At 46.8% G+C, this 130,324-nt stretch overlaps 2 protein-coding genes across 5 annotated transcripts; both read right to left on the bottom strand.

Moving 5' to 3' along the window:
• Positions 1 to 35,200: 35,200 nt before the first annotated feature.
• Positions 35,201 to 121,556, bottom strand: LOC119431124 (ninjurin-2). 3 transcript variants are annotated; one of them, XM_037698602.2, is made up of 3 exons: positions 121,381 to 121,556; positions 53,686 to 53,937; positions 35,201 to 39,279 (listed from the first exon to the last, which is right to left on the bottom strand). In XM_037698602.2, the coding sequence occupies exons 1-3, from the start codon at positions 121,384 to 121,386 to the stop codon at positions 39,067 to 39,069; spliced, it is 471 nt and encodes a 156-aa protein (XP_037554530.1). In that variant the 5' UTR covers positions 121,387 to 121,556; the 3' UTR covers positions 35,201 to 39,066. The 3 variants fall into 3 exon arrangements, with proteins under 3 accessions (XP_037554530.1, XP_037554529.1, XP_037554528.1); XM_037698601.2 differs by lacking the exon at positions 121,381 to 121,556 and adding an exon at positions 68,616 to 68,780; XM_037698600.2 differs by lacking the exon at positions 121,381 to 121,556 and adding an exon at positions 59,655 to 60,447.
• On the bottom strand, positions 83,329 to 103,315 carry LOC125939639 (uncharacterized). Of its 2 annotated transcripts, XM_037698598.2 has the most exons (6): positions 103,109 to 103,315; positions 99,474 to 99,642; positions 96,058 to 96,150; positions 91,942 to 91,989; positions 91,304 to 91,351; positions 83,329 to 85,959 (listed from the first exon to the last, which is right to left on the bottom strand). In XM_037698598.2, the coding sequence occupies exons 1-6, from the start codon at positions 103,275 to 103,277 to the stop codon at positions 85,683 to 85,685; spliced, it is 804 nt and encodes a 267-aa protein (XP_037554526.1). In that variant the 5' UTR covers positions 103,278 to 103,315; the 3' UTR covers positions 83,329 to 85,682. The 2 variants fall into 2 exon arrangements, with proteins under 2 accessions (XP_037554526.1, XP_037554527.1); XM_037698599.2 differs by lacking the exon at positions 91,304 to 91,351.
• Positions 121,557 to 130,324: the final 8,768 nt, after the last annotated feature.

The following is a 130,324-nucleotide window of genomic DNA, read 5'->3' as shown; positions in this document are numbered from 1 at the left end:
ACCCCGCGAATGTTAGCCAGCACTAACCCTTACGGCCTTTGGTTCCTCCATCGCCAAGGCCGTGTGAGATTGAATTTAATTTTAAAATAAGTTTCATTTATAAATCTGCAGCTTTTCTTTTTCGCAGTGACACCGAAATTCAGGTGACAGCCGATATTTCGAGCTTCTCTGGAGCGAGGTAGGGAAATCTCCAGAAACCTCGTGTGTACAAACTTTCTGCGATGGAGTGACGCTGTTTGATTTTTACACTCGCCATCCTTCCGCAAACTCTCCTTTTTATAAGATGGCGGCGTACTTCTTCTGACGCCATCTTCAAGAATGACGTCGTCTAATGCACTTCCCATCGGCAGAATGTGCTACCAATGAGGTTGAGAATATGGTCATCATCATCATCAGCCTATATTTATGACCACTGTAGGACGATGGCCTCTCCCTGAGACCTCCAACTACTCCTGTGTTGCGCTAGCTGACTCCAACTGGCGCCTGCAAATTTGCTAACTTCATCAACCCACCTAGTTTTCTGCCATCCTCGACCACGCTGCCAGAATGGCTGAGTGTCAGTGTATGGCAGCGCTGTCGAACACTACCGTCATCATTTTCGAAATAGCAACGAGGGGCCGCAGTTTGCGCTTGCGGAGTGGGTGCGCGCAGACCATACTAGTGATCTCGCGTCGTGTCATTAACCGTTGTTTTGTTCTACACGTTTATATAGAGGCCAAATTAAATCGCTACACCTTCGTTTTCTGCCTCCTTAAAGGCGTTATATACGTTCTATATACTGTATATCGAACGCTAACAGGGTTCCCCGCTGCACCTATATGTATATGGGACGTATATATATATATATATATATATATATATATATATATATATATTTCGCAAGTGCTCCAAAGCGTTATACACAGGCAGCAGTTCAGATGGATGAGTCATACGCGGGCATCGCCTTAAGGTGCATGTTCGGAACATAGAAAAATTAAGTTCCTGATGCAACGTACTGCTCGAAAGAAGCAGCTTCGCTGGAAATTGGGCTGCCATTCGGCAAGATTGCATAAGTTTGCGGTCCTTTTCATTGCAGATTCAATTGTCGAATATTTTACATTTGTCCTGCCCTCTGGAGAATATGGTGCGGACTCTAAAGGTCTACCACGTCCTCTGGACCAAAGGGCTATAAAGTTAGAACACCAGTGTCGTTGAATTTGCAGCTTACCCTAAAATATAACGTGTGTAACATTAAAAACCGAAACATCAGTTCAATGGGGCCATCGGTAGCACAGCGCATGCGTCACCCCCAATCGCGCAGCCGTGCACGCAGTTAGGGCCGAAACACTAACATTTAAATAAAATATTTCCGTCTGGTATTTTACATGCCAAGACTACCATACAATTATGAGGCACGCCGTTTTGGGGGTTCTCCGGATTACTTATGGCCACCTAGGGTTCTTTCACGTGCACCCTATGCACGGCACATTGGTGCTTTTTTTTTTTTATTTCGCCCCCCCCCCCCCCCCATGAAGTAAAAACGAAAAAAACAACATTAAGTAAAACACTAAAACAAAAGTGGGGTGCAGGCTGCCACGTTACATTTGATGCGCTCTGGCAATTACTAAAACCAGCGCACGCTATAAGGCGCGCGCCTACAACCTGCAAAACGTCGTATTGAAGCTCACGGCAGTGTTTTTTGGTAGACGTCTTTCTATGTACTAGAAAAGGCTTCCAAGGCGCTCAAGCTCAATCGTTTACCACGCATGCAATTCAACTGACACGTCCGCCATAGGATTATTGCTGACATCTACAGCATTGATTTAACTCTGCCCGCGAATAGTAATTGCTATAAAGAGGCACCATAATGGCAGAAACCCTCCGTGGCCTTAGAGCAGGAAGTGTGTTCAGCGAGTTATAGGCAGGCACAAAGAATCCTTCGCAGTTGTATGGCAACCCGAGCAACTCATCCATCAAATACAACAATTTGTATAAGCGAGCTCTTATATCCATCAGAAGTACGGGGGGAATGCATTGCCACTTACCAAAATGTGTCGGAGCCTTTGCAAATGCTTCACCAGAATTTTTATACGATGAAGTTCATCCACTATACCCCAGCTTATGCATTACCTTCGTAATATCTGAGGTTTGTTTTACCGACCACGGAATTACACCGAAGGCTTTCGCCACCACAGCAAGAAAAGCGTCGCGGAAGTACCTTCAACAGCTTCGCTCTATAAGGTAGGTGCTATTATCGGTGCTGAACCACTCAAAGTATTGTTTTACGTAGTTGGTTGATTGGAGACCGCACTGGCAAATCTTCTATCTGTTCTGAATTGTCCACCTCGTTGCTGCACATAGAGGATCAGTCAACTCTTACCTTGACCGGAAGGCCCACCCCCTCGAACCTTGACAGGGCCTATGTCAGCAGGTTTCAGGGGACCTGGCTAGAGCGTCGGGGATGGTTGCCGGAGTTGAGACTTCAGGTGCAACTTTGGGGCCCGGCAGCGGCTTTCGCAGAGTAAGGACCTCCAAACTCCAATGCCGTGGGATGCAAGGAATTGCCTCTTCTTCTTCTGCTACTGCTGCCATTATGGGGAACGACCACAATTTTTGTCTTTCTTGTGTTTTAACTTTCTATGTTTTAATTTTTCTAATAATCTATTCATTTATGTTTCGTTTAACATTCACTTCTTCCCTTTCTTGCTATTTATAATGATGCGATTAGCATTTTTAGCATATTTCACGCACTTTTCGGTGTCTGTCTATCTGTAACCGTTCTGGAGAAACGCGTTCGAAACCAACCATGGGAACAACTTACGCCGCTGGGTACGTTGCACCAGGCACGGGCCCCTCTACGACCAACCTGCTTCGCGTAAATTTCGGTCACTGTATGTGCTATCCTTCAATGAACCTCTCTGACGTCACTTGGGTCACTCATTATATACCATTTGGCATGTAGCGCTCTGCAATGACAAAAAAAATACCTAAAAATTTATCCGGTGCTGGGTGCAATCGTACCCGTGTCCCGTACAACGTGGTAAACTTGTCTGAATATATTGTTACGCGTGAGGAAAACGAGGACCGGTGAACGTGCTTGCGGTCCCTGGTTGGAAAAGAGAAAGAGGACGACGCTGAGTGCATCAACCAGCCAGCCGCTCTTGCGCTCACCTTCGCGACCTAAAATAAACGGTCCCCTTCATCTGTAAGGTTTACAAACGGTCTCCTTTGTGCGTAACAAAGTGGTGGAGGTGCTGGGTATCGATCCCAGTACCGTAGAACCGCTGCACATTAACTGTGTGAAGAAGAATGTGTTGGTGCCACATTGTGTAGTGTCGATCAAAGGCAGACGCGCTGGCTTATGAACCGTAAACTGTTCTCAGGAGCCCGTTATACTACCAAACGGCTTGAAATTAGCCTTCGTCAGGGAACACGCGTCCTTATCAGTGGCTGAACTTACAGAAGTGCCGGGAGAACCTGATGGCCACAGTTCAGAAACGGCCCTTTTGGCGATGGTAAATAAATCGCTCAGCACAAGTGAACGCCGAACGTTAGTGGGCGTGCTTTCGAACCACGTTTCGGTATTCGACTTTGCGCAGAAGGACAAAATGCCTGCAATTCCCGCGTCTCGAACACGCCATACCATCAACACGGGTTCGGCAAATCCGATTAGACAAAAGCCATATCGCGTTTCACCATCAGAGCGTCAGATTATATCAACGAACAAGTGCACGAAATGATGAAAAAGGGAGTCATGCAAGAGTCAGCGAGTCCGTGGGCAGCTCCGGTGATTCTTGTTAAGAAGAAAGATGGATCTTGGAGATTTTGCGTCGACTATCGCCGGCTGAATGCTGTAACAAAAAAGGACGTGTACCCACTCCCACGTATTGATGACGCAATAGACTGCCTTCATTCCGCCTCTTACTTTTCCTCAGTAGACTTACGATCCGGCTACTGGCAAATTCCGATGCATCCTGAGGACAAGGAAAAGACTGCTTTCGTAACCTCTGACGGGCTCTTCGAATTTAATGTGATGCCATTCGGACTGTGCAACGCTCCGGCAACATTCGAGAGATTTATGGACAATATTCTGCGCGGCTTAAAGTGGAACATCTGCATGTGTTACCTCGACGACGTCGTCATCTTTGGCCGCACCTTCAACGAACACAACTCGCGTCTGAATATTGTCCTGAACTGCATCAGGAACGCTGGCCTAGTTTTAAACTCCAAGAAATGCCACTTCGGAGACTGCCAAACCCTTGTGCTTGGACATCTCGTCGATAAGGACGGCATCCGCCCTGATCCCCAGAAGACAGCAGACGTTGAAGCGTTCAGTGCACCACGCTCTGTCAAGGATCTCCGCAGTTTTCTGGGGCTTTGTTCCTATTTCCGCCGCTTTATTCCTACATTCGCCGACGTCGCGTATCCGCTGACATGTCTGCTACGAAAGGATATCCCCTTTGAGTGGTCTCCGGAGTGCGACTCTTCTTTTCGTCAGTTGAAGTTTCTGCTGACGTCACGGCCTGTTCTTCAACACTTCAATCCTTCAGCTCCGACGGAACTCCATACGGATGCCAGTGGCATAGGTGTTGGTGCCATCCTAGTTCAACGCCATGGTGACCGGGAACACGTGATCGCATATGCAAGTCGATCCTTAAGTAGGCCTGAGCAGAATTACACTGTCACGGAGCAAGAATGCCTCGCGGTAATATTTGCGGTTCAGCGGTTTCGCTCTTACCTGTATGGACGCCCCTTCACAGTTGTCACCGACCACCACTCATTGTGTTGGCTTGTAAATCTTCGTGACCCTTGTGGCCGCCTTGCGCGCTGGGCGCTCCGACTACAAGAATACAGCTTCAGCGTCTCTTATAAGAGTGGTCGACGACACGCTGACGCGGACTGCCTCTCGCGTATGCCACTTAGCACTACGGACTGTGACGCCGACGACTTCGATCACCTCGTGGCTTCTCTGTCACCGCGTTTTCCAGACTTCGACTGTTTCAAAGCCGAGCAGCGAAAGGACGCTAAATTAACACCGCTCTTCACCGCTACGACTACCCCTACTAAAGCACACGATTTCTGCGTGCGTGATGGACTCCTGTACAAGAAGAACTTTTCCGGCACAGGCGCACGTTTTCTTCTAGTGGTGCCGGAGAGCCTTCGCATAGCGATCCTGAGTGCTATGCACGACGACCCTACGTCTGGCCATTTAGGTTCGGCGAGGACGCTCTACCGGATTCAGGAACGATTTTATTGGCCTGGAATGCGACACTCTGTTGAAACGTATGTGGCCAGCTGCATGCAGTGTCAGTGCCACAAACGTCCATCTACTGGTCCAGCCGGTCTCCTGCAGCCGATCCCGCCTCCAAGCACGCCTTTCCAACAAGTGGGCATTGACTTCGTGGGCCCTTTTCCGAAATCAGCGAAGGGAAATCGTTGGATCGTTGTTTGCGTCGACTACCTCACACGCTGCTGCGAGACGGCGGCCGTGCCCTCCGCAACTGCCAATGACGTTTCAACATTCCTGCTGAAATATGTCATCCTGCGACATGGTCCGCCTCGCGTGATCATCAGCGACCGTGGACGACAATTCACAGCGGATGTCGTGGAGGAGCTGCTTCGTATGTGTGAATCCCACTTGCGTCACTCGACACCGTACCATCCACAAACGAATGGGCTTACGGAGCGCACCAACCGAACAATTGTAAACGTGATATCTATGTATGTTTCATCCGACCAGAAGAACTGAGATAACGTACTGCCTTTTATCACGTACGCGTTCAACACCGCCAAACATGAGACTACCGGGTATAGCCCTTTCTTCCTGCTGTACGCACGGCCACCCCAGTACACAATCGACACTGTTTTCCCTTTCCACAGTCACGAAAATCCCACTGTCGCCGAGACTCTCTGCCTTGCCGAAGAAGCTCGTCGTATTGCTCGTTTGCGCAGTTTGGCATCGCAGGACAGATCAAAAGCACGCTACGACATTCGCCACCGTCCAGTAATCTATCGCCCGGGTGATTTAGTCTGACTGTGGACTCCAGTACGGAAACGCGGGTTATGCCAAAAGCTTTTGGCCACCTACGATGGCCCGTTTGTGATTATTAACAGACTGACGGAAGTCACCTATAACATAGCTCGCCTCATGGCGAGTCGTAGAAGAGCTGCCAAGACCCAAGTGGTCCATGTCGCCCGCTTGAAACTCTTCACTTCAAGACAAATAGATTTACTCGCCCAGCGGGCTTCGTCTGCGACGGGAGGAATGTTACGCGTGAGGAAAACGAGGACCGGTGAACGTGCTTGCGGTCCCTGGTTGGAAAAGAGAAAGAGGACGACGCTGAGTGCATCAACCAGCCAGCCGCTCTTGCGCTCACCTTCGCGACCTAAAATAAACGGTCCACTTAATCTGTAAGGTTTACAAACGGTCTCCTTTGCGCGTAAGAATATATTCAAACAGGCTGCACGCACGGACTTCACGGTGGCGCCGTTAGATGGCGTTGCGTGTCTAGAGGCTATAGTGTCCAGAGGCTAGTGGAGGAAACGAACTTGGAAGCTTACCAGCAACTACGCGACCGGTGTACTTAGTAGCATGGCAACAAAGAATGTCAAGCGCAAAGTCAGAGAGGCTGAGACAATCTCATGGGTGGCCGTAATGGAAAAGAAACCTTCTATGAGTAAATGACGCGGAAAGAACGAAATCAGGAAAGAAACAATTTATGATAACTCAATAGGAAGCTCTTTACTTTTCGAAGCGAGATAAAGATGCCTTAGAACGTGCACTTATAAAGCGAGTTACAATATTGAAGAAGAAGCATGTGCTTGCAGTGGTAAAGCTAGGGAAAAGATGGAGCATGTTCTATTAGAATGTGAAGATGTCTGCCCAGTGGTCGATTTAGGCACCTCTGGCCCCCTTGAAGCCCTTGGGTTCAGCGAGAGCAGGGGGAAAGTAAACATGCCCGCAACAGAGATTAATAAGAGGCGATGGGAAGATTGGTGGAAGAAAAGTAGGGAAACGACAGACAACGGAGCAGCAGCATAAACAACCGCCTCGCTCGGTTACCAACAGTGTCAGCGATAGCATCCGCGTTTTCGCAATAGAACTGCACGGACTATAAGTGAGCGCTTATGCCGAGCACAGCTTTCTTTAGTTACGAGAACGAAGTATTAAGTACTGGAGACTATTTACAAGTATATTTACAAAAGATAGCTGCAGCGCTGGCCAGATCAGCCGATAGGCGCCGGCGCGCATCGTCCAGAAGAAACACGCAATATGCATGCAGCATAATCCCCGGCGGCAGAAGCACCGTGCCGGTGCGTCTAAATATCAGTGGGAACATGAGGGTAATACGGTTTTAGGCGTGCAACATGCACAACGTCAGTGGAAGGCGGGGCAGACGAGGCACTGGTACTGACTGGGGCGATTTCATACGTAACTGGAGTCACGGCACGCAGCACTCAATATGGGCCTGTGTACCGAGACAGGAGTTTTTCAGACAGGCCAACGTGACGAGTCCCATAGGAGTACGAGGGATCCAGGCGAAAAGTGAACGTCTCTGTGATGTCAATCGTACAAACGCCGTTGGTTCTCTTGGGAGGTCAGGTGGCGAGCACGGGCAATTTCGCGAGCTTGGGCTGCCCTGGTGATGGCGTCAAGTGCATAATCGTTGGTCTCTGCTGCGGCGGATGGAAGGGATGTCTCTAGTGGCATTGTGGGTTCTCGGCCAAACAACAGAAAGAACGCGGAATAGCCGGCAGTGTCGTGGCGCGAAGAGTTATATGCAAATGTGACATACGGTAGGACAATGTCCGAATCAGTATGGTCAGACGAGACGTACTTCGCAAGCATGTCTGTCAGGGTTCGATTGAGACGCTCCGTGAGACCATTCGTCTGTGGATGGTAAGACGTAGTCATCTTGTGCCTGGTAGAGCAGGACTACAGGATGTCGGCGATGACTTTAGAAAGTCCGACCACGGTCAGTGAGCAGTTCGCGTGGAGCTCTATGCTGCCGAATCACGTCGCATAAAAGAAAATCGGCGACATCTGTGGCGCAGCTTGTTGGAAGCGCTCTGTTGATGGCGTAGCGCGTGGCGTAATCTGTCGCCACAGCGACCCACTTGTTGCCAGACGTTGATAGAGGGAAAGGGCCAAGTAAGTCCAAGCCAACGAGAAAGAACGGCTCCGAAGGAATGTCGAGCGGTTGAAGGCACCCGGCAGGGAGCGTCGATGGTGTTTTTCGGCGCTGGCATTTATCACACGCCACAACGTATTTCCGGACGGAGCGGGCAAGGCCTGGCCAAAAGAAGCGTCGGTGAATCCGCTCGTAGGTGCGCGAGACGCCGAGGTGACCTGCCGTTGGTAAGTCGTGAAGTTCTTGGAGAACAGCTGATCGGAGGTGCCGACGAATGACGAGGAGTAGGGCTGGAGCGTCGGGGCGGACGTTGTGGCGGTATAATACACCATCCCGGAGAACAAACAAATGAAGGGACGAATCAGAAGGCGAGCCATCGCAGCGGCTTCTAAAAGCGTGCCTTGTACATTGCAGAAACTGCGGCATCACTGTCAGCGCCTGCTGGAGCACGCGCCGAAGAAAGGAAACAAGCCATTGGTCAAGCGGAGGCTCAAAGATAGTCCCCTGGCGGACAAGTACCTTCGCTTCCATAAAAGGACGTCTCCTACACGGTTCTACGGCATTTGTGCACTCGGCAGCAGTAGAGACACCACCGAGGCATCGCAGCGGCTTCTAAAAGCGTGCCTTGTACATTGCAGGTTGGTTTGCTCTTGCTCTTCCTAGCACTTTTAATGAATCTCTTATTTTTTGGTTTCTTCTGCTGCTGAGTGCCCAAAGTGCTTTTCGCTTGACTGACAGTATGGGTGACACATGTCGCAATTGCAACGACAAGATAAACGACAGTGATTTATGGCTTTTGTGCTCTGAATGTAGATATTATTACCACATTGGTACATGTTCTGGGGTGACAGAAAATGCCTACAAAAAAAATCGGCGGCGGCTAAAAAGTCGTGGGCATGCGCAACCTGCAAGTCGGCGGCTCATGCTGCCGGTCGTTCAGAGTGTCAAGTTACCGGTTCAGAAACAAGCTTTGCTTCTGAGTTAGCAGAAATTCACCGGAAGGTAAACGAACTGCTAACCATCAAATCGAAGGTCGATGCTTTGCAAAAAATTAAGACAACTGTTGAGAACATTGAAGAGTCGGTAAAGGTTATGTCAAACAAATATGATGAAGCTATGGCGAAACTGAAGCACCAGTCAGATGACATTTCGGACCTAAAAAAACGGGTCGTGAAACTTGAGGCTGTGGCTAAAGAAAAAGAAGTGGATAAGCTCAAACACGAGATCAACGAACTAGACCAGTACAGTCGACGCCTTAATCTAGAAGTGCACGGCTTATCCCAACACACAAATGAAAACCTTCTAGAAAAGCTGAACAAATTAGCATCTGATCTTCAGCTTCCACCACTTTCCGAGTGTGACGTCGAGGCCCCTCACCGCATACCATCCAAAAATGAAAAGAAAAATGACAAACCTGACATTGTGATAGTCAGGTTCTCGTCTCGCCTTACGAAAGAAAGGTGGTTTGAGAAGAAAAGCGAATTAAGGAAAGCAAAGTCAAACATTTTCTTCAATGAAAACCTCACAGCGTACAACAAAGCACTTTTCTGGAAAATGAAATCGAGGGCTACTGAAAAAGAATATCAGTTCACATGGCACAGAAATGGAAAGCTTTTTGTGCGCCGCACCCCACGTGATCGAGTAATCAGAATCGTGACAGAGCAAGACCTAGAAAAAATTCGCTAAACTTAAAGGAGACAGCCAGTACCGGATCCGCACGTCACTATGGCGCATGACAGAAAATATTGTTACTACGATGCATATTCCTTTCAGCGACTAAACCTTTCCCGTGATAAAAAACAGTTATCATTACTTCATCTAAATTCGCAAAGCTTACGAAATAAAAAAGAGGCGGTTGACATACTGCTCGACACCTTAAAGCACAATTTCGATTTCTTAGCTTTTACTGAGACTTGGTTCACGAGCTGTGAAGACGCTGTGCCCTTTACAGGCTACAATCGCGTCACAGTCTGTAGAGAGAATAAACGAGGTGGCGGTGTGGCAATTTATATCCACGACAGTCTGAAATTTGATGTTATAAGTGAATATACAGTTATGGCTTCTGATTTTGAGTCAGTCATGGTGAGGTCGGAAAACTTGTTCCTAGTGGTAATATATAGGCCTCCTTCTGGAACTGCATCATCCTTCCTAGACTTTGTTCGCGAATTATTGGAATTTTGTGAACTGCAAGATGCACGCGTGATTGTAACGGGCGATTTCAACATAGATATGTTGTCTACCTCTGCCACCAAACAAAACCTTCTTGACACTATGCTGTGTTTCGGCTATGAGAACCAAATCCATGTGCCTACTCGGGTGACAGAAACGTCTGAAACCCTTCTTGACTTGTGTTTTACAAACTGTAAAAGTGAAATATGTGCCGGAGTTGTTATACCTGGTGTTAGTGACCATTTTCCAATTTTCGCATCCATTAGGTCACATAAAACAAAGTGGAAGAAAATCAACCCTACTTATTACAGAAAGATTACTACTGAGAAAATTCAAACTTTTCAAGGGTTAGTTATTGCGGCAGATTGGAGTGAAATGTTACAAATAACCGAACCTGTACATGCTTACGAAGCATTTATGTTGAAAATAACACAGCTCTATGACCAGGCCTTCCCTCTTGTACTGCTCAAAACGACCAAAAAAGCTAGAAAGCCATGGATAGACGCGTCACTTCTAAAGAGAATAAAAGAAAGGGATAACCTATTTAGCACATTTATTAAAACAAAGCAAATCGACTACTTGCGGCATTTTAAGCAATTCAGAAATAAATTAGGCTCTGACATAAAGCGGGCACGGATACAATACTATGAACATCGGTTTGCAGCTATTATGAATGACCAGAAGGCAGTTTGGAATACCATGAACGATCTTTTATTTTCATCAAATAAAAAGACCATCACCGAGCTTACGATAGAAGGAAAGTCTTGCTCTGGTACATTACTTGCAGATATGTTCAACAACCATTTTTTGAAGTCAGGAGCTTGTGAAAATTCCGCTAGTACCGACACAGGCTGCGAACCATACATTACCAAAAATGTAACAAAATCGATTTTTCTGGCTCCCACTGATGAGTCCGAAGTACATTCTTTCATCATGAATTTACCTAACAATTCTGCGGCAGGTGTTGATGGTATAAAAGCAGAGCCATTAAAAGCAGTCTCACAGTATATTAGTCTGCCGCTCTCACACATATGTAATTTGATTTTAAGCACCGGAGTATTTCCTGATAAATTAAAGATAGCTAGGGTCTCAATCATTCACAAAGGAGGTAATGAAAATGATTTAAATAATTATAGACCTATATCTGTCTTGCCAATATTTTCAAAAGTTATAGAACGAGTCTTATACGTTCGAATCACAAACTTTTGTAGCCAGGAAAATATAATAACGAAACAGCAATACGGTTTTCAGAAGAAAAAAAGTACAGAACAGGCTTTACTGTCTATCAAGGACAAAATAATAAATAATTTCGAGCAGAGATACTACACGCTTGGAATATTCCTTGATTTCAAAAAGGCTTTCGATTCGATCAAACATGAAATTCTCCTGGTGAAATTAAATCAATATGGCATACGAGGTGTTTCCCTCAAGTTAATAAGCAGTTATCTAACAAATCGATTTCAGTACTGCGTCACGCAGCATGCAATATCAAAAATGAATAAAATTAAGTACGGCGTCCCTCAGGGATCTATATTAGGTCCGCTGCTATTCCTCCTATATATAAACGATATTATAAATATACGGCTAACTCCAGACATGGTTTTATACGCCGATGATACAAACGTTTTTTTATCCGGCAAAGATATTGATAGCTTAGAAAAGCAAGCAAACAGACGGCTTCAGCACTTATCAATATGGTTAATAGCAAATAAGCTTGAACTAAACACCAAAAAAACAAAATATGTTATTTTTCGACCAAAAAATAAAAGGGTACCCCGTGACATTCAAGTAAAATTTCGGGGAGATTTGATTGAACGGGTCACATGCCAAAAGTTTCTTGGTATTATCTTTCATGAAACACTCGACTGGACATATCACATAAACAAAGTTCGCACCGATCTTTCACGCTCAATTGGAGTAATCGGGAAAATCAGATGTTTTTTGCCAATTTGGGTAACAAAGCAACTGTATTATTCCCTAGTATACTCGCGTATTCATTACTGTTTATTAATATGGGGAACGACTACTAAAACAAACAAAGAAAGCATCCATAAATTACAGAAGAGAATAGTACGGATAATCGAAGGTGTTCGCCCTAGAACGCATTCTACTCCGCTCTTTCACAAGCACAACATATTAACGTTTGAGAACATCATATACAAAAAATAGCGGCAGTTATATATGATAAATTGAAGTCTAACGCGGTAGCATTTCACGATGCATATTCTCAAATGCATCATACATACAGCTTTAGACGTATCATATACTGCAGTGAAAGAATGCGGACAAACTACGGTACACAAAAGCTGACGCATATGATCCCTAAACTACTGAATGTACATCCCACAATTACCACCATCGTGCAAGAAAGCCGCTCAGAAATTGCGTTTAAAAAGAAAATACACACGTATCTACTAATGCTTCAAAAGTGACTTTTTTTCTAGGTGGCATCTCTGAAGTTGTTAAAATTGACGTGAATCTGTCACATTTTCATTTAGTGAATAGTAATAGCATGGTCCTGTATTCAACAAGTCTGGATATTTACACATATTCCTTGCTTTGTCTCTATAAAAAAAATGTTATAATACGCTATTGTTATCAACTGAGTCTTGCAAACAGGCCTCGAAACGATGTTTTATGTACTGTCATCAAAAATTGTGTAACTGTGGCTGCTTGTTCGTTTCTAATTTTTTAACATGTATACATCACTGATCCTTGTGCACTTTATTGACTGGGACAGGTTACAGCACTTTGTCAGGCATTAAATTGCCTTTTTGCTAACCCTGCTCCTTATCTGACATGTATGATCAATGTACAGTACACTGTACTCTGTAACACTGTACTCTGTAACTGATTGAAAATAAAAAGATTCCAAACGATCAATGATGGCGCGCAAGGTGGCATCACGGCGTTGCTCGTCGGTGACGTGTGGCAGCTGAGAAACCGAGAAACCGCAAGCGTCGGCATCGGTGTCAGGGTCGGCGGGTGGTTCGTCCACTGAATAGCGTGATAAGCAGTCTGCGTCTTGATGTAGGCGGCCCGACTTGTAGACTACCGCAAAGGAATATTCTTGTAGCCGCAGAGCCCAGCGACCAAGCCGGCCGGTAGGATCCTTGAGTGAGCAAAGGCAGCAGAGCGCGTGGTGGTCTGTGATTACAGAGAAATGCGTGCCATACAAGTACGGGCGGAATTTAGAAACTGCCCAGACGAGAGCCAGGCATTCACGGTCTGTAATCGAATAGGTGCGCTCCGCTGCTGTGAGGAGGCGGCTAGCGTAGGCGATAACACGATTGCGTCCCTGTTGGCATTGGGCTAAGACGGCTCCGATACCGTGTCCACTGGCATCAGTACGGACCTCTGTAGGGGAGGGCGGGTCAAAGTGGGCCAGAATAGGCGGCGTGGTGAGAATGTTGGTCAGGTGGGCAAACGCGGCAGTTTGAGCGGCACCCCACGTAAACGGCACGTCCTTCTTCAGATCAGTAAGTGGTCGGGCAATCACTGCGAAGTCTTGAACGAACCGTCGGAAGTAGGAGCAGAGTCCTACAAAACTTCGTGCGTCTTTTACAGACTGAGGTACAGGAAAAGACGTGACAGCACGAATTTTCTCCGGGTCTGGTTGAATACTGGAAGCGTCGACGAGGTGGCCCAGCACTGTAATCTGCCGACGACCGAAGTGACACTTCGAGGAATTTAGTTGGAGCCCAGCCTCGCGGAAGACTTGAAGAACAGCTGATAAGCGCTCAAGGTGTGTCTCAAACGTAGGCGAAAATACGAGAACATCGTCTAGGTAGCAAGGGCATGTTGACCATTTGAACCCCTGAAGCAAAGAGTTCATCATGCGCTCGAATTGGGCTGGGGCGTTGCATAGACCGAATGGCATAACTTTGAATTGATAAAGACCATCAGGGGTGACAAACGCGGTCTTCTCTCGGTCCCTTTTATCCACAAATATTTGCCAATAACCAGACCGAAGGTCTTTTGATGAGAAGTAGTTGGCACCGTGGAGACAATCGAGGGCGTCGTCAATGCGAGGCAAGGGGTAGACGTCTTTTTTTGGTAATTCGGTTCAGATGACGATAATCGACGCAGAAGCGCCACGTGCCATCTTTCTTTTTAACAAGCGAAATGGCTGACGCCCAAGCGCTCGACGAGGGTTCAACAATGCCTTTGGCAAGCATCTTGTGCACTTCATCTTGAATAACTTTACGCTCTGAAACAAAAACTTGATATGGCCGACGATGAATAGGACTGGCACCACCAGTATTTATGTTATGCTTAACAATTGAAGACTGGCCCAATTGTCGATTGTTGAGGTCGAAGATGTCTTGGTAAGAAACCAAAAGGTGACACAGAGCTGCTGCTTGTTCAGGCAATAGGTCCGCAGCAATCATGGGACTAAAGGTTGCGTCAAAGCAAATAGCATCCTGAGGAAATGGTGAAGAATCGGAGCAGCCGCCCACTGAAAACGCCGTGACGTGGTCATCTCCTACAGCACGCAGCGTTGCAACTGATATGCCTTGGGGTAGAACTTGCTTTGTGAGGCCAAAATTGACGACGGGGAGGCATGTCCGGTTATCGGCGACGGTTACGACGGAGTGGGACACAGTGATATCGCGCATCAAAAGGACATCAGGAACAGGTGAAGCGACGTAATCACCATCGGGCACAGGTAAAGATGAAAGCAAATCGACGAAAGTCAAGGTTTTAGGCGGCAGTTGGACGAAGGCGGTCGTACTAAAGTTGTTCGGCTGTTCAGCACGAATATGTGCGAGTAGAGGAAGTTCGAGGCAAAGGGTACCGGTAGAACAGTCGATCAAAGCTCAATGCGCCGTAAGAAAGTCTAGTCCGAGGATTAGGTCATGGGTACAATTGGTCAGCACTGTAAAAATAACTGGAACATGGCGGTCGGCGATACTTATCCGGGAAGTACACATTCCAGTGACGGCAACAGTGCTGCCATCGGCGACGCGTACGGCTCGGCTAGTAGCAGGCATGAGAACCTTCTTCAGTCGACGACGGAGGTTATTACTCATTATGGACACCTGGGCTCCAGTATCTATTAACGCCGTCAAAGGGACACCGTCGACGTGGACATCAAGTAAGTTCTGGTGCGTTGGGAGCGTCAATGGAGGATTTTGACACGACGAAGATAATGCAGCGCTATCCGCAGGAGCTGCATGGTCTAGTTTTCCGTCCGGGAGGCTCCATAATTGGTCGGCGACGAATAGCGGCGTGGCTGGGGCGACGGGGACCGACGGCGCTGAGGTGACAGCGAGCGAGTGGGACGACTGTCATCGACGTATACGTGACAGGTAGAAGGCATACGGCGAGGCGAGTAGCGGCAAGGGTCGGCATATGGGCGAGGAGACGCGAAAAAGTAGCTCGAATACGGCGATGTCCAGGAGGTGCGGACGTGGCGAGCGACGTGGCCAATGCGGTGGCAACGAAAGCAAATGGGCTTGTCGTCGAGAGTTCGCCACTCTGTAGGGTTGCGGTATCTGGGAGGGGAATACAGATCGCTGCAAGGCGCAGCTGTCGGCACCAGTCGGGCGTCAGGTCGGGAGACGGAGCAGGCAGCAAGAAAACCGAGGTTGGCAAATCCTTGGCGCACAACCTCCTGAATGAGGGAGATCGCTGGGGCTGGTTGGTCAATGGTGGGGTCAAGTGGGCGGGGATGGAACGCGGCAGGGCTGGCAGCCTCCAGCTCGCGGCGAACAATGCGCGTGACGGCCTCATTGGAGGGGGATGAAGCGGTAAGGGCGGCGCAGGACGACGTCGCAGCCGTGTTAGGGAGCCGGGAGAACTGTGTAATGACGCGGCGGCTTTTGGCGAGCTCCAAGCGGCGGCATTCCTTGACAATGACGTCGATGGTGGACACATTGTTGAAGACCAACAAGTTGAACGCGTCGTCCGCGATCCCTTTGAGAACGTGGTTAACCTTGTCAACTTCGACCATGTTCTCGTCGACTTTCCGGCAAAGAGCTAGCACGTCTTGTATGTACGAGACATACGATTCAGTGGAAGACTGTACTCGGGTAGCAAGCTCTTTTCTTGCAGCCTGCTGCCGACCGGTCGGATTTCCAAAGAGGTCGCGGAGCTTCTCCTTGAAAGCATCCCAGCTAGAGATCTCCTCCTCGTGTGTCCGGAACCAGACACGAGGTGTTCCGCCTAAGTAGAAGAGGGCATTCGCGAGCATTATGGTAGGGTCCCAGTGGTTGTTGCGGCTAACAAGCTCATACATGCTTAACCAGTCATCAACGTCGACATTATCTTGGCCGGAGGATATGCTAGGATCGCGGGGAGTGGCCACCGTGACGTACGTTGTGGTTGGAGTTGCAGTAGTAGCAGCAGACGAGGTGTCGTCACCGGGAGCCATGGTGGAAAGCTGGACGGTGCGGCCGCTGCGGAGCTCCGTGGCGAGGACGGGGAACGGCACGCTCCACCAAAATGTTACGCGAACGAAGGAATAAGTACTGGAAACTATTTACAAGTATATTTACAAAAGATAGCTGCAGCTTGCTTGCTTTCTTGCTTGATCCTCATCCGTGGCGCTTACCCACTACGGGGGATTGGCCAAGAAGCCGGCGGTTAAAGGTTAAACCGAAGGGGCAGATTGAAAAAAGAATAAAAAAAGCTAGACGAAAAAGTAAATCAGGGTGAAGTATAGTGTTTATGATAATTTGGAAAGAGATTTACAGAGCAGAGATAGAATTAAAATCAATGTCATTGTATAAAAACAGCAGAAAGATTTGGTGGTATTAGAATAATTTCGAAACAACAATTAGTGATTTAATGAGTTATCCAATTATTTATCCAAGCACCAATTATCCAATTATCCAATTATTTATCCAAGAGTTATCCAAACACCTCCACCAATTATGACAAGGACGTCTAGCACGGCTGTGGACGGCACGAAGGACGCCGACAGGAAGACACAACAGCGTAGGTTTCGCCAGGCGCACCAAGAACAGCGTCGAGCACGAGCCCCACTACAGTAGCGCTGGCGATTCGGCTGCGGAGCACACGACGCACTTCTTCTTCCTTACACGAGAACTAACTTTGTAGTCTTTTTGTGTCACATCAGAGGGCCACGCAGATGTTCCTGTGGCTAAAGCCCATTGAAGAATCCCCGAAGGAGAGGATATTTTGAGTAGTTAGAGAAATACCCAATTTACGGAATGAAAATTCGAATTTCTTCCTCTGATGCCAAAAGCGATGACAAAATAATAGAAAGTGGTCAATGTTTTCGGGTTCCTGACAGGTAGGGCATGAGGGGACGGTACCAGACCGGACCTGTGTAGGTAAAAGTTTAATGGTGGGATTCGGCAGCGTAATTTTGTTATGGAGATCTCTAATTTACGTGTAGGGCTCCATGTATTGTCCCACGAAAAGGACAAATGATTAAATTCCGACATTTGGATTTTTAGTTTTGTAGATTCTTGTAATAGGGAAAATTTTCTAAACCTAGCCGCAGTGACATAAGCCGAACTAGGCAGCAGCGCTGGCCAGATCAGCCGACAGCTCGAGAGCCCAGAGCAGTTCGTCTTCTTCGTCTAGGCGCCCGCACGCATCGTCCAGAAGAAACACGCAATATGCATGTAGCAATATGATACGTCGCGTCTAGACAATAAATAATTACATGGTGACTGTAGAAAACGGAACGTTTATTGAATGCTCCGCAGTCCTATATATAGGGGTTGATGACGTACACGTCACGTGCTCCAGGTTGCCAGCCGGAGACACCTCATTATCTTCCCCCTACAGATTGAGGCGGACAGGGGCTCTGCGTTGGCGGGTAGACCTTCGGACCGCAGTCTCTGGACCAGGGGCTTGATCCGCCGGTATACTTTGGTTTATCGACGCTGATGTCTCCTGTCTTTGCATATCAAGACCTGACGGTCCTGGCATCGTGTTGAAGTTTTTCTGTGGATCTTGTTCTGTCGGTTGATCCTGCAGTGGTAGTTCTCATCTTCGCACTTGGTCAAAATGCCTTCGTTGAACCCCTTGCGGCGTGTCAACGGTGACCATTCTTGCTCCCTGTTGTTCCCTCACTGTGGCTGGTATCCATTTGAATCTCGTCCAGCTTCGAGTCCAAACCCGTTGACCCTTTTGCCAATTCTGTGTACTGTTCTCCTGGCGCTCTGCGTTTCTTGTTTGCTGGTTCGGCGTGATGCAGTCTATCCTCGTTCTTTTTTTGGTATCGCAGCAGTAACTCGGCCGGAGACTTGCCTTCTTTGAGAGGGGTTCGACGGTAGCTGCATAGGAATCTGGAGAGTCTGGTCTGTAATTTGCCCTGTCCCATCTTCTTTAATCGTTCCTTTACTGTGCGGACTGCCCTTTCTGTCAAACCGTTGGACTATGGATGGTATGGAGCCGTGGTGAGGTGCTGTATTTGATTCCTATCCATGAAGTCCCGGAAAAATGCACTGGTAAATTGTGTCCCATTGTCGGTTACTACGGTTCTGGGTAGACCGAACCTTGCGAAGATGACTCGTAGAGCATCCACAGTTGTTTCTGACGTGGCTGACTTCATAGGCAGCGCTTCAATCCATTTAGTTGTTGCGTATACTGCGACTAATATCATGTGCCCGTCCATTGGTCCTGCGAAATTTAGATGTAGGCGGCTCCATCTTTCGTTCCAGACGGGCCATGGTACTGGCGTATGTCGTGGAGGCATCGGTGCGGCTTCTATACAGACGGTACAAGCTCGTACTAGGCGTTCAATTTCTGCATCCACGTTTGGGAACCAGAAAAAGGATCTTGCTGTCTTTTTCATAGCTACCATGCCCCAGTGATTCTCGTGTAACACATTTAAGACAGGTTTAATTGCAGCAGTAGGTATGACGATTCGATGTCCCCAGACGATCAAATCCTGCGTGATCGTCAGTTCTTGTCTCTTGTTGAAATAGAGACGGTATCGCTGTTGGTACTCTCCTAAAATATTCGGCCAACCTTGCACAATCCACTGTTTGACTTGTTGCAAAGTAGGATCCAAGTCCGTCAGCTGTACTAGGTCCCGTGCTGTGATTGCTTTGCTTGTTAGAAAGTCTGTGTACAGCACATACTCTGGGTTTTCTTGCAGGCCCTGAGATTCTTCACTGATCTAGAGTGGCAGTCGGCCCAGTGCATCAGCATTGACGTTGTCTGCACCCTTGCGGTACTCTAAGACGTACTGATAATTGTCCAGCAAGAGGGCCCATCTTTGTATCCTGGCTGCCGCCATGGGAGGAATGGCTTTGTTCGGATTGAAGATACCCGTGAGCGGTTTATGATCCGTCACCAAGACAAATTTGTTTCCCTACAAATATTCTTTAAACCTGGTCACCCCAAAAACAAGTGCCAACGCTTCCTTTTCCAGTTGCGAATAGTTATGTTCTGCTTGATTTAACGTTCGGGAACGGAATCCTATGGGGTAGTCAATTCCATTTACACGGTGAGAGAGAACCGCGCCAACCCCTACTGCTGATGCGTCACATTCCAACCTCAATGGTTTTTTCGGGTCGAAGTGGGCTAGAAATTTCGAAGTCTGGATTGCTTCTTTGACGTGCTTGAAGGCTGTCTCTTGTTTGTCCCGCCACTCCCATGTGGCACTCTTCTTCAGCAGGTCGTACAGTGGAGCCAGGTGGGTAGACAAATTAGGTAAAAACTTGGCATAGTAATTAATCAATCCTAGAAATGTCTTGAGTTCCGTCACCGAAGTCGGCGTCGGGGCCCTTATGACAGCTGCTATGTTGTCATCCTTGGGTTTGAGGCCAGAAGCATCCACGCGGTGACCCAGAAAGGTTACTTCTTTTTGGCGAAATCCGCATTTGTTGCGGTTCAGTCTAAATCCATTCTCTCGTAACCGCTGAAGCACTTTTCGGAGTAGTGTGAGGTCATTTTTCTTCTCCGCTATGATGATGTCGTCAAGGTAAACTTGGACACCTGGCAGATCCATGAAGAGCAAGCCCATTCGTCTTTGAAAGATGGCTGGCGCTGAACTTACTCCAAACGGAAGTCTGTTGAAGCAGAATAGGCCCTTGTGGGTGTTGAGCACAGTCAATTCTTTGGCCTTGTCGTCCAAGGGTAGTTGATTGTACGCTTGTGTCAAGTCGAGAGTGGTGAACACTTCGCCGCCGTTTAGCCGTGCGAAAATGTCTTCTACCCGTGGAAGGGGATATTGCTCAGTAACCGTAGCTGTGTTCACAGTGAGACGGAAATCTCCAAAAACGCGGATGGATCCATCCGGTTTCACAACAGGCACGACCGGTGTGGCCCATTCCGAAGTCGTTAGTGGTGATAAAATGCCATCTGCTACTATTCGGTCCAACGTCTCGAAACTTTTTCCACCAAGGCATAAGGTAGGGAACGAGCCTTGCAGAAACGAGGAGTTGCTTGCACTTTGAGTTGGAATTTCACGAGTGGGCCGGTGAATTTCCCAAGTCCAGGGGCAAATACATCGCTGAATTCATCCAGTAAAGTCTGCAGAGCTTTATCCGGTTGTGCTTGAATCATAGATACCAGGTTGGGTTTGAGCATGGCTATCCCAGATTGATTGAAGGCTTTTATAATGTCTCTTCCACAAAGTGCCCGGCCGGGGATGTCGACGACGACTAAAGATCCGACTACCGTCTGTCCATCACATGATGCAGTAATGCGTACTTGACCCGCTACGGGGAGCTCTCCCAAAAAACATGATAATCGAACAGTCGTGTTCGTTAACGGCGGCCAATGACGGCGATGCTGCCGAAACACCGATGTGGAGACGACGCTAACTGGCGATCCGGTATCCACGATCATGCGAAGTGGTACCCCATTCTAAACGATTTCCTTAGCAACAGGACTCACCACGTCTCTGTTGCTGTCTTGATGTGCCACGAGAGTATAAAGTGTTTCGTGGTCGGTTGATCGGTCATCGGCATCCGCCAACATAGTGTAGGTACCGCGAGGCTTACCTCGCGTTCCAGAACGGCACACCTGGGCGATATGTCCGCGCCGTCCACACTTCCGACATATGGTTTGTTGATGAAAACACGCTTCTTCGTAATGTGTGTCACTTCCGCATCTCTGGCACTTTCGAAGGCGCTGCTGAAATCTTCCTTCTCTAGACGGCGTTCTCGTATAACGGACCACCCCCTGTTCCGAGGCGTGCATGTTTCTTACGTTCTCGCTCGCGTTCTGTGCCAAAATGACGAAATCTTCTGCCTCCGACAAAGTCAAATTATGTCTGGTGAGTAAATGCCACCGGACATCTTCATCTGCAACTCCGCAAACGATTAGATCCCGGAGCATACGCTGCAGGGAGATTCCAAAATGGCACTGTTCGGCCAGACGCCGAATCTCTGCGATGAAGTATTGTACTGCTTCGCCAGGTTGCTGCGTTCGCAGAAAAAATGCGTAACTTGCGGCTATCTCATTGACTTCCGGCGCATAATAATCCTGCAAATATCCAATGGCTTCTTGGTAGGTAAGGGTATTGACTTGCTTTGGGTGACATCGTCCTTGAATGACTTACCGGCGCGTCGGGCAACGAAGTTATCAAGATGGCGCGTCGCTTCGTCTCGTCTGCTATCTCTTGCACTTCCAGGCACGCCTCGAATCGAATCTTGAAGGTCGTCCATGTAGTCTCGATTCCATCGAACACGGGTGGTTTTCCGAGGCTCATCCTTGCTTTCCTTGCGTTGTGAACCCGCTGCGTTCGCTTCTTCCTCGTCGCCACTGATACGTCGCGTCTAGACAATAAATAACTACATGGTGACTGTAGAAAATGGAACGTTTATTGAGTGCTCCGCAGTCCTATATATAGGGGTTGATGACGTACACGTCACGTGCTCCAGGTTGCCAGCCGGAGACACCTCACAATATTTCATGCCACGTGCAAACTGTAAGCATCATGAAGTTAAAGAAACGCGAGAATCAGTAAATAATACTAGCCCGTAGTATATGTGTCTGGATCACAGTTGCCGTAAAGAGCCTCGGCGGCTCATATTGATTCGTCTCTGGGTGGAACAACGTGACTCATATGCGCAGATATGTAGGTGTTCCATGTTTTGAAGTTATTTCATATCAGCAATGTGTCGTTTCCACAATATGCAAAGCTAATAACCATCTATGGCTGTAGATGTCGATGTAAACAAATGCACCGTTTTGGCAAATCCAACGTCGAAGGATGCGCTCGAAGGGTTCTTGAATATGCGAAGTCTCTAAAGAATGAGTAAAAGCCACAAAACAAGGAAGCAGCAATTTGATGTCTAAAATATGTCTTGAATGGATAATGAAAGTCTATAAGCTGTTTTCATCAAGACATTTTGTAGCTGTGGACGTCTAGAGGTAATTCAGTAAGCCCTGCTAAAGTTGCGCTGAAGGCTGGCTAACGGACAACTTGACAAGAACTTAATACTTTTATTAGACATTCCCTCAAATTTTTCTGGCAGCAGTTACAGTAGCATGGTTTGTCTACAGTTACAATTTATTTTACATGAGGCACAAGCATAAAAAAGTTTATATCGTCGGAGAGTTGAGCACAGGTAGTTTCTCGAGATGTGAACCATGAGAATAGTGTAGCATAGCCTGATTGGTCGACTAGTACATTTTGATGAGATCAATCAATTTAATGCTGCCTTTCGCAATTATTTTGTAATTAAAGAAATATCTACATTGTATGCCGATGTCATGCCAATGTGCCTCCACTGACTGACACAACGATGTCACCTCTGCAAGAAACACCTCATTGTTGACAAAAAACTTGTCCGGTTGTGTCTCCTGTGAACTGAAATAGTTTCTAGCAGGGAAGTATTTTGTCGGTGATGCTGTGGTTCAGGCATAAGTGACATCCTGGTATCCTGGTTTCACTTACAGGCGCCAGGATAACATGACAATTGTATACAAAACAGAGTGCTGTGCTGCACCGAATTCTTTAAAAATAAGGGCTGGTTAACATCTGCAAGAACACTCTGCACACCACTCAAAATGAATATTTTTTGTGATGTTGTTGCCTCATTAATAAGTAAACTGAAACTTACTTTTTGGGTGCCGCTCGCAAAGCATCGGCATGGCATCAAGCAGAAATAATCGCCAGGTCTTCATTATACCACCCATTAGTGAATTCCTTGCATATTGCATGTTACCGGAACTCAAAGATGAATAAGAATATGCTGTTATTTTTACACACACTATACGATGATATTTTCATGCGGCGCAGTGCATAAAACATGATTGCAAGCTAAAATGCAGCAAGACACTCACACCATGTGACATAGTCAAACTTTATTACCTATTAAAGCATAAAACATGCAGAGCGTGTCATTAACAAGAGTGACAAATAGCAGCACAGGTGGCCATGCATGGATCTTGAAGATGATTGCTGCCGCAGCCAGAGCAGGCCAGCCTTCGTAGGAGAACACTGGCTGTCCACAAGAGGTTGCTGTCACAGGTCACGTGTGAAGGTTCCTGTAGACAAAGGCAAGCAAAATCTGCACAGAACAGGGAAAAAGCGACGGAGAAAATGAGAATGTGCAAATTGGCCCAAAATGGCCCAAACTGGCCCAAAATGGTCGCTTTTTGAGAAAAGCGACCATTTGCGACTGGTCGCTTTGCGGCCAACTTGGTCGCGCGACCACTGTCAGTCGCCGGTGTGAATGAGCCTTTAATCCTCGTAGCCCAATCGGTGGAGAGGGCTTCTGATTCTTGATGACCGCCGGCTTGGTTCTGCACCAGATACTGTAGATGTCGTATGCCGGTGCTCTGTAGCATTTCTGATGCTCCTCCTGGGGCCTGCGCAGTTGGCTGCTCCTCTGCTTGTTGCCTGGACGACCCTCTAGGCTCATCTGCCCCCGACACTCCAACTGGTCTAGGAGATGTGGGAGGAAGGCATTCTACGGCAGCATTAGGCACAGGTAACGACCAAATTGGGCTGTTAAATGTACAAGTGTCCGAGTACCATTAGTCAAGAGGGATTCGGTGGAATCCGCTGTTGTCATCGTGCGAGCCGAAATACTTCGCCCCTGCCAGTTCGCTTTCGATCTCTTCTCTGCACTGAAGTTGAAAGTGTTCCCTCTTCAAACCCTCATTCACTTTTCTGAGATCCGCGCAAACGAAAGAGAGAGATAAGGGAGGAAGAAAGGAAGACAAGGCAGGCAGGTTCACGCAAACGCGAAGTTGACCATTCTTCTTTCGAGCAATAAGAAGTGCGCTTATCCAGTCGGATGGCTCTCGCACCCTGGCAATGATGTCCGCAGCCTCCAACCGGTCGAGCTCCTTTTTCAGCCGTGATCGAATTGCGTGAGGTACACCTCGTGCAGGCTCGACGACCGGGCAAGCGCCGTCTTGAAGCGTCATGCTGTACTCTCGCTTTAGTTGTCCGATGCCTGTGAACAACTTGGGATAATCTATATATGCTGGACACTCACGAGGCCTTTGAGAGCGGTCGCAGTAGCCGCATTTCTTTCCTTGGTTACTCCTTTTGTTGTAGCCTAGCGCGTCTCTCCTGTGTGTCTGGTACTTGCTTTTTTCTTGCCCAACTGCGTCGACGCTCTTAACACCACGCTGTGCTCTGTACGGCAGTAATTTCCTCAACCTTTGCCTACTCAACGACTGTGGTGAGCGTCAAGTCCTTTTTCGCCTAGAAAGTTTTCCCTCAGCGCCCTACTATATGTGCGGTACATTATTTGGTCATGCAGCATTGATTCTCTGTCCAAATTGCAGCTCTTTGACTTCAGTTGCAAGTCCCGATAGAACTACTCGAAAGGTTCACCTTCGACTTGCGTGCGGCTCCGGAACACGTAACGCTCGAACGTCTCTTTGCTCTGGGGTAGGCAGTAGGCCTCGTATGCTTGCACTAGCTTGTTGTAGTCCCTTTTGTCTTCCCCGCTAAGGTCGAAGGTGTTGTAAACGTCGGTCGTCTCTTGGCCAGCGAGGTGAAGCAAAATGGCGGCTTTCTGCGCGTTGCTGCGTTGTTTTCCCCGTTCCGGGGACTCCGTGGCAAAGAAGTACAGCTCTACTCGCTTCTTAAATCGAATCCAATTGTCCGCCACATTATCCCCGAAACGTAACGGGTCATTTTTGGCGCAGCAACTGTCCACTTCTGACACCATGTAAAGGAACGGGACCGACACGTACAGTGGTCATGGAAGAACTAGACTTTTATTGCCCGCGCACCAGAAGTGCGCGAGCGCGTTGCCAGACTGGCTAGCGTACACCGTCTTGTTTTAGCGTTACCGATGCAACTAGGCTACCAGTTTTGAAGCCTATTTAGAACAAAGCACCAGCGTAATTTTTATATCAGCAGCCGATTGGATTTTACACTGTGTTACACTTTTTGTTTTGCTATAAAGTGGGATCGCTACAATTTGTGTAGTCACATACGCGCGCGCGCACGCAAAGCTGTAACTTATGCAGGAACAAAACCACATCCAATTGGACGAGATCAGTCTGGTTCATGATTACGGCCAGCGCGTCCTCATTGAATGCACTCCTTGCGGTTGTTTCGCACTACGTTAACTATAAAGATCATAATCAAACAGAACACTCGTTTAAAAACTAAAGATGAAGAAAACCGGCTGAAGAGCCCAACCATCAATAATTGTCACCGTTAACACCTAAAAAATGCAGACATTGTTGACGAAAAACTAAGTGCAACGTATCTCACTTACCCGAAAAAGCGATATCCGAACATGCGACGTACAAAGACGCACCGAGAACAAGGCGGCGAACGCAGATCCCGCCATTGTGGTAGTAAGCCGTCGGCAAAAACACACAATATAGCCGATGTCACGAAGCACTGATGGAAAGCACATGGCTGGCAGCGTCAGCGCAGTTAAATGACACCAGTTAATATCCACTAAATGTACAGAACAGCTTAGAACGGCACACAACTATGACAACGTACGAACCCACGACCGAGACATTGCGTGCGCCAGCGGCCGTTGTTTTCAAACGTCGTGCCTCCCAGTGTTTTCAGCACGGAATGAGATGCCTGACAAATTTAGTCTGTCTACTTGATTACGCCCGAAGTGATCGCAGCACGGTCTCTAGCACTGTGATGCCGGTAACACCAGCGTTTCGCTCCTGCTGTCAGCCCCTGCAGCGCAAGCGTGGAATAATGGTTTCAATGCGTCGTGTGCGCGCACTTGGTTGAAAACGTCAACACATCCTTGATTGTTGAAGATCCCGTGTGAAATTATTCAACATTGCCTGAAACCAACTTATTATGTTGCTTCTTATGGGCTCGGTTGTCGGTGGCCTGTTTTGTTCGTTAACGCCGACGGTCACTGTATTTTAGAGCACAGCTCTTTGGCGCCCGTTCCTGCGGAGAGCGTCGGCGTAACCGAGCGAACGAGCGCAGCGGAATATAAGAGAGCGAACGTGGAGCGTAGAAAGGGTTGAAATACGCGAGGAGGAAAGCGGAGGAGGAAGGTATGGCGAAAGCGTGAGAAGAAAAGCGTAGTGCGGCGACATTGGCAAAGAGATGGCGCCAGAGTAGCGCGCGTCGTCTGGGAGGTCTCTCTGCGGCGTCTGCTGTGAATCGCGACCACGCGTCACCCATGCGCTGGCTCTTGCGACCTCCATATTAGCGAGTCAGTCGCCCCAAACTTCACTCCGTTTGCAACGTGCCGCACGAGACAGATTGTCCGCGAAATGAGAACACGTATAGAGCTGCGCTGAAGTTTCCCATTAGGGAGCATCGTAATCGTCGGTGAATTTTTACAGCGGAGCTGTTATGGGCTAGGTTCCCCAGGATCGTGTCCGCGTGTAGAATAAAATCTATCACAATCATTTGCTTTGGCTCCATGTGCGTAGCGGTTTCCTGTCAGCTCTGCCTTAGCACAGGTGTGAAAACGGATGATGGATAGCCTATTCCTATACTTCTCGCCACCAACGATGCTTCTTTCACATGTGTCGCGATACTCAGCGACGGAACGTCCCACCAACCGCTGTGCCCCTTCGTCTCGTGACGTAGAGATCATGCTAGCGCTGTTATCAGCAGCTGCCCTTTGTACTCGCTATGGCACGGACACTCGTTTAACCACATCTTCCAGGATCCTGACGTCAGGAACCTGACGATTCCGTGCAGTGTGTCGCGGTTATGAACAATGTGGCTCGTACGCATGTCTATGACGATGGGGCGGACTTGGCGCAGCAGACACACTACTAGACAATCGCGCCGGGCGAAAAAAAGACGCCGGTGTACTGGGTTTTGACGAACATGCCAAAGACGCATCCACATAGTCGACAATGAAAATGTAACGGATACGAAAGGCAGGCACAAAAAGACAGAAGACGTAGAGAACGAAGAGCTCGAGAGGCCGGACTGCGCTACGATCACGTTCCGATCATCATCCATCTCATCTCCCTGTCAATATAACCATTTCTTCACAACTCTTCGTAACAGTTGTGGTGGAGGTGCTGGGTAATCGACACCTGAAGACGGAGGCTGAACCACAAGTTCTTCGACGGAGCCGTCGCCTTGCTGGACTCCCATCGAATACACCGGAGTTGAACATGTCCTACGACGCAGACGAACAACGGCCCATTCCAACTGCTGCGCCGACCAGTTCCGTTCAGCAACTGAGAGATGCGCGTCCCTTTGCCGGAAGACCGGACGAAGACGTCGAGGAAAGGCTCATCCATTATCACCGGGTGTGTGCCGCCAACAAGTGGAACAGCGCTTCTCAGCTATCGAACGTCGTGTTCTTTCTAACGGATACTGCGTTGATGTGGTTCGACAATCACGAGGAAACGTTAACGACATGGGGCAGATTTGTTTCGGCGATTCGTCGACTCCGCGACGAAAAAGAAAAGGGCAGAACAGACGCTACTGCAACGTGCGCAAGTGCCAGGGGAAACCTGCACATCCTACATTGAGGCAGTAATAAAACTGTGTAGGATGGTAGATCCTGGAATGTCTGAGGAAGACAAAGTCGGGCACATCCTTAAAGGAATTGCTGAGGATGTTTACAGTTTCCTCATCGCAAAAGACACCCTGGCTTCCGTCGCCGACATCATTCGGCACTGTCGCACTTTCGAGCAACTCAAGACGAAGCGTATCACGCCGAAGTTTGGCAGGCTAGCCAATGTGACGACAGTTGCAAGCCTAGAGAGCAACCAGCCCCTCGATCTTGCATCAACGATCCGACAAATAGTTCGGGAAGAACTCAGCCTGCACGCGCAAGTGACACACCCAGGCACTCATAGCTTCCGCTTACCACCAGATTTCGAGCCAAACGTGGCATCCTTCTCCCCGTATCCTGCGGCAAGGGGCATTGAGGATTATGAACTCGCGCCCCGACAGCAGCCACGTCTCTACGACAGAGGCCCTACTTATGACGCTCAGCCACAACGAGAACAGCCGCGTTTTTACCCCCGAAGCCCTGTGACTTCTGTGAGGCCGCGGCAAGAACAGCACCGACCCTACTTAAAATCTGGCTTAAAATCCATATAACGGATTTCAGCGCGCAGCAGAGGCACATTACATTCACATGACAACGAACTTTCTCGCCGCCCGCAGCAGGCTAGCATTCGCTTCGAGGAAGATGCTGTCAACCGCGACCCTCCCGTGTGCTACAACTGCGGTTCCACAGTCCATATTGCTCGATATTATCGCCAAGGCCGTCAATCACGAAGGACACCACCGATGTTCTCGCCACCCGGAACCCGTACTTCATATGACTTGCGGACGACCGATTTGCTTCCAATGGACCACTTCTCGCGCGCGACCAGACGCAGCGATTCGCCAGCATCTCAGCGCAGTTTAACGCCACTAAATAACCGCCCCCGTCGCTCTCCGTCCCGTCGGTGCCGTTCTTCCTCACCACCGGCGGGAAACTAGCATCCGCGGCCAATGGGGGTGAGGTCGCCGGACGGTCTTTGGAAGAAATACCTCTGCCTGTTGTGATGCACAAAAACAAAGTGAATGTGTTGATTGACGGAATACCGACCATGGCGTTAGTTGATACATGGAGCAACTGTGTCTGTGATGAGCCTCGCTTTCAAAAACCATCTAGGCCAGCTTGCTCTACAAAACGTCTCTACAGCTTGCTCTCCTTGCGATAATCGCATTCTAAAGAGTTAATGCTTGGCATGATCAGCAAGGCTCTCTGTACATCGGAACGGCAAGCACTGGTACAGGTCCTTGCCAGGCATGAGGCTGCATTCGACTTCGCGCATGGAGATGCACCCCTTCATTTACCGTCGTCCCGCGCTCGTCACCAATAGATACCGGCTCAGCACACCCCATCCACCAGAAGCCCTACCGAGTGTCATCCTCCGAGCGCAAAGTTATTGCAGAGCAAGTCAAGGAGATGATGAACAAAGGTGTCGTTCAAGAGTCGTTTAGCCCATGGGCAGCCCCAGTGATCCTGGTCAGGAAAAAAGATGGCTCCTGGAGATTCTGCGTGGATTACAGACGTCTAAACGCAGTGACAAAGAAGGATGTCTATCCGCTACCACGAATCGATGACGTCATTGATTGCTTACACGCTGCTTCATACTTCTCAACACTTTATTTGCGATCGGGATATTGGCAAATACCTATGGACCCTGCCGACAAGGAAAAGACCGCTTTCATGACTCCAGATGGCCTATTTGAATTTAAGTTATGCCTTTTGGCCTTTGCAATGTTCCTGTCACCTTCGAAAGATTCATGGACACAGTACTACGTGGTCTAAAGTGGGAGATATGCATGTGTTACCTCGATAATGTTGTAATATTTGGCCGCACGTTTGAAGAACATAACGAACGCCTCAGCCTTGTTCTCGACTGCATCGAAAAAGCTGGACTGGTTCTAAACTAAAAAAAAATGTAGGTTTGGCGAACGCCAAACACTGGTCCTGGGACACTTAGTCGACAAGGATGGCGTCAGACCCGATCCTCGCAAGATTGAAGCGGTGAGCGCCTTCAAGCCGCCGCAGTCAGCACGAGAGCTTCGCTCATTCATTGGCCTATGTTCGTAATTCCGTCGTTTTGTTCCCCGGTTTGCCGACATCGTTTACCCATTGACAAGTGTTTTGCGACAAGATGCGGCCTTCAATTGGATACCAGAGTGTGACGCTTCATTCTCTCAATTGAAGTTTATACTAACGTCAGCACCCCTCTTGCGTCACTTCGATCCATCTTGCCTGACTAAAGTTCACACTGATTCTAGTGGAAGCGGGATAGGAGCGCTGCTTGTACAACGTCACAGTGGCGCAGAACATGTTGTCGCATATGCCAGCCGTTGCCTGAGCAAATCTGAACGCAACTATACGGTTATGGAACAAGAATGCCTGGCAGCTGTTTTCGCTGTACAGAAGTTTCGGTGTTATCTTTACGGTAGACCATTCAAGATTATCACCGACCATCATTCTTTATGCTGGCTGGTCGGTTTGCGTGATCCCACCGGTCACCTCGCACGTTGGGCGCTGCGCCTCCAGGAATACGACTTTGTTGTATCGTACAAGAGCGGCCGTCGTCACGCTGACGCAGACTGCCTCTCTCGGATTCCTCTTGCAACTACCGACTGCGATGCTGAGAATTTTGACGGCTGCCTCGCTGCTGTTACTTGTACGTTCCCTGACGCGGCAGACCTTCAGCGAGAACAACGGAATGATCTTACCCTCGATCCGCTTTTTGTTGCCGCCCGTACTTCTCAAGGCAGCGGTCGCTTTACTGTCCGCGATGAGTTGCTCTACAAAACTAATTATTCCGGGCATGGAGCGCATTTTCTGCTTGTTGTCCCCGAGAGTCTCCGCTCCGACGTTCCACGCGCCATGCATGACGATGTGACGTCCGGACATTTCGGCTTCGTCCGAACGCTACACCGCACGCAGGAGCGCTTTTACTGGCCCAAGACGTACGAAACAACCAAGCGCTATGTCGCTAGTTGTGAAACGTGCCAACGTCACAAGCGACCGACCACCGCAGTCCCGGGTCCCCTTCGGCCATCGACACCGCCTAGTACGCCATTCGAGCAAGTAGGCATTCACCTTTTGGGTCCATTCCCGTTATCCAACAACAAGAACCGTTGGATAATTGTCTGCGTCGACCATCTTACACGGTATGCCGAAACTGCAGCCATACCCTCTTGCACCGCTGCTTCCGTGGCGGTCTTCCTGCTGCGTTCCGTGGTCCTTCGTCATGGCCCACCACGTGTCATCATCAGCGACCGCGGTCGCCAGTTCACTGCTGATGCCATTGAAGAGTTACTTCGCTTGTGCACTTCATAGTTCCGGAATTCCACGCCGTATCATCCACAGACCAATGGCTTCGTTGAAAGGACAAACAGAACGCTGACCAACATGCTTGCCATGTACGTCTCCTCCAATCATAAGAACTGGGACGACGTGCTACCCTTCATCACTTACGCATATAATACGGCGAAACACGAAACCACGAAGTATAGCCAATTTTATCTCCTGTATGCAAGGTTACCGCGAAGCCCTCTGGTCACTTTCGTACCCTTAGTTCTGCACAATGACGATTCTGTATGAAAGACTTTGTGTCTCGCCGAAGAAGCCCGTCGAATAGCTCGTCTTCGTACTCTGGCCTCGCAAAGTCGTTCGAAAGAACGATACGACGACCGTCACGTACAAGTATCGTTCGAAAAAGGTGACTTGGTCCTTATTTAGACACCGCAACGCAAGCGTGGATTGTGCCAAAAGCTCTTGCCACAATACTAGTTCAGGCCCATTTGTAGTTGTGGACCGCCTGAGCGAACTCACTTACGTAATAGCTCGCCTCCTGTGCAATGGTTGGCGATCAAGCAGAACTCAGCTGACTCTTATTGCTCGCCTGAAGCCTTTCTACCCTGCTTGTCCATCCTGACTCGCCCCACGGGCTTCGTCTGCTTGCGGGGAAATGTAACGGATACGAAAGGCAGGCACAAAAAGAGAGAAGACGAAGAGAACGAAGAGCTCGAGAGGCCGGACTGCGCTACGATCACGCTCCGATCATCGTCCATCTCCCTGTCAATAAAACCATTTCTTCACAACTCTTCGTAACAATAATATATAAATTCATTATAACAATATTCACTATAGCAGACCCACCATAGTCACAACTTCGCTGGCGTCCATCTTCACAGTAGTGGAAGGGCTCTGAACTTTTTTAACATGCCGATTGGCACCCTTTTAGACAAAAACATCTAAAAAAGTTCTTGAGTTAGACGTTCTGAATGCGTTTACCGTAGACTCTGCGCTTAGGTTATGTTCTGGAAAAAAAATCGAATTTTCAGTCTTTTATTGCGATAGCAATTATATGGACACTGCAAACTGATTTATGCTGTCGGCGTCGCCGTGAGGTTCCGTATAAAGTCGAACGGCGAAAAAATCGTCGCCGCGCGCCGTATGCTGTGGTACAAGTGAAATCTCGCGAGTGCCTTGCGCCTTCACGGAGTGTGAACGCATGGCGGAGAGCAAACGCGACGTCTTGCGAAAGGCCGTGGGGGAATGTGAGGGAGGGAGGGGAGTCTACGTTTAGCTGCGGCAATAATGCGTATCTTGCGACCGGGCGCAAGGGGAACTGGCGACTCAATCTCCCACGCGAAAGGAGGAACGCGGGAAGGCAACGCAAGAGGGAGGAGGGGCGGCTTCTACTCTGCCAACAACTGCGTACTTTGCGCGGCTGTGGGCTGTCGCGCGCATCATCTTGAAAGCGATCTCCACACGGCTCTTACCTTTGTATTCGCTGTGGTTTCGCCGCTCAGTTTCCGTTGAAGTGATAGACCGCACGAACCTTCGCTCGCTGCTGCTACCAGGCTTGCTCCCGCCAGCGTTTTGCCAGTGGTTGTCTGCGGTAATCAAGTGTGATCTATTCGTGTTTGCTTGTGCGCGCTAACACCAAGCTTGTTAATTCGGCTAGTAAGCGAATGTGTCCAAGTTTCCTTTCTTTCTGGGGCTTTACGTGCCAAAACCAGTTCTGATTATGAGGCACGCCGTAGTGGAGGGCTCCAGATTAATTCTGACCACCTGGGGTTCTTGAACGTGGATGTGTCAAAGTTTATGCAGCCGATAAAACTACTACCCTTACTCCGTATAGCTCTGTACTAATTTGCTATCGCGAATGGGCGCAGGTACACAAATCAACCGGTACCCTTCAAAAGTTTCCAGTGACGTGCTGCAGATGGCTGCACAGGAACATAAAGAAGGCGGACAGACCATCGTGCTGCTCTCGCTACAACACTAAGCAGGCGGCGAGAACACAGCGCACACTAAGCTATACTCGGCGCACTCTGCCCCCATTGCAGATCGCTTGCAAAATAGGGCCCGCGTGGCCGCTGCCGGTGAATCCCCCCCCCCCCCCACCGCGGTGCCTTGCGCGCGATGGAAGGTGGCGCGCATTCTCCCGCCTTCCTTCCTTGCGCATTCGAACTAGACCCACCATCATCAACTCACATTCGCACGCTTTCACTCGCACATACAATATACGGAACAGCACGGCGATGCCGAACGCGGAAATGGGCCTGGAGTGTCCATATAATTGCTGTCATAATAATAAATAACCAAGAACCAAACACACACTCACCCTGACTCAATTCATAAGCGGAAGCGCAGTAAAGCTTAAAATACATTTCCTGCCCCGCTTCTCGTGCAAGCACTATTTACGCTGCTCGCAAAATTTGGACACGACGTAATGAGCTACAAAAGCGCTGACATGTTCTCTGTAGCTGTGGTCAACGCTTCATGTCGTCCACCCGATCACGATCTGCGATATCCGTCGAAGCAGTGGTTTACTGAGCCGCACCGAGGCGTCATGCGCAGCCATTGTAAACACGTACCCAATGGAGGCAGTTGGGGCAAGCAATGGACGCGTCACGGCGTGATCGCACATGGCGGCGCCCACGGCATCAGCGTGAAAATTGCCTATAAAATCCTTGAGTGTCCGATAGGCTTGGCTAGCCTAAAGTTAAAGGCCAAAATAATTAACCCCTCGCTGCGAGTGCTCGCCACGTCAGTGCTGATTATTCAATAACTATTCCATTAATATTCGGGGTTGCGAATATTAACTATCCATTCGAGCCCCGAATCGATTAGAAGTATATTCGATTCGGTATTCAAAATTTTTGCATATTCGCGCACCTCTAGGTACTCCGGATGATTTTTCAACTATATATTTGGAAAAGAAACAATAAATTTATTATTATTATTATAGAAGCAAGACGTTCGCGTACAAGGTGTCCTACATTACTGCAAAGCACTTGCCTAAGACACTGCTAGTGAAACGCCACACTGGTGTGCTAATGCATGTAATGGCGAAAATGCGTGGTAGGAAGAGAGATATGAACAGATGTTTCGCCACATAGCTGATTTGATAGAAGTATGGGAGGCGGGGGGGGGGGGGGGGGGGGGAGGCTTCAGAAGTGATATCGCCGAACTTGACCCACAAGAACTGTCACCTGGCCGCATAATACGTCAGTGTTCGAAAACAAGGCTACGAATTTCCTTTGCACATAGCCCAAATTACTGTAAGTGGATTTAGCGTTTCGAGTCCACGTCTGTAGTTGGACGGGTAAAGGCTTGACTCAAGTGACAAGGGCACAGTACTCACGGCGTGCACCTGAGAGCTTTACATACCATAACCTCTTTGAAACAAGAAACTGGGCTATTGCTGTGTGGTTTCAAATATTCTAAAACACATCAGAATGTTCGTTGGGCGTTTGAAATGTCTAGTAGAATATGCTAAACTTCTAAAGCTGACGCAAAAGCAGAGGGTTTGCAGTGAAAGCTGAATAAACAATTGATTGCTCGTGTGTTTTCTTTTTTTTAGAATATACCAAACCTCGTAGAGCCCTTTTCGATGTCAAAATCGCTTATGCGTCAAACAGTACGCGTATTTCATCACTTACCGCGCTTGCGAATTCAACTTAGCTTTCAAGAGTTTGTCTTTAAGAGCACTCGATAGCGGAGGATTACCTTTGCGTACTTGCCCTTCTCGGGTGCGAGTTTAAAGCGAAGAAAGAAGCAGTCGTGGTCAAAGAATAGTGCTTTATTCCCGGTTTGGAAACTATGAATACAGTCTCGGTAAGTCGCTTCGAGAGAATCGTAAATGCAAAATCACGACACTTGAAATGAGATCCACCGGTTCTTTGCGTAACACTGGTATTGCAAAATCGTGCGTGCCCCGCGGACGGGCAGAAACAGCGAAGATCCCTCCGATCGCGTCACATGACCAGTCCTAGCAAAGACGTGTTTTTGCGTCATGCTCGCCGTTTGTTGTCACTAGGCGGACAGTGAGCTTTGGCCTTGCGTGGAGCCGCAACGTAGCCAGGAGGAGGGGGGGAAGCACACTAGGCACGTGCCTCCCTCCTCCCGAAATTTCTGCGTACTATGATGCCGCTAGCAACCCCCCTTCCCCCCCCCCCAAAAAAAAATATATAAAACTTTCTGGCTATCCCGCTCGAGCGGAAGTCTCGGGCGAAGCGAAACACGATAGAGGTCATCTTACGCTCTCATTCAGCGTGTTCTCTTAGACAACGCCATGCGTTTATTTTGAACCGTTATTCAATTGAAGCAAGTGTATTGTGAATGAGAGCCGGGAAAACTGCAGCACGTTGAACGGTCTAGTGCCAACTCCGGCACTAAGGCGCCCCATCTCCCTATCGATTGCTTATGCAATCCTATTACCAAATTGTGGCCCCTTGTACGTTTTGCGAAAACATAAAACAATGCCTTTCCATTATGCTTGCTGAACACCATGAACCAAACTACAAAATAAACCAGTCATTAAGAAAAGAACATTTTACGTTCGCAGACACCTTCGCTGTTTTGTCACAGTTTGGTATACCATTGGACCCTTCATGGTGTGCCATATTAGTGTATGTCAAACCATTTTCAACGAGGAATAATATACCACATATCATATGTTTGGCATACTGCACAAAGCCCGTCAGATCTGTGTACGAGCCTATGCCTGTGTGGCTTTCTTAGATGGGTGATAAGTTCACAGCTCACAGCAGAATATGCGCGAAAATAGGAAATCTTTTTTTTTTTTGCGTAGCACAAGTTTCACTATTTCTGCAGAAAGCACGTCCTTGGTGGAACTCTTTTTATGCTTTTCTTCTCAGCACAGAAATACATGACGCTGACCCCTATGTACGCCGTCGCCGCTGGCCGCAGTGAAAGCGTACATCAGGTAAACCGTAGTAGAGCAATGCTACCTCGACTCTGAAATGCACCAGCTGTGATTGCAAAGCGCGAATTTCTCTATTTCTTCTCATGTTTCAATCCATTTCTCCTTTCCCCAGTATAGGGTAGCCTACTGGGCTCAGCCTGGTTAACCTCCCTGTCTTTCTCTTATGATTTATCTCTCTTTACTTCGATTCTGCGGCACACCCACCTTGCAGCATTGCACTAGGCCACAGAAACATACTGTTGTTCTTATTTCCACCGTGGTTGCTAACATGACTTAGCCATGGTATTTGTTTTTATGGTTCTTTGACTTCGGTGATAGCGTTACGACAATACGCTCCAGTCTGCCTCAGAGGCCATATTCCGCAACGATCCATTCGATAAGGTCGATTTTTCCATTCTTAGCAGTCATCACGCCGAGCGTCCAATATCGGCGATGTTGATGGCGTCCAAACCCATGAGGAAAGGCGCACGGCATGCAATCTGCACGGTTATAAAATACGCTTCTTGGTTGGCCTTTTCATAGTCTCTAGACACGAATGAAAACTGAAATTTATTTCAAGTATGGTATTACACAGTTCATCATCATCCTTTCCACCATTGTCGTACATTTTTTCCACTACCGCGCAAAGGCTTTGTCTAGCAACTTCCAGTAGCTTCGTCTTGCGTCAACCGAGCTCAACCTGTGCATTTAAACTTCCGTGTATCACCACGCCATCTGATCCTCTGCCATCCTCGAAGGCGCTGTCAATCTTTTGGCACCCGACAGATATTCATAGAAGTAGGTCCTGATGGAGCAAAACTGCGTCATTTGGTTACTCACAGTTTTCATGATCGCAGATAAGCGTTTAGTATTCAGTAGTCACGATCTGGTCAGCTAAGTTAGCGCTAATTGCACGAAGTATTGGGTCTTTCGCTTCTGGTGTAGTGTACAAACGGGAGACATTGCTCAAGTCAAAAATCTAATTGTGGAGCTCAACGTCCTGAAACTGCGACTCCAGCATCGGATAAATTTCGACCACCTGTGTCTGTTTACCACGCACCTGTATCTAAGTAAACGAACTGCCCTCGGAATGCGTTCGCCGCGGCTGGGAGTCGAACCCTCGACGTTGTGCTCAGCAGCAAAGATCAAAAGTCACTGATGAGCCACCGTGGCAGGCGAGACATCGTTCACCTAAGCGGAACCCGGAGCTTAACTCGTCTCGATCTCAAATCTCCGCTGGGCGGAAAATCGCCACTTTTTGCCTAAATGTTCGTGAAAAAGCAATTTATGTCTTTGTAAGCCCAATTGTTTCTCGTCAGCTGTAAAATATGTGGACGCGATATTGTGGCAGGCCGCGTGGTATTCTTAAATTGTTCTTAAAGGAGTACTGACATGACATGTTTTTTTAATGTTTTTTGCGCTAAATGAAGATCCTATACTTGCAAACCCTTGAAAAAAATACTAGCAACCCTTAGCGCTCCATAAAAAGTATCGTGAAGCTATATACCTCTACCAACGAACTGTTCTTTCGTGTGCCCAGAAAGAAATTCCGCAAAAAATAGAAAAAATACAAAACAAGCATCAGAATCACATGACAGATGATAAAGTCTCTGTTGTCAGCAATTGAAGGCACTAAACAGCATATCTTCGTTGCCATATCTTCGCCACGCAGAAACCGGTCTAGCCGCACAACCGAGCGCTTGTTTTCGAAGAAAAAAAAAACCCTGCCCTGTCACGATCGGGCGCACAGAGCGAGCGGCGGTGATAAAGGTGTGTTGCGCTTCGACGTGACGTGGCATAAACGTATCATTCGCTCCACTTGTGGAATTAACGATGTGTGGATATAGGGGTACTGGTGTTGTGTTCTTCCGAACGCTCACGGACAAGGCAAGATAAAAAAGAAGGAACCTAGAGCTTGGGTATATGCTGACCATCGAACTGTTTCATCGGGAAAGAAAATGCAATTGTCATGTTCGTATATTCATTCGCGATCATATCTTACTGGCGAGGGTTGCTGACGCGTACCTTGCGGCCACCGGTAACGCCAAGCCCGTCCCAGAACCGCTATACAGATTTGCGGATTTCGTTTCTTGACCGGCCGTTTTGCAGCGCTGAAATAGTGGCGCTATCACGCGCTGGTTTTTGTATAGCGCATATTCTTTTCTTTCATAATTCATTTGGTGAATCTCAACAGCTTCACTATAATCCACCTTCACAGCGTAGATCGGACCTACATTTTTTAAGAGGTTTTCTACAGCCAGGTTCGGTTTCGGTTTCCAGGAGGTTACTATATCGTGACGTCATCACAGAAAGTGGCCACGTAGGAGCAGGGCATTGCGAGGTTTTACACTCACTGCAGCTTGCTCGGTTGCCGCCAATGCAGTAGGCGATGTTGTGGCATAGCAGACGACCGAGCAAGTCGGAACAAGTGTCAAAGCATTGCACTGTTGCTCCCACGTGACCACCTCCTGCGTCATGACATCACAATAAATTTCAATACCATACCGAAACTAGCCGTATAAAAGCTATGACATCAAATCATTTAGGGCCCCCTGAGGCTTGCCAGCGTTTTCCTAGGTTTAGATGTTCCGGACCTTCATTTAACGCAACAGATAAAATTTCGAAAATATCATGTCAGCGCGCCGTCAACCTATCGGTAAACCAGCAACGTGGCCACCGTAAAGCCCGTCTCCCTCCCGCGCGCACGAAGCAAAAAGCGCCAAGTTCATCGTGGAACCAATGGTTCGGTCTGGCTTGGCCGTCGCTGGAAGGTGGTTCCGTCGTTGCGGCTGTCGAAGGAAGCCGTCAGGATGTTGAGCACCGTGACGGCGAAGACGGCCGCGGTGGCCACGTTGTTGAGGATCTCGGCCATCCGGTGGTTCTTGTCCTTGTTGAGGTTTACGAAGCCCAGCACCAGGAAGACCATGCCCACCAGAATCTGCGCGGGATATAAAACCACGGAAGAGCTGAAAAGCAGTTCATGGGTGCAATGATGGCAATAGTGCCAGTATTACTCAGCTTACTTGAAAAAAAGTTTGGCAGGTGTTACGCTCTTGAAACACAAGAAAGCGAAAGCCTGCTGCACATTTGGTAATACATTAAGTTATACAATCGGGGCTAGACTTCTTGCAAGACATAACCAGCCGCAATAGAAAGTACACGTGGGGCACTAAGGCGACCTCTTGAACGCCACATATGAACACTTAACATAGTACCTAAAGTGCAGCATGTTAATTCACGCACTGGACCACACCTTTGGTCAGCGAGATGGCTGTGACGTGACATGTGCAATCACGCACGCACCAGGCACACATTCAGTATGCCAGAACCGTGGAGCAGCCATGGTTCCACGGAAGCGTGCTTGTCTCGCATTCCAGAGGCCCGGGTGCAATTCCCACCCAGACCAAAATGTACAAAACATTCTTTTCAAAACCACTGATTTACTTTGTTTACAGGAACTTCCCTGAGAAATCTGCCGTCAATCCGAGCATTTTTTTGCGGCATCGGCCTTTTTTCGTAACGGCGCAGTTCCGCCAAAGGCATACCAAGGGCACCGCCAACATAGACACCTAAGGCTTTCGCCTTAAAAACCGGAAGAACTTATATACATACACATATCAGTCAAACGATTGTGGCACACGCGCAAAAGAAAGCTGATCATTCTCTGCAGCTAGATAATCAGATTCCTTATTCAGTAGTATTATAGAAGGATGGCTTCTGCAATGTACTTTTAATCTTATATGGTAGACTTCAGCCATCTCTCTGGTGCGCTGATCCATGCGCTTATGGCCGTCTTCTTGAGATGAGGCAAACAGCCACACGATATGAAGCAAACAACCAAATGGGAGTAAACAGGAGCTGAAGAGAAATCTCATGCTCTTGAAGCCGCACATTCAGACACCGCTTCGTTTGCCCGAAGTACTCATTGACGGATAATGGTATGCCGTACACAGCGCCCGTCGCGCAATTAAGGCGCGTATTTGTGCAAATGATCAACGGAACAGCAGTCTTCTTTTCCTGGCGTGCGGGATCACCTACCATGATGTACATTTACCAGCTTGACCAACTCGCCAATCCCGCCAAATCCAAAGTAACATTCATGAGGAGAGGGGAGGCCTCATTAACGCAACTATGGAACGGCGGGGGGCGGGAGGGGGGGACAATGAAATTCGCCGGCGAATTATTATTTTATTCGCAACACACTTTGTCGCGATCAAGTCACCTGCATTAAGTGCCGGCACGGCATGGCTCAACGAGGGAGCGTGGAACGCTGCAGATTTCGTTTGCTTTGGTGCCTAAAGATTTGGCTCAATTCACTACGGGGATTCGGCCATGAAACTGCAGAAGCGGATAGGCACGACTCTTTCGTCTGTTTCTTTCCTATCCGGCCTATCGTTTCTCGTCACAGGCTGTGTTTATACCGGGTGTCCGAAAAGTAACAGTGCAGTGGGAAAATGAACCCAAAATCAGTGGCGATTTAGTGGTAAATCCGAGAAAAATACGTTAGCATTACGTCGCACTTTGACGTCCCGGATCTATGATTTAAACTGTATTCACCACATTGTAAAGTGTTGTTCAGGAGCTCACTCGACGCACGTCCGGACTGTTCGAGGAGCGAAGTACAACTGACGGTGGTCCGGAAGAGACCACCGTAAGAGACCACCGCGTGGCTATATATATATATATATATATATATATATATATATATATATATATATATAGCCACGCCTTTTTACGTGTCTAAACCATCATCATCAACATCATAGCGAGGCCCCGTTTTCGGACTCGTTGAATTGAGACAACGTGAACGACGTTGGTTGCCTGTTATCGCTTTAACTTGCCTACTATAAAACGTTGTCCTTTTATTTGGACTTTACTCTGACTTACCCGATTCTTGGCCAATCCCCAAGAGTAGATACGTGTCAGTATTTCCAAAAATCTACATCTAAAGTAAAGGTGCCGATGCCAGAGAATTTCTCTCACTTTTCCTCTCGTGACAAGATGGTGGAGACTCAGGGTAGCCCTACAACCTTGGCGATCGGGACCCGAAGCTGCAAACGCTACCAGCTTCATAACCCAAGTGGCCCGAAGGAGCCGTCGCCTCCAAGGACTGCCACCTGAGTTCAATCAGCTGGCAAGCCCATCGAGAAGAATGTCCACCATTACGGCAGGCCAGACGCAAGAGACCCAAACTGCTCCTGTCACATGGCTTGCTTATGCAATACGAACGTCCCGAACTTTCCACGGCGGCAACACATTCGAAGACGTTGAAGAATGGTTGGATGACTTCGAACGAGTCGCCAGCTTGAAAAATTGGGACGACACCACGTAGATCAGGCACGTCTACTTTGGCCCCGAGCATTCGGCGCGCATATGGTTCGAGAACCACGAATATATTTCGACGAGTTGGCCGGAATTTTGGCGACAACTTCGCCACACCTACAGCAGCACTGAAAGGAAAGAACAAGCCGAGAAAGCCCTCGCGTCACGGAACCAGAGGCCAAACGAGAGCGTTGCTATGTTCGTCGAAGAAATGTTTCTGCTGTTTCGGCGAACAGATCGCAGCTTGTCCGAGGAGAAGGTGCGGCTCTTCATGGTTGGAATCAAATAGCAACTCTTTTCCGGCCTTGTGCTTAATACGCCTGCTACTGTAGCGGAGTTCTTTCGTGAGGCAACAACCATGCAGAGAATTCTGCGGCAGCAGTCGTGGCAATATGCGCGTCTCATAACCAGCGCCTCCTCCATCGCAACAGGTAACGAATGTGAAGGTCTCACAGACCTTGTACAGCGTGTGGTGAAGGAAGAACTCAAAACTTTGCGTACAGCGTGACCCCAACCGAATGTGACGGCAGTTGCAGATGTGGTTCATGACGAGATCCGGCAAGTAATGCAACCTTTCACACAACCATTTATAACTTATGCCGAAGCGGTGCGTGCGCCAGCGCCAACTACAGTTCGCTTCTCGTCTCTGACGGGACAGTCAACACCGCAGTTTCCGACCGTTACAACTCCGCGTGCTACATACATTGACCTTCGACAGAACATTAGCAAGACAAATGTGTGGCACACGGCCGACAATCGCCCATTGTGTTACCATTGTGTGGAAGCTGGTCACATTTACCTTTACTGCGCGTTCCGCCAAATGGGTCTCCGCGGATTTCAACCGGACGAGCGTTGTCCGCATTACGGCGCGCGCCCTCAGGAAATGGAAGCCTACCTGGCAGGACACCATCACTTTGCGTTTCCACAATCACGACAGTCTCGATCACCGTCTCCTAGGCGCTTTCTGTCCCCTAGCCGCAACACTACACCCTTCGATTCTGTCGACCGTAGCGGCTCCAGCCCATCTCGGGCAAACTGTGGAAACTCTGTCTAGCTGCCGATTTCCTCCCTCGACGGGACGTGTGACCGAAAAGCAACCGACCAGCGACCGATTAATTGCCGACTTCTCATCCGATGCCAAAGTTTCCGCTGACATTACCATTGCTGTTGATCGTCATCAGTGACTGCTCTCGTCGACACTGGTGCAGTTTACTCTGCTATAAATGGTACACTCACATCTGCACTGCGGAAGGTTACGACGCCGTGGAAGGTTCCCAGCTGAACGCAGCCGCTGGTCATCTTGTCACACCGATAAGGCGGTGCACTGCCACAATTCACATCCGAAATTCTGCCTGTATTGGCTCTTTTGTCGTACTGCCTCATTATTCTCGGGAAATAATGTTGCGGATAAATTTCCTTCGGGAATAGGAAGCCGTCGTCAACATGCGGAACCTGCTCGTCACATTCTCTAGCCGACGTACCGCCACACCGGATAAATGCCCATCGGAGTGAACCGCATTGCCTGTCTTTGGTAGCACAGTTACAGTACCACGACGGAATAGCACGTTTGTTGTCGTCGAGTGCGAGTTTGATCAAAATATCCCCGGAATAGCCGAAGGAAATGTTTCCTGCCTATTAGGTCCACAACTCTGCGTTGCTAATAGTGTTCTTGAACTCCACCGCAAGCAAGCTACGATCATGGCTACGAATTTCAGTGGAGAATTCCAGCATTTTGTTCAGTGCAGTGCAATAGCGCACTTCAAGTTCAAGTTTATTCAAATAGTAAGACTACACAGGAAATCTTGTATAAAACATCTGGATCCCTAGCTCAAGGCTAGTTGGAATCCATGCTAGTTAGTATTCACAATCACAACGGCAATACGGCAAAGTGTAAATAAATAATATGTACATAAATATGCATTTATAAACAAAATACAGGGTGCTTATACTAATAGCTACGAGAAACCCACAAAAAGGAATTTGTACTTAATAACTTTACACTGGAAATGACAAAACAAAGGGTCCAACGAAATAAATACCCTAAACAGATAACACTAGTGAATGATAATGGTATTTCAGTGACAATGAAAAAACTCTGGGTTGTTTTACTTGTGATGGTAAGTTGTTCTATAGGAGTGCTTTGATGCTGTTTAACCTCCTCCGTCCATATACGTTATTAATTTTTGGCAAGAGAATATTTCCCTTAGTAAGTGCGCTGCGTGTATTGCTTCTGGAGTATAAAAAATCTGCTGAACTCGACAAGGGCAGTTAGTGGCTATGCTATTATGAGTACATATTGACGCGAAATAAGTTGGCACGTGATGACACTGGCCCCTTGAGGCGAGAACGACGAAGTTCGTGGTTGCGCGCGCGCGCTTTCCGAGGACCAGTCATTGCTTTTCCTTCACTTACTGCCATATCCGAACCCGTTCCATTGGTTTTTGAGTGTTAATCTTTTTTCGCTGAATCATGCTCATGACTATGACTTCTATCACCATCCTTTAGTGTTTCCTTCACTTAGTACCCACGTCCGAACCCATTTCAGTGGTTTTTGAGTGTTAATCTTTTTTCGCTGTGTCAATGTCATTTTTGCTCAGTCATGGTCATGAGTGACTTCTACCATCATCCTTTAGTGTTTCCTTCACTAAGTACCCACGTCCGAACCCATTACAGTGGTTTTTGAGTGTTAATATCTTTCGTTGGGTCATTGTCATGACCTACATGACACGCGTGTCATGACATAAATGTCATGACACGCGTGTTTATGTCGTGACCTATCACTTATGTTCGTCATACACTTGTCATACTATGCCAATTTTAGTACTACTAAGTTAACGAAATGACCATGAGAGTACCAAGACGTAGGTGGCTCTTTCATGACCTACTTGACACACATGTCATGACATTCATGTCATGACATATCATTTATGTTCATCATATACTCTTGTCATAGTAGGCCAATTTTGGTACATACCAAGTTAACGAAACGGCCATGAGAGCACAGACGTAGGCGGATAGATAGATAGATAGATAGATAGATAGATAGATAGATAGATAGATAGATAGATAGATAGATAGATAGATAGATAGATAGATAGATAGATAGATAGATAGATAGATAGATAGATAGATAGATAGATAGATAGATAGATAGATAGATAGATAGATAGATAGATAGATAGATAGATAGATAGATAGATAGATAGATAGATAGATAGATACTGTCCAAGTAGCAAATGTTCGCCAAGAAATGCTTCGCATTTAATAATACAACGCGTGTTTTAAATGTTCAAATCATCATCATCATAACAGGCGCCGATTTTCTGACTGGTTGGATAAAGAAGAACGTGTACGCCGTTGGTTGCTGTATATATTTTACACGGTGTTCCAGCTATCACGCAGCACGATTTAAAAAAAAAAGAGGAACGGCGTTACGCGAAGCAATCCTAGTGCATATTGTTTCCACTACAGTGGAAATCTCAGCAATGAAAAAATTACTGGCGGCTACTCCACTGTAGTGGAAACAATATGCACTAGGATTGCTTCGCGTAACGCCGTTCCTCTTTTTTTTAAATCGTGCTGCGTGATAGCTGGAAGACCGTGTATATATACAGAAACCAAGTACTGTCCTAATTATCAAAGTGTCAATGAGAAAATTGTAGAGCAACATGAAAAAGTCCCGATACAGCTTTCGGTTGCTCAATACGTGCCACATAAATGTGTTTTTGCGAGTGTGAAAGCATCCCGCGAATACACGCAGAATTGCCGCGCGACTGATCGCTCCAGGCACTTAGCGTGTATTCGACGGCTTGTTTCATGCTCTGAAAAACGCTTTTATGTAGCACGTGCTGAGCAACAGAAAGCTGTATCGGGAGTGTTTTATGTTGCTCTACAATTTTCTCATTGACACTTTGACAATTAGGACAGTACTTCTCCTCGAGTTAGATAATTAATTACAATTAGCTTATTAAATATCAGTAATAAAAAATTACTGGCGGCTACTCCACTGCACTGGAAATAATACAGACTAGGTTTGCTTCGCCTAAGGCCGTTCCCCTATTTTTAAGTCGTGCTGCGTGATAGCTGGGACACCGTGCATATACGCTCCTCTAAGCAGCTCTCCCATCCCCTGTGATACCTCGGCCAGGTGACCGACTGTCCACACTTCACGCACATGCACTTTTTTTTTTACTTTGGCACTCCTAATTCTAACTCATTAATATGATAACTGTAAATGATATCGCAGGTTGACGTGCGATATGATAGCGCAAGACCACGAAGGGGTGGACGAGAACAATCCTCGCACACACAGGAACTACAGACAGCCGTTACCCAGCCCATCGCACACATTACTCCAGCAACCTTCTACCGAGTGCTTAACAATAGGCAGCGCCGTATGCAGACATGTCTTCAACCCGGTGGTGGACATTTCCAGTATCCGCTGTAGTGATTTCTGCGATTGCGTTAAGGTGGTGGTCCCACTCCGGCGGAACGGGCCCCCCGTTTTCAGTACTTTTGCAGCAACCGTGGCGGCTCTTCTACTTAGGATATGAAGTTGTCGTATAAACCATAAGAAGCTTAAGTCTTGTAGATTCCAACTATATATAACATAAAGAAATTGATTGATGTGATTTAGAAATAAATGTTCAAGAACAAGCATGAGATACATGGTTTTTGCGAACTGTGTCTCAGTTGTGACCATATTTAGAATACACTACCGCACTTACTGCATTTCGGCTTCCTCTGTAGCTTTAGGACACATTTATCTACTTCCTAGACGTAGCAAAATAATTTGGAATTTTTACTTTTTGGGTAGTTTGCTTTTGAAAATTGCCAAATATCGCAATCTTCTGTTGTAAACAGCCCGGCAACTACAGCAGCAGCAGCAACAGAATCAACACAACTGGCAACCATAACAGGTATGATGCAACAGTTAGGTAGTTATTGACAAAACAGGTTCGTAGTAGAATTTCTAAAAGCATTAATATCTCTAATTGCGACCACATTGTCTGGAAGGCGATTCCAATGCGAAGATGTACTGGGAATAAATGAGTCATGATAACATTTAGTGTTTGACAATGGAATATCGAATTTATGATGGGGATCGATGGCGTGTGGAACTGTAGGATAGTTTTGTTAGTAGCTTATCCTTAAGGAATAAATTGATATGATAAATCTTATCAAATAAACAAAGGAAGAAAGCTTTTCTACAATGAGAAAGGCTGGCTAAGAAGATCGTGTCCTTCATAGCTGTAAAACTAGCGGAAACGTGATGCACGGTTTTCTACCCACTCTCCCCCTCCCCGTTAGCGCTGAGCCATGCTCCCTCAAGCGCTGCAGAAAAAAAGCGGCAACCTTTGCTTTCATAAAGAACCACTTCTCTCTCTACCGCCTCTAAGTCAGCTGAGAGTTATTCGAGGCCAGGATCATATATAGCTGCTGCATATTCTAGTTTAGTTCGGACCAATCTTTTATAAAGCTTCAACTTGAAGGATACAGTCGCCTCAAAAAAAAAGTCTGCGGAGGTAACTTGTAATCATAATGGAGTTATGTAATCAATGCGATTTTTCCAAGGTAAGTTATACGAAATGTGCATGCCAAGTACTTATGAGTACACAGATTCCAAATCACGGCTTTTAATGTAATATGTTGGGTGAATAATATGTTGTCGACAAACACGCATTGATTTTCATTGGTTAAGGTTTAATTTCGTGTTCCATAACTGGCACCACTCATAAACCCGGTTAGTATCAGACTGCAGGATGACTCAACCCAAGTCACTGTTAATTTCTTTATAAATGAGGCAGTCATCGGCGAAAAGACTGGTGGAAGACGTTATGTTTGCTAGCAAGTCATTAATGAAAATTAGGAAGAGCGGAGGACCTATTACGGAGCCCTGTGGTACGCCTGAGGTAACTGAAGAATAAGAGGAGTCCATGTTATTAGCTGTTACGAATTGGGAACGATTTGTAAGTAGACCTTTCAACCATGCAAGAAATTTACTATCCCGATTATGATTGTGTAATTCAAGAAAGAAAGAAAGAAAATATGTTACTATGTAAAACGCCTTTGAGAAATCTAAAAATAAGGAGTATATAACGGACCCCTGGTCAAGAATGGAATGTAAGTCATCAGTGAAACACTAAAGTAGCGTTTCACATGAAGATGTTTTGCAGAATCCGTGTTGAGCATTACTACAAAATTTAGTTATTCTCATTACATTCTCAGTCGTCATGTGCGGCCGAGCACGTGGCTATTGCCTTGGCCCTCCTGGACGAGAAACATGCGAACATCTTCAGCGACTCCAGGGCAGCCATCCGCGCCTTCAGCGTTGGCGCCGTGTGTAAGGAAGCCTGTCGCATCCTCGACGGCAAAAGCATCACCACCCACACGCTCACGTGGTTCCCCGCTCACATGGGATCCATCATGGGAGGCCCCACAAACCTCAATGAGCTGGCCCACTTCAAGGCGCGAGGTCTCGCTTTCCGCGGCCACGGAGAACTCCCCGGCCGGCCAGCAGTGGTGGAGAACAGAGATCAACCGGCAACATATAATGAAATTACGCAGCACTTTTATCTCGGCAGGAGAGACTTTCCCCTTCCTCACAAGAAGTTAAATAGAGCGCAGGCATTGACCCTCAGATTATTGCAAACAGGCTCGTATCCCAGCCCGGCTTTATTACACAAGCTTTATCCCGACACTTATGCCAGTAGTTCTTGCAGGCAATGCAATGACTTCGCTAGCCTAGACCACATGCTCTGGCGTTGCCCCTCGTTGCGAGCCACGGAACAAATCAATGAGGACAAGTGGTTCTCCGCTATCAGGAGCCCCGATGCCGGGGCGCAACTATGGGCTGTCCAGAGGGCCCACGATGCGGCGGTCGGGCATGGCCTGACTGTCCCAAAGTGGGAGTGGCCCGCTGCGCGCTGAGTCGCGTACCTCAGGACTTTTATTAAAGTTTTACATCCATCCATCCATTACATTCTAGAAACTTAGCAATATGGGAGGAAATGACACGTTCCATGATGTTGCATGGCACGCTGGTTATTCATACGCGTCGGTAATTATTAGCAGAGTGCTTGTCTCCGGACTTGAAAAGGGCACAACTTTCTCCACTTTCTAATCAGGAATACAGCCAGTTTCAAGCGATTGCTCAAATAGTTTTGAAAGGATAATGGAGCTGCACACATTGGTATTGATGAGAAAGAATTGATGTCCACTCCAGCTGACATAGTTGATACGTCAGCTGATATAGTTTGGCGTCATCCACTTTCTTTATACAGTCGTCGTCATGCTATCGTTGTTATACTATCGTCATCATTTCAGAATCGTCATCAAATTGTCGTCGTGCCTCATTGTCATAACGCTTTCGGCTGCGTCAGTTTATGTTTAGAAAGCCGACGAGCGCTCAAGCCTCGGAGAGAAGCGAATAGTTTAAACGGGAGCGCTATAAAACATTCTCTACACTCAAATGTCATGCAAGAAGCCGAGCCTTAAGAACCCCAAGCGATTCAGCGAGCTCGAGATCGGGAGCGAAAACGCCTAGCACACACCAAAGCGAACGCTTAAAAAAATTCGCGTTATGCACTCGTAGCCATCCTGTGATGGATTTTTTTTTTTAATTTTACTATCAGACTTTATTTCGGAGTGCACAATTGCAAACGCAACGCTACAAAATGTTAAATGTGTGCCAACGTGTTAACTATATCAAAACAATGCCCAGTGCCATAATTGACCCACTCCAGCGTCTGCAGCGGATAACCGCCACCTACCTTGGACCTGCCCTGGGACAAATACAAGTCCGGGAAAGTGAACTTAGAGGTGCGAAATTAAAACGAGGCCAACCTGAAAACTACGAACAATCGCTCACGGACAGCACATTTTACCCGTCGCTTTTGCAGTACCTGCATGAAATGGGCCCGCATGCTTCTATTTAATCTCATTCTTACGTTATGCTGCGTAGCAGCCCAAGCGAATTAAAAAAATCACCGCCCCTTCCACTCCGTGAATATGGTCTAACAGTGAAGCTATGAACGGCGCTACTTGGCGTGGGATAGGACGCGCCGGCGACCACGGGAGACAGCGTTCCTAGCGCGTTGCGGGAGATGGGACGCGTCGGCGTCCACGGGCGACGGCGTTCCTAGCGTGTTGCGGGGGACGGGACGCGTCGGCGTCCACGGGCGACGGCATTCCTCGCACGTTCCTGGCGATTTTCTACGACGTTCCCAGTCAAGAGTCCTTGATCAAAGCTCTGTATTGACCCTTTTCGTGGAGAAGTTTGTTTTAGAGAAACGAGATGGCGCTTACGGCGGCGCGCCATACGTCTCCTCAGCGACCGCGCACGAATACGAAACCATTTCCGCTTCTACCTTTCTTCTGTGCAATCAGCTGTCGGAAATGAGTTATCGCTGACGCACTGTGCTCCATTCACTCTGGTTCGAATCATGTGGATTGAAGACGTGTGGCTGCAAATATAGTGACTGGCATATTAAAGAATGTAATGAATATGTGGGGCCAAGTTTGCTGACCGCTGCTGCAATTGTCCGTACGTGTTTCAGGCACTTCGAGATGTACGGCTCTCCTCGAGGATACACAAATTTGCTCATCCGCCTGCGTTGTATCGCTAATCTTCAAGGAAAGGGTTTCAGCCCCGGTATGGCGGCAAGAGTGAGTACTGCTCGTTAAACAATGATAACGGGAGTAGCGCCGCCTCCTGTCATACTAGGTTTCGTACACAGTATTTACGCACGTCTACCCCAACCAGCACAGAAACTTACACCCACTCTTTCACCAATGTATCAAGAATAAGTGAATGGGCGCACACTTGAATATATGCGCACTATATACGCACAGTAAGTGACGGTACTACATCGATAGCGCACGAATGGTCGAAGCTGAATGTTTCGTGATGGTCCACAAGAGTAAGCGAATTACTCGCGATAAAACGCATTTGCTACAAGGTATTGCAAAATGCAGAACAGCTACGTTTCAAGCCTTGAGCGCAGCAAAAACAAATATATCAGAACTGAGCACACCCGCGAGCGATTAGGCAAAAGATAATCAGATAGTGGCCGCACCGAGGAACTTTACTGTGTCAGAAACTGACAAGCCGCTGCTTCAAAATATTTGCCAAATAAAGTACGAAGAGCAAAACACACTAACCCTGATTCAATTCATGAGCGGAATGTTTGGATAGCTTGAAATACATATTTAACCCCGCTTTTAGAACAAGCACAATATACGCTGCTCGCGCCGTTTGGATATAGGTTAATCAGCTCCGAAAGCGCTTTTGCATGTCCTCTGAAGCTGTGATCAAAGCTTCGTGTCGTTCACCCAGTCACCGTTTACGATATCTCCCAAAACAGAGGTTTTCTAAGCCGCACCGGCGTCATACACTTCCATTGTAAACAAGGAGGCAACGGAGGCAATAAGTGACCCGTAAAATGAGAAATCGCAAGGAATTGTGGGGCGCGCCGTCTGCTAGCAGCTTCCGGTTCGACGGACGACGCGGCGGCATCGGCGGCATGCCCGGCGCACGTGTTTTTCTACGCGGTTTCAACTGTCAGTCGTGCGAAGCTTTCCGTCCGCTTTGTGGACCAGCAATGTCGTTCCATTCATGCAGCTGATTTATAGGTTTCAGTTCACTCTGGGCGCGACGATGACGAGCCAATAAAGGCAAGGATACGCTTTTATTCATAAACGAACTCTGGTTTTCGTTTCGGCAGCTTTTTTTGTTTCTGCCAGGTTTAGCTCTACGACATTTGCCGCTGCTTGGACGCGCCGTCACTGAGTGCTCTGCCTGTGGGTCAGTCATTTTATCAAGCGTATAGAAGCATTAATTAGAAAATCGGGTGCTGAGGCGATGGTTATAGCAGCCTGGTAAATACTGCCGTGTGATCATGGCTGCAACCGGTATCGTCAGTAACGGCGCAGCCAGCGTAATTAGAAAATGAAGTGCTGAAAATGTTTGATAACTGCCGGCATTTCTTGGTCAAAACTCGAGGTTCATTTGAAGTGGTACGTAGTTAGAAGTTCTCGTTTTTCGGTCAATAAGATGGGGAAATGGCCGTATCGCCGACATATTACGGCTGCGCATTATCTCTATCTGTATTCAAGGAACTAAGGTGGGCTAGTTGGTTATGAGTATTATGTATGTATCTCGCTGTGTCCCGTATAAATTTCCGCTGTAAAACCACGTTTCATACTACCTCTATATGTGCATGCGTGTACTAAAATAGTTATTATTGCTTGAGTCAATGTTAGAGAATTTGGGATCGAATACCGGCCACGGCGGCCGCATTTCGATGGCGCCGAAATGCGAAAACACCCGTGTACTTAGATTTAGGTGCACGTTAAAGAACCCCAGGTGGCCAAATTTCCCCTACTACGGCGTGCCTCATAAATCAGATCGTGGTTTTGGCACGTAAAACCTCATAATTAATTTTTTTAATGTTAGAGAAATAAATATCTTGGGGAATCATTCCGTGTCGGCCCTATACACAGCTCATCGCCGCCTGATAAGTGCCACTGTACGTTCATTTTCTTGTTGTTCATTGATGGTTCAGTTTTGGAAGTGGCAGCCATGCCTCTGATGCTTGTGCACAGCTGACTCAGCAACGGACGTTGCAAGGCCGTAGTTACATGAGTTTACCTTTAACGGTTGAATTTGAGCAGCCAACGCCTGGACTGCCGATCATGGTTTTGCTAGGCGCCTGCAACCAGGTAATCTTGGTGCATGACAAAGCCGGACTGCAAGCGCATCAATAGGCTTCAGCGGCGAAGCGGTGGCGGCGGCTGCGCTTCCTCGAACCGGAAACAACGAGCAGACGGCGCATCCCAGAATCCCTCGCTCTTTTACGGGTCACCTATTGAGGCAAGCAATGCACGCGTCACCACGTGATCAAACATGGCAGCGCCCACGGGATCGCCGCGAAAAGGGTCAATATACAACCAACGCTAACGCGAACTCCTCTCACACCCCACTACTCCATTGACCTACTTTTATTGCGATAGCAATTATATGGACAGTTCAACCGGATTTCTGCCGTCGGCGTCGCCGTCGCCGTCGCCGTGAGGTTCCGTATAGATAAAATCTTCACCGCGCGCCGTATGCCCGAGCGGAAGCGTGCTGGGACGCGCGCTATCACGGAGAGCGAACGCACTCAATCTCCCACGCGCAAGCAACGAAGCGGGAAGCCAGCGCCGGAGGGAACGGGGGGGGGGCACTTCTACTGTGCCCACAACCGCGCTCGTCGCTCGCCGCACCGTCTCTTATCTCCACACGGCTCTGACCTTTATGCACTGGCCGCTCAGTTTCCGTTGAAGCGATAGACCGCACGTACCTTCGCCCGCTGCTTGCTGCCGTCGTTGTCTGCAGTCATTCAGTGTGATCTGTTCATGTTTGTTTGTGCGCGCTCACACCACGCTTGTTCATTCAGTTAGTAATAGTCGGGCCACATTTTCCAACGCACGCTACACATGCAATGCTGCCCGGATCGGCAGTGCAGCGCTACAGGTGTGTCCCTTCGCACGCGCGCTGCCCACGGGAAGCGCTTCTCATCAACACCACCGCTTCACACGCGACTTCTCGTGGTCATCGAGTCTCTCTTCATGTCGGTCTACTTACGCCGCAGCACACCTGCTTACTTAATCAGCTCATGTTTACTACAATTCATATTGCTACCAAGGCCGCTCACCTTACATCGTATGACATTGCTGTGTTGCTATCGCATTCATTGCTTCGCCCTTAGGGCGAAACTGTGACATTTTTTTCGTACACCGCCACTGGCTGGCGCGCCTCACGCTCTCCCCCTCCAACGCAAGCATTGGACGGCGCGACTTACGTCAACCCCCCTCCCCGCTCTCCTTTTCATCTGCACCCTCTCACAGCATTCTCACAGGGTTGAGCCCTTCTTTTCCTATCCTCTCCCGCTAGGTCACGTGGATTTTGGCGAATGGACGACGGCACAGGGTCCGCAAAAAGAGCTTCGCTGTAAAAACGATGATCTTCACTTTGACTCACTTGCAGAGCGATGGATAGGCTGATGAGCACCACGAGCACGGTGTAGAAGTCGTGCTCGTCCCCACGCTGTATGATGGTCTTGAGCTGGGTGGCATTGACCGAGAGCAGGGCCACGTCGAGCATGCCCTGCGCCAAGGTCTTCTTGGTGGCGTAGAGGTTTGGGTTCATGCTGGCACTGGTCCGCACCCAGCCCGTCTTCGTTATAGAGGTGGCCGCCACTGGACCGTCACCGTTAGCTGTTGGGGATCCGCCCTGCGTGAGCGAGAGAGAACGGTTTTTAGGTATGAAAGGCAGAGACTTCGGCCTGAGGTACATTTCTCAAGCCGGCTAATCTGCGCCAGGGAAGGGGGAAGAAGGGAACGAAAGAGGAACATGATGGGTGACGATGACGACAAAAGGTAGATACAAAACACAATACGGTAAAGTCTACTCATACCCTATAGAGCCCAGACCTGCACTTTTTCAAAATCAACTAAGGCCTGTATGGCCTGAAAACTAAAGCCGTTATATCGGGCCATTGGCCTGGTATAACGTCTTCTGAGAACGGCTAGACGTCGAGACAGCCACGATCATCGGTCAACCCATGTCGCTTTTCCACGTACTTAATGCATTCACATCATAGACATTGGGGGGTACAGAGTTCCAAGTTTAGGCTTAGGCCATGCAGTGTTGCAGGTGCACGAAAGCCATCCGATCGTTCACGATGGAAAAAGCCGGGGCATGCTTGATGGCGCATGTGTACGTGTCTGATTGTGACCTTTGTCGACAGCAGGCAGGCTAATGCATTTTTTCGGCAAAGTTGCATTTCACTGACAAGTAGAACCCCATCGCTCCTGGCACTTCGCAATTCTGATATCAAGTTCGATAAGCTCATCCAGCTCTGGAGGCTTAGGATATTAAGATCGGTAGCTACGGGCTCTTGGTAACTGTGCGGTCTCCATCATCAATGTATTGTTGATCTCAAATTTTCGTTAATTGTCACTGAAACTTTTATGAAATAGATGCTAGCGCTGCTTTCGAGTGAAGGCTTGCAGAAGTAATTCCTTTTCCTTAAAATCAGACGCTCGGGTATGATCGGCGCAACATTACAGATAGCTCGCGTTTTTAGCGTCCCATCACTCTCAGCACATCCAATGGTGACGCTGATCTCTAGTGAAGTTGGTAGAATACATGTCTGCTACATGTTTCGACAACCTATTGAGCACTCAACTACATCGGGGAAGCCCATTGTCTGTTTTTGCGATCTAAACATACACAGTCTACGACGGTGTTGAACTTTATATCGTCTTGGTGAGTGAGCCTTAAGAGTCACAGCTTAGCTATAGGATAAGTTGCTGCGTGAATTTGCCTCACAGAGCACATTTGGCTGATTAATAGCACCGTGGCAAATTTGCCTTAATTCTGCATAGCACATACGGCTTCGTTTCTGTTACAGCGAAGCTGACAACTACACTTGAACTGCATTTTGCGCACGATTTTTCGTGCGAGCTTTTTAAAAGCCTGTACAAAGAATCATGAGCAAAACAAAACAAAAAGCGTCCTCGCCGATGGCAACCGAAAGATCGAAAAGAAAGATTGCCCGAGTATCGGACAACATCACATATTCTCTGCGCATGGACAATAAGAAAGTCTACGTAATTGCGAGGGTCACAAGAAATTATAGAAGGGCCTCGAACTTCAACTAACGCTCACCTGGACTTACTGTAAGAGACTGCGGAAAAAAACGCAGAATTGGTCAGGTAGGAACGTAGTGAGCGCTTTGTAAAATATGCTGAGAAAGTTAGAAATATGTCGCAGGACTAGGCTAGTCACACCCAAAAAAAAAACTATTCTAATGGGAGATCGCTGCATAGATCACGGAGAAATAAAAACGGTAGAAATAAATAAAACCTAGACATCTGATGAAACGAAGTTTTTCCGTAACGCGGGGACCGCAGAAGGTTGAAGAGTTGGTATACGTATTCATGGTACTGAAGAGCAACGAGGCTCACAGAAAACCACAAGCGCTTGCAGTGCTTCGGTTTTCGGTGTGCCATAAATCCGGCGACCGTAGTAGGACATCCATGGGAAAAACTTCAAATGCGTGGGTCAGTTACGGAAGAGAAAAGAGAATAACAACGTAACACGTGGCCGGCTAGAACGCTACTCACCACTGGTTCCCGATCAGGCAAGTGATTTAATACTGGACGCTGCTTTACAGAACAGGCGCGCTTTCGACGTAACGTTATTTTGTTAGTTACTATTCGGTGTTAGAAAAAAATTGTTGCCGACTTTTATGCCACCATCACCGGCGATATAGGTGAACGCCTCGTTCGAAGTGAGTGACAGGATCGGTGAGGAAGCGGCCCGTCGGCGGCACCGGCTCCGTGGAAGGCAACGTCTCACGCCTTCTGCGCGTATTATTTGTTCGTCCGGCGTCCGATCCGATCCTGCATCCTGTCGGAACTTGTGCGAACTCGGTTGGGTGAGGTTTTAGGGTCGACAAGTCTGGCGTCAGATCGCAAGCCAGATCGTACGGTGCGTACGTGACCAGCCCGACAGGGAAAGGGTTGGCCGGGAAATGTCCTTTACAGCAGATTCCAAAAAGGCCCACTCAGCCAAGCGTCGCCTATCAACGGACACATGCCCCTTCTGCAAATATGCATATCGCTTATCTCATTTGGCTTCTGCATTAGATGGTCTTTTTTCAAAGCTTTACCACACGTCCAGGCACGCACATTTCCTGTTAAGAGCCGATTTACGCTCGAACCACTCGCCGCATCGCCCGCCTGCCGCACGCGTGCGGTCGTACGAAAAACTGCACATGTCGCACACTGGGCCACACATTTCGGTTTACACTAACATGGGACCGCACATGCAGTGTAAAACTAAATTTGTACCCCTGTGTGCCACATGTGCAGCGCTTGTCCTGTGGTCTTCGTTCCTTTGTCGTCCTTGTTCCTTTCGCGCTATTATACTTTATACCTTTTGCTCTAAGTGCAGCTTTTCTTACGACCGCACGAGTGCGGCAGGCGGGCCTCGAGCGTAAATCGGCCTTAAAGGGACCGGGCGGTGCCGTTAGGTAGATACCACTATAACGGTCGCATGCGATGGATAATGAAATCTTGCTACTGCAAATTTTTTTCGTGGTAAAATATCCATAATATTATAAATTATGACATCGGTGATGTTGAACAAGCCGTAAAAAATGGGGGCAGCATGAAATCTGTGTGAAGAAAACTTGGCATAGGAATGAGTAAGGCGTATGCAATGAAAGATAAGCAGGGTAATGGTCATCAGTGATTTTGATTGCATTGTAAAGGCAGCAGAGGACTTCTATACTGAACTGTACAATATCCATAGGAGCCACGCAATCTTGATTGGAAGTAGTAAGGAGCAGGACACAGAAGTACCATGTGCGACTAGCCATGAGGTTAGAAGGGCTTTGCAAGGACAGATGTCCGTGGAAAAAGCACCAGAGAAGGCAAAATAACAGTCGATTTGATCAAAGATGGAGGAAATATTAATACTCGAAAAGCTTACGACCTTTCATTTTCAATGTATTAAGACTTTAAGTGCACCAGAGAGTTGGAAGAATGTTACCAATGTGTAAATTCATAAAAAGAGAGACGTTAAAGAATTCAATATTTATAGGCTGATTGGCTTGCTTTTAGGACTGTACAAAGTGTTCACCAAGACAACTTCCAATAGAATCAAGGCAAGTCTTCAATTCAGTCAATCCAGAGCCGGCTGGTTTCACGAAGGGGTATTCTACAACGTGTCGCATCCATGCTATCAATCTGGTAATTGACAAATATGCAGAGCACAACAAACCTCTGTATATTGGTTTCATAGATTACGAAAAGGCGTGTGATTCAGTATAAATACCAAAAGTCATGGAAACTTTGCGTAGTCAAGGAGTACAGGAAGCGCACGTGAATATCTTATCAAATATCTATAAAGACTCCACAGCTACATTAATTTTCCACAAGAAAGGCAGCAAACAATAATTCTCCACAAGAAAGGCAGGAAAATGCCGAACAAATAAGGGTCAGGCAAGGGAATACAATCTCTCCAATGTTCTTCACTGCATGTTGAAAAGAGCTATTCAAACTATCAAACTTTATGGTAAGGATTAGGAGTGAGGATCAACGACGACTATATAAACAACCTGCCATTTACGGATGCCACTGTCCTGTTCAGCAAAGCAGGAGATGACTTGCAAGCAATAATTGAGGACTTTAGCCAGCGAAGTATACGATTAGGGTTGAAGATTAATTTGCAGAAGACAAAGGTAATAATTAATAGCGTGACAAGAGAACGAAAATTTATGGTTGGCAGTCAGTCTCTAGAATCTGCCAGAGTGCGTTTGTTAAGGTCAATTACTAACAGTAGACCCTGATCATGACAAGGAAACTTACAAAAGAATAAAAATGTGTTGTAGCACATAGGGCAGGCATTACCAAATCATTACAGGTAGCTCACCGCTATCCTTGAGCAAAAAAGCTTGCAATCATTGCAATGTACCGGTAGTAACATATGGGGCAAAAGTTTGGAGGTTAACAAAGCTACTCGAGGACAAGCCAAGGACCACGATACGAGCGATGGAACGAAACATGTTAGGCCTAACGTTAAGATACAGGAAGGGAGCGGTGCGGATCAGGGAGCTAACGGGGATAGCCTATATTCTAATCATCATTAAGAGAAAAATGCAGCTGGGCAGGCCATGTAATGCGTAGGATGGATAACCGGTGGTCAATTACAGAACGTCTGCCAAGGAAGGAAAACGCAGGGCAAGAAATTCGGCGGTGTGATGGAATTAAGAAATTCGCAAGGATAAGATCAGGTCAGCTGGCGCAAGACAGGGCCAATTGGAGATCACTGCGAGAGGTCTTCGTCCTGCAGTTAACATAAATAGGATGATGATGATGATGATGATGATGACATCCATTTGGGGATTTACGGAAGTTCATCCTAAAGGCTGGGCGGATGATACGCATAGCGTGTCCTTCTAGACCGTATTCTAATGAAATTCCTCCACAGGGAAGCTAAAAAGCAGCGTCCATCCCGCTGCACGCATCACAAGCATCCTGATCTATGATCACAGTGAGCCAGAACGTCGCAGTGAGCCGGACGGGCCACAAAACGCGTCATACTGATGACGATTTTACAAGGGGCTGTAGTTTCAAACGCTCGTGATGACTTTAGCCGTCATAATCAAATATGTTCCAATGCCTGCAATTAGGTACTTATGGGCGCAGAGGAATCGAACAAACAGCATGAGCATTTGAGTTTTGAAATTGTGTGTCAGTGCACATTTTGGCCGTTATTTAAGCTCTTCCCGCGACAGATTAACCCGTGTGTGCTCGCTAAATAGATATCAAGCTTGCATTACGATAGCGCAATGTGCGCAATTGTACCATACTCGCAGGTGCCTTAGTGGAATCGCGAATGATCAACAACATCGCAAAGATGTCCAAAGACACCTTGCACTGTCGCCGTTCAAATTCAAGCAATCGTCGATGTGACTCATTGGCAAGGGCATTCATCTGAGCTCGAAGTCATGTGTTCTCTTCTCGACAGTGCCGACCACGGCGGATTGGGAAAGGCTGAATGAAAAAAAATAAATAAATCGTAATGAAATGGGAAAACTCTCGCATACCTAGCTTTGGGTGCGCGTTACGTAACCCCAGGTTACCTCTTTGGAGCACTCTACTGCGATATCTCTCTTAGCTCCTGTGCCAGATTGACACATTAAAGCCAGTCAGTCAATCAAACAAAATCCAGGCGTACGTCCCTGTGAGGCGCGAAACGCCGCAGCATCCACGGAGTAGAATTACCTGCGAAGTATCCTATAGACGTTTCCCAGACACAACTTTCTGGAGCACTCCCATTGAGTGCACGCAAAATAACGCTTATAAGACGGAAATTTGATTAGCCTAATTTCATCCCAGACGTAACTTTCTCGCCCCGATATTGATCGCGCTTACCGCTATCCTTGAGAATGGTGGTGACTCCTCCGGGATGAGCGGTGGCGACGTGGGGTGAGATGCCGGCTGGTGCAACTCGTAGGACCCGCTCATCTCTGGTCCCCTCTCGCGCTATCCGGCACTGCCTTAAACCATACGACTTCAAGAGTGCGGTTTAGGAGCGTCAAGAAGTTCCGCGACGAAGTGGAAAACGCTGGTCGAGTGTTGCGAGAAATGGCACGTTCGTTTAGGCAAAGGTCAGTTTGCAGTTCAGGTCATCGCACGTCATCGTCGTCTTGCCTCCCGGAGCGCACAGATATAAGTAATGCACCAGTACAACGTGCTTCTTTTTCCCGGTGAAGATGTTTCCCGTTTCAAATCGCCCGATTACCATGGAAGAGATAGACACCAAAACGACACAGTAGTGCCCCACGCTCGGGATTTCACTGGCAGTCAGTCCGTATCGCAGGTGGCGAACAGTCACATGAAACAAGTTCTCCGCAAAGTCGGCGCGAGTTTCAGAAGTTTCTTTCCGAGCGAGACCTGTCCGTCTGCCAAACAGTGGTAGGAATACGCAGGACTAGGCAGCAACCAGCGTAATGTATAGGTGACCTGTGCACGAGGGCACAGACGCGACCGAAGTCGCCCGCACTCACCAGCGGTTCACGCGATTATAGCGGTCGGCTCCGCAAAGCATATCGACTCTCTGCAGGCAGCGTCGGGTGCCTGCTGTTCAGCCTGCTGGACCAACGACTGACTGCCCCCTGCCGTTCGCTGTCGGTTGACAACGGAAGGCGCTGTAGCAACATTCGTTCAGTCACGCGTGATACGCTGCAGTGGCTTTTTTTTTTTTGTGTGTGTGTGTGTGTGTGTGTGTGTGTGTGTGTGTGTGTGTGTGTGTGTGTGTGTGTGTGTGTGTGTGTGTGTGTGTGTGTGTGTGTGTGTGTGTGTGTGTGTGTGTGTGTGTGTGTGTGTGTGTGTGTGTGTGTGTGTGTGTGTGTGTTTATGCAAGGTTGGGAGAGAAGAAAGATACAGAAAGAAAAGGAGGGGAGGGGATGGGGGCTCGAACCGCGAACGCGCGTTCTACGCTGCCGACCACCGTTGCGTGAAGGCGCGTTCAACCAGACGCCATCAGATCACAGCCGGATGCGGCACGATGCTATGTTTGTCGCAAAACGTCCTGCCTTCCCGGTATGCGCAATTACAGGTGCGGTGTGGATGTGTCTCGGTCTGATGAGCGCGCCGCCCGTCAAATGCGACGGAGCCATTGTTGCACATTTCGGGCTGCGGAAATCAACTATTTCTTTGTTTTTCGCTGGTTCGGTGTTGGTTGGACGGCCTCCCGGTGAATCATCGTTCTTCGCGGAAACAATAGGGAATTAGGTGTAGCAGCTGCATAACATGTGACATCGTCTATGATAGACCCAATGTGTGAGATTCCTTCGCCGAAGCAGCCTGAACGCTTCGGCGAAGGAATTTCAGTACACGCGTATACACGTCTGCCATGTCGTTGACATTCGCTTGTGCTTGTTTGGCAGTGCCCATCAGGACTTCACGCCTGTAATATGCTGTGCATCGCTCGTGCTGTTCACTCCATGGATCCTGTGAGCTCTGTTCTGCCCGTACAACGCACGCTACAAAATATTTGGAAGACGATTAAGCGTCGCCTTTAAGAGTGGATAGCATTAAAAGATCGCTGCCTCCTTATCAGGCTTCCCGGCAAGTGCAGCTTTCTTTTTCCTCCAATTCCGCCTCCGCGCGCGGCGAGCGCCATCTGGGTGCTGTTTTTGCAAGGAACAAACAACGGCGTGCCGCTGTATGAATTGTAGAAATGCTTGAAAAGGAGTTCGTGTTCGAGTTTCCGCGTAAGAGAATCATGTTTTCTCGTATATTCAAATTCCAGTCCTACGCTATATCACGTCTGCAGGTTGTGGTTAAGTCGCACTTTGCGACTTTTCTGACGCATTTTACTTTGAGAAACTCAATTAGCTCACTAACGCATCTACGCTATGCGGAGGGCTTGCGTGGTCGGGGTGGTTCGTGATAATTTTTTCGGCCACGGACGCCGGCGCCTACGCGGACACGGACGCCGACGCCGGGTTTTCTGCGAAACGGGGTCTTTAACGCTGTCGCGTTAAAATTGAACGTACGGCAGTAAGTGCCACATCGAGCTGGAATGTGAACGACAACAGACACAACGTTGTAGCCACGGCATAGCCAGTTGAACGACGTGATAATAGTCATTGCTATGTGTGCAGTTGTCCCTAGGTAAGCTGGCATTCATTGGAGCGTCTTAAGGTAACAGCAGAAAGTTACTCAGCAGGAATAAACTGTCTACGTATATTTTTGTATACACGCACGTCATGTGGAAGAGGCACGCGTTACTTGATGATATACGCTCGACAAACTGGCGCAGAGCTCGTGGAGAGGATATATGAAGCCGACGAAACACACGTATACCCCCCCTCACACACGCGCGCGCGCGCTCGCGCATACACTAAAAAAACACACACACACACATATCTAACAGACGCAGTATTAGCCTTTCAGACATGTAGCATCGCCAGGTCAGTTTGTACTTGACGTTCTTCGTGATAATTACCGCCTATCTTTCTTTCCCACTTCCTCTTTCTGGCGTTTTTTTCTTTAGTATTTCAGGGAGTCGAAGCACTAGAGCAACGTCATGATGTCCCGCAGCGGTGGCGTAGTGGGTTTGGCATTTCGCTGCTAAGCCCGAGGGTGCGGGATCAAATAATGACTGCGGCGGTCGCATTTCGCCGGGCGCGAAATGCAAGAACAGCTGTGTACCATGCATCGGGTGCACGTTAAAAAAACTCCAGGTGGTCAAAACTAATCAGCAGTCCTCCACTACGGTGTGCCCCATAATTGTGGTTTTGGCTCATACCCAGAATTTATTTTTAGCGCTACGTCACGATGGCTTTTGGAGAAAGAATGACTGCGGCCTGATTGGGATTCTTCAGAAGACAGGTCCAAATTGGACGAATCTTATTTCCTATCTATATTTTCCTTTTCCTAACTGGAGGGGGGTTCGCCAAATAGAGTTTCGCTTTCACGAAAGATACGAGAAATGAAACACGGACTAGACGTGTACCTTTAACGAGATGGAGGCTGCTTTGTTGTTCAGAGAGATTTGGGGTTGAGTATTTTTGATCGGAACCACTGTTTAGCTATTACATCGACATTTCTCTTTTTGGTCTTGTTTTTTTTTTTAATAACTCCGCCAAAGTGGGAATTTGGGTTCGCTACATCGAACCCAGGATATCTCTAACCCGCTATATCGAAATTGTCACTATGTACAACCACTGCACAAGATACAAATATCGATATAAATAATAAAAACTTGCCGCACATGTTTAGAAGAAAGCCGCAGTTTCGTCGAAATGGCGAAGCATCGATAGAGATAGCAATACATTAGACAGCTTCATGAAGTAAGCTTAGTATAGTTTTATCGGGTATATGAATTGCCAGTAAACATTCACTGAATTACTAAATTAGCAAGCACGCTGTCACGGGAACACGCGCAAACATGAACAGATCTCACTCGATGTCCGCGGACACCCACTGTCATAACGCTGGCGTGAAGAAGACCGGCAGCAGCGACGAGCGAAAGCTACGCGCTGCCTTTAGCTTCGACGCGACTTCGAAACTTCAGATTACGCGACCGCCAACGCTAGGAGTGCGAGAACACAGCGCACACGAAGACACAAGCCATCTCGGCAATTTTAGGCTTCGTACCCACCCCACATTACCTCCAACATAACCTCCGGCCGCGCTCGGCCGTTCAGCGGCGCCGCGCGCAGCAACGGTCGGGTTAGCCTCGACCAAGGAGGTTGAAAAAAAATGTCACAGTTTCGCCCTAAGGGCGAAGCAATTAATGCGATAGCAACACAGCAATGTCATACGAAGTAAGGTGAGCGGCTTTGGTAGCAATATGAATTGTAGTAAACATGAGCTGATTAAGTAAGCAGGTGTGCTGCGGCGTAAGTAGACCGACATGAAGAGAGACTCGATGGCCACGAGAAAGCGCGTGTGAAACGGTGGTGTTGATGAGAAAGGCTTCCCCTGGGCTGCGCGTGCGAAGGGACACACCTGGAGCGCTGCACTGCCGATCCGGGCAGCATTGCATGTGAAGCGTGCGTTGGAAAATGTGGCCCGACTATTACTAACTGTGGTGTGAGCGCGCACAAACAAACATGAATAGATCACACTGAATGACTGCAGACAACGACTGTCAAAACGCTGGCAGCAAGCAGATACGCCGCAGCGGGCGAAGGTACGCGCGGTCTATCGCTTCAACGGAAACTGAGCGACGAATGCACAGCGCATAAAAAAGTCTGAGCCGTGTGGAGATAAGAGACGGTGCGCGCGAGCGACGAGCGACGAACGCGGTTGTTGGCAGAGTAGAAGTGCGCCCCCCCTCCCCCCCCCTCGCTCCCTCCGGCGCTGGCTTCCCGCTTGTTGGCAGAGTAGAAGTGCCCCCCCCCCGCTCCCTCCGACGCTGGCTTCCCGCTTCCTTGCTTGCGCGTGGGAGATTGAGTGCGTTCGCTCTCCGTGATAGCGCGCGTCCCCGCACGCTTCCGCTCGGGCATATGGCGCGCGGCGCAGCTTTTATCTATACGGAACCTCACGGCGACGGCGACGGCGACGGCAGAAATCCGGTTGAAGTGTCCATATAATTGCTATCGCAATAAAAAATTCTGGAATGGCAATGCTGCTTTCAAAGTGAAGCCAGGCCGCCGCCATCTTACTCAGGGCAAGAAGAGACGGCAGGGAAGAGTGGAAAATAGGAAACGCCTGCTTTTCGCCTCCTTCATGTTTCAGATGGCTAATTTCGCTGCGCCGATGCTATTAAATGTACACCTTTGTTTCACAGCTTTTAGGAGCAAAGCTGAGTGTCGTGGTGCATTTTTTGAGAGTTCTTGAAATCAATACTTTGCCAAATATAATATTTTAGCTAGAAACAACGACCTTTTATTTTCCAATTACCCTAGCGTTTATATTCGCACAACAAAAGCACTGAAAGTGTGCGCGGACTGCAGCCTGCGCGGCACTCTTTCAGAGGTGAAGTCAGGGCAAGCGCTGGCTTCACCCCTGCTGGTAAACATCAGCGGACGCCGTCCCTCCAGAAGCTTCTTTTTTTTTTTTAACCTCCTTGCTTCCATGCTATCTTATGTGCCGTGATTTTAGTATAATTACGTGACCGGACTTTGTGTTTACTTTAGTGCAGCTATGTGACTGAACTTTGTGTGCCCTTTTTCTGAGTGGACTTTCAGTTTTAGTGTGACATTAGTATACTTATGTGACTGGATTTTGTGTTTAACTTTATGCGCCTTCGTGACTGAACTTTCAGTATTAGTGTGGTATTAGTGCCCTTATGTGACTGGACTTTGTGTTATTGTGATTTGGATTTGACATTTAATTTTAATGCGTGTAGGTTCATTCTTTCTTTCTTTTTTTTTCATACCTCTATGTGAAAAGGAGTAGCCGGCGCCAATTAAAGGCGCCAACATCTCCTAAAAACCATATATAAAAAAAAAAAGACGTCGCCCATCAAGCCACCATCCTTCACGGCTCACCCCCTCACGCATTCCTTCGCACCTACAGCAAAGAGCACCGCGGGGCGCGATAGGGTCTTACCGCACTTGGACTTTATGCGGAACATCACGGTGACAATGACAGCGAAGGCGGAAATTTCCCTGGAGTGTCCCTATACATAAAATAAGTTCTGGCGTTTTACGTGCCACAACCACGATCTGATTAGTCCCCGCCGTAGAGGGGGACTCCGAATTAATTTCGCCCATCTGGGGTTCTTTAACGTGCACCCGTGCACTGACGTTTCTGCATTTCGCCACCATCGAAATGCGGCCGCCGCGGCCGGGATTTGATCCCGCGACCTCGCGCTTAGCAGTGCAACGCCATAGCTTCTATGCAACCACGGTGGTCCCCCCCCCCTCCCCCTATTAATTGCTATCGCAATAAAAAAATTCTGTATGCCATTTTTTTTTATTTTTCAGTTCATACATTTTTTTAGTCGTATGGATCAGATAACGCATCGGCCTATTCAGGTGGATTGAGTGAAAAGACGGACGTTACCTGAGCGACTAATCACAATGTCGATCTAGGGGGCTAATTAGAAATTCACTAGATAACTTTTGAACTATTAACTTTAGGGCACGTGTTTCCATTGCAAAATTGAAGCCACGCAGCGGTGAAGTAATTTCTGCGTAGCAGAAGTCGTAACATTAGCACCACTTTCGAGATATCATTTGCCCAAATCTGCTAAAAATGCGTTGACGTAAAAGTTTAAGATCCTCCCAAACTGCTTGACGCATGCTTTTGGGAAGCTGCTAGCTGGAACGAGAATGTACTTCCTTCAAGACCGGATATCTCGAGCGGGGTGGTAGTCTTAGGATTCCTTCCTGCTAAGCAAGCAAGGCTCCACTACTGCTCACCTCAAATTTCATTTTTGCAACTTGTGCCCTAAAATGAATACTTAAAAATCTATTTCGGCTACACAAATAACATTTTTAATTACCTGCAGGGACAATCCGATTGCTCGTGCAAGTATATTTCGCCTCTTCCATAAGTGCACCTGAAAAGCGGAAGAACACCGTCACAGGAGCTGTGACCTGCGACAGCGCTTGTAGGTGTTTTCGGAATTCGAATTATGAGGCGCACGTAATCGCCATTAGCCGCTGGCTTATGAGAGTCCCGTAAGGTATCTGGATTCGATCCTGCATTCAGCGCTCCTAGGCGACAGCGCTAACCAACTGGGTGGCTTTTACAGTACTTTCTTGTATTAGATGTCGCTATAGCTCTTTTGCATAATAAAGAGACTCTAAAGGAATATATGCAGCCGGATTGGATCGATATATTACTCGTCAAGAAGAGTATCATCGTTTTCTCCATGCCAATATAACACTTTTTTGCGTAGAAAATCGTCGCCTGTGATCCCACTGTTACTCCTAAATTTGAAACACCCACGCCGAAACGGGCGAGTTGACGTAATTTCCTCGTCAACTCCCTCCATGCCGCTCCTTGTGGATCAGCGAGTACTGACGTCACATATGAGGGGTACTTTTGTACACAACCGGAGGCGCCACTCTAATCGCACTTCCACAGACATTTGCAATTATCCACATTCGCCATTTTCTCGCTTCAAAAAGCTTTGTTCTCGCTACGATTGATAAATTCCCTATTGCCGGAGTTTAATAGTTCAATGTATATAGCTCAGCTTAATATTTTCCTTTTGTGACTCTTCATGCGTAGCCGGACGGGTTTTGATGCTGCTGTAATGGGACTGTGGAGAGGAGGACAACATGTGGAAAGGGTGTGATGGAGAGGACGCTACAAGGTGATGGGTGACTGCGAAAGGACGGTCATCGCAACGCAGGGGCCAGCAGGGCGCAGATACACACTTTCGTACGGTCGCGGCAGAACGGACGCGTTTCAGTGGGTCGCGTTACACCGGCTCCCTCGAGTAGCGCGTTGCGTAACGCCACAGAGATATGGCTGCAAATTGAGTGAGTGGCCCATCAATCAGGAAAACAGCCGAACAGCTAGAAGCAACCCACTTACTACGAAAATCACACTGAATGGTTCCTGCACAGTTCATATGCTTCGTGCAGGTGTCATCTGTTTACATCAACAGGTAGCGCACGTAAAAAAAAAAAAAAAAAAAAAAAAAAAAAAAGTTCTGGGAGATGTGTGCCAAAGTGTAGCGAGAGACGGGCACTGTAATCTGAACCAGCGAGAGGGAAACCTGCTGTGGACACCTGTTACGTGTGCTGTGACAGCACCTGCTGTGACAGAACCTGCTGTGACACCAGGTGTTACGTGTGCGTATGTACCTACCTGCCTATGTGCGCGCGCGTGCCTGTGAGTGCAGCGCGTGTATGTCTATGTGTTCCTTTACAAACAATACACAGCGCCATGACCTCTAGGCCCCAAGCTTTATGCGTTCATTTCGAGGTCATCGACCGCCAGGTGTCAATGTTAGCTTGATTCTAGAGACAGATAGCCTTGCGTTGCAAGAGGGATTGCATGCAGACGGACTGCTGCGCGACCGACCGGACTGATTAACGGCACTTGACCGACTGTATAAATTAATTACTAATTATTGACCAGACTGACGGACTCACTGACTGTACTGGACTTACCATGCTGATTGAATGAAGTGAACGGACTGATCGACTGATGGGGCCCGAGTGATTGTCTGAACGACCGACCGACCGTCCATCGGTCGGTCTGCCTAACTGCCTGCCTTACTATTTGAATAGACTGACTGACTGAATATGGCAAATCAGTTCTGCGGAATCCTCCAAGGTGGAGGAAGAGTCATGAAAGCGTAAACTGTCATCCACCCGAATGCAGCACGAAGCTACGAAAGAAATCCATACGAGTTTCTCAAAAAGAAAGTTTCACAGATGAAGATGCGCCAACACACTTGCGGCAAAAAAACGCGTTGTTCATCCACTTACTTTAAATAGACGATCGTTTCCTGCATTGAAGCACAACAGTAACTGGAAAGCCCATGTATTTTGTCGCACACTGTGGGAATCATTGTCACGAAACTGGTGTTAACCTGAAAATTTGTTTCAAGTGGACAAGGCTTGCTAACTCAAACGGCTACAATTCGTAAATTGCTGTACGTGCGGTTTTGAATGGTTAATTAGTGCTTTATTTAATTAGTCGATTATGTATTTAGATTTTTCGTGAAAACCAGTGCTTCGAGTAGCCCAGCTCAAGGACTACGATTATGCTATCAGCCACAGGAAACATTTCAAAACTTTGCATATTAAAAAAAAAGCGCGTTGAGCCACGCTGTATTGGATAGCTATACGCAATAGCTTCGAGCACATGGTGTAAGCAGCAGGCAGTACAGCGAAGCATACGGGCACGTAATACAAGGACGCTGGTTAGAAATATTTAAAAAATCGTAAGGAAGACAATATTGCTTACTCCGTTCACCATTGCTGGGTTGACACGAGTGATCATCTGGTGTATAGAAACTTGGTTCTTCCTCGGCGCTCTCTTCTTCCGCGAAGATTTTTGTTTTCTATTTCACACAGGATATAGTCGCACCAGGCAGTGATCCGCGCCAACTCGCACAAGAGAAGCGACGTGTCGCAGGCGATGAGCCCGGTCCGGTCGAGTTTAAGCAAACAAAATAATATTACACAATCTGCCAGTATAGGTGGAAGTCTTTCAAGGCCAGTTAAACCAACTCCAAGGGTTGGGAACGAAAAACGCTCAATACGTTGGTGTCTGTGGAGAAAACTGCCGGTGGGCCAGAGAACTGCTTCGTGTCCGTATTTCAGCACTGAACGGAACAAAGAGATAGCCGTTGTTGCACTCAATAATAACCACAGTAACCATCCGTAGACCGAGGGATGCGCATTGAACACCGTCACTTTACGGTCTCTGAAGCAAAAAAACACGGCGGACGGCGACGTTTGCAGCGGTCCCCACACAGTCACGCCAGTGAAGTCCGGTCGTAAGGAACGGTCTCGCGAAGATCAACCGGGCAGGCGTCGGCGAAATCGAGGGGCTCTCTATTGACAAGGTAAATGAAGCACACCGCTTTGCTGTTAACCCCGGCATCCGCTCCTTCTCGATGTCATTGTTCGGGCGTTAATGTCCTGGCATTGACGCTGTATTGAGTTCGCGTGCCTTTCGCGCCAGAAACGCGGACGCACGCGCGTTCACAGCTAACGACCTCCGTGCGGACGTGCCAGCGCCGTCGGTCGCCATGACAACACATTTTGGCCGGTCGCTCGCACGTGAGTGAATGCCGCCGCCCTTCCCCATTTTTTCTCGCTTTATCAATGTATTTTATCTTTGCATAGCAACCACCGATCGGTTGGATGCGCATTAGGCTTGTTTGAAGGTGCACGCTGTCCGTTTTGCTCGGGCTTTTTGTTCTGCTTTGTTTTCGGCCTGGACCGCCCTCTATCGAAGCAGCACATCATCAAGTTAGGTGCGAAGGGCAGCATGAGAGGAAGAAATTGTAGCGGAAGGCGTTTCAAATAGCGCAGACATCGGAGTCGTGACTTCGGTGTTGTGCCGGCATAAAATATAGCACCAAGCGCATCGACGACGTGCTGTTACCGCACCTGGAATCGCGTCTGAGGAAAGGCCGTACCAAATATTAATTCTTCGGGAATTCATGCGCACTCACCACGACGTACTTGAGAACGCTGTTAGGTACACAACCGCAGTGATTTGGGCATGTTGGTACGCCATGGTGAATAATTTTGAATAGCGCAAGTGCGTGAGAAGAATACAAGGAAAAACAGAGCACTGTCTTTCCTTCTATTCCTCTGATGTACTTGTGCTATTCAAGATCATTTACTGTTATGTAGTGATTCGAAACCCAGTCGTTTTACCGCTGGTGCACGCGGGCTACCTTGACGATATAGTAAATTGAATTACAGCTAAATGGTGCATTTTGGGTTTGCTCGAACTGGATGCAAACTACCAGTGAACGTTATCCAGTTCTTACTTTAATTTTAATGTTCTTTTTTACAAGCCACCACTACTTGCTGTGCAAATTATATCTGTTGTGGCGAATAATGCGTTTAACCTGACTTTCCGGTGAACACTCCGTGAGCGCGGTTTTACTTTTCTCTACTTTTCATTTTATCTTTTTTTTTTTTTAAGTCTAACCGGTCATGTATAGCTTAGCAAGCGAGAAAGAGTAGCCGGCATCACCCATGATGCCAATTAAGGTGTCCTGTGCTCACGAATAATAAAAAAGAACCAAGTTCAACTCTCTTGATAAACTTTGTTCTTATCGATCAATCGATCGCAGTTTATTTGAGTTCAGTTTCAAAGATAACTGGGAGTTGAGAGGACAAAGCAGTATAGACCGTTTGGATAAGTTCTCGAACCCACAAAACAGGATTGACAATTGCGAGAAGCATAAATAAACAAGATAGAAAACAAAGCACAATAAGCCCGATACAATGAATGCGATCCGTTTCACATTGAAAAGTCCGCTCCACTAAAACACTTCAGTTGTCTGCGTATATGAGATATTTAGCATCCAAATAGATGTACATCACATCATTGGCGTAGTTTTTAAATAGGCCTTAAGAGACTGCCTTGCGGCACGCCATCCATAATGCGCAGAACTCCAGATGAACATTGACTGACCACGACATAATGAAAGCGAAAATGAAAGTTTGATTTCATTGCGTTAAGCGCATGGGAAGGGGGGGGGGGGGGGGGGGGGGGCACGCGTGCGCTGCAGTGCTCAAGCTTTGCGAAAGAATGTCGTGGTTGAGCTTACCGAACGTCTTGCTAAAGTCAACAAATGCGCCTAGCGTAAGGAATAGTGACTCTAAGCTAGTTAATATTGTTGCACAAAAAGCGTATATTGACAATTATTTGCAAGTAAGGCGAGTAGCACAGGCGTAACAGCCGCCAGCCAAGATGGCGAAGATCAACCTCTACCTCTTCTTCATCGGTGCCGGCCTAATGCTGTAGTTCTTCTGTGTCGCGGCATTACCCCCCGGGCGAAAACACTCGCACCACCCGGACAGGTCAGAGTGCAGCATCAGCGGACGGGTTATACGGCTTTATCCGAGCAACGTGAATTACGTCAGTCGGGACCGGCACACATGGTAACATGGGCTTCACCGGTGCAATCTCATACGTCACGTCGGTAACTCGGCGCAGAACGCGATAAGGACCGTGGTAGCGTGGTAGAAGCTTCGCTGAGAAACCTACGCGTCGAGTTGGCGACCAGAGGAGCACTAAGGATCCTGGAGCGTAATATACATACTTATGACGGCAATCATAACGGAACTTCTGTGACACTTGCGGCATCGTAAGGCAGTCGCGCGCGATATGACGCGCAGCGTTCGCCCTTGCGATGACATCTTGCGCGTACTCCGATGGTTAATTGTTGTGGAACGGCTGGTAGTAAAGTACCCATGGGTAGTGTCGGTTCCCGGCCAAAAAGAAGATAAATCGGTTAACAACCTGCCGTGTCGTGGCGTGACGAATTATAGGCAAATGTAACAAAGGGTAATGTAGCATCCCAGTCGCGATGGTTGGCGGAAACGTACATGGAGAGCATGTCGGTTATGGTGCGATTCAGGCGTTCGGTGAGGCAGTTTTTCTGATGGTGATAGGCGGTGGTGACTTTGTTTTGTGGAACGTGAGCGTAGAAGGTCATCGATGACACGGGACATGTAAGGACCGCGATCGGCGAGCAGTTGACGAGGAGCACCGTGATGCAGAATCATATCGTGGAGAAGGAAGTCGGCAATATCGGTAGCACATGCTGGTTGGAAGTACGCGCGTAATAGCGTAACGCGTGGCATAGTCCGTCGCGACAGCGACCCATTTGTTCCCTGCATGATGCTGATGTAAGGAAAGGTCCGAGCAGATCGAGGCCGACGCGGGAGAACGGCTCTACTGGGACATCGATCGGCTGCAGAAGGCCGGCGAGAAGCATCGGTGGTCTCTTGCGTGGTTGGCACAGTTCGCAGCTGCCAACATGCTTCTGTACGGAGCGATAAAATCCAGGCCGAAAGAAACGACGCCGCAAGCGATGATAAGTGCACGTTACCCCAAGATGACCTGCTGTGGGTTCGTCGTGAAGCATTTGGAGCCCAGTAGAACGCATGTGGGAGGGCACCAACAGCAAGCGCTCAGGTCATTCGGCGGCATACACTGTGGCGCTATAAAGTTCAATTATGTAAGGTTAACATCCGGAGCGACTCGTCAGAGGCCCCGGAGCTGAGACGGTTGATGATGGAACCTAACGCCGGATCACCCCGCTGTTCAATATTAACTCTTTTTGATGAAGCAGATACGTTGAGCTATTTTTGGCGAAGCCAGTCAGAAATTAGGGAATGCTTAACAAAAAACACTGATGACTGCAGCGAATCACTTGTTCGAATTCCTTAGAAAAAGATGCATAGATATAGGCCTGTAATTGGTCAAAACATTCCTACCTCCTTTCTTGTTGCTGGCTGGAACTCTTGCTAGCTGTGTCTGCGGGGAATGGTGCACTGACCAGTACAGTAAATGTGTGTTAGACATGGCACGAGAAAGAATAATACATACTTTATATACCGGCCTGCTTTGTACAGTAAATGCGTCAAAAATAGAAGTATCGCGTAATCCATTAAAAATAACATAACCCTCAATTTCATCGGTTGGTTCAAATAATATCGAATGTGACATTCAATCGCCTAGAAAGCGGTAGATTCCGAGGTTAATAATGGTTGTCACAGACCTGGCAAATTTTTTTTTCGAGCAGCCGCTAAACATCAACCACGTAGTCCCTGTTTAATTATTATATTAAAATGCAGAGCACAATCAATATCCCGACTCATATTCTCAGTGACTAATTTTGTGACTTTCTCTTGAGTAGCACGTGCTTTAAATAACTGACGGAAAATTGGCATTTGCACTGTTCTGTTTGCACACCGAACCGGAAAACTCTTTTGTCGCATGCCATTCGATTCGACAAACGCATCTTACCGGCACAGATATGACTCTGCCTAGACCAGTTAAAGAAAGAAGGGAAAACATATTTGGCAGCAAGTACATTATATATTAGTGAGTCATGTTTTCAAAGCTGGCCGCAGCGCGATGTACACATATGCCGTGTACCCGGGACACCTTCGGTTGCGAGCTTTGATAGTCGACTTCGCACAGGTGTGCTTCCCATGGCCTCCTATCAGTGCAGATATGTGTATGTATCCGTTGAAATAAACGAAACATGTCAGCGCATACAGCTCAGCAACAGTGATTACTTGGTAGAAAATGGCGCTGGCAGTTTGTTTGTTTGTTTGTTTATTTATTTATTTATTTATTTATTTATTTATTTATTTATTTATTTATTTATTTACCGGTTACCCTGTGCAGCGCCGAATTTAATCAAGGGAGTGAGCACATCATATCAAGGGTAAATAGTTAAGTGCAGGAACAGGCATGCAGTAATGCATCAAAAGTACGAATGCAAGTAAAAGGTTGAAAAGAATGACAAATAAGACAAATATGACAATCGGTCAACATGTGTGCTTAGTGCACTCAAAACAACAGAAGAAAGAACCAAAAAAAATTAGGAAGCATTACCATGCGCATATATTTACTGTTGAAAAGCACAAAAGGTGACTAGTCACAGTTCAGACAGGAAGTTGATAAAGGAATCACGGATGGCTGTTATTACACACGATTGAATGGAACTGCATCGCTCCGTGATTGCTGGGGTGAAAAAGGGAATTTCATATAATGAGTCCTGCACAACAGTTCCCGCAATTTCTATTCGTGATCTCGTCTTGCGCACACGTAATGTGTCAGTCTCCTCGAAGCCCGAGGTCAATAATATGATTTATCCAGTTGACACAGCTCCAAGGCGTGCATCCTACTACGTAACTGAGATCAATCATTTTCAAAAATTATCTCGGAAGAGCTTCACATAAAATATTAAAGGAAGCATGCAATGTGCACAAGCGGCCTCGCGAAAACAGTGGCCGCGGCTGGTCTACAGACCGATTGCACCAAGAGTTTCACTACAGCGCCGTTGTCGCAAAGAATGCAGGTAGTAGTACATTCCCTAGCAGACGGAAGAGCAGCTACGGCTCGAAGCCTCTAGTTTTCTACTGACATATAATTCTTCTCCCTAACCACTTTCTTTTTTTTCTTACCGCGACCAATTAATCGGTTTAACCTTGGAGATTAAAGACCAACTGTAACGAAATATCGCTTTGGCTAAATTTATTAAATATGTAGTATATTCTACTAAAGCAATCTTGGCAAAGCCGCAGGACAGATACTTTCATATTTTTCTTGTTAAGCAGCATTTAAACAGCACCTAAGAAGACGTGTGCCCCTAGTGGTGGTCACGGCGGAGAGCGCACCTTATCTCCTGAGGTCAAGCCAGACAATGACACGCTCAAGGTCATGCGTCACTTCCAACCAGTGGTAATGACAGCGTTCTTTTCTTTTTTCTGCAGTTTCGGTATCAAATACGGCACTTTAGTGACGCTTTCGTTCGAATTTAAAATGTCAAACTTTGCATGGACGCTCATCATATCGGCGCTATCTTAAACTGCTTTAAAGTAGGCTTTTTACGCGGTTAAAAATTTCGTTGAGACTCTAATGTCAAAGAAGGTGAGGACGATCTACAATAAGAGCAGCGCTAAAGACACGAAACTACTGCCCCCTCGTCCCATCAATCCCCGCTGTGAAGGTGATTGGACAGCGAAGCTGTAAACGACACCTACAATGATTACCCATTGCAACGTAGCTTGAAATTATTCACATGGCGGCATTCACATGTAATCATTAGTATAATCATTAGCTAATCATTAGTATAAGACTTTTCAACGGCCTGCGACTTGGCTTGCGCCGCTACTTCGTGCGCCTGCAAAGAGTGCACCAGAGAGAAGAGAAATGTACTTAACCACACTTTCGCCGCGCCTCGTATGCACGCTGCTCTCCAGGAGTCCTCACTATACGTGGCCTTCCGATAGCACTGTCACAACACAAATCAGTTGCTAGGCGGGTTGTTCTGTTACATACGAGGGTGTAGTTACCTCACTGCCTGCTTCGTATGCTACAGTTGCCGCTTCCCGGCAACTGCAGCTTATGCAATCGTGATCTTTGCCGGGAAACGCTTGCAGCGAATGCTATGCGCGAAGGCGAGCTTTCTTTTTTTTTTCCCTGCACGGCCGGCGCCGCCCCTGCTACGGATTCGAGGAGGCTAGCGCCATCTGATGGTGCTGCAAGGAACCAAGTGGCTGATTGGTTGAGGTTTTGCCCACGGACACGGCAACAAAAAAAAAGGAAGTTGGCAAAATACGCATATAGATGTTGGAAAGAGTTCATGGTTGGTTTTCAGACTTTTGAAGTCGCGCAAGAGTGCTGTGGCAATTTATAACGGACTTCTTCATCCGTATAATAATCCTGATCGTTGGTTTACCTTTCTTCTTCATAGGCTTGTGTACTGATCATCATGGCTTGGGGTCGTCGCCAAATCTATTAGACTCAATAAAAGGCTGCGCTAACTACCACCTCGTACATTTATGTAGGCCAAGTACAGCAACAGGGGTCCCCGAATAATGCGAAGGACATCATCAGACGAACGAAAATAGGTTGAAGTGAGTACGGCAGGCATTACCGGCAGCTTGCCGCTATCCTTGAAAAGAAACGTGTACGATCATTGCATTCTTCGATCGTCACTACATATGGGGCAGAAACGAAAGGATAATAAAGGAGGAGCGAAGTTCACATAGCGAGCGATATAACAATTATTATTAGCGTAATTGCGTTAGGAGACAAAAGACGAAGCTTTGGATTAGAGGGCAAACAGGGGTAGCTGGTGTTCTATGGTTGTGAATAAAAGGAAACAACGGATCTGGTGTGCCATGTAATGCGTCGAACAGATAACCTGTGGCCCATTAGCCAAACAGAACGGATACCAAGAGAAAGGAAGCGAAGTAGAGAATGGCTGGTGTGATGGGGTAAGCGAACGCAGCATATATCATCAGGTCGGCTGACTCCCGACATGGGTATTTGGAGATGACTAAGGGAGTCTCAGGCGGCATTCACACCGGCCATTGACAGAGGTCGCGCCACCGACTGCGACAGGCGCCCAAAGGGCGACTCGCGGACGCCGATCTTCACACAGGCAGGCGCGACTGCCCGTCGCCACACCGAAATATATCCCGATTAAAGCCGTTCGCGTGTGCTCGCACCTCAATCGCCACGTGTAAAGTGTCAACGTATACAGGGTTCCTGTTCGTGCGCTGCTGATTGTTTTAGTAGTCTGCGACTGCCGTTGTGCAATTGAAAAAATTCACCGACGATTACGATACTCCCTAATGCGAATTTCGAGGGCAGCTCTTTAGGTGTTTTGAATTCGCCATATATTGTGGCAAATAATTTGACAAGGACCTCTCGTCGGCGGCGTCGCTGAGCCTCTGCTCGGGCAGCTCGATCGTTTAGCAGCAACGCCAGACGAAGCATTTCCACCGGTTGCGTCGCTCATTGTTCAGAAAGAAAGCGTTAACACATGGCTAACACGGGGACGCGTCGCTCGCGCGGAGCGCATTATCTAGCGGCGGCAGCGGCGCAGGCGAAATAGCGCATGCGCAGTGGGTCCGAGCCCGCGCCAGCGCTTTGTTTCGATATATATATATGGTATCGGTGGACGTGCGCGCCGCATGCGTGGTCGCCGCCGTAGAGCACTTTTCGTGCGGCACTCCGCTTTCCTCCTCCCCTTTTGCCATGCTCTCCTCCTCCGCTTTCCTCCTCGCGCTCTTCACTATCGCCGTCTTTCATCCTCCGGTGCGCTCCGCGTTCGCTCTTTCATCCTTCGCTGTGCTCGTTCGCTCGGTTATACTTCGGGACGCTGATGCTCAACGCAGGAACGAGGGCCAAAGAGATGCGTTCTAAAATCGAGCAACGAAACGAGCCTGTTCAATCGACCCCAGTGCGCGGAGCAGCCTTTGCTAATTCGTTAAACTTACATTTGAGGGCATTGAAAGCGCAGCGCGTCAGCCGGCAGTCACGTGGTATTTTTTTAAATTTTGCGCACTTTAAAGGAAAGGCTGGAAAAACATTAAACAGGGCAGTTATCTTAACACAGATTAAATAATTCGATGTTTCTGAACAAGCGCTGCAACTTTTGTATTGAATATTTTTCGCTAGAGTTAGTATTTAAAAAGTTAATTAAGCAACCTTTGTTTATTTCCGAGTTTGGCGGATTGGAAAAAATATGACCTGCTCCATACGGCTCGGAACAACACTACAACAATTTGACATGCATAGCGCTTATGTTTTTTTTTTTTTTTTTGATACTTGGCCCAAGTTAGCTGAAACACCCTGTTCAAGCGCTTCAAATTTGCGATGAACCGCACCTGTTTCGCCAGTCACCAGTGATGGATTTCCACAGCCGGACAAAACTAAGTTGTCGGCCACGGAAAGACAAAGCCCTTTGTTTGCGGCAGGATGAACAACGGGCCGGAATCAATGACGTTGTGACGTTTATTCGCCGACGACAGAGGTTCAAAAGAGACAGGGCTGCACGTAAAAGCGGTGCTTCCACAACAAAGGAGAAGATATAACTTGTCGAAAGACAGCGTACGTCAAAGGGGTTCGTGCAGCTACTTTTGCACATAGCCGGAGATGCAGCGTTCGAGCTCGAAGTGTTACACAATACTTTTTTGGTTGCCTTAAAGGAACAATAAAGATATATATATCAGGAAAAGGTAGAAGATCAATGGGCCAGATGTCACTTGAGGAAGAAAATGATGACACCATGTAGCCATTGTCGTAAGCTGACTTACAATTCGTTATGCCAACAGTTTCGAGACTGGAACTCTTTGTCAGGGCGCGTTGAAAGTTTGAAACTTTCTACCGATCAACTTATCGGTCGCCGAGCATAATCTTCGCGAGAGAATATTACAAGAGGCGCGCACAGGCGGGAAACCCATCGTCATAAAGAAGCTAGACGAGGCGGGAAGTATCACTTGGGCACTACTTCGGGTACTCTTCGTACGCCGTTTCAGTATCAGAGCGACAAAAGGCTAATTTTTCAGAAACAAATGCCAAGAACGCATGTCATCTTCAAAACAACGTAAATTATTTTGCCTCCTGTGGCGTCCTCCTCCAATACAACAATTGCGATGTTTGAGGTAAAACCAGAAGTTCAAAAAATTTACTTGCCCTCCCGGCCCTGCGAAAGCGGATGTCCAGCGAAGCTATTGAAAACCACCACTACAACTGCTGAAGGGAAGAAGGGTAGGTGGGGGGGGGGGGGGGGGGGGGGAGGCGTATGCATTGCCTTATTGTGTTAGAGTAATGGTAGTAATTTTACTCCATTCGGTCTACAATGACACGAAACAGATCCCATAAATTCAATCCGATGATGAGTGGAATCAAATATACGTCACAACAGTTACTCAAGGACAGCAACCCGATGCATTAATTAGCAGGCTGCACCACAAATGCAGTGCGTATGTGCCGCTTTTCAATGAACCTCTCGCCAACTTGGGTCGCTGAGTATGTGCCACCGAGTGTGCGGCCAAGCGAGGAAACAATCCGCCTTTTTCATTTTCCTGTGCTGCCCTCTGCGGCGCGCCGCTGGAAACGTTTTGGTAGGGTGCTGGGGCTTTCGCCGGTTGATTTGTGAACCTGCGCCCGTGTTAAGTGCGCATCGGTTGTGCGTTTCGTGGATCGCGAATAATTATTAATATCTTCTGGGGGGCAGCATGTCGTTCCTGGAAGCCATGTAGCACTCGCCAACTATATACATGTAGGGTGAGCAGGCCTGAGTGCGCTGTTTTGTTTACAGTGCGGCCGATAAAGGCACGCCGAGTTCCCTCTGCCGTAGCGGCTGCTTTGGAGTTTGTTGGCGCTAACTCCTGCACTCTCACCTCGCTTATTTTGTAATTCTTTTTACACGTTCTTTAGACATTTCGCATAAATAAGATGTTTTCGAGTGCGCAGCCTTCCGCGTCGAATTTAGCAAAGCCATGCACTTGTTTACATCGGCATCTACAGCCACAGATCGTTGTTAGCATCAAAAAATGGGGGAAAGATGCATAAATGAAAAGGCGCTGATATGAAAGATTGTCAAAACTTAGAATAAAACACACATATCTGCTCATATGAGCCGCGTCGTTCCATCGTGAGACGAGTCAGTATGAGCGGCTGAGCCACTTAAACAATGGCGGCTGTGATCCAGTTACAAATATTGCGCTGTTAACTTATTACTGATTCTCGCGTTTCTTTAACTTCGCGATAGTTAGTTTGCGCGTGTCATAAAGCATTATTAGAGCAAACTGTGCTCGCATAAGCGCTCATTTAAAGGCCGTGTTGTTCTCCTGCAAGAACGCGGATGCCATCGCTGACACCGTTGGTATATAACTGAGCGAAGCGGCTGTTTATCCTGCTGTACCGTCTCTTGTTTCGGGTTTGACGCAGAGATAAAGAGTACATCGCAGGAATTAAGGAATGTGTCAGCATGCCAACACGTAAAAACCCATCCATCTACGTCGTGAATGCGACCAGCAGCCTACGGGAACGGTGACGTTCAGATGTTGGCACAGGCGTTGGGCACAGCGCTGTGTCCCCGCTTGCAGCTTATTGTCTACGCGGCGATCAAAGCGAAGGGTAGTTTATTTCAAATCGCTAAGGTTAGAATTGGACTATAAAAGCAGTTTCCTTCATTATAACTTGCTTACTTTTCAGTACCGGTCCGCCGGTAGCGGGTGCGCGAACTCGACGGCGCCAGGCCTAACCTTCGCTGAACAGGATCAACATTGGCTCAAACTTATCTGCACGGATTGAGAGGGTCGAATCTTGTGCATTTCAACTTCGTAGGCATGTCTTGACTCACTTTGAGCGCGATTATTTACATATACTAACGAAGCCATTGCGGCTATCGCGTTATCGGTTCGACGGCCGATCACGCGGGGTTCGGCCGAATGATGGTCGGCACGCTGATTTTATCGGTGCCGTCAACAAGAAAGCCCATCGCAGTACGACAACTCGCGCTCGTCGGTTACGTATTGTAGGCCTGGTATGATAAAATGGTCTCAGCGACACACTGCTGAATGGTCGGCCAATCGTAGGCGTGCGCGTCTTGTCGGTCTAGTATCGACCCAGTGTTACCGCGCCTTGAACGAGTACGTGAAGTCGGGCACACGCTGCATGAAGTATTCGTCAGCAACGTGTTTTTAAGTGTCGTCCAAGTGTAACGCAGGGGTTTATCGATAAATTTGCTATTACAGCCATCAATGCAAGGTGGCAACTACGTGGTTCCCTGTGCAGTCTAGACGAAGCCCTCACCGCTTTCTGTTAAAAGTGGAGTTGCAGTCTTACGCTACGCACGTTTTCGGTTACCGCACCGGCGTCGAGCTACCAGTGAAGTTTCAACGAGGTACACGGCACGAGTTTGCACTTGCAGTAGCGCGCGTGCGAGCGCTTTTTTTTTTTTTTTTTTTTTGGGGGGGGGGGGGGGGGGGACGTTCCCCCGAGACGGGGCCGCCAGCTGCGCGCGCGACCCTTCCAAAACGTTTCGCGACTAATCCGCCAGGGCAGGGCGCATGCGCCGTAGCGCCGTGAAAAAAGGCGGATTCTCAGCGTCCGGAGGCACCGGCGTGCCACGCTTCTAGTCTCGGAGGCCACGCGCAAACTTCTCGGCAGTGCCACTGCATGGCGCAGCATGTACAGAAAGAAGCGCGAGAGGAGCCCGATTGTGGCTTGACGCGTTTCTCAGCGCTTGCACGCACCAGCGCGCCAAGCATTTCTGAGGCCACATGCGGGCTTCGCAGCAGCGGCGTCCGACAGCGCCGAGTGTTTTAAGGGAAGCGCAAAAGATGAGTCCCGCTGCAATGCACTGCCTCACACATAACTCGTTTCGACGGTGGCAGTACTTTGTGTCGTATACCGATTCAATGCTAACGCATTACTGTCAACAGTCATCGCGTGATGGGCTCTACCGCATTTTTCATAATTCTGTAGTTGTCACTGTGTCGTCAGCCCACAGTCATCCCCCTGCCATCACGATTATGGGCAACACTGGCGAGTGAAGGTCTTAGCAAAGCGGGCCGATCATGGAGACAATGTATGTCACAATTCAAATCTCAGAACTACCACTACATGAACAACCACAATATGTCGCTATATTGCTTGAATGCTAATCGCATTAACTTCGATAGCCCTCTTGGGATGGGTTCTGCTAAAATTGTTTCATCGGAATGGTGGAGAAAGACGAAGTACAAAAGTGGCAAGATGTCACACACTCGGATCAAAATGACGAAGAGCTAGATATTTTCATTGCAGTGGCGTTCAAGAGATTGAAACTTTGAATAGTGGGAGGCATGCTGCAAAAAATTATCTAGACTTTATCATGTGCCTAAAGTAATCTTCTTACAGGAGCCACAAAGCAATGAAAGAACTTCAGTACAACTGGTTACTTCTTTTTTTTTTTCAAAGCAGAAGACGTGCTTAAAGGCAGAATTTGACAATATTTTGTTGCTGCACAAAATTATGTCGATTTTAGCAGGAGTCATTGATGTGCCGCTTTGTATCGCCTTGTGCGTGATCACTTAATAGTGCAATGAAATGAAGTGGCAGGAAATAAATTCTGGGATATTCATCCACAAATTAATTTGTGTTATGGCATGGCTAGTTCACCTCGCTACTAGCTTCCATTATTTTTCTTCATTATTTGTTGAAGCAAGTTTAATTTGCTGCCATAGTTTATCACATAATTAGACCAGCTAACTAAACTTAAACTTTCAAGTCTCCATACATGGTCCTAAAATACTTGAAGTCAACGCAGATGCTGGAAATTTTTGCAGCTTAGATGAAAGGGATGTGAAAATGAGACAAGAGAAAATTTTAATCTCTCACTGCACTTTTCTTTTCAATTATATTTTCATACGTTAAGTGATAATGAATCGTGTTCATCAGTTTGCATACATTCTACAAGCACTATATGGGTTCCCTGGGAATTTGCATGAACAAACAAGCATTATACTGTATTACAACATGATAGGAAATAACTGCATTATCTAAGCTGTACATGTGCCTGTGCTTAACATTACTATATACATTGACACAAAGGTAGGAAGTCCAAATTGGCTCATACTACGAAACATAGATGCCCAAGTACTCGACTGAAAAATTGACGCAATTAAAATGAAGCTGAAGAAAGCAATAAAAATTACATGTTCCATATGACAATATGATCGTAGAGTAGCATGAATTTCTATTCAATCAAGCTAAAACACTTCTAGTGACAGTGTATAATGGTGTTCCTGAAAGCCATTCGGCCAGCATATCTAGATTTACATTCGTGCTAAGTTTATTGGTTCGAGTTTCATCATTCTACTTCGCAATGATTATTTCTGATTCAAAAGTGGGATGAAATGGCTACTGGTGAGTACGCAAGTGTTCGTCTATGTCTTTGCTATAACGCGTTTCTCAGCAAACGTTAGCCAATCTGTTCAACGAAAAAAAGAAAATATTTAAGAAAGATGGTGCGAGATACAATTATGACTTACGGTGTTCGGTCATCAGACCTTTGACGACCAAACACCGCAAGTCTTAAATTCGTACCTTGCACCATGCTTTTAAATATTTTTTTAGTTCACAAGCATGTCTAACGTTAGCTGGGACACGCTATATATAGCCGCAGAACTATTTGGAAAGTGTACTACAGTCGTTGACATCATACTTTAACCCACAAGCATGGTGAAGATGGGAAGTATTTCTTTTACTTTTTTTTAGCAGCAACTCCAACAAAACACATTACACAGTGAAACCTGCATCTAGATATCTTGTTTTCGTGCCTCGACCAAGAGAAGTCTTCTCGTAGAAGTGTTGGCTTCAACCTGAGGCATTTCTCGCTCAAACAGCTATTTATATTCATAAAGTGGGACATGCTTTTCACGTGTCTCTAAATACTGACCAAGGTCAGTCTACCAAACAAAACTGTTAGGCATTAATATAGATGACAAAAGCTTTAGGATCATTGAAGTGAAGATTACAGCACAGATGTGAACCTCATTCTTGCTGAATTATTGTCTGCCCTGTTAAATTCTACTACAGAAACACGCAAACACATCCACATGGGAGAAGATGGAAAAATCATTCTTGGTGAGCATACACGCATTCAAGGCGCAAAAACCATATGTATTTGTCAGCAACTAAGGCATACATACTTATGGTAGGTCACGACAGATGAACCTGTTTGACTACAATCATTCACTGCAGTGCATTGACTAAAATAATCATTGGTAGACTTTCTAAGCTGAGTGAAGTACATATAATTCTATATTTCAAAGGGCCATGATATGGTCGACCGTCAAATTCAAGTTTTGCATTCCAGTAACAAGTGCAGGAGCCCATTCATCTAATCAAGACATTTCAAAACCGAGGTCTACATATAATGAAAAATTGGCAACTCTATGCGAGCTATAAGCTCCTTCCACAGGCGGTGACCGCCATGTTGATGCAGCATGTGACGTAAATTTCTTTCTCGTGTTCAGGGTCCCCTGTAGGTCAATTACTCACAGGGGACCCTGATCACGAGAAAGAAATTTACAGAAGAATTGGGTTGGAGTGCATGCGGCAGGCATTACCAAATCCTGACTGGGAGCTTACCACTGTCATTGAAGAGAAAAGTGTACAATCATTGCATTCTACCGGTGCTAACATATGGGGCAGAAACTTGGAGGTTAACAAAGAAGCTCGAGAACAAGTTAAGGATCGCACAAAGAGCGATGGAACGAAAAATCTTAGGACTAACGTTAAGAGACAGGAAGAGAGCGGTGTGGATCAGAGAACAAACGGGGATAGCCGATATTCTAGTTGACATTAAGCGGAAGAAATGGAGCTGGGCAGGCAATGTAATGCGTTGGATGGATAACCGGTGAACCATTAGGGTTACAGAATGGATACCAAGAGAAGGGAAGCGCAGTCGAGGTCGGCAGAAAACCAGAAGGGATGATGAAGTTAGGAAATCTGCAGGTGCAAGTTGGAATACGCCAGCACAAGACAGGGGTAATTGGAGATCGCAGGGAGAGGCCTTCGTCCTGCAGTGGACATAAAATATAGGCTGATGATGATGACGTAGCTAGTCCCAGCGCACTTGGGTGACATCTGCAATACACAGACCAATCATCTACACTGACCTGCTGACATGGCATATATATGACACCTCGGTATTGCGAATGAGCTTGAACACGTGCAAAGGGCTTCCTGTTATTTTAATTGCCCATAGGCAGCTTGCTGCGCCAATACACGACATGCGAGTGGTAAGTTGCACCTTGCATCATCGTTCATACCGACCATGCAGTCGGTTTCATCACACAATATAGCAAGTTGGTTTACCAAGTTTGAGCCAGCCAAGCCATCAGCCAAAAGGCACATCTGCATCCGGAATGTGCCTTTTGACGTTGGTCTTAGACGTTTGAAATTTTTGCTACCAGAATGCATACTCTGAGCTGCGAGCGAACAAATATTCGCGTCACTGCAACTGATACTGTTCCAAATCTAAATTTTTGGTTCTGCTGCAGCTGTAGAATACTCATTAAAATAAAGCATGGCCAACTAAACTTTATATTTGCTTTGTTATATCTGAACAATCTGATATGTCTGTGTTCTTTATATTTTCGTCTGACATAACAGCATAAACCAGGAGAAGTTTGTCATGCTGTGTGTCAAAATCATTCCAATTCAAATGCACAGAACTACTTAATCTGGACAGCTACAATCACATAGTTTATTAAGGACACAAGTCAGTAAACAATTTACACAAATGGATGATTGATGTAGCAATTACTTCAGCTCGATTCTATTCCTTTCTGGTTGTTCACCACTTATGACCGGCTGATCATGGTGATAACGTAGGCAGTAGAGCACTGCACGGGCTCAGGCTTACCCGAAAGCCCAGGCCTGGCCCGTGGGCAGGGCCAGGCCGAGCAGTTTTTTCACGGGCTCGGGCCGGGCTCGGGCACGGCGTGTGCTTTTTGACCCGGGCCTGGGCCGAGCTCGGGTTTTTCGACGCGGGCCCGGGCCGGGCTTGGGCTTTCTGGTGGTGTGCATGTAACGTGCAGCTAGTTATCATCGGGCGTCTCAACTCCGGAAAACACGTATTTTTCGGGCTCGGGCCGGGTTCGGGCCAGTTTCGAGCTGGGCTCGGGCCTAAGGTAAAGGGGTGGCGGGCCGGGCCGGGCGGGTAACGTAGATTATTTCCGGGCCCGGGCCGGGCCCGGGTCTTGCCATAAAAGTTTTGATCGGGCTCGGCCAGGCCGCATAACGTAAAAACGGGCCTGGGCCGGGCTCAGGCTGAAAAAATCGGCCCGTGCAGTGCTCTAGTAGGCAGGGTATCACTACGAGCAATAACAAAGCAAAAAAAAGCATTTCAAATTGATTTGTTGCATTAACCTGGCCAAGGATTCCATGACAGCAAATGTATTTTGTGATAAAATCATGAAGATGGAATGTGACAAGAAAATGAAAATGATTATGATTCACACATACAGATCACGTATTCTCAAGATGCTTTTTCTGGTAATTATACATCACAGTGTTGATTTCTTGCATGGCCTCTAGCTGATCCCTTTTGTTTAGTCCTCGGATGCAGCTCGCCACATACATGCAAAATTGGTAAACTTTGTCCTTTTTAAAACCGCTTTCTTTGCGCTCATCGTGAAGCATTTTCAAATGCTCCACACACGTTGCCATAGAGTTGACCATGGTTGTCTCCACTGACGAGAGGTCCTCGTTCGTGTCCTCTGTCTTGTGAGTAGGTGGTACCACACTGAAACAGACAGCCAAATGTTGAGTTGTTGACAGGTGATTTAATCACTGATCATTGGGGTTTATGTACCAATGGATGATAATGATTTATGGTGTCGAATGGCACAAAGGCCACTAAGGCCATGGGGTGTCAGAGCAATGACCATTGGCTGGCTCAAGGTAATGGTAATAAGCAGACGATCCATGTATTGAAGTGGAAATAATGACGGTGCATAGTGGCACGCTGAAGAGAAAATAGAGTACTATACACTTTTATAAAAACATTGCTGGAGATGAAACGTGTATGTCCGGTGGTTAAAAGGGATATGAGAGATATATGACTGTGAAGGGTTCCAGGCTAGTTTTGACTGCTCTGACTTCCTTAACATGCCCTAATGGGCAGTGCACAATGTCTTTTTTTGCATTCTGCTCCCACCAGCAAGTGTCTGTTGGGGTCTGGAAATGAACCCACAACCTCATGTTCCCCAACCCATTGCCATAGCTACCGGGCCTCCATGGTAGGGTGGAAGTCAGGGGAAGTTGTAGCAATAGGCGGTGCACATGCACTACGACACTAGATGGCAAAAAACTATGGGGAATATGGCACCATACTTAACCTTCAGGTGCTGACATGCTCACAAAACAGCATGGGAAAACGGCACAGCCATGATATTCAACAGTTTAGCTATTCCCGTAGCTAAGGCACACAAGAGTTCTAACTTTCCTGCTTATAGAAGCAGGATTTCACACTGTAGCACCGAGAAGTTGCACACAAGTTTAGCCAGCAGTGGTCAGACAAGGGTTGTCTTAAGCTGCAGCCTGAGCTGGCTTCCTTCGGAGACATCCCTCATTCGACCACAGTGGCTCAATTCGAGTAGTGCCACCTCCACCGCCCTACGCTCAGTTTTTACTCTCCTGCGCCTCTGCCTCGAAGGTGGAGCCGCCAACACTGGTGCAACTTAAAAGACAATCTGGAGTATTATTACGCGTTTTGGTGGCAACTGGAGTCTGATGTTTGCAATGTGACCACCAATTTCTATTTTTTTCTTTTTCAGAAATGACGTCTTTAAGGCTTGCTTCAACACTAGTGAATCCAAAAGTGTGTGTTCCCTTGTTATCAAGATAAAACAATGCGCAGAATATGCACTTCAAAGAGTTGCGGCATGCTAGACTCGTTGCATTAGACCCATTTTTTAAAAATTTGGTTGCTTTTGAATGCAGTTTGAAATGCTTGGAAGGAGTAGAAAAGCTCTCCACAAGCACAGCTGTCGTGATACACCCGCACTTTCAACCATGCTTCCTCATTATTCCTGTGCGCATATTATGCTTGGTCTTGGTACCAGGTGTAAGCATTACCTCAGTTTTCAAGGTCCCAGCACACTCGGTAACATTCATTAAAATCGATTAACGTGTGACTACTTCAATGTAAGCATCAAAATAGACAAGTGGGGCACTATGAAATGTCATGCACAGCACTGTGGAGATACTCCATAATTTAGTTCAACTAATAAGATAATAAGATTAATAAATGGGGGTAGACGATATTCTAGTTGACATTAAGCGGAAGAAATGGAGCTGGGCAGGCCATGTAATGCGTAGGATGGATAACCGGTGGACCATTAGGGTTACAGAATGGATACCAAGAGAAGGGAAGCGCAGTCGAGGACGGCAGAAAGTCAGGTGGGATGATGAGGTTAGGAAATTCGCAGGCGCAAGTTGGAATACGCTAGCGCAAGACAGGGGTAATTGGAGATCGCAGGGAGAGGCCTTCGTCCTGCAGTGGACATAAATATAGGCTGATGATGATGCTGACGATGATGATGAATAAGATTGTGAACAAAGCTGCTATGCGAGAGAAGTAGCGCATTTAGTTTGCAATTACTCGATTTTGATAGCAGCCGTTGCATTTTGTGCGCATGTATGGCTTGTGGTCATTTCCTGAAAAATGCTGTGGTCCTCGCAGCTGTGTGGGCACAACACTTCTATGGCCCGTTCACTTAAGCATAATTCCTCGTAACGCACATCGTCCTGTCTCATTGTGCAATCGCTTTGCGTACAAATAAAAATCAGCTTTGCGCTGACAACGCTGTGTTGCGTTAACCGTTTACCTGAGTGACTTCGTTTTTGTTTTTTTTACACAAGTGCTCTACGTGCAAGTCTGAATTTCTTCTCGAACTGCCTGTATAGAAAGAAACTATAAAATAGTGAATGCCTGATTTTTTTGTTTTTTTAATTATCTTCATTGCCCGATACTGTTCGTAGCTTGCCATTAAATTAGAATGTCATTTGTTTCACCTGTGTTTCTTGCTTGTGTTTGCCTTCCTTATGCTAATTTACTACTTTTTCTCACTCCTGCTATAGCCATATAATAGGGCTGCAGCATATCTAACGAATAAAATAAACAAATAACTCAAAAGATAATTGAGAATTCAGTGCAGTACAATATCTCAGCTGAAACTGCTTCGTTACTACTACCAGAAAAGCCACAATCTTGAATAAATCAAGGTTGAAATTATGCTCTGCCAAACTGCAGTGCATAATTTTCATTAAAGACAGACATATGCCAACACATAAACAAACGCACAAACGACATGGCATTAGCGAAAAACACGCAGTGGCAAAGTTTGTAGTATCCAATGCGACTTTGGAGCTTCCCATTTACAGTATACAGGGTGTTTTTTTTTAGCTGCACCAAATTTTTTTAATTAATAAAAATGTAAATCTTGGTCACATTATGTTTACCATTAAGTGTACGGATTGGCGGCCTCTAGATACAGAGCAATTTCTGCACTTAAGTGCGTAATTAGCGAAGTTACGCTAATTAACTTTCTAATTATCAACAATAGGTGGCTACAGTAAATGAGTACTTTGGGGTCCGTCGTCAACACTACCTATCCCAACAATCAAATTTTCAATAGCGGAGTTCATGTGGGAGCTGCGCAAACAATTAGTTCCCCTTGGCAGGCTGCTTGAAAATGAAACTGGCCGCAAAAAGAGCGTCTGTGTCGTCGATGTCGCCTCCTCCCTGCCTTTCGTCACGTCTCCGACATCATCGCCGTCCGGCCCAACGAGCAACTTGCGTTATCTCCTTGCTGTCTGCCGCGTTGGCCAAACGCTTCAATGCCGGCGGGCCGCCAAATTTGCTTCGTCATTCCGTCGGGCACCACGTTGCGCTGTAGCGTCAACCCCGCTCCTTGCGCTTTAGGTACTACAGGCACGGCGTCATATCAGTCTGTAGCGTCGACTGCGAACGCCGCAGATAGCAAGGAGATAACGCAAGCAGCTCGCGGGCCGGGCCGGCCTTACCTCGGAGACGTGACGAAAGGGAGGGGGCGGCGACATCGACACTCTTTTTGCGGCCAGTTTCGGTTTCAAGGAGCCTGCCAAGGGGAACTAATTGGTCGCATAGCTCCCACATGAACTCCGGTATTCAAAATTTTATCGTTGGGATAGGTAGTGTCGAGGATGGGCCCCAAAGTACTCGTTTGCCGTAGCCACTTATTGTTGATAATTAGAAAGTTTTTTACCATAACTTCGCTAATTACGCACCTAAGTGCAGAAATTGCTCTGTATCTAGAGGCCGCCAATCGGTGGACTCGAATGGTCAACATAACGTGACCAAGATATGTATTTTTCTAATTTTAAAAATTTGGTGCAGCTAAAAAAAAACACCCTGTAGACCACTTATAACCGTTTATAGTGCAGAACTGGCTACAACGCAGCCTTTTCCGACTCCCATTCACCCTCCCATAGAACTCCATGTATTCGCATACCGCTTAATGTGCAGCCATGTGAGACAAAATACCAGTTATAACGCAGCTTCCGTGGGAAAATCTCGCAGACAAGGGCGGCAGTGAGCACGTTCCTCAACAAGGTGCGTGCTGCCGGCCAGCGTATCCATTATTCAATGCAATCAAACTCTCATTAATTCGGACTTATTTGGCCACACATCGGTTAATTCGGACTACTTTCAAAGCTTGCTGAGTGAGAAGCGCTGCAAATGTGCGACGCAAAAGAGCAAGAACGGCGCTAGCGGCCAACCGAAATGAAGCGGAGGTGTCTGCATCGCCACGGCCATCAGTTGAAATCGTACGTGAATGACAGCAACTCCGGAACGCTTCGAGCCTATTTGTGTCTTTAAAGCCTGTATTTTTGCGTTTACCGGCGCACATAACACCGAGTTAGCTCGGGCTTTCCTAACTGCGTAGTCGTCATCCACGATCGCGTCGATAGCGGCCGTGGTTTTCTCCGCAGCGGTTGCGGCGAACAGTAATTTGGTTTTGTACTCGATACGCGCGTCAGCCGCGTGCCTAAAAAACTGCGCAGTCGCCATCGATGATCGCACAGATAGCGACCGCGGTTTCGACTGCAGTTGTTGCAGCAAATGGTAGTTAATTCATCCAGACTCGGTGCGTGCGTCAGGCGCGTGCCTTCAGCACCGCAAAGTCGCCGTTCATAATCGCATCGATAGCGGTCACGGTTTTTTCCGCAGCAATTGCGGCAAACAGTTGCTTCGTTTCGACTCTGTGCAAAGCTGTCGAGACTGAAGAGCACCGGCTACATCGCGATTATGTTTTCGCCAGCTCACTGGCGAAAACGTAATCACGATATGCGCGCGATGGTACAAGGCGTGTCTACATGCTTGGTCTACATGTTTTGCATACGTGCAGGGCTTGAAAATCGTTGTTTTGGTTATAGTGCGCTACCGCTTATAGTGCAGATATTCACGACTCCGGCGACTTAGGTTATAAGCGGTCTACACTGTACTTTCGTTAAAAGTTCCATTCCGATGCACTCAAATTATTTTCCTTAAATGCCTCGTTATCCTGATACAAAATAAATAAGATTCTTTTACTATAGCATTTTCTACAAGCACATGCACGGCAGCTCATCACAGACAGCAGAAGCCATCAGGTAGCATTCTGTTTAGAGTAGTGCATTCACAACAGCAGCACCGCATATGCTGCGTGCCGACGCGTATGCATGCAGCTGCAACAGAAATGACGCCGGAGAGCCTTTTAAGACCACCACGAGCTTTTCTTCCAAGCAAAAAACAAATCAATCAATAGTGCACGGCGTCATGTGACTGGACTAGTCCAATAAGAAGAAAGCCTGCAGGACGCGGCTCGAGGAGGCAGAACGGTGGAGAGCCTGTGAGGGGGCGGCAAAGTTCAAAGGATGGTGCTACCTTCATTCATTGAGGGACTTTATATGAATAATCGTGCAGGTCTGAGTAGTTGAGAAAGTATGAAAAATTGGCCATCTGGAAAAATCAGTCGATGACTACAATCACCCAATGTATCAACGGCCACAACCTCTATCTGAGAAGGAAATAATGCCAAAGTAAGAATGCGAGCTATACATACCCGTTGCATGTGGTTTCAGTTCCTTGACTTCTTACTGGCTTGTCTTCACTGCATTAAGAGGAATGCACAAACAATTACGCAGTGTATTTTCAGATGATGTGCAGCATGCATGACAAACACTAGGTCAGGTCAAAATAGAAGAGCATTGCCAATGTCACGTAGTAGTGAGGCTGAAAACAACAGTCGTAAAACTGTGTATGATGAAACTGATTCTTTATTGGGCAAACCTGTGCCCACAAAAGCAAGCTACTCTCAAAGCACAACGATAGCGGCGAACACAGTCAGCGATCATCGAAAATCTGATCAGCAGCGAAACGCGTCGGCTTTTATACGCGAGTCATCAAATGTTCCAGATTAATCCCTGGTGCCCGTGTGTCTTACAGAAAGTTCTAGACAATTTGCGGCGCTCATACAATCAGATTACATGACAGTCGGTAACCACAGACGGATAGAAGCACCGATAACGTTCGAGAAGCTTCTGATGCAGGCGCAACCTGCGCCGAGCGATAACGTTTAACATTTGTTAGCCGGTGGAAAGCGGCCACCGGTGAAAGATAAACATGTATACGTGTCAGTATCAACGGCCACAACCTCTATCTCAGGAGGAAATAATGCCAAAGAATGCGAGCAACACATACCCGTTGCACGTGGTTTCAGTTCCTTGACTTCTCACTGGCTTCTCTTCACTGCATTAAGAGGAACGCATAAACAATTACGCAGTGTATTTTCAGATGCTGTGCGGCATGCATGACAAGCACTAGGTCAGGCCAAAATAGAAGATCATTGCTCAAAGGAGTCGAAAGTATCATTTTAACTTGGAGTGGATGGCCCATGCAGGAAATTATTGAGGCTGCTGCAACAAAGTAGTGTGAGGAAAGTTGCATCAGCTATTCTTCTGGATGAAACACTATCCGATAAACAGCCAACGTATCTGGCACACGTAGTGAGCACGTTTTGCGATGACTGACGTCTGACGTCAGTGTTTGGTCGTCCGACCTCTGACGACCAAACAGCTTGGCTCAGGACAGCTGGGACACCCTGTATATGACCGACTTCAGTTCTCTGTTTTCTTTGCTTTTGTTTGTGAACATGTATTCGTCCTAGGAGCCATAACGTTTAATGAGCTGCAAGCCTTCATAAACGAGAAAATTACGTCAACGAATGACCAAACCGGTGTTGCTACTGCAAAAATGCAGTGCAAGCTGTAAAAAGATAACATGGCCCACCTATACAGTTGACCCTCGTCAAAATGAAGTTGCATCTGAAAAATGCCTTCATTATATTCAATATCTGTTTTAAGCTTACAGGTTGACATCACCTAGAAAGATTGCAAGCAGGTCTACATAACAGCAACACAACAGTGATGCCTCTGCCAAGCCAGCAATAGATTTCCTGCGAATTTTGATGGCTCGTTGATAAGCTGCCATGCCACAACATGGCACGGGAACAACAATAAGTTACAATACGCATGCTTTGCACCATCAATAATATACGACATGCGATTACACAGTATCGCCTTGGCTTCCTGCTGCACTTCAACTAAGCCAAATCATGTGCCAAAATGCACACTCACACTCCAAGTGTGCCACTTTGCTCTTCCTCAGTACTGATACTGGCCATGGACATGGAAAGAGCCACACATGGTCGCATCATTCAGAAGGTTGACGGGCATGAATATATTAATGGCGAGCACTCTGCTACAGCTCATCATCAGCCGCAACTGCCGGCCATCGACAAATTTTCATCACAGCCATACTGCTTAGAACTATAGGCCTAACCAGCACCACTTTGTCAAGACTTGACAACCAAAATTGTGGATTAGTGCTAAGTCAACTGGCAGCCACTTTGTTCATGGCCACTATGCCACCCTGTGAACACTGAAATTTGTAAAATTGCCCATGGACGTGACAAAGGGTGGGAAGGAAGGCAGCACACACTTTTGTTTGTGTTTGCCCTGAGCTAGGCACAGCAAAGACTTAGAAGCAACACAGTGTTCTATGACCACAGGGACTTTTTCAGCGACTTTGCTTTGCAGATTTGGCCACCTTTGGGAAGTTGTCTGAATAAACTTGCTTAAAGCAAGTAGTTCTGTGTTTAGTGCCTTGCATTGCAACAAAATAATGGTGCAGACACAATCACAATTTTTGTACACACTTTTTTCTTTAATCTTGCTCACCCCATTCTCCAACACCTTTAAAGGGGTCCTACCGCCCCGGGGGTTTGGTGAAAAAACACAGTTCGCGGATAGCATATGCTGCTGTGAACACCTCAGCCAAGTTTTGCTGTCGTGCATGGCACGTGGTGCTCGCAAGTGGAGTGCGAAGTCCGCTTTCTCTCAAATGCTCTTTTCAACAGAAGCCCACTCCTCACTCTTTTCTGAACTTCGTTATTTTGTAATATAGCAGATTCTCATACGCGGCTGCTATTGGCCAATAGCTGACATCAATCAAGAAGGGTGTTTGCATCATTGCGCTTCTTCCTACTGTTACTGTGTATATTTATTGACTTTTAATAAACAGGCTTAAGTACGAGCACATCTGTTTTCTAATTTCGATAAGAATTACATACTTCCAGAAGAAGCCCACTATCGTCTGCTCATGCTCGGCGGCCGCAACTGCCCGCACAGGAATTAAATTTTGGCCACCCTGTTTCATGATGTCGTAGCCAACAAGTCTAATTTCATCTAGTTCTGAACACTCAACTAGCCTCGAACCCCGCAAAACTTTAGGTCAGACCACACATACGCTTGCCAGCGCGCGCTCACTCCTGGCCGCCTCCTGGATGCCTTGGCTTGCTTCGCTTCGTATTTAACGTTTTTATTCGAACATAATGCGAGTTTATTCCCCAGAATATTTAGCCTCGAAGTCACCCCCAGCCTCAAACGCGAATATTGCCTTTAGGTATGGCTTCACGGCAGCGCAAATTTCGCCTTACAATGTGGCGTTACGGCAGTGTGCGCCATAGTGCCGCGACACCACACTATAAGGAGAAAGTCGCGCTGCCATGAAGCCACACCTTAAGGCAAAATTTACATATAACTGGCACCCCGCTCCCTTCCCCCCATTTCATGGTCACCAGTTTCAGTTCAGTATTTTAGTATTACAATTCAGTATGTCAGGCGATCCCCGCTGAGTATCGGTAATCCGTCGGCTACTCTGTATCGCCTTATATTGGCATGCATACTCCAGTTCTTTTCCTTGGGTCCCCCTAATTGCACCCTGACCTTATAATCGAATAAGTATGGTAGCTATTGATAGCGCTTCAAAATACACAAGTTGGATGTGGCTACTATCCATCGGTCAAGCTGGTGCAGGACAAAGTCAGTCCACACCACATAGCAAGGCCAGGCTGGAGCCCATCAGTACGAGTGCACAACCAAGCCCAGAAGTGCACAATGCAAATGCTACGCATACACACTACCGCTGCATGTAGCTGTGGTCTACTACGTAGCATAGATACTGCGGCCGCCATGGGGTTGCCGCGATGAGTCCGCTGGCTGAGCACACCGCAGCTCGCGGAGGTCAACCGCGTTTAGCTACATTTGGCACGTCATGGGTACCAAAATCAGAAGTAGTCACAGCTACATGAACATCCAAGATCAAATTTGAACTGTGCGCCACGGTGACGTTCTGTAGGCTGAGCATGGTGGGCAAGCCCCGCTCCACTGCGGCCTTCGCAGTGCAAGGCATTCAAGAAGGAATGGAAGCACCGCGAGCGGGATCGTATGCGACCCTTGATTGCCAATAACTCTGCTTCTTTTGAACACACTGTACTTTTTGCAACACTTTTGCGAGGAACTTTTTATGACAAAGTATTTCTGAAATAGTCTATTTCAATTTCAAATGCATTCCTCGACTTGTAAAACAAGCCCGAATTCGTAAACTTTACGGCAAAATCAAGAGAGCTGGCAAGTATGGTCTTGTTTCCAGCATCGTGCATGCAGATCATGTCAGAAAAATCGAGTTGCACACCACAGAGCATCTGAAGTTTCAGTTGCAGTTATATATTGCTCCAAGAGGTAGCTTGCAGTGCAACAAAAAGTCCGCATTAATTGCGTGAGTCCAAGCAATTAGGCATTTGAAAAAATCTGAGGACACCTCAGAGCTTCTTATGAGTTGTGAATGCGAAAGTATTTATGTCCAAGTGAACGCCGCAGAGCGGTCCTTTGAGTTTTGCACTCGGAGTAATGTTATCGAGTTTTGCAATTAAAATGGTGCAGGTTATTTTTTCGCGTACAGTTTCTGCGTTAGCATGTTGGCTGGAGACCGGAATTATTTGGACGATATTGCCAAGAAATCAAGGATGCCGGATGCCACCGATATCCTGCACGACGAGACCGAGGAAGCAGCAGCAGCCACGCAACTGGCCGCTCGAGGCACTTTGCGTGTATTCGCGGGCTTCTTTCATGCTCGGAAAAACATTTTTATGTAGCACGTATTCAGTAACAGAAAGCTGTATCAAGAGTTCATGTTGCTCTACAACTTTCTCATTTACACTTTGATAATTAGGACAGGGCTTCTCGAGTTAGATAATTAATTACATAATTACAATTACCTAATTAAATCTCAGCAACAAAACAATTACTCGTGACTACTCCACTGTACTGGAAACAATATGCACTAAGTTTTCTTCGCGTAATGCTGTTCCTCTTTTTTTAAATTGTGCTGCGTGATAGCTGGGACACCCTGTACAACTGCAAAGGGTTCTCACTTTGGGTTTCAACATATGCGAACGATGCGTATGAACCAACTAACCATGTATCATCTGGCTCATAGTCAATGGTGATGCTGCCAAAGCTCATAATGCTTTCACTGTCCTCAGTGCTAGGCACATCTTGTTCAGCAGACCTGCAATACAAACAACCAGCCAATAAATCACTGAACGAAACAAGTGAGTAAATGAGAACAGACAATGCTGGGTTATTATAAGACCTAGCAATTAAATAAAGCTCAAGAATAAAATTGAAGAAGTTCAACAGTCTTGGGCAGTCTCAGTCAGTGGTGAACTCGCTCATCAAATAGCTGCTCACCAGAGAAACTTCCATTCAAGCTGAGAATTTTTTCGTACCACAGCTGTTCTGCAATAAATGGCTTTGTTGCACGGTTTATTAGGAGGGGGGCAAACAAGGAAATCACTGATGAAGACCACTATCATAAGTTGGCTCCAAGCCAAGGCTCAGCGTACGCCCACTTTTAATCACATCTTAATCTATCGCCCTTCAGCCTTGCTTGTATTTCATCATTTATTGCACCTTAAGGGCCTGAGGGTGTTAAATAACGGGGGCATACCGTATTTACCCAATACTAACGCGCACCTTTTTTCCAGGAAAAAAGGTCCAGAAATCGCATGCACATAAGAAACAAGTACAAGCCGAAACCTGCCCCTTAACTTCCCATTGCCATTGCAAGGCGGTGGCAGTTCACTCGTTGCTGGTGACCATGGTAGCACGTTTTGTCGCCGTTTTCCGCAGTCACAGCAGCCATTTTTCAATCAATTGGAGTGCTGTCTTTGTTACAGTAAGCTGTAACAGTGTGATCTACATGCTGCTCGATAATTTCAGAGTTAATGGACGCAGCGGCCACTAAGACACGTCGTTTCCGCTATGAAAATGACTTAAGAAAGTGATCTTACACGCAGAGAAGAGCGGAAACAGAGCTACAGCATGCAATTTCGACATAAGGGAGACTTGCGTCGATACGTTGACAACATCGATGCTGCGGTATAATTGATGACCACATCAGCTAGTGGCTTGCTTTTAGGCCTGCACGTATGTCAATCCCCCTTTCTCCTGAAATACGTGATAGCAATGACAGCTCACAGCAATGGCTGCCATCAGGCAACTACCCTGCGAGTGTGTCAAGCAACAGTGCTGTTCAGAAAACTGTATGGTTCGCCTTTGTTCAACTTTCCACTTCGACTAATGGCTCAGCTGGAGAAAGATTGTCGAGTGGCTCTTTGAGCGATGCTGGGCCTTCCACGACCCACACAAACGCTTTATTTGCAAAAGTCAGGCAAATCCCTCTGAGGGCTACAAGCTGATTAGACAGGCCTTACACCACATACATCACCTCTGTCAGGCCCATGGTGGCAGGAAGCTTTTTGAGTGTTGGCTCAGCAGACCGGATTTGCACGTGGAAAAAATGATGCCTGCCTTCCTTAAGATTGTGAATTTCAGAGAAGATGTGGCCTTGAGCAAGAAAACAACCATCCTAGGCTGACTGTCCATTTAAATATGTATTTCATGGTTTGGAAAGAAAACAGCAGTATGCCCTGCAGGCCTATGCTAACTCACGATGTCCCTTCTGAAGACTCATTCAAGTTTTACCAAAGTTTACACAAAGGCTCTGCAACTTCTGCGTTTTATTGTGAAGAGCCTGCAAAAAATTTAAATGAATTATATTCAAGGGTTTTATGTGCCGAAACAACGTGGTTATGAGACATGCCTTAGTGTGGGTCTCTAAATTAATTTTGACCACCTGGAATTCTTTAACCTAGATTTAAATCTCCGTTCTATATGAGCATTTACATTCTGCCCCTATCGAAATGTGTGCCATGGCCAGGATTGAAACATGCAGCCTCGAGCTCAACGGTGCAATGCCACAGCCACTAAGCTATCCGCGGAAGGTTGCGCAAAGCCTGCAGCCATTCTATTGAAACAGATTATACACCTTCGATATCTGCGGAACTACTAAGCATCAATATGGCATTGAAGAACATTATCCAATGCTTGCAAGCATCTGTTCCACAGATATGCTACGTGTATTTTCTACTACTGCCAACTTCCTGCAGTGGCAAGGCCAGTCAAGTGGCACTGCTTTTTCTTCTCACTACTCTCTCCTCTAGAAACAGGAAAACACTGACTCAACAAGCTTGACAAGATTCTGAGAAAGCCCCACTCAGTTTGCAGACATCAGTCCAGTACTAATTGCTCTTGCTAGTGCTACCCTGTGTATACAAAACATTGTTAATTCGAATTTCATGAAACCGAAAGAAAATGTCTAAATTACCAGAATGCTGTATTATTGAGGGTATCAAGAGAACAATAAATGCATACTTACAACATCAACATGCTTTTATTTACTTAATGAATCACAAAATCACTTTTCTATGTTGTACTAAATCAGTGCGGAAGATGCAATACTTGTCATCTCGGGACTGATTTTATATACTGGCACCGCAGGGCACTCTTAACCCTTTTCAACGAGTCTACAAGCAGCACACTAAAAAGAATTTTTTTTTTTTTAGTTTTGGTATGCAATATGAAGTTTCTGGCTAAATGTCTTCTACCAACTCTATGACTGGCAACAAGCATCATTGGTTGGATTAGAGCACGAGCACAGGACAAGAAGCAGCTTGGTATATGCCTCGCTTTCTTTTGAAAGCATGGTGATGTAAAGCAAATTCAGCGTACACCTGTTTCACATGCAACAAGAACTGTCGGTACAAGTTCCAATAGAAGACATAGGTGGCTTCAGGTGAAGCTCACTTCTAGTGTTGCCTTTCTATTGCTGAAAAACTTCCTGCAGAATACTTTCCCTTTCGTTGAATACGCGTATTCTTGGTGTATTTTGTGCATTTAGAGTAAACGGTATTTACCATATATACTCCGGCAATGGCCGCACCCGTGTAAAATCTGCACCCAGATCTTCATTAAAAAGATCCCCCCAAAAATATAATTAAAAAGTACCTATGTATAAGCCGCAGTCTTGATTTTTGAGAAGGTTGGCAGTGTTATCTGTTGTGTGGTGCGAGAATTCCGAAGGTTCTTTTTTTTTTTTTTTTTTAGTCGGTGGCAAAACAAGGCAACCTGCGCCGAGTTTTCGGCGTCTCCAGGTAGCAATAGCACAACCTCCAAGATTTAGCGGCTGCCACCAAGACAATGCCCCGTCACTGCGTCACCATTTATTCCGGCCGGCAGGTGATGCACTACGGGAATAGCCAAGAATAGTCAGAGCCAGTACAAGCGAATACTGTAGTTCAATAAAGGCAAGTATCACCAAAAACATTTACGAAAAAGAAATGCCTTTTTTTGCCGTGTATGGCCACACTCCTGATTTTCACCCGAAATGTCGGAAAAAAAGCTGCGGCCGTTACACGAGTATATATGGTATGTCTCCCATCCTTAATGGGTTAATGTCACTCAGTTCTTTAGTTTCAAGTTGACACTTACCCCAATGGAGCGGTGGGCGAGTCCAGGAGTTCGTGCATCGCATCAAAGTGCTTCCAAGATGGCCAGGGCTTGTTCCCGTGTTTGCCAACCTGGCCTGGCCGGGGCTTAGAATCTTTGGCTCTTTTGTAAGTATCCTTTGCATTCTTGAACTTTGACTGAACCTGGAACCCTAGGACAGAAAGCATAACGTCGCTCGCACCGATTCTGAGGAATGCAGTACGAGGGAACTGCACAGCAACGTGGTTTGATTCCGTGATGCAAAAGCACAGACAATAAGCGTTAAGAACAACGTTAAGCATTTCTTTGGTGAAATAACCCTTTTCATGCAAGCATATTTCTTTGTTTATCCCACATAACCAGAAGCACAACATGCCACAATATTAATTTACCTCCTATTCACAGCACGCATCAGTTTACAACTACTGTGTAGCCAGAATTTGGAACAATTTACCCCTGGATATGAAAATACCTGACAATCCTAATTCTTTATCAAACAATGAGCTTAGTTTCATTATCATCACATATCTGTTTCTTGTCTGTGTGCCACTGTCCTCTAGAACATTTCTTCTCTGCTGTATTTGATTATTGTACTTTATTTTCTTCTCACAATGTATAGTATTGTATAACATTGTTTCTAATGTTTATCTCCATCTACATGTCCATACTGCCACTGTATCCCCAACGAGTTGACCAGCTGCAGACTAATAATTACTATTTCGATCCCCTACTGACCTCTGGCTATGGGTCCAAAAGGATTTTGTACTACAGTATGATAGTTTTGAAAGAGAGAAAAAGATACAAGAAAGAAAGGGGGGAATCCTGAGGCTGGATCTCCTGTTAGCCCCAACCATATGAGGTAAGACATAATAAAGCAAGACGTAGGGGAAGTGAACTGTTATCTTTAATTGAAATGTAGAGAAATTAACTTAAAGGGAAATGAAAGGTGGGGTCCAAACCCACGTCTTCCACATTATATGTGCAGTTCTTTACCATTTAAGCTACCGTGGTGCCATCCGTCACTCAGTTTCCTAGTGTGTTTGTGTATGTCTACAAGATTACCTGTGGGCGTGTCAGCCAACGCCACTCACAGCCAAGGTGGTAGACAAGAACATCTTTTGAACCGCAGGCATCGCATAATTATTCCCGTGCAGCTATTCATATTTCACTGAGAAAGGCTATGGACTAACAAAAACTACAAACACGAGCCTGAGGATTCAAATAAAAAGAAAAGGAGTGTGATGGCAAACGAAACACAAACTTGGATAACTGTAAGTTAGAGCAAGCCAGTTTCTAGCACAGGCTCAACGATTAAAAGATGGAGAGCACAAAGTTTCACTACATGAAAGGCATAGAGGCTGGCCAGGAGTACATTCCCCTAGGCAGCTACTCTGGCTAGGGGAATGACGAGAAAAGGAAGGTGCAATAGACATAGCCGGCAAGTCCATTCAAAGCCTAGAACCCAGACCCATACTCACTTTTTAAGAAGTCAAGCAAAAATCTCTCGCAAATATTTGGGTCCCTCTTGTTTTTGTGGGAAAACCGACTTTGACCAACTTTTGCATCACATTCTGCATACTACAGGTAAACCTGACTTATACCTGAAAAACTGTCTTGGACGACACAATTGTCAAGTGTAGTTTCCATTTCCCGTGCAGCTTGTCAAGTGGCATAGATAACTACCTACATAAAAGCGTGAAGACTCTCCTGATGTAGAAATTCCAGTAGTGGCTTAGCAAACTTATTGCCTGTAGCAGCTGGTAACAGCTGCCAATTCACCATGCAGCAGATTACATGCCAGCCACTGACTGTAAAAGTTATGGAGTTACAGTAGGGTGATGCTGGAATCTTCAAATCAAGGTTTTCATCACTGACAGGGTTAACTTTTATAGTAGTAGTAACAAACATGACTGATCAAAAGAGCAGGCGTCCTAGGCAGCACTTATAAGGGTACTAGTTTTTGAAGCATGCACAGACGAAGACCAGGGGCATTAGACATTTTTGGGAAAAGCCTGTAGTCTAATATAATCAGTGACTATATTTAAAAATGCACTCTGTGCTGCTGTTCACGACAATGTGCATGCCTTATTTACTATATGCTCTAAATAGACAGCTTAGTGTTGTTCGACACATCTTTCTACGAAATCAAGTACAGTTTGCCTAACATGAGCAGTGCAGTGTAAGTTGCTTTAACATGTTATGCAAGCATTCTGCAAGCATATCATTTGATGCCGGTTCACCGATATCTTGCTGAAGAAAATGGCATAATGAAGTGAACGCTGGTCTACAGCCATGAAATGGCATATGTAATGGCAACTTGTAGTGTATGAAACACTAACTGAGTCAGGACATGTATGTGAATGGGCTTCATAGCAGGAATACTGTAGCCCATTCATGCATTTTCACCTCAGGCGTTCCACTACAATAGCTGTGGTGCTCTATTGAAGGTTGAGGGCTCAATTCCCAGCCACATTCCTCTGTAGAATAGTTGTGATGCACTATGTGCACGTCATTTCAAATGCTGCAAAATATTTCAAGACGTTTTGACGTCAATGCTGTTTTCCACTGCTGAAAAAGTTAGAAAAGTGTTTGCAATCGAAGCAAAGACCAAGCTTGGGGTAACAGTCTTTGCGTCGTAAAACACCAAACTCTGTTCGTAGACTGTGTTACCTGCATTGTGTATCATACACACCTTCCTTGGGAGAGACAGGCTCTTCGGTTTGAAGATACACACGCGCAGGAAGCCTTGTTGTATTTGTTCACAATTGATTTTTCAGCTGTTAGTTTGCGCTCGTCCTTGTGCATTTCTATGCTGGTTAAATTAATTAAATTCTAGTGTTTTTACATGCAACTTCCACAGTTATGAGGCACGCCATAGTGTGGCGTCTTGCATGCTACTACGTTTGTTAAATTCATTAAAATGTAGAGTTTTAGAACACGAGCGTTCTCGCATTTCGCCCCCATCGAATTGCGGCCGCAGCGGCCGGGGTCGAACTCGCGACCTTAAGCTCTGCAGCGTAATGCCGGGCCACTGGGTTTCTACCGGCAGGTCTTCTATGCTTGTGTTTACTCTCCTTTTGTGTATCAAGCAAAATTAATCACCGAGCCATATGATATCTGTACAAGTCAGGCGATAACAGGCAGACGAATACTTGACCAACAGTGCTGAAACAAGGAATGTCGCTGTAGCCGAAGTTTCGACAGGAAACTTACCTTCGTGACTCAACAAGTGCTCTCGTTTAATCCGTTCTTTTAGCTCGCTCTGCCCATGGAAGAAGAGGAAGAAGAGATAAACGGGTGTGCAAGTAGAATGAAGGCAGTCGAAATGGTCAAAATGCAACGCGCGAGGGGGCGTGTTGTCCTGACGGCAATCTTTGCTCTGGCAAAGGCAAGTTCACTATAGTAGAACTTTGGAAACGTTGGCTCCAGCGAGATTCGGTGTTCGACAGCTGTTGATCGCTGTCATATCCATGTAGTACTTTCAGTGCTCTCGTGTTCAGCGGAGCAATATTCACACCACGGTACGCGAACAGTCGAGCACGCAAGCCGCTTGGACGTCAGCAAGACCCAAGCAGAAACTGGGTTCTCTGTTCACCATCGCCAAAATCAGCAGCTGGTTGGCAGGCGCTTACACTTACCAGTGATGCCGAAACGAGCGCCGATGCTGCTCCACACTTCTTGCCTGCGCTTGTAGTCCTTGTACGACGGGTGTCCACGGTAGTAGAGGCAGGGAAACTCCTTGACGGCCTGTAGCAACGACTCCGTTGTCAACCGAATCGGACGACTGCCCGTATTCACAGGCGCCATTTTCTTTCCCTTCTGGCACGGCGCGGCATGACTCGGAGTGGATTGCAATAGAGCTCGGATTGCGTAAGTGATTAAAAAAACAAGGCGGCCATAGCGTAATTTCAGTTCTTTCAATCCATTCCATAGAGTTTATAAATAAATACAAAGGAGCGGAAAACTATATGGCGCATGCACTTTGTCAAAGCCACATCAAAGCATAGCCTCGAGATCGACTTTTCTTCTTACTCACGTTACGGTGGCTAGAAGCCACCGTACTCACGTTACTCGGAGGCACACCGTGCTCGGAGGTATGCTCGGAGGGAACCATCACTGGGCATATATTTGGATCTACGGTCGCATGAAACGGTAATTTTTAATTTGTTTTGTCTGTGAAAAAGATTATCTCTGACAAAGCAACCTATCTTAAGAAGTTTGTATAGGTGGCGTCCAAAATACAACGTCATTGACGTATTTTCGGTTCCCGAAATTACTTCTGTTTTCCGCCGTATTCAACCATCAAAAAGATAGCCTTTAAGATTCGCATCACGGTGTAAGAAGTGATTCGCATTCTAAATCTAGAGGGCGCCACCTTGACAGAAATAGGCGGGTCTTTTGAACTTGTTCAGAACATGCTTTGTGATCGGCGTAATTGTTGCCTTGGTTGTTGCAGCGTCCGAGGCATTGTGATAAATAATGTATTTTTTTTATTTATTTTTTTGACTTCATAGACTATATGCTTTGTAACATATCTCGCAAACAAACACAGCTTATGCTTGTTTTCAGCGTATGAATCGTGTAGTTCTTGGTGTGTGTGTTATCACGCAGCACGATTTTAAAAAAGAGGAACGGCGTTATGCGAAGCAAACCTAGTGCGTATTGTTTCCAGTACAGCGGAGTAGCCACCAGTAATTTTTTGTTACTGAGGTTTAATTAGGTAATTGTAATTAATTATCTAACTCGAGAAGTGCTGTCCTAATTATCAAAGTGTCAATGATAAAGTTGTAGAGCAACATGAAAAACTCCCGATACAGCTTTCTGTTGCTCAATACGAGCTACATAAAATGTGTTTTTCCGAGTGTGAAAGAAGCCCGCGAATACACGTAGAATGGCCGCGCGACTGGCCGCTCGAGGCACTTTGCGTGTATTCGCGGGCTTCTTTCACTCTCGGAAAAATACTTTTATGTAGCACGTACTGAGCCACAGAAAGCTGTATCGGTAGTTTTTCACGGTGCTATACAACTTTATCATTGACACTTTGATCATTAGGACAGTACTTCTCGAGTTAGATGATTAATTATAATTGCCTGATTCAATCTCAGTAACGAAAAAATTACTGGCGGCCACTCCACTGCACTGGAAACAATACCCACTAGGTCTGCTTCGCGTAATGCTGTTCCTCTTTTTTTTTATCGTGCTGCGTGAAAGCTGCGACACCCTGTATATATATGTAGATCTCATGCAATGTTTATGTTTACACCGTTCACAATGCTATGCCGAAATGCAAAGTACAATTAATTCGGAAAGATTCGCAGTGGGCGACGTCGACGCAGCGATGCCACGACGAAGGCTATGTGCGATGTAGGAGATATATATATATATATATATATATATATATATATATATATATATATATATATATCGAAAAAGGTGGACCGACCTTGAAAAAGGTCAGTCCACCGACCGAAACTGTTGGGTAAATAACCCTAAGATAACCACGAAGTTGTGCTTCTCCTTTATATATATATATATATATATATATATATATATATATATATATAGAGAGAGAGAGAGAGAGCAACTTCATTGACTCATGAATCTGAATGGAACCCACATTCCAGGGCCCCACTATATATATATATATATATATATATAGAGAGAGAGAGAGAGAGAGAGAGCAACTTTATTGACTCATGAATCTGGATGGAACCCATATTCCAGGGCCCCACTAGAGTAACACTTTCTCGCGGTTCATATTGCACTATTAAACATGCTGCGCAAGATGCACTGCGCTCTGTCTTGTGTATCTTTTTCATGTACATCTTGCGCTGCACGTTAATAGTTCGATGATGACGGGTGTGTTTACAAAGGAGTACGAACCATATACCTAACTATATTTAAGCATCCTGTCGCAGTGGCACATGCCCATTTATAAATGTTTGGTCAAGAATAGGCACCCACCAAATGGCCCAAGAACAGTGTAGCCCAAATATAAGAAAAGAAAATCAGATAAGCCGTTCAATGTCATACGCTATTTTCTTATAGAGGTTTGTGTGCTATTCAAACATCGATGAGCCGACCCTATAAGTTCAGATTTGAGGTCCTGAGTTATCCCGCAGAGCAGAGGCGCGCTCACTGGCACCCCTCTGTTGGTCAGAATTTCGAGCTATACGAACTGGCGCCTTCAGTGGCAGATACACCTAGCGGCCCAATAATTGGGTAGGCCAAATATAATAATTTAATAAAATCAAGGAAGTCGCTGAATATCAAGCGCTATTGCACGAACTCCGCTTGTTTTACAGGTCAGCTATCAGCCGACATTACGCGTACGAGCCAGAACAGAGGTTCACTCCACTGATATGTACTGTCAGTAGTTTCCTCATTGGCACTACTATGGTCAAAAATTATGTGCTGCATACACAACTTCCACTGTGCGCAGGCCCAGACGCGTACGATACTCGAAACCGGACCAAGTAGGCAAAGGAAGCGCTTCGTGTGTCCTGTATAGCGCTTGTCTTGTGTCTACCTGCTTTCGTCCCGTCTAAGGTGTGCACTCCATAAACTTGCAAGTATGAGCCAACTATAGCCCCGGAATATGTTTTATATTAGGCATACAAAGCTTCCCTTTAACATGAAAGGTGATGGAGGAATTTCGTAACCTCCGATTACCTCCGTCAGAACGTTAACAAAAGGAGAACACTTCGCTCGAAATTAAAAAAAAAAAAGGAGGGGGGGGGGGGGGGGGGGGGGCTTTCTATAATGCCCGTGTGTCTTGGTGTGGTGTGCGCGTTCGCGTATGTATGAGCGTTGCACGTGTGTGCGTCTATGGATGTGAGTGTGCGCGCGCCTGTGTATGCTTTATATCACAGCGAGCAAAACCAGAGTCGACGTTCCTCAGTATATGCATGCCCCAACATTCTCAACCCGAAATACAGATACGAAAGGGCGTGGAATAAAGCGCATACATGGCACAGTGTCATTAATTGTACGCAATATTATGAAAATTGTACCTTGTTCAGCTTGCAGTGCCCCACCTAGAGAAATTTCCAGTAATAAAGCATTTCTGAAAAACTCCACGCTCCCTATTTTCGTGGGAACAGGTTGATTGTTTGAAAAGAAAATAATCGACGATTACGATACTCCCCAATGCGAATTTTGAGCGCAGGTGATTAGGTGGTGTGAATTCGCGATAAATTGTGGCAAAGAATTTCATTCCGAACGACAGGCTCCTCTCAGCGGCGTCGCTGAACCTCTGCTCGGGCAGCTCGTTTAGCAGCAACGGCAGACGAAGCATTTCCACCGGTTGCGTCGCTCACTGTTCAAAAAGAAAGCGTGAACACGGGAACGCGCGGCTCGCGCGGAGCGCATTCTCTAGCGGCGGCGGCACAGGCGAAGTAGCGCATGCGCAGTGAGCCCGAAGCCCACACCAGCGCTTTGTTTCCGCGATCGCCGCATGCCTGGTCGCTGGCGGTGCTCCGTTTTCCTCCTTGCACTCTCTTTGCTATCGCCGTCTTTCATCCTCCTCTGCGCTCCGGGTTCGCTCTTGCATTCTTCGCTGTACTCGTTCGCTCGGTTACGCCGAGCGGCGCCGACGCTCAACGCAGCAACGGGCGCCCAAGAGCTGCGCTCTAAAAGTTGAGGCCCAATGTTCGATTTCTGAATTTCGCACTAAAACTCCAGGGTCGGTATACGTACATCACTCTGACGTTTCGGATTTCGATGTGTTTTGACGTGTTTGTACCGTTGTGGTTTAGTAATGGCTTTTTTTAAGTTCCCAAGTTCAGTCTTTGGTGTCTTCATAATACAACCTAGTGCATAAACGATAAAAATTTAATTTGCTGCCCCGAGCAGATGCCATTAAAATTTGGGGCGTCACAGTGACCTGGTTCGGGAACTTCAAGGCGGCTTAGCTACCTGTCTTGTTTTTTACGTTTTTTTTTCAAGCTTACCAAGCATCAGTAACAGAGTTTTTTTTATTTCTGAAGGGTAGTTTACTAAAATATTTGTACTTGTACGAGTACTTTCTCATTAGCGTCTATTTAGTGTAACCACGGCCTCCATGTAAAAGGCTGTCGTTACGCTGTTAGTCTCTATCATGGACTAATAAGTTTTAAAAGATCGTACCAGCTACAAAGTGTAGAAGTTGCATGTGTCCTGTGCGTACGCTTCTGTACCTATGTGCATACCTAGACAGGTTGTTATTGTGGGGTTTTGAAAAATAACATATATGTACCTTGACAGTGGTACGTCGTTACACCGACGGATATGCAGTATTTAAAATTTCATCTGAAAAGAAAAAAAGAAAGCACGAGTCGAAAGCGTAGCACGCTTCCGACAAACAAGGACAAAGAAGGAAATGAGGGCACTTGGCGCTAACTCGCCAACATGCAGTGTGTTTGAAAGCACGTGAAAAGCTTGTTTATACCAAGCAATGTAGTTCAACAGCCGTATATGAGAAGAAATACAACGAACCTTTCTGCGCATTGCTAGAAGTAGCAGTGTGTGCCCAAAAAGTTTTAAAAAGAAAATCCTAAAACCGCCTTGGTGTGTTCCCAAGGTTCGATCTATATTCCGCACGTACTTCTCCACCCACAAGTGCCAGTTTTTAGCAGACACGGAAATCGACGCAGTGCTGAAGCATTCATTATAGCGTTTTCTTTTTTTTTTCTTTTCTTTTTTTAAGAATTCACAGAATTTCTAGCAATCATTATGACAGAGCTTGACGCAAGACGAAAAACTTACGAGGAGAGAGGGCGGGCGCGTGCCTATGTTCGTCTCGAGTGTTTTATTATGATGACACGTATACGGATGCTTGATATGCATCTTCGCCACCGCCGCGGACGTCGGCGTTGTCGCGTCTTCCTACTATATTGACGGCGCATGCGCGGCCCGCGCGTGGTTGATTAGAATGCCTCCGCGGAGACTCGTTTTTGCTGCAAAAGCGACGAAGCCAAGTGGACGCGCAGTCTCGCTCCGCTCAGTACAGCTTCTGTCGGAGCACGGCCGTGGCCAGCGCAGCGTTCTGGCTTCCACTGCTGGCGTTACGCACTCACACATTAGCCGTTCTGCTCGGCAACTGCGGGCATACCACCCCGTTGAACACACAATGGTCTGAGTGGAACGGGCAGTAAAAGTCAAGCTAAGTGTACGCAATTCTTTCTATGGGAGCCGACAAACGGCGACTGTTTTCCTTCGGTCTCATCTCGTCCACCGTATACATGCCTGCCATGCCGCTGGTCCTCATCACGCAAGCCCCGTGAGGTGCACTGCATCGCAACGCTAAACTTTCCTAGTCACTCGCAATGCTTCGCCTGCGGCCGAAACTGACAATATTTTTTGGCTCGCGTCAAGCGCTGGTGAATCAACTCGCCCTAAAGCTACATGTTACCGAATCATGATTCTAAATACAGCCTATGGCATATACAGCACTATTCTACTCCCTGAACATTGCTACTGTAAGAGGTTGAACACTGTACAGGGCTAGAAATGTAAAGGCATAATCGGCTGATCACCAACATTTTGCTAATGAACTTTTACGACGGCACATATTGAAATTTGCGAATTGTATCCAGTCAGTTCGCAAGGCATATCTATATATGGAACGAATTCTTGCGGTGGCACCAATTTAGTGATAAGCGTTCCCGAAAATTTGCTCCCAATTGCAATGGTGTTGCAGTTATTTTTGTGCATCAGTGCACATATTTACTTTAAAAAAAGTAAGTGAAACAAGATTGCATATTTACCACAGGTTTAACGGTGCTCCTCTCATAGCTGAGGATATACCTTCAGAATTTGTTCCAAGTGGATGGTGCCTAGAGAACTCAGTGGCTTCTATTCGTAATTATATATGCGCCCTAAAGCAATCAATGAGAAAGTGAGCAAAGGAAGGAGCGTCACGTGACAACCTAGAAGCCAGGCCATAAAAAATTACGGCAGAACTCGTCTCACGATGACCCTCGACGGTAACGCGAATAGCAAACGAGCGAGGGACCATATTCCTGAAATGACGTTCACTTGACACATGTAGTGGTAATTCCGAGACTTTCATTACTTGGGCCATACGCCACATAACTACGATGTCGTCACGCTTTGCTATGGCGCTCGCTTGCCAAAGTCGCCCATGAGCATCGAAGCATGACGAAGTCTGTATGACGCTCACGTATCATCATCATCATCATCATCAGCCTATATTTATGTCCACTGCAGGACGAAGGCCTCTCCCTGCGATCTCCAATTACCCCTGTCTTGCGCTAGCGTATTCCAACTTGCGCCTGCAAATTTCCTAACCTCATCATCCCACCTGACTTTCTGCCGTCCTCGACTGCGCTTCCCTTCTCTTGGTGTCCATTCTGTAACCCTAATGGACCACCGGTTATCCATCCTACGCATTACATGGCCTGCCCAGCTCCATTTCTTCCGCTTAATGTCAACTAGGAATATCGTCTACCCCCGTTTGTTCTCTGATCCACACCGCTCTCTTCCTGTCTCTTAACGTTAGCCTAAGATTTTTCGTTCCATTGCTCTTTGTGCGGTCCTTAACTTGTTCTCGAGCTTCTTTGTTAACCTCCAAGTTTCTGCCCCGTATGTTAGCACCGGTAGAATGCAATGATTGTACACTTTTCTTTTCAACGTATACGTATAGTATACGTATAGTATAGTATATAGTATACGCTCACGTATAGTGACAATGTAATCACGAAGAAGGAATGACGTCGATCGAAGGACAAAGGCGTATAACAACGACGGCACGACGACAGTGAGATGTCCGTTAGTAAATTATTGAGCAGGTTTAATGACAACAGCGTGACGCCAACTTGAGGACAACGAGATGACTGTAGAATGACGATGACGTCACGGTATGACGACAACCAGTTCAAGAAGCGGCAATAACGACGACGGCACGATCAAGACCAAGGAGATGACGATGGATGACAACGGATGCATGACAGCTTCTGTGTGACGACGACGTTGGCATGACGACAATGGATCGATGACTTTACTGAAGTGGTGACTACAATAAAACGACAGCGGGAAGATGACCGCATGACGACGACGCCGTAGTGACGATGGTATGACGAGTGTCGAATGGCACAGCTGGAATGACGACAATGCAGCGATCACGTAGGCCTCGCGACCCCTAACATAAAACTAGTGGGCCCAGCTATTAGACAGCCTGCAGACATCTGGGTCAGGAGTACAAGGTCTGACGACGACGACAGCATGACGAGAGTCACATCACGAAGCTGTAATGACGGCCATTGAACGACCACGATGGCATCACTCTAGCGGTGTGACAGCGAATGCATGACGACTGTATGACGACGACGGCGTGACGAGTGTCGGATGACAAAGCTGGAATGACGGCGATGCACAATGACCACGACCACGAGCCCATACCTAGTGGCACAAACTATTAGATAACTTGGGCCACTGAGTGTCTCCATATGTAGATAGATAGATAGATAGATAGATAGATAGATAGATAGATAGATAGATAGATAGATAGATAGATAGATAGATAGATAGATAGATTAGATAGATAGATAGATAGATAGATAGATAGATAGATAGATAGATAGATAGATAGATAGATAGATAGATAGATAGATAGATAGATAGATAGATAGATAGATGCAGGCAGGCAGGCAGGCTCAAAACGGTTGAAGTAAGCGAAGACTGCTATTCGCATTAAAAACAAAAAGAAGGAACTACAGGAAAAGCACCCGGTGTTTTCCAGTTTCTCCGCGCGGCCGCGCTTGGTTCTTCGTCCACTTTGCAGCACCGCTGGCGACTTCTAACGCTTGTAACGATTGTCGCCATTTCAAACGCAACACTGTTTCCAGGTATCGAGTTTGAGAACTAAAGACATCAAATGCTGCGAGCAGAAAGTGAGTGGTATGGATTGGAGAAAGCGGAGATAACTCCGGCGCCCAGGAGTTGTTCGTGGCGGTTTAAACCTACCACGAACCAAGTCACAGCGTACGGCATGCTGCTCCCAGGCTTCAGCGCGCTACGTGCACCTTTCCCGTCATTTCCCGGGGAGAGAGCGGCATCAGAGGAGGTTGTCTTGACCTCATCCAATTCTTTTTTTTTTTTTCCTATCTCCTTGAATATGTCTGGCGACTGCAATGAAAGGGCGTTGTGCCAGGTTGGGCCTTGACTGCAATTTGGGAGGAGATGAATGCGGCCACTGGTTGAGGCAACGTGATAGAGCTTCGGGGAACGTCTTAACCACCTTCTCATAGCCAAACATTCGCTTCTAGGGCTGGGCGAATAGTAATTTTCGAGAGTGTATCGAATACGAATCTAATAGTTTACGAGTAATGAACAGTCGTTTCCCTATTACTTACAAAACAAGCTTCGTGTTCTAAAGTATTCCAAAAGTTAACAAGTTGATGTCATTAGGTTGCCCCTTATAAAGCTTCGTTTATTAAAAGCAACGATCGAACATTAAAAGAGAATAAGCAGCTCATTCGGATACTCACCATTCATTTCTGTGCGCAAATGATGGCGATTTAGCCAGAAAAGTATCTTCCTGAGTGATGCAGCGTGCTCCTTCACGTAGCTTCTCGTATTTTGTGTCTCTACTGTGTCCACTGGCATGCCCATTTTTGCTGCAATTTTATGCTTGATTGCGTAATGTTTTCGATTTGAACTGTTCAAAAAACATATTCACAAAATATTCGCATTCACGAATTATGACTATTCCATTGGAAGACCGAATCGAACAGGACATTATTCGATTAGTTATTCGAAAGTTTCAAATATCCGCATACCTCCAGCTATTAACGATTCCAAGTACACGCTCGCCGCCTAGCGGCAGCGCCGAGAAGCAGCCGATCCAGGTTCAGGCTTTAAGAGGGTCTCCTATCACGACATTAGCTGAATGCCTCGTAGTTCTCAAATCGTCGTGATGCCGCCACGCACAAGCCCGAAAAAAAAAAAAAGACGGATGTCGAAAGACTTTTGTTCTCTACCATTATGCGTATTATCGCGGTGTAAAGGCAGCAATGCATGACTTAATATTTTCTCGAACGAAGCAGAAGCAGCGCATCGGAGTGCGACTTGGATAAGAAACTTCCTTATTGGCAAAAAGTGACTGATATATACTACACCGGTTTGTTCAAAACTCTTCACTCGGGACGACTTATTTCTTCCCGGCAGGTAGACCATTGCTTTATTTTTATTTATCTTGAATATATTGCTGTCGTGTGAAATCGCGGAGTGTACTTTGTTTATAGGCAGGCGCTGTAATAAATTATAGTGATGTAGGCTTAAGCTGCATTTGGTTTTGTTCGGTAATAGTTTTCTACCCCATGCATCATTGGTGTTACAATGCTTTAAGTAGCAGGAATATTCTCGCTTATGTACTTTAGTCTACAGGCACGGTAGCAAGTGTGATAACTACCACGGAAGGTATGAAATTGATCATGGCACATGTTATGGCGCGAGATGGCATATCATTTTCATAGGATGCTTTAGTTTAGCGGTGGAAGCAGTAGGTGCTGTCTTCTCGTTAAATGCGGTGAGTTGTCCGTTCATTTGCTCGCAATAGATTTAAAAACAACTGCAAACAGCGCTCGTTCCAGCTTCGGAGCGTTTGACATGCGCACGGCGCCGCTAGTTTGCTTTCCGACGCCGTGCACACAGCTACATTCCCTTACAACTGGTTCAGTTGGTTTCCAAGACGTGTATTTACACTAATACAATTGACCTTGCCCAAAAGAAATCCCTCGCTAAATTTTGAAAAGCCTGTTGGAAGCTAACCTGTTGGTAGCTAACTATAAAAGGAAAGGTGCACACCGACTCACAAACGAAACTCTCATTTATTTTTATCCCATCACACTGCATGACCAGGTAGCATTAAATTTTAGACCTCGTTCTATCAGTGCAGAATATCCGTAATTATCTTCTGATAGCACGGCAGATGTATATAGTGTGAGATGCTATATGTGATTTACTACAGCACGAGTCGGAGTGCGGAATTGCCTATGAAGGTAGAAAACCGTCATGTATCGTACCTGCACCAGTGGAACAACACCGCGAACAAGTGCAGGCACCTTTCGGAAAGGCTCGCTCCGCATAAACACTTCCTTCTTTAAAGCTCCGGTTGGCTTGAAAGGCGCTTTGTCCTTAAAATAATCTGATGCGGCTCACTGGGCAGGCCCGATGTTTGCACGCATGCACCGCGCAACTATTTCCGCGGCTTCGTGGCTTAAATCCTTGACACCGGTCTAAATAAGGAGATCGGCAGCAAGAACCCTTTCGGCTTCCACGAAACACCTCGGTTGGACGCCACAAAAGACAAATGTTAGCAGAGAACCAAAGTGAAAGAGCTGCCATGAACCTGGATGCCGTAGCCATCTTTCATGTTTTAGAAAAAAAATAACAGCGCTGGGTAGACAAGGACACAAGCAAGAACACGACACTGGCGCTGACTCACAACTGAATTTTATTTCAAGGAAATTTCACATTTATAAACCATGGCCGACAGGGCAACAAAAAGCGATTGTACACGCGCGGCAGTAGCCGTTCGGATGACGTGTCGAAACACGCGAGGTATGAACCATAGCGTCATCAAAACAAACACAAAAAAAAAACGAATGAAAACCAACAGAAGACTATCTTTGTCAAACTCAAGCTACCGTGCAATAGTTACTTGCAAAAATCTTAACTCTTCATTGCTAAGAGTTAAGATTGGCTTGCTAATACATCTTTCCCCTTCCCAATCGATATCCAATCGGCTTCCATAAGCTCCCTAGTAGTTTGATCTTTATGCCAGAACAAACAATCTGTATTTCTATCGGTAGGCACCCACACTCTCTACAATGTGCCTGCGAGTGGAAACCCCCGTACCTTTTAATGATGACAAGTGCTCCGTTAATCTGATGTTCACTAATCTGATGTTGTCAAATTAACACCACCTAACAGCACCACCTAACAACAACACCTAGACAACACAAGGCCTGCGCACTCCGATCTATGACGTCATGCTAGCTGGCCCGATTGCCAGTATCTCATGGGGATGCTCCCGAGTAAGCAGTGGTGATTTCGACGTCACCGCTTTCGTCACGCCAGGCTTGGCAGTGAAAATTTCGGGCATAGCATGACGTCATGAAGCCGAGTGCACAGGCCTTGTGCTATCTATGTGGCGTTGATCAGACGGGTCACCTATTTGTACATGGGTCAATGAACCTTCCGGCACCCGCCGTGGTTGCTCAGTGGATATATGGTGTTGGGCTGCTGAGCACTAGGTCGCAGGATCGAATATCGGCCCCGGCGGCCGCATTTCGATGAGGGGGAAATGCGAAAACACCCGTGTACTTAGATTTAGGTGCACGTTAAAGAACATCAGGTGGTCCAAATTTCCGGAGTCCTCCACTACGGCATGCCTCATAAGCAGATCGTGGTTTTGGCACGTAAAACCCCATAATTTAATATTTTTTTTTTACCTTTCAGCGTAATCGCCGGTGCTCGCGTAAGTTCTAGAATGTGCACCGCTATTCCCGTGGCGCACGCAATCGTTACCTAGGCAACAGATAGAACAATCGATAACATTCGAGAAACTTTCGATACGGAAAGGCACGTGTCGCGCTTAGCGATAACCTTTAACGTTTGTTAGCCGAAAAAAGACGGTCATTGGAAAAGATACATAAATAATTGTGGCACCATTCTTGGTCATTTCCTCACATTTAGTGTATGCCATTATATCGTATAGAAATCAAATCAAATCAAGCTTTGCTTCAAACAAGGAACACTTTAAATTTATGCAGTGGCAGTTCTGTATATAAGTGTGTATAACCTCCCTGCCATCTACTACCTATCCTCACTCCATGTCTTTTACTACTGTCTGCTAATATAGGCGTTCAGGTGTTAGCCGTAAATCGAGACATTTACGCTGCGGTCAGCAGGCATTTTCTTTCACGTATTCCTTTGCACACTGATGAAATCAACGAATTACTGCTACCAATAATAGGTTACGATTCCACAGCCGCCAACCGAGTATCTAAGCCGAGGGTTAGTGTAATTCTGTGCGAAAAACGGCAGGCCCTCCTGCGGTACTGCGTGCATGGCCAGAGCCTCTAGTACGTTCTTACGGAAGATATGTGCGAAATCAGGACAAAAATACACATGGCTTGTACAACCTCTTCTACAACTTCCGGCACTGTTGAAGTGCATACTAAAGCACGCGTTTCATGACTTTCTTGCAAATTTTCTCTTTTAACAAAACACCGCTTATAACGAATTCAATTTCCTCTACCGGTGACTGGTTGATAGCGAGTGCCTTCTCCATATGCTTGTTTGTTTTTCCTCGTCTGCTCAAATGCGCTCGTCAAACGGTCGCGCATATGGCATGGAACAAGAATATTCCTTTCGTTGCGTACGATGCTGTTTGAAGGTGCCATTTAAGTGCAGGCAAGAGCACTATAGTTAGCAAGCAAATGACCCTCACAGTCGGGGATAAGCTCGCCAATGCCGAGGAGGCGATAGATCTCGTTTCACGTAAATGCGCGCGGCGATCACTTCTTGGCGAACGTTCTCTAGCAGAAGTAAAGCACAGGGCGGCTTGCAGAGAACGATTTGGTTGCCAGACGGACAGCTGATCGAGATCCTTTCTTTTATTTTGCAAATTGTCCCGCTCCCGCGGTTCCAGCTAGGCTGCAATCGTAGCCGGTGTTCACCTTGGAACGATTTCTGGACATGTGCGGCGCTGTTTAATTTCAGCCCATACGCGGGCCATTCGCCAACGCCAGTACCCAGAAGCCGACGCGCGATGTGCCTAATTATTTCCGCTGGGAGAGGCCCGTGCCGCGGCAATGCCGTGACGGCCGGTTTTCCCGCCGGCTGAACTAGCTCATGGCAGGTGTGCCAAAATGCGCTTTGTAACTGCAGTGCGCTTCTATCTGTCACCTGCGTCCCTGAAAGGTCGCAACAGTGCAGCCCCGGGGCTTCTTTCGAATGTGGGTCTGTGTACACTTAAATAGTCATCAGCGTCATCGTGATCTTCTTCGCCATCGTCACCATCATTCTATGCTGCAGTGCACTGCAGGACGAAGGCCTCTGCCAGCGATTTCCAATTTATCCCTGTCTTCCATCAGCCTGACGCCTGCATAACCGCAAATTTCCTTATTTCATCACACTAGTTCTCTGCCGCCCTCGACTGCGCTTCTTTTTTTATTGGTACCAATCCTTTCAATTGACAACGCAGGCAAAGTCCGCTTTAACGAAACTCGAAGGCAAGTGCCCTACGCAAAGAAACTTAGTTTTTAAAAGCTTCCAGAACCCAGACATCAGCGCCTATAAGGACCGGACGTAGTGTTTTGTCGCGATACAGCTCTTGGTGTCACTCTTCCAAGTTTTTCGCTTATATAGGCCTACAGCAGCATGGATTTCTCTCTAGTGTCGGATCACCCTATGCAGTGCCAATGGGTGTTGCTGAGTCGCGAGACTACTTTCCTGACAACTTTGGCTGCAGATGGTCCGACGTGCCACCGTCAAGCCGAGGCGAAATACGTGATATCAGAGCTCTGCGAAGCTCCCCCAAGTGTCCCACGTTTCATAATCCGCACCCAGTCTTAGAGGAAAAATGTGGACAGGGGCAAATAGCTGGTTGTTGTGTCATCTAAGAAGTCACGTTTTTAAAATAATTAACAAATTGAAACACAAAAGTTTGCACACGCTGTATGACCCCATAGCCAGAGGCTAGTAGTGGGGCCATTTACAAAATTACTATTGGAAGTCATCTAATTCTTGAGAACTGAGGAAAGACGTGGCCCACACAACGACTTGTAATCGCAGTCATCAGCTGTCATCAACGGCAGACATCTGTGTGCCAAAGAAACCAAAAAGTGGTTTGGACATTGCGTACAATGTCCAAACCACTAAGAAACACTCCGAAATAAAATACAAAAACTACAATGTGCTAAGTGCGAGAGAAATGCTTTAGCATTGCGTCGCACCTCTTTGAGGGCACGGATCCATTATTTAAACTGCGTTCACCACATTGCAAAGACTTGTTCAGAATTGCTCACTCGATACAAGTCCTGCCTTATCGAAGCGCGAAGTGCAATTGATGGTGGTAAGGAGCAGACTGCCGCCAGTTGCACTGTCTATATATACCACGTGACCGGCTTCATACACTTGACACACATAGTCTTCTTTCCACTTTGACACTCCTGTGACAACACATTAAAGTGATCTCCAGTCACTCTTCTTTTTCAGACGCATTTACAATTTCAGTCATTTTTTGGCGTGCGACAGGCGATGGCATATTGAAGCAAAGCTCACTTTTCTCCGGTATACCTGGAACGTGCCTGAAGTTTGCCTCCAACATCCGGCAGTCGCGTCTCGAAACATTCCCCCTAAGGATTTCCCCTAAGAGTTACCCCTAAGGACTCCCGCTAAGCATTCCCAAATAACATTCCCCCGAGCTTAGTTCGAAGTAAGCGCTTGTATAGCGCGACAATATGCAAGCGCTTAGTTCAAACGATATCACGAGCAGCCATGTAAGCGCAACACGAGGTTGCTTCTTTTTGTTCGACACAGCAAGCACTAAGAACGCTTACTTATTTTTTTTAATTATATCGTGGGGTTTAATGCCCCTTAGCTCCACGGTGGTGCCGTATAGAAGAGAGGAGTCACGATTAATTTTTGCCGCCCTCTGGTTCTGTAACGCTCACGTAAATCGAAGTCGTAAATCCTGCCCCCTTCGAAATGCGGCCGCCGCGGCCGGCATAGCCAGTGAATCACAACGGCGGGTGCAGGAAAGGCTTAGCTAGTGGTTCGAGCAAGGGGAACTCCGTCGATACGACGATGACGGAACGCGTCACTGCCTTCACGGTGCACGAAATACCCGCCGTGGTGGCTTAGTGGCGCTGCTAAGCAACAGATCGCGGGATCGAATCCCGGCCGAGGCGGCCGCATTTCGGTGGGGGCGGGATGCAGAAAAACGCCCGGGTACTGTGCATTGGGTGCAGCTTAAAAGGTGGTCAAAATTAATCAGGAGTCCCCACGGAGGTTTTTTTTTTTAAACCTCCTTGGGAGTCCCCCACTACAGCGTGACCAAGGAGGTTTTAATTTTTTTAAACCTCCTTGAGTGTGTCTCACAAGAATATCCTGGTATTGGCTCGTAAAACTACCGAACTTAATTATAATTAAATTAGTGCTCGAAGGAACAAACAGTTGAGGACACATAAAGGAGAAGGTTTTCGCAGATGCCTTTGATATTTAGAGGGGTACTAAAAATAAATGTGGTACGCTAAGCTACACTGGAAGATTGCACTCACAAAACCGAAAGTATGGGTCTGTCCCACCATACCTTTTCATCGATATGAAAATAAATAAAGCAGACTGTCACGGTATGCTGGTGACAGCTACTCTATCTCGCTTTGGTTGAAGTTATACAACTATGTATATATATATATATATATATATATATATATATGCAACACCTGCCTGCCACTGCCTCCTCCCACAGTGAAATGCAAGACCCCTCTCCCCCAGCTGTCTCGTCAAAATGCTTCCACGAGCAGCTTCACGACGCTCCCGCCCCCTGAATGGGCAGCAACGGGCAGCCAGGAAATACATGAGTACGTATAACTGCAACATACAATAATGTTTCAACAGTAGAATAACGGAATATATGTGCGTGGCTTATTCATAAAACCGTGAAAGAAATCTTTACAAAATGGTTTCAATAAAACACTGAGCAAAAGCAAATTTAGGGTTAAAAAATTAATTACACCAAGAAAATCACTATATTGAGTTTCAAAATCATGTTTAAAAAATGAAGCAACTGCTCTCCTGTCCTTTGAAGGTCAAGAGAAAGCAGTCAGGCATAATTTGCGACAATGAAAGTTGACATTCATTCTCAATAAACAATAATACTAATAGTTGATGTTTTTATTTTTTATAGACAGAATATGTCAATTACTTCCAAATATATTGTGAACAAGTTGAACTATTATCTTCATTTGACTCCTTTTTCTTGCTTTGATGGAATTTCAACTAAATTAGTTGAGACTGGTAAAATCTCTCATAATTCTATTTACATAAATTTGGCGGAAGAGGGGGCCGTTGTGGGGCCGAGCAGTTTTTGAAGCTTGACAGGCTCAGTCCTTGCCTTTATTTTTAGAACAGAATGCACTACATCAAATCTCGTTATAACGAACGGGATATAGCTAAATAATGGTTATAACGAAATAAGTGAAATTCCCCTTGAAATCCCGGTAGATATTAATTTTGGAGTACATGCAACATGGATATAACGAAGCAATCTTGCCACCCCCTTCAACTTCGTTATAACGAGGTCTTACTGCATTTTTTTCTTGGTGTCCCATACGCGTCCTAAATTAAAGCTGCACATCGGGATTACGATGGATGTCGCAAATCGAAGTAGTCGTAATTTATTTTGACCATCTGACTTGCCTAATGTGCAGCCAAATCTACGTATACACATCCTGTTTAGCACTCCTTCTCATCAGAAAGCAACCACCCGTTCCGGGAATCGAAACCGCAAGTTCCAGTTCAGTATAGCAGGACGCCATATAGCAATTAACTGGCCCACCACGTGATTGGCCGAATGGGGTCGAAAGAATTTGACGAAAGCTGGAAGTATGTAAAAATGTGCGCGTTAACTTTGTGACTTCGCGTACTTCTATGTCGAAAGTTTACTGAGGGGTAAGTGTTCACTTTATTTATCATTAGCATGGAAGCCAGAATTGTTGGTAGTTCGTTCCTCAGCCAGTCTTGCGGATTTTACGTGTTTCTGCATGTTTTTGTTTGTTTATTTTCATTGCATGTAAGGCGCAATTTATACTTTCTCACGGGGCTTACTTGTCATCAATGCCACAATTTTTAATTTGTTCATGAGGCTTACCAGTGCTAGAAGTTTTCATTTGTTCACTTCAGTTGTTATCGTTTTACTTTATCCCCCAGTTTCCTTACCAATCTCCCATATTGGGTATGTGACACGGAATGATAACAACAATAACATGTTTGCGTCGTACCACGAAGCGACAAATAAGTGGCACAGGAAGAGAAATGCGGAACCGGAAGTCGGAAAGTCGAAGCACATCACGAACGCAGCTGAGCAGCGGAAATCGGAAGCCGTCAAAACCGCAACGGTCGGCGCATCGAAATAGAACGAGTCCCAGGAACTTTGCATGGTGCACAACTCGCGTCAACTGACGCGCCGTCGCTTGCGGTAGGAAACAGACATGCAGAGAAGCCACAGACTTGCTCTATATTAGCGTATGTGAATTGTACACTTTTGTAGAAAAATAAAACAAAATATTTGACTGTTGGTTACACATACGCTGTGTCATCGTGCGTTACACGGTTTGCAATCTTTTGTTTTATCGCTTCAGTTGCTTTTGTTTCAGTTTCAGTTTATTGTACACGAGATGGTTACAAATGTGGATTATATACACATACACGCACACTGTTATGTACATGTGCAGCATCATATTTCATTGTTTATTTTTCTTTGCGGTTGTTGTGACACAATACGGGGCCTACATTCTGTTTGCTGAACGATCTCTTTAAGGAGCCGGGTCCTTTCCAAACCTAGATAGAGCAACTTTTCCCTTCCCTCGTCTTTCTCCAATGGAGATAAAAATAAATATTTCATTGGGTTGCGAACAATTCGCTTAGTTTTGTATCTTATTATTACGAAGCGATGTAAGCGGATGGATCGCGAGGTGACATTTCCGACGCGGGAAATTTACTACAATTTACAACGCCACGTCTTTCTTTTCTATTTTTTTTTTTTTTGTCCGGCACTCGAAACCCACGGGGCAAAGGGTTGCAGCTTTCCAAAGGCACAAGTTATCATCCACACGACCCTCAGTGAATCATGATCGAGTTTTCATGCTTTGATATATAAGTACAGGCAAGTTGCGCTTACCTCCATTGCCACAGTGGTGCAGACGAAGAGAATCACTCACAGCAGACGACAGCGCACACCGCTCAAAACAGACGACGGTTATTCAGGTATCCGTGTATTTGACGCAGGCAGGCACACGACCAGACCGAACAGACCGCGGTAAAAGCGCAAGCAGACGACCAACTCGCGGAGCAACTGTAGTGGGCGCGCGAGCGGAACGCCAGGCGAGCGCGTTGCTCCGGGAGAGAAGTCCGTTAAGGCAAAATAAAAAGCAATAGTGAAAACAACGCGATAATGTAAGGACAGTAATAAGGCGGAGAGCGGGCCTCAAGGGGTGAAAGAGAATGAGTCAGGCGGTAACGGCGGAGAGGCGATGGGTGGCTCAAGGGCGTTTGAGGCTCGCTGGTGCGGAGCGCGTGAGTTTTGGAATCTTTTTCTGTTGTTTCCTGGCAGCAAAGGGGGTTGTTGCTCTCGCGCCTGCTTCGATGCTCTATCTCACCGCTATCCAGAGCCTTGACTGTTTGCAGTTGTGTGCAGCGCTTACGAAACTATATCGATCGTGCCAGGAAGGCTAGGAGTCCCCTTTTGATTGCTTAACGTCCGGCTGCTTGCTAGGAACCACAAGCGTGTATTATTTTCGGCGTCGCGATGATGTAAGCAAGGGAGTGCCACGGGGACGATCCTGGCCTTAAAATTAGATGCGTTCCCCTTTTGTCGCAAGAAAGACCGGCATGACGTATAGTGCCAGAAAGCCTTGTTAACTGTATCCCTTTTAGTACACGTATGTGTATATACTGTATATTGGTCATCACCGCGTGGGCCCGTTGTGTACTGGGCGACGCTGCGCAAACGATCACCGTTCGATCAATCACATCGTGCCATATAAATTGGTGGATCTCAAGAATCGTAGCAAGGCACTTGCGCGGTCTTGCACATCGCAGACGCACTAGGCCACCGTCCGAATATCTTCTATTCTCTAAACGGCTTGTCATCCACCTTCCCTCAACCAGTCCGAAGGGCATGCCTCTGATCTTCATATTTGATATGATGGGCAGTCGAACAACAGGTGACTGAGAGTTACTTCTGTGCACGAATTATACATGTGTGACAATTGGCACTGTCCGCCATTTTCACTGACAATGAATAGGCGTTCGTAAAAGTAACGCCTCTTCTCAGGCGACAGACCAAAGTATCTTCACGTCGAGTAAGACCGCGCAAGAGTTGTAATATTAAATGTGCGTTGTGATCGTGAAATAAGCATAATGACATAAGGCGCTCAAGCTTTTGGAGGGCTTCCGACCTGTACGCCTCAGTTCGCCCTGACCCAAACCTTGAACGAGAAAGTATACCAGACTGCTTAACGATCGTGCCAGGAACCCATTGGTTGAATGAAATTGAATTCTGGGGTTTTACGTGCCAAAGCTATACGATTTCATCATAAGGCACACCGTAGTGGGGGACTCCGGATTAATTTTGACCACCTGGGGATCTATAACGTGCCCTTAATGCACGGGACACGGGCATTTTTGCATTTCGCCCCCATCGAAATGCGTTCCCGCGACCTCGTGCTTACAACGCAACTCCATAGCCGCTAAGCCACCACGGCGGGTAAACGCATTGGTCAGGTCCTCTGTGGTTCCTCACGGACATGTCTCGCAGAAAAATGGAGGCTTAGCCGTGGTCACAACGTATTATCACGCGAACACACTCCGTCACTTTTGTCTAGAGCGGTGGAGCGCTGTGCGTGGTGCTGAGTGAATGCACATTTGAGGGCATATCTATACGGTGGGAAATTTAGAGCTCAAGGGAAGCCAGACGAATCTAGTACCATAGGTTAAACATTTTCCTTTATTTACGCTTTCGTTCTTTAACGCTTTCTTTTCTTTACAGCGCAAGGTCACAGCACTCTAGACAGCCGTGACGGAGGCTGTATACATTGTTTTGACCAAGTCGGCAATTAAGGATATAGTTGGTCTGTCCTACTGAGATATTAAGCAGCCCTAAAGGAGACAAGGAAGGACATAAGAACGAAACCACACGACGCTTACCTAGTTGTAGTGTCATGCGTTGTCGTTCTTAGTTCGTTCCTTGTCTTTTTTTTGGGCTGCTGAATATCTCAGTAGGACAGACCAACTATAGCCCTAATTACTGCCTCGGTATTTTACGTTCTGGTCTTTTACGAGTTTGTCTTTTACGGTCACTGGAACATTCCTTAGTTTGCAAACATGCGCTCACATGACAAAAATGCGCCATTTTTACATCTTATCTGCGCATAATGCTAGCAATTAATGGTCTCACTTGAGCCTGGGGCGCATGGGACAGCCGCTCGATCAAGGATGACTTACAAGGCTCTCTGGCCGGGCGCGACATGTCTGGATCATGACGCACACAATGGACAGAGAGTATGGGAGACTTCCCACGATGTATGCTAGCTGCTTGCATCAGATACTGAAGATTACTTAAACACGCTGTGTTTCTTTAACTGGCTTTTATTGTCAACAAGGCTCCCGTATACTGAAGCCGAAACGTCATTCATTTTCACGACCACTTCGTATGTGTATTGGCGTTTTCCGACAACGCGTTTTCGGATGTGTGTGTGCCTGTATGTGTGCGTGTCTGTGTTCTTGTGTGATTTTGGCCAGCACATAATAATTGAGATAACTAAGAAGTGAACATTGTGTTCTTGCGCTGCATGTCTCAAGTTCCATTACACTGGTGCGCGCACCGTTAACGTCGTCAATGTATTTGAGGACACATATAAACAACACCGACCACTTGGTTTGTGCCCTTTCTTGACCAATATATGCCAGAATGCATGTGCTACTGCGACACGAGGGGCACGAAGCCTCAAATGTACTAAGGCATGTGTTGTACTTCTCTGTGCTTCTCATCAACATTCTTCCCTCGACAAGCTACGTACATCGCCTCTGTCCTCGCGAAACGGACAGCTATACGGGGCGGCGTTCGTGTCATTGGCTACTACTGATGTATACCTCGTTAACTGAGACTAGCTTCGCGTCATTTAGGTTTGAACACAGCGATCAGTACGCTTCTATTATTTTTCCCGCCCCGTTCCTGGGTTGAGCGTCGCCGTCTCTCGGCGTCACCGCACGAATGCGCTTGTGCCACTGCTCGCGCGTTCGTCGTTGTCTTCTTTCACAGCTGACTCCGATGCCGCTCATCGTGCCAGCGTTAGAATTATTAGGGCAGAATAGGGGCAAGAAATGGCACTTTAACTAAAGTAATCTCAGAAGTCGTAGTTGAAGTCCGAAGTTTGACAACAATAAAATAAATGGTGTAGCCCAAGCGACAAATCGCACATTAAGGAAGCGCCGATCAGACCATGGAATTGTATATCGAAGCTTCGAAAGATAGTGTGGTGTGGCTGAACAGTCGAAATCAATCTAGACGGAGAAAAAGATTGACGAGGATCCCCTCTGGATTCAGCGCTGCGTTCGCATGCCACGAGTGAGGATATGGAGCGTCCGTGTAGTTTCTGTCGCCGTAATATGATCCACTGCGCAAGCAGACTAAACATGCAGCTAAACACAGAACATCCAACCACACACGCCTGCATGTTCAATACGCAAAGTACTCCACCAACGGCGTCACTGTGAAGACAGTCTTGACGGTGGCGAATGGTCCCGAACTTTCGTCTACGAACGTTATCGTAGAACTTCACTGAAGAGAATAATGCTGCATATATGTAACCCAATACGCCGGCTTACCCTACAAGCGCGGCGCACGTTGAGGCCCGAACAGGATTAGCTCACGGGTACAAGCCGCTTCAACAACATGCGATGAACGGTGCCGTGCACGTCTTTCGTGCATATGTTTTTCGAAGCGGAACATTTAGAAACTTGCGTATGGCTCCGGTCTCGACGTGTGGATATGCGCCTTCACACACTACCGCGGAATCACTGGCCGGACCGGTCAAGCGAAGGGCCTTTTTTTTTTTTGCCGCACATTAAGAGGCACGCAAAAGGAAGAAACATAGGCGACGGCAGTAGCGGCAGTTCCGAATGATTTGTTCTGGGTGCTCGCCAAGGAATGTATAGGGTGTTCAAAGTTGAATTTTACAGAATTTTTAAAAATCGCCTGTGGTAGGTACCATAATTCTTATCGCTCAGCTGGGTTATTCGAAGAGGCGGACATTAGTAGCACGAGAAATCGAAACAGATATATTACTAATTAACAGAAATTTACTAATTAACTTCTTAGTTAATTACTTTGGGACACATCATGCAATTTACGAATTGTAGCCGGTGAGTTTGCAAGACGCATTCACTTGAAATGAATTTCCAGAATGACACCAGTTTGGAGATATGCGCCATCAAACTCGCCGCAATAGTGCACTGTTGTTCCATTTACTTTTGTAGCGTTAGCTACACTGGCCTAGCCAAGCCCGTTTCGCGCGGAACATCAAGAGCCGTGCTGCGCTTGCGCAAGGATCAGTGATCCACCGATCAGTGATCCACCGGAGCCACCGGAGCCGGCACCTCTCGCGCACTCCGCCGCCGCCGCGCGCGACTCACCGCCGCCGGTCTGCGCATTCCAGAGGAGTGACGTCGTAGCCGTGGTAGACGCACTGGCGCCGGCGCGCGCTCGCTGTGCAGTCGCCGTCTGACACTGCGCTGGAGCCGCTGTGCTTCTGACTGGCGTTTGCCAGTGTGGTATAGCCATGGAGAAGGAGAGCGCAAATGCTGCTCAACAGCGCAGAAGAACGGAGAAGCTTGACTCATAAGAATAATCTTATCTTAAGAATAGGCTTAAGAATAAGCTAAGAATAATCAGCTGAACCTTTGCTAACGCTACGTATATCCTGGCATAGCCGAGCTAAGCCACTGAAACTTTTTTTTACCAAAATGTTGTTTCACACATTGAAGCACAAAATTAACTGGAACGCCCATGTATTTCGTCCCACACTTTGGGAAATAATATCTCGAAAAGGCGCATTCCAAGTGAATGCGCCTGACAAGCTCATAGAGTTTCTCACTATAACACCTAGAGGGTAATCTGGCACCACTGTCTATGCGAGTTTCTTAAAGCGCGATGTGCCGTCATGGGAATGATGGGACATGTGTCTGCAAAGATTGTGTTGGCTGGTGTTGTGCGAGGCTTCGTCTAAAACGTGCATATGGCCAGACAAATAACGCGTTCTTAAAATAAAATCTACATAAAAGGCTTTCATTCACCCATATAACATCTCTCAATAAAGTTTACTCACCTACAATACAGAATCAAGTGAAGAAAGGCAAGAACAGACGACACGTTGTTCCAAAGTGAGCGAGAATCTTGTCGCCTGCCCTCCAACTTCAGCGGCCAGCTAATACTTTTTACATTTCATATAATTGTACATCCAATAGTAAGTCCTCAAAATTAAACAAAACATGTATTTGTGTAATAATAAGGCTAAAACAGCTTTTTACGTGCTGTTAAGATGGAGGAGATATCATGCTTGAAAAGCTTGCAGCCCTTTATACGCAATGCCTCACAACTTCAAGTGTACCAGAGAGCTGGAAGAACGCCAATATTATACGAATCCATAAGAAGGGAGAGGTTTAAGAATTGAAGAATTACAGACCCATTAGCTTGCTTTCAGTATTGTATAAAATATTCACCAAAATAATTTCCAATAGAATCAGGGCATCACTTGACTTCAGCCAACCAAGAGAACAGGCTGGCTTCACGAAGGGATATTCTACGATGGATGATATCCATGTCATCAATCAGGTAATCGAGAAATCTGCGGAGTACAATCAACCTCTGTATATGGCTTTCATAGATTAGGAAAAGGCATTTGATTCAGTAGAGTTACCAGCTGTCATAGAGGCATTGTGTAATCAAGGAGTACAGAAGACATACGTGAATATCTTAGCAAATATCTGCAAGGATTCCACAGCTACCTTGGTTCTCTACAAGAGAAGTAGAAAGTTACCTATCAAGAAAGGGGTCAGGCAAGGAGACACAATCTCTCCAATGCTATTCGCTGCATGCTATTCACGCTTAGAAGAAGTATTCAAGCTCTTAGACTGGAAGGCTTAAGAGTGAGGATCAACGGCGAATATCTCAGCAACCTTCGGTTTGCAGATGACATTTTCCTATTCAGCAACAGTGGAGACGAATCACAACAAATGATTGATGACCTTAATCGCGAAAGTGTAAGAATTCGGTTGAAGATGAATATGCAGAAGACAAAGATAATGTTCAATAGCCTGGCAAGGGAACAAGAATTCAGGATCGCCAGTCAGCCTCTAGAGTCTGTGCAGGAGTACGTTTATATAGGTCAATTACTCACAGGGGACCCTGATCATGAGAAAGAAATTTACAAAAGAATAAAATTGGGTTGGAGTGCATACGGCAGGCATTGCCAAATCCTGACTGGGAGCTTACCACTGTCGTTGAAAAGAAAAGTGTAGAATCATTGCATTCTACCGGTGCTAACATATGGGGCAGAAAATTGGAGGTTAACAAAGAAGATCGAGAACAAGTTAAGGACCGCACAAAGAGCGATGGAACCAAAAATCTTAGGAGTAATGTTAAAAGACAGGAAGAGAGCGGTGTAGATCAGAGAACAAACGGGGATAGCCGATATTCTAGTTGACATTAAGCGGAAGAAATGGAGCTGGGCAGGCCATGTAATGCGCAGGATGGATAACCGGTGGACCATTAGGGTTACAGAATGAATACCAAGAGAAGGGAAGCGTAGTCGAGGAGGGCAGAAAACCTGGTGGGATGATGAAGTTAGGAAATTTGCAGGCGCAAGTTGGAATACGCTAGCGTAGGGCAGGGGTAATTGGAGATCGCAGGGAGAGGCCTTCGTCCTGCAGTGGACATAAATATAGGCTGACGACGACGACGACGACGACGACGACGACGACGACGATGATGATGATGTGTGTGTGTGTGTGTGTGTGTGTGTGTGTGTGTGTGTGTGTGTGTGTGTGTGTGTGTGTGTGTGTGTGTGTGTGTGTGTGTGTGTGTGTGTGTGTGTGTGTGTGTGTGTGTGTGTGTGTGTGTGTGTGTGTGTGTGTGTGTGTGTGTGTGTGTGTGTGTGTGTGTGTGTGTGTGTGTGTGTGTGTGTGTGTGTTTCGATTTTTCGTGCTACTAATGTCCTCTTCATCGAATAACCCAGCTCAACGAGAAGAATTGTGCTACGTGCCACAGGCGATTTTAAACAATTCAGTAAAGCTCAATTTTGAACACCCGGTATAAGCGCAGGCTATTCACAAACCTATGAACTGCAGTGGTCGAACACTCTCGTCTCCGATTGGTAAAGGCGTATCGCTAATACAGCTTGGGCTTTTCTTGTTTATATACAATAAGCTTACATTAGCTCACGCGCCGTCTGTTTTCTGCTTCGACCGAGAACCTTAATCTCCTGAAAACGTAGTTGACACATGCAGACGTTGCAGGGCGCTGGCAAATGTGCCACGCGCATTTGGCAGCGCAAGATGGCGCGTATGGGAGGCGCATGCGAAACAGCTGGTTTCGGCACGGAGTCGATGTGTGGGCCCGGTAGCACTTTCTCGTCTCAAGGTCGAGATGCAAGATTGACGTTTACTTGGAAAACATTTCTCCGGTGGCGCATCGCTGACAGATTCGGTGCCGTGTGACACGAATTCATTGCTGTACCGAGGTTTCGCTTCTTGGGATACCGCACCTTGCGGTCGCATTCGAGAATACGTGGCACATACTTCGCTCCCTCGCTCCCAAATTTTGCTGATGAAGTCCACTTGCCGGTCATTTATTATGCTCGCTGCGTTTGCATGCCTTTTCTAAGAGTTTACGTTTGGTATGAGTTTTGAGAACTATGTGGAAAAAGTGACCTTATATATAGCTGGTCAGTTCCATTCGGGAAACAAAGTTAGAAGAAGCTCACTGACTGGTTACGTGACGGCCCATTTACACGACGAATCAGCACTGACTGCGCACCGGAGACGCTGGGGGAGATGCGGCTCCGCGGTCCCGACCCATCGTTATGGATAAGACTGGCAGCTATAGGCACTGTCGGCTCTGTCGATGCAAATTTCCCCATGCTGTCCGCATCAGCTATGTAGCCCATTTATGTAACAAGCTAAGTAATATCACTCCTCGTAAGTCTACTGAGCATTACTTCTTGATTCCGTCCAGGCGATATCAAGCGATTTGAACTGCCACGCTCAGCACGTTCCGAAGACTTCCAATTCGTGCAAACCATATCTGACGGCGCGTCTCTGTCGCTCCAGCGGTACAGAATACTCCCTCGCGAGAAAAAAATATGTTTTTAAAGTTTCCTTGATATCTTCAATGTTTTCACGCGATAGCGTTTAGGGCCCCGTGTCGCAGAAAATCCGGCATCGGCAATCGGCGTGTGATCGCGGGTGGTGGAGAAAATCATCCAACCACATCGACCGCGCAGGCCCTCCACGTGGTGCAAGGTTTTGTTGAACAAAAATTTAATTTCTTACAGTGAAATTCGGCAGAAAAATTGTAACGTACGACTTCACCATTCGACGTCGGATTCGCCGTCGGATTGTAATTTGAATGTACGAGAAAACCTAATTCTGCTACGAGGAAACTCAAACACAAACCCCTTTTCCGGCATTTCTACCAGACCCGCGCGCGTCGGGGCAATAGCAAACAATTAATAAAATAATAAAAAAAGGTGCTAGGGCCTTCACATTTTAATATAAGACCACTTATATTGCCCCTGGAAAACGTCTTTCTAACAATGCATTTCAGTTTAAAAGTGAAGCCGACTTTAAGGGATTGGTGTAAGCTTGGTGTTTGTAAGCTGGCTTTCCCACGTTCAGTGTTGCAGTGAATGAAGCCTACTTGCCGTATGCGAACGATGCGATGCGAACGGGTCCCGATAACGCTATCGCATTCTATTCTTTAAGGCGAAGCTTAAGCGTCCTCTAATTTTTTTTATGCATGCTTGAAAGAAGAATTCAAGATGCTAAATTTGGGCTAATGATGCTGT

The sequence above is a fragment of the Dermacentor silvarum genome, chromosome 10, assembly GCF_013339745.2.
Source record: "Dermacentor silvarum isolate Dsil-2018 chromosome 10, BIME_Dsil_1.4, whole genome shotgun sequence".
Lineage (NCBI taxonomy): Eukaryota > Metazoa > Arthropoda > Arachnida > Ixodida > Ixodidae > Dermacentor > Dermacentor silvarum.
The sequence above is the reverse complement of the archived record's forward strand: the minus strand, read 5'-3'. Positions and strand labels throughout refer to the sequence as shown.

Coding starts and splice junctions, on each gene's coding strand:
- LOC125939639 (XM_037698598.2), bottom strand. CDS start 103,277: ATGGCGCCTGTGAATACGGGCAGTCGTCCGATTCGGTTGACAACGGAG. Junction 96,151..99,473: donor TCGCCCACCGCTCCATTGGG/GTAAGTGTCAAC, acceptor TTTGTATTGCAG/GTCTGCTGAACAAGATGTGC. Junction 85,960..91,303: donor ACTGAAACCACATGCAACGG/GTATGTATAGCT, acceptor TGTCTGTTTCAG/TGTGGTACCACCTACTCACA.
- LOC119431124 (XM_037698600.2), bottom strand. CDS start 59,747: ATGAGCGGGTCCTACGAGTTGCACCAGCCGGCATCTCACCCCACGTCG. Junction 53,938..59,654: donor CACCATTCTCAAGGATAGCG/GTAAGCGCGATC, acceptor TCGCTCACGCAG/GGCGGATCCCCAACAGCTAA. Junction 39,280..53,685: donor GCCTATCCATCGCTCTGCAA/GTGAGTCAAAGT, acceptor TATCCCGCGCAG/ATTCTGGTGGGCATGGTCTT.